The sequence below is a fragment of the Thamnophis sirtalis genome, unplaced genomic scaffold (genome assembly GCF_051295495.1).
Source record: "Thamnophis sirtalis isolate CommonGarterSnake01/CBP01778 unplaced genomic scaffold, rThaSir2_p1.2 scaffold_1, whole genome shotgun sequence".
NCBI classification, from domain to species: Eukaryota; Metazoa; Chordata; class Lepidosauria; order Squamata; family Natricidae; genus Thamnophis; species Thamnophis sirtalis.
The window spans coordinates 170,078,134-170,222,312 of NW_028261381.1; the positions used below are offsets into that span (position 1 = coordinate 170,078,134).

A 144,179-nucleotide genomic window follows, 5' to 3' on the forward strand; every position below is an offset into this window, starting at 1 on the left:
CCTCTCAACACTTGGGCTATATATCCCCAGCTACCTGTTTTGGGGGAGATTTGGGGCTGATGTGGTTACTTGTGACCGCACGATACTTCCAGATGTGGGACAAGGTGCCTCTTAGGAAGTCAGAAGGCCGCCCCATTAGCCCCAGTAAAGGTTTGATGTCCTGGTGTTTTGCCATATACATCTCAATTTTTAAAATGCTTTTTGCAAAATTGTGGTGTCTAGCGAGACAATAACCTTGTTCTGCCATTTCTGACTTTTGCAGAAGCAGAACTCAACGTTGTTTGGAAATGACCACAGTACTTACTGCAGAGACTCTCAACCAATCTCGTTCTGTTTTGTTTGCTGCTCAAATACGTAAACTGTTTAAAAGTAAATGGCAAGGAGAATAAATACATGTTTTCTGCAGAGCAGTGGAGAAGAAAACTATCTGTGTCCCCAAACTCAATTCAGTTCTTCCAGTTAAAGCGGCAGGTTCCGATTGCTCTTGGCCCCACATACCAAGCAAACAAAAATATCACTGATCACTTCGGCCCTTTGCTTCTATCAAACCAGCATTGTTGATCCTTAGATTTTAAGTTCTTTGAGGTGATGAATACCCTTCTGATGGCCCTCTTTCTCAGGTGCTCTGCACACTTTGTCAGAAAAATCATGTCCAAAACTTGAGTCCATTTTGGGGTGAGATATTTTAAGAAGGACGTAGCAAATTGGAAGAGAATAACAGACTTAGAAGGGACCTTGGGGGTCTTCTAGTCCAATCCCCTGCTCTGGCAGGAAACCTTACGCCATTCCAGATAAATAATTGTCCAATCTGCTTAAAAACCTCCAGTGTTGAAGCACCCACAATTTCTGGTGGCAGGACGTCCCACTGATTAATTGTTCTCACCGAGACGGAAATTTCTCCTCGGTTCTAGGTTGGTTCTCTCCTTGATCAGTTTGTTGATTCTTGTCCTGCCTTCAGGGGCTTTGGAGAATACGTTCCACACCCCACGTCTTTGTGGCAGCCCCAGATCAAGTGGAAGGCAAAGGAAATCGGGATAAAGTATAGAAATAGGGCCTGTAAGGAACAGTTGAGGGGAAAAAAGGTGCATCTTGAGCTTGGAGAAGATAGTCTGGACAAGAACAGATTGGAAAGCATTCTTCAAATCCCTAAAAGCGGCAAATACTCGCTCTACAAATTAAGTCTATAAGGCAAGACTTAGTTTAAGGAGTTAAAGTTACAGTGGAGCGCCTGCGTGGCGTAAGTAGTTGGATGCATCAGCTTAGAACTAGGAGACTGGGAGTTCTAGTTCTGCTTTAGGCAAGAAACTAGCCGAGTCACTCTAAGACAGACATTTTCTTTTTTAAGAGCTGGGGGCCATAATATACACATAATGTTCAGACGAGTAAGGGCCATTCTTTCTGGAATAACGACGCAAAGTGGATGACACTGGATCATACTCTGGCAGAATCAAAATATTCTTATTTTGGGGGAAGCGGTGAAGCATATCCCCCCGCCCCCCGGTGAGATATTTGGTGAGATCCCTGCTTCAAGGTCGCCAGAAAAGGTGGGACCAAATTTTGATCCTGTGAAGGTCATATAGTTTAAATGCACTCTGCAGAGTAGAGACAAGTCCAGAGCTATTTTGTATGGAAAAATCACTTTTCTCTAATTTTGCTGCAGTTCCGTGCTCTTGGAAGGAGGCAAAATTTTGGCCCTACCAGCAAGAGAATAATTTATAGAGAAGCAACAATGGCGGCACCTATTTTGTTGGCTGGAGGTTGCATCAGGAGGCAGCTGTTCCTTAAATGTATTCCACCTGGCTTATAAAACAGTTGGAAAAAAATCACTGAATGGGTAGAGAAGCACCTTATGCTTCAAAGGTATTTGTTGAATGGAAAGATGGCAGTGGTTTAGAGCTGATACTCCGAGTGTAGAAGGCCTCAGATTCAAAGATGGCGCCTGCAGTTAAAAGGATCTTACGTTGCAATAGAAGGAAACTTCTCCCCCCCCCCCCCGCACCCCCGGCTTCTCCCTGAATTATTACTATGGGATTTCAAATACAAAAGAAATAAACCTGCTGTCTTTTGATAGTTTTGCCTTCTAGGGAGCCACCAAGGATATTTATACAATAAAAATGGGAAGATATTATACGCACATACATATGTATGTATGCATGTGTGTGTGTGTGTGTGTGTGTGTATGTGTGTGTGTATGTATGTATGTATGTGTGCATATCTATCTATCTATCTATCTATCTATCTATCTATCTATCTATCTATCTATCTATCTATCTATATATATATATATATATATATATATATATATATTAGATTTTATAGATTTTATTACATATATATATATGTATGTATTTCATCCAATTTTTATACACATACACACCAGTGGTGGGTTTCAAATTTTTTTAGAAGCTCTTCTGTAGGTGTGGCCTGCTTTGTGGGAGTGACTTGCTGGCCATGTGACCGGGTGGGAGTGGCTTGCTGGCCATGTGACTGGGCGGGAGTGGCTTGGCAGTCATGTGACTGGGTGGGCGTGACCAACTAGTAAAATGTAGTGAAACTCACTTAACAACGCTCTTGCTTAGCAACCAAAATGTTGGCTCAGAAACTCTGGCATTTGAGGCACGCAAGTCTTAAAGCTGTCAAATTACAACACCCTTGCACCCCTAACCCTTTAGAAAAAAACCCCCAGGGGTGTTCAGACTTGACAGCTTTAAGACTTGTGGACTTCAACTCCCAGAATTCCTCCTCTCGCTCTTCATCTTGATGATGTGCGGACGGGCGGGGGGGAGGGAGCTGGAACCGGTTCTAAATGGCACGGTAGATTTGTGGAACCCACCCCTGATACACACATATATATACACACACACACACACATCTGATTTCTAAGCTGTCTGGCTCCCATACAAATGCATACATTCTTATCCTTTTGTTGTATGCTTGTGTGTACAAAGACAAACACACATACACACCAATTTCTGTTGTGTTTGTCTGTGTGTGTGTAGCTTAAAAACATTTTTAAGCTACCTGGCTCCCATACAAATGCATATATTCTTATCCTTTTGTTGTATGCTTATATGCATACTTGCGTGTGTGCGTACACACACACACACACACACACACACACACCAAGGGTATTCAAGAACATGGATTTCTCTGCAAAACAAGATAAACGGCTCTTCAGCCCCCGCAGCGTTGCCAATCCTTAATGCCTTCCCCAGTGTGGTGCTCTCCCAAAAAATTGGATCAATAGCTCCCATCATCCCCGGATGAAGATGATAGGAGCAGGAATCGCACATAACCAGAAGAGGCCAGGTTGTAGAAGATGATGTCCCTGTAGCACTTTCTCATAAGTTCAACTAGCTTTCGGTCCTCCTCCATCTGAATTGCTCTCTCAATCTGGCTGGTGGCCTTTGATGGTCATTGTTCGAATTTGGTCTATCGGCGGTGGCGATAAGACTTCATATACCCCTTGAGTTGGCGGCAAGAGCAATGCACTGGTGTGCCGTAGGGTTAAGTGTTGCAGCCGGAACCGTTAAGTATCATCACCGGGGTTCGGGACTCTCGTTCTGGAAACCTTCCAGCTTCTCGACCTTGGCTAAGGGGCTGTTTATGGTCACGGCTTCTTCTGTGTCAGCCTCCACCTTCTTCTCCTCGTAAAGGTTCTCTTCTTGGAGGAAGAGGCCACTCTCTGCCGAGGGAGCTGCGCTGTCCTCTGTGGTAGCATCCTGATGGCGCTCATTTCTGCATCCCTCGTGGTGGCTGTGGTTGCCAAGGCGGCTGGATGCCACCACTGCTTTCACGGCGGCCTGTGTGTATTAGACATGACATGACAAAGAGTGACATTGGTTTGAATGCACATGTTATTATTTTAAAGGAGCCGTAAAAGGATGCGGTTGGCAGTGACTGTGTTCTGACCCAGCTTCCCAAACAAGCCTTCTGAAGTTAACTCAAAGATTCCTTTAATTAGGAGTGCCGGCAATAAGTTTCTCTCTGACTGCAGGCTAACAAATCTGTCTGGCCGGAAGATGAATAGTTGTCTGCTACATCCATTCATCTTCGCCCCCTGCCTTTTATCCCCAGAGCTAGGATGGAGCTTCCCTAGCATCAGTGGATCTTCCTTCCCAAGAATCGGCCCACGGATTTCCACTGCTCTCCTCTCCTCTGCCTTCTGTGCATCTGCATGTCAGGCACCAGACTAGTAGTGGGTTTCAAAAAGTTTTAGAACCTCTTCTGTAGGTGTGGCCTGCTTTGTGGGAGTGGCTTGTCAGCCATGTGACCAGGTGGGGGTGGCTTGCCAGCCATGTGACTGGGTGGGCGCGGCCAACTTGTAAAATGTGGTGAAACTCACCTAACAACGCTCTTGCTTAGCAACCAAAATGTTGGGTAGGAACTCTGGCATTGAAGCACGCAAGTCTTAAAGATGTCAAGTTACAAGACCCTCGCACCCCTAAGCCTTTAGAAAAAAAAACCCAGGGGTGTTCAAACTTGACAGCTTTAAGACTTGTGGACTTCAACTCCCAGAATTCCTCCTCTCACTCTTTATCTTGATGATGTGCGGACGGGCGGGGGGAGAGAGCGGGAACCGGTTCTAGACGGCACTGTAGATTTGTGAACCTCTTCTATAGAACTGGCAGGAACCCACCCCTGCACCAGACCCAACTGTTCCTCCTCTTCCTCATCAGCCACCTGCAGACCTGGGGGCTGCTGACTCTCCATCTGCGGGCTGACAGATGGCCCAGGCTCTGCCTCTGTCTCTCTCTCTCTCTGCCAGCTCCATTCCCTCTTCCTGCTCGGAGCTCTCAGGTTGCCTTGATGCTGACCCTGACTCCCACACCACCACCACCTCCTCCTCCTCCTCCTCCTCCTCCTCCTCCTCCTCCTCCTCCTCCTCTGATTCGGCTGCTGGACGGGCAGGCAGCCAGCAGGCCACAACAGAATGTTAGTCTCCTTCACTGGCCCTGTTTATATATGTTTATTATTATTTGCAGTTTGGTCTACTGGTTAAGGCACCAGGCTAGCAACTGGGAGACTGTGAGTCCCCCCCTTAGGCATGAAAGCTGGCTGGGGGACTTTAGGCCAGCCACTTTCTCTCAGCCCAACCTTCCTCACAGGGTTGTTGTGGAGAAAATAACAGGAAGAAGTCATATTAGACCATAGACCGATTCGATCACACAGGTTAGGTCTCCTCCGGATTCCATCTGCCAGCCAATGTCGGCTGGCGACTCCCGGGGGAGAGCCTTCTCTGTTGCAGCGCCAGCCCTCTGGAACGATCTCCCCGTGGAGATCCAGACCCTTACTACCCTCCCGGCCTTCCGCAAAGCCACTAAGTCCTGGCTGCTCCAGCAGGCCGGGGGGCTCTCGAAATATCCAGCCCCCCGGAGATTGTGACTGTTGTATATTTTAATGTTGTTTGTGTATTATTCCCCTTCCCTTGTTTTATTGTAAGCCGCCCGGAGTCCTTCGGGAGTGGGCGGCATACAAATCAATAAAACTATAACTATAACTATATTAGATATTTTTGCCACTTTTAAGTTGTTTGCAAAAATAACAAAAGAAGCCTATAAATTAAATAAATAAATAACTGGTTGTTTTGACCGAATTTTAATTCTATGCTAGCCACTCAGAATTGGCCCTATGAGATGCAGGACAGCACAGGCCACTCAGCAATTACTCAGCATCCATTCAGCAACTATTTAAACTTTAGTTATGATGGTGCTGAATGAGGGATAAGAGGTCCTCCTAGTTGTGGTCATTGCAGCATCCCCATGGTCACATCTTCATTGTTTGTGGACGCTCGGCAACTGGCTTGGCAAATGTCACAATTATGACATCCCGCAGTCACGTGATCACCGTCTGCAGCCTTCCCTGCCAGCTTCTGACAAACATTGGAGAGGTGTTGTGGCCTATCAGCAGTCAGTGGAGCTGGCAAACAGATTTGGACAGTAAGGATGTTGGGGAGGAACCTGGGCCAGTCCTGGAGTCTGGGGAAGGTTCTGATGAGGGCTCTGTGTCGGAGGCAGAGAGGGGGCCAGGGCCGTCTGACAGTTATCAGCTGCCTTCCCAGTCAGACATCAGGGAGGCACACGAACAGCTGGAGTTTGTTTCCAGTGTGCGCATGCGCAGAGTTGCCAGATGAAGGGAACAGCTAAAGAACAGGAATCGACTTGGGAGTAAGGCCACAGGTGGACGATGAATGTCCCCCTCCCAGAGGAAATAAAAGAGGAGCAAAAGGGGAGGGGAGTTTTCAGGAGACAATTAGTTCGCTTAATTGGTTCCTGACTCTCCCAGACTCCTTGCCAGGTTTTGCAGATATCGGCCTGTCAGCTCTCCAAGCCAGATAAGGTCTGTGACTGTAAATCCTCCCTTGAAAGACTTTGATGGACGTGAATGAGCAGGATTTACAGCAAATTAATAAAAGGGGTTTTTGTCGGGGCAAGGAGTTTGCTTCATGCTCTCGGGGAAGCCTCGGTCAGAACAAGAAGCCAACAGGAGGTTGAAAATGTCAGTAGTGTGACTGTGAATGATGATTCATGGGAATGATCTTGAGGCACGAGGGGAAGGGATGCTGTTTAGCGAATGATCAGACAAGAAGGGGCTTAATGGTCAGGAAAATAAAGTTAGGGATGACCCATCCTAATGGATATTTTCAGACTTGCAAAATTGATGCCAGTCCTTCCAGGTAAGCCAGACCAGGAAATGTGAGCTAGTTCTACTTAATTGTAAGGTTACATTGCTATATTAATCTTGCAATTATAAACCTCCCGCTGTCACTTTTAGCAGCCTGCTCAATTAGGGCGAGGACTGCCTAAGTTCTTTCCCTGACCATTAAGCAACTGAGGGCTCCCCCCTCTTTTATCTGATTGTTTCCTAGACAGCATCTCTTCCCCTCCTCCCTCAAGGCCATATCCCATGGGACGCTGGCTCTGTATGGGATTTACCTAACAACAGCACTGGGAGTGCCGGAATTGCCACCATAAGTCGGCATGGTAACATGATATCATGCTTTATGATTGCATTGCTTAGCAATGGAGTTCCTGGTTCCAATTACTGTTGGTCACTGAGGACTGCTTGCATACATTTATTTTAATTAATTATATTAATTAATTCTCACGGGCACCGTGTTGTCTAATGCTAAACCCAGGTGGCCGAGTGCCAATGGAACAAAGATGTGAAAAAGAGAAATAATAGCTGCAATTGGATCACTGTTACAAACATATGCCAGGCATTGTTAAGACTTCAGGTGCAAGAGAGCCCATCCACCACAGCCAGCCATTGGCAGCAGGTGTTTATGTCTCAGAAGAATCATACACTTCACATTTTCTGCACAAAAGGGAAATTTCAGGCACTCTATTTACACCAGAGATAGCCATCCCCGGGTTTAAAAATCACCCTCCCTGCAAAAGGGAAGAATAAGGGAAAGGAACCATCGTTCTGATCCTGTATGATGGTAAGTTGGGACAGTTGTAAAATGGGTCGGTCCCATGTCTGATCCGATTTCATGATCTTTTTTGCAGTGGTTGCTAAGCGAATCAATTATGGTGGACGTGGTTTTGTTGAAAGCAAGTGCTGGTTTACGACAAAACCGTCATCAAAGGCAGTCACATGACCACGGGACGCTGCAAACCGCCGTAAAAGTGGCCGTGTTGCCAAGGGTTTGAAATTGTTATGTGACCATGTGTGTGTGTGTGTGTGTGTGATTCTCAGAACTTTGAATTCCGGTTGTACAGTAAGTAGCCCAAAGTAGGTCCATCATAACTTTGATCGAATGGTTATAAGTCAAGGCCCACCTGTATTGGATTTTGACCTGCCCCCATAGGCACCTGTCCTATGCTACTTTTGGGTGGCTTGCCTTGCACCCTGACTCTGAACCTCTGCCACTGAGATTGGGCCCCTAGTTCCCTGCCCCCGCCCCCAGGCCCCAGACAGGTGCACAGGATACGCAGAATCTTACCTTTAATTTCCTCCTTGCATTAAACTCTTGCAGTTTCTTCTGGGTGCTGTCCATGTGAGCAAATTTAGCAGTTTTGCCCGTCACCCAAGGGTGCTCTAGGGCTTGAAGAACTGTTAGCCTCTTCTGAGGATCCAGGACAATCAGCTTTTGCACCTACAAAGGCCAGAGGGAGATCTACTGTGACAACTCCAGTGTCATATCATGTGGGACCTACCTAGAGTAGCCCCATGGTGAGATAGGCGGCAAATACATTTAACAAATGATAACGGATGCAAATATCCTTTACGGCATAGTTCCAGGAACCATCTCACCCCATTGGACTGTCCTGTCCCACTTGCTCCAGAGGAAGAGACTTGCTACAGAGCCCTTCTGTCAAGGGGGCGTAGTTCCCACCTCTGATGTAGATCATTATTTACATATTGTCCCCAACAATCAGGATCCTCATTTTACTGGGTTTGGAAAGATGGAAGGCTGAATCTGTCAGGTTTCCGAAAGTTGCACCAATTAATTCATGAGCCTCGAGCCAAGTTTTAAAAGAAATCTAGTCATTTATTAGGAACCCTATTTCCTCAATACCCCTTTGCAGTGAGATCTAACCTCATTTTTATTATGGCTGAACTTTGCCCGTTTTTTCCCTCCCCTCAGTCTGTGTCATAAATCACATTCTCCAATGAGGTGCATGCCTCACAAGCTTGCTATAGTAATCTGAGATCCGACTCTGGCTGAAAGTATGCATGGAATGAGCTCCCCCCTTTCCTCACCATGGCAACTTTATGAGTTGACATAGTCAACTTTGAGCCCCATTAGGATCGAACTCCAGGTTATGGCCAGAGTTAGCCTGCAATACTGCACACTTTAACCACTGTGCCACCAGAGCTCCTTAATGGATGCCAGAACAAGCAGTTGCAGACAGGGGTCAATCATCCATCAGGGCAGTGCTCAAAATACAGGAACTCACCAGGTCCTTGGCATTGAGGGACACTTCATCCCACCAAGGGGAGACAAACTCGTAGTCACAATTTAGGATTCGGCTGTACATATACTGATCTCCTCTTGGGTCAAAGAAGGGTTCAAAGCCACATAGCCTAGGGGAAAAAATGGAAGAAACAGATGCCTATAATTTGGGGACTTATTTATTTACATTCTGCCTTGATTATTTTTACAAATAATGTGGTGACCATATCCAATGCGCCTTCCTCTTCCTATTTTCTCCACCACAACAACCCTGGGAGATGGGTTAGGTTGAGAGAAAGTCATCCTGCTGGCTTTCATGCCTAAAATGGGACTAGAACTCCAAAGGCTCCTGGTGACCGCTGGCCTCATTTATGGTCATAAGTCGAGCATTACCTGAAATTGGTTACCTGGGGGTTTAGCTATCTTTCTTTTTTCTTCTTCTTCTTCTTAATGTATTTCATTTTCTTTTGCTTTTTATTTGTTAGTCATGCTGAGTTGCTACTGAGTCAGGCAGCCTTAAAACTGAATCAATCAATCAATTAATGTGGGAGGGGCTTAATTAGCTGGGTTTTCCTTTCCGCCTTTCTGTTCACTGCTTCCTTCTCCCACCTCATCACTGAGGCACTGTAGGGCCTGCATTTATGTTGCAAAGTAAAACTAAGACTTTTTTTTTAGCATACCCTGCCCTAAATATACGAGTAGTCCTCAACCTGCGACCACAATTGAGCCCAACATTTCTGTTGTTAAATGAGACATTTGTTATATGAGGTTTTCCCCATTTTCTTGCCTCGGTTGTTAAGTTGATCAGCTAGTAATCCGGTTGTTAAGTGAACCTGTCTTCCCCATTGACTTTGCTGGCCAGAAGGTCACAAAAGGGGGGGTCACATGACCTTGGGATATAACAACGGTCGTAAGTGGGAAACAGTTGCCAAGCATCTGAATTTGGATCATGCGACCGTGGGGATGCCGCAAAGGTCGCAACTGTGGAAAATGGTAATGTAAGGATTGTATTTGCACAAAGTTGGAAAAAATGAAGATATCCCTATGGATGAAGAATGTGATTAGGAAAATATTAGAATGTGCAGAAATGAATAGGTTAACACTTGAAATTAAAGAGAAGCAACAATCTGATTATTAAAACATATGGAGATTATTTTATCAATGGTTAGAGCATAAATATGAAAAGTGGAAAAAAGCAGAGGAGTGAAACAGAGAAAATGCTTTTAACAAAGTTAAATAAGTGAAGAAGAGGATTGTTATAGTATTAGGTATGGTATATATTAGTATTAAGTTAAGAATAGATATGGCTGTAAATTTTAATTGTTATTGTATAAAATATTTGCACAAAATATTTGTATTCAGACGACACTGTTTCCTGGAAGATGATGTTTGAATCAGAATAAAATAATTTTCTTTTTTAAAAAATGGTCATAAGTCACTTTTTTTAGTGCCATTGTAACTTCAAATGGTCATTAAATGAGGACCACTTTACAGTGTTAAGGGTTTGTTTGTGTTTTAGCCGATGGGACTGTGATTAAACCGTGACCTGTCAAAACCGCGCTCGACTAAGCCGCGCCCGATTAAACCATGTCACTGACGTCATCAACAGAGCGACAACAGCCAGCGCGGAGAAAGAAGGACGCTTTAAATAGCGCTTTGAAAGCAAGCCGATTCAACTTAAGGTAAGGGTTAGGTTTAGGGTTAGGTTTAGGGTTAGGTTTAGGGTTAGGTTTAGGGTTAGGTTAAGGGTTAGGGTTAGGTTTAGGATTAGGTTAAGGGTTAGGATTAGGTTTAGGTTTACGGTTAGGTTTAGGGTTAGGTTAAGGGTTAGGGTTAGGTTTAGGTTTAGGGTTAGGGTTAGGTTAAGGGTTAGGTTAAGGGTTAGGATTAGGTTTAGGTTTAGGGTTAGGGTTAGGTTTAGGTTTAGGTTTAGGGTTAGGTTAAGGGTTAGGATTAGGTTTAGGGTTAGGTTTAGGGTTAGGTTAAGGGTTAGGTTAAGGGTTAGGGTTAGGTTTAGGTTTAGGTTTAGGTTTAGGGTTAGGTTAAGGGTTAGGTTTAGGGTTAGGTTTAGGGTTAGGTTAAGGGTTAGGTTTAGGGTTAGGTTTAGGATTAGGTTTAGGGGGGTTAGGTTTAGGTTTCGGGGTTAATTTTAGGTTTAGGGTTTGCAGCGTGCTTCTGTCTCCGCGCTTTTGTCGCTCTGTTGATGATGTCAGCGGCGCGGTTTAGTTGGGCGCGCTTTAGTCGAGCGCGGTTTTGTGGTGGAACCGATTAAACAACTCTCAGCAAAGTAGAAGTCAAAATATAGACACACGAGTGATCCACGATAACCGAATTACAAAAAAATGATAACTCCCAATAACATAAAGACAGACAGGCGTTCCTTCAATAAGCTACATTTTAAAAGACTTCTGGAAGAGCTTTGATTTAATATGCTTCCGAAATGAGACAGAGGTTAATCTAGCTTCTCATTACTGAGAAACATTTCCTGCTGGCCTCAATGCCCCTAACTTCACGGCACTGGAGAACCACACAGCATTTTTCCAGAAATGTTCTTATTGGGCTATCGATTCTTAGCCGAAGGAGGTGACCCTTAGGGCATCTCAGTACCAAGCCAACCACAGTTTTATAGATTAAAAACAACAACACTTTAACTAGAAACCTGTTAGAAACAGATTTATTAGCCTCATGCAGCAGTTATGATGTGAGGATGTTCTCCATGGCTCCGGGCACTTCATCAGTCTTTCTGCTGGCAAAAACAGTGTGGCATAAAATCGTATTGCCAATCTGCCAGCAGGTGGGGGTGTCCATATTTGCTGTGTGCAGGGCAGCTTAAGGAAAGAGAGTGTGTATAGCGGGGCTAAAATGCTACCAGTTCGGACCAATTTACCTGAACCGGTAGTAAAAAATGCTACCGGTTTGGGTGAACCGGTATTTCCGACGATCAGTTGGGTGATGATCAGCTATGACACGCAATTTATATTAGCTAGAATCGTTGGATTTCCTGCTTTCTAGCTAATCTATATTGTGTGGCACAGTGGATTCCCCCCCCCCCCCCCGGGCAGTTCTACTTACCTTAGCCTCGGAAGGCTTCAAAATGTTCTTTTTTTAGTGCTGCGTGGGCACACCTGAGGCATGCATGGGCACAAAGCGTGCACTCGGTAGCAGACTCCTCGAACCGGTGGCATACTTCAGAGAATTACACCGCTGGTATATAGTTAGTCCTCGACTTATGACCACAATGGAACCCAACATTTCTGTTGCTCAACAAGGCAGGGGTTAAGTGAGTTGTGCTCCACTTTACAAAGTCTTTTTTTCCCCCGCCACAGTTGTTATGTGAATCACTCCAAGCGTTAAGCAAATCATACAGTCGTTCAGCGAATCTGGCTTCCCCCATGGACTTTGCTGGTTAGAAGCCAGCTTGGAAAGGTTACAAATGGTGATCACACGACTGGGGGACACTGCAACTGTCAGAAGTACATGTCAGTTGCCAAGTGCCTGAATTCTGATCACATGATCAATTGGGATGCTGCAACGATCGTAAGTCACTTGTTTTCAGTGCTGTTGTTAACTTTAAACAGTCACTAAACAAATGGTTGTAAGTTGAGGATTACGGTACTTGTACTCCTTTTGAAGCTTTGTGGACAAGTAAGGATGTTTTTTTACCAAAACAACCTTTGATCTGAAACAACCAATCTCTTGATATTCTTATCGTAATAGCAATGGCACTTAGACTTACATACTGCTTTACAGTGCTTTACGGCCCTCTCTAAGCGGTTTACAGAGTCAGCTTCTTGCCCCCAACAATCCGGGTCCTCATTTTACCCACCTCAAAAGGATGGAAGGCTGAGTCAACCTTGAGTCGGTTAGATTTGAACTGCCGAACTGCAGCTAGCAGTCAACCGAAATAGCCTAAAATAGTACTGCACTCTAACCAATGTGCCACCTTGGCTCTTTTACACTTTTATACTTACTGTATTTTTCAGAGTATAAGATGCATTGGAGTATAAGACGCACCAAGGTTTTGAAGAGGCTTTTTTTTTTTTAAAAGTAGGTATGTAGATAAAAGGATAGAGAGGGGGGGAGAGAGAGAAATACAGTAGGTAGGTAGGGAGAGAGAGAGTAGGTAGGTAGGTAGATAGAGGGATAGAGAGAGAGAAATACAGTAGGTAGGTAGGGAGAGAGAGAGAGAGAGAGAGAGAATAGGTAGGTAGGTAGATATTTCCAGGTGTATTTATCCATGTGCTGGAGAAGGAAATAGCTGACAAGCTATAGCACCTAAAACTTTGTTTCTGCTGGCACAGAACTTGATCAATGTAATTCTCATCAACCACTCTAACTAAAGAGCTGTCCGAAAGGAAAAAAAAAGTTTTTGCACTCTACAAACCTCCCCAAAACGGCCCGTTTTGCACAAAAACGGGCCTGTTTTTTTTTCAAATAAAAGGCATGAATAGCCTGGGGGGGGGGGGCTTGCAGAGTGCTACGAGGTGGGGGGGGAATGAGCAAAAAACAGCCAGTTTTTTGCAAAAACAGGGCCATTTTTCACCCAAAAAATTGCATGCATAGCCTTATGGTTGCTTATAGAGTGCTGCTGGGGGCTGGTGGGGCAAAAAACGGCCCATTTTTTGCTCATTTCTGTCCTCCCAACCTCCAGGAGAACTCTGGGAGCACGGCCATTTTTGTGAAGGGGCAGGGATTCAGGAGGCAAAAAAATGCTGTATTCGATGTATAAGACGCACCCAGATTTTCAGCCTCTTTTTTGAGGACAAAAGGTGTGTCTTATACTCCGAAAAATATCGTATCTTATATTTACATTTTTGCATGTTCCTTTTTCTTTTATAATACACTGAAAGCAAATAAAAAAGAATACAGCATGCCTGTGAGTGTGTTTGTGTGTGAGTGTGGTGGTGGGGGAGTCAGAAAAATGTTGTGATTTTATTTGGAGAGAGAAATAAACAAGAGAGAGTGGGAGGTAAAGAGATGGTGGCTGAATGGATCTAATTTATTTTTAAGTTGAAAGCAGAGAACAGCAGAAATTATGGCTGAGTGAGACTCACCCCCTCCTCTAAAAAACAAAATAAAACAAAAAGAAACCAGAATAAGACGCGGCATATTTCACATCATGCTTGCTTGCTGGGCCACGTTTGAAAGGAACAGTGTGAGTGAGCAATTCACAACGACAGGAGTTTTGTGTCAAAGTATTTTAGCATTACTCACAAAATGTATGTTATGACGCCCACAGACCACATATCCACTTCAGGGCCATATGGTGAGCCGTGGAGAATTTCGGGTGCTGAAGGCATTTGAAAAATAAACAAAAGACAGAATTGAGAGAGAAAGAAAGAGAGAGAGAGAGAGAGAGAAGTTGGCAGACATATCTTGGCTTCCATTTCCACCCTTCCGCCCCCTCCTGCTATGACTCTCTTCCCTGCTCATTCTCCTAAGCATAACCGGTGAAAACTCACACTCCTTCATGGATGATGGGCAATTTTCTTGGATGTTTCCCAACCTGACACTTGCTATCACTTCCACTTTTGCACACTCATGGGGAAGGAGAAGAGAGTGGCATGTTGTTATTTGCCCATTCTTCCCTGATGGCCCTTTGAAACAGAATGGAGAAAGCCTAAAGATACCCGTAGCCCAAATTATCTGCCCAAAAGCCTTCTTATTTGAGTCAAGATAGATAGGTGGCAAAATGAGGGTGCTAAAACCAGATGACCGCTAGATGGTAGTAAAGCTCCATAAAACTCTCTCTGTTGCCATCTAGTGGTTGCCTTAAAGGTAAGTCAGATTCTTTAGGCCAGGCAGCCATTATCTCGTTTAACCATGGCGGGGGTGTCAAACTCGATTTCATTGAGGGCCGTATCAGAGTTGTGTTTGACCTCGGGAGGGGGGGGGGCGTGGCCAGATTGATGTCACTCGTGTGGAGGGCGCCTGGTGGCCTGAGTGCTCTGCCAGCAAAAACGGGCTCCCATGCTGAGGGAGCCCTAGAACCTGGGTCTCCCCATTACTAGTCCACCACTTTCATCATTACCTCAACACCTTAGCTCTTGGGCTGAGAGGGTGGGCTTAGCTCAAAGTCCTCTGTGAACCTGGGTTTCCCCATTTCTGGTCCAATAGCTTCACCAATAAATCCTGGCTCTTGAGAACTCAATGTTTGTGAATAGATGAGGCAGCCAGTTTGGTGTAGTGGTTAAGGCATCAGGCCATAAACTGGGAGACCACGAGTTCTACTTCTGCCTTAGGCAGGAAGACAGCTTTGGGTGACTTTGGGCCAGTCCCTCTCCCTAGCAGAAAGAAGAAGCGGGAACCACTTTTGAAAATGCTGCCAAGAAATTTAAGGGATTAGCCCTACTGGTTGGTTGGAGTCAACCAGAGGTGGGTTCCTACCATTTCGCACCTATTCGGTAGAACCGGTTCGTCAAATCTACCGAACCGGTTAGAAGAGGTTCCACCAGTGGACCCGGAAAGCAGGCCACACCTACAGAAGAGCTTCCAAAATTTTTTGAAACCCACCACTGGTCCTTGGATATGATGATTCTACACTATCATGCTCATATTTATAAAACTCATTGCCTCTGTGAAAGGTAAGGATGACTACTGCGTTTGTGGTGCAATCAGAACATTGCGTGTGTTGAAGTTGTTTCAACGCAAACCAAAGATGCCTTTTAAAAAACACGTTTACATCATATTCTTATGCATGCCAGGGCTGTGTGTGAGGTAGTTTAAGGTGGTTCTGACAAGTGTGATCGGCATCTTCATATCCGGTCACATGGGCTGCAAGCCACTCCCATCCGGTCACATGGGTGGCAAGCCACTCCCACAAAGGAGGCCACACCCACAGAGTAGGCTCAAACAATTTTTGAAACCCACCACTGGAGTCAACATTGACTCAAAGACACACACACACACACACATGCACACACAAACTGATGAAGGGAAAGGTATCTTCTATGAAATGAAGTTCCTATGGAGAGCTAGGTGGTATTCAGAAGATCAGCGGGTAAAGCTAAATTAAACATTCCATAAGAAACAGGATATTATCACCATCTTTCTGTAATGGGTGCTTGGAAGCAGAATATCCATATCTTTCTTTGTGTAAAAAGAGACCTGGTAACCCAATACAGGAATGCTACCAGGAGTGGTATTCACTTACTTTCCCTACCAGTTCGCAAACGTGAGCATGTGCTCATGCTCGCTTCGCTCACTTGCATGCGCCCCGTCCACACCATGCGCTCAGCCTTCGATACATGCGCTTTGATCGCACGCATGGCTTGCACGGATGTGCACGGCTTGAAAACGTGCCTAAATAGCATAGAGGTGGGGTGGGCCCACCGGCCATTTCCACTACCGGTTTTGGAGAACCGGTCCGAACCGGCTAAATACCACCCCTGAATGTTACCTTATTAAAGATTAGAAAGGTTTGCTTTAGTTTTTAAAAGGATAAAGAGGGTTTCCTCTAGGGAAAATTTGACAGAACAATTATTAAGTATGGTCCAGGGTTAAAAAGGCAACAAGAGATAAAATGAAATACTTTATAGCAGGATTTCTCCGCCTCAGAAACTTTAAGATGGGTGGACTTCAACTCCCAGAATTCAACATGTAGGCTGGGAGTTGAAGTTCACCCTTCTTAAAATTGCTGATGTTGAGAAACACTGCTTTATAGAATGAAATAATGTCTGAATCAGATGACACTGTCTATCATTTACAGTTTACACACTGGTTTGGGAACAGTAACAAGAAGCAGATTTTAGGTGGAATAATACTGGTTGGTAATCTGAAAAAAACACCAGATCTCAGTTGTAAATCTTTACATGACCACTAGGAAGCAGTAGAGAGAAAGAAAGGCTAACATTTTGCTGGCATCTACTGGACATCTGGATTTTCACACCCCAGATATAATACTCCTGCAAAAGATGTTTTCTTAAAGAGCACAATTGCTTATAAAGCTGGGCACTTTCTTCTTAGAAATAGGGCCCAGAGTAACGAATGAACTCCCCTTCCTCTTGCACCCCTACCTCCTTAACCTGGATAGAGTTCCCCATTGCTTTCCATCACATACTCACCACAGTATCCTGGTGTGCCACATACGGTTTTCATTGTATCTTGCTCATCCACAATTTTAGATAAACCGAAATCACCTGGAAGAAAACAGAGGTGGTTATGTGTGAAAGAGAATATTTGTATGGTTTATGGTTTATGGTTTTATTATTTATAGGCCGCCCTTTTCCCTGAGGGGACTCAGGGCGGCTTACAATATATAGGGAGGGGAGTACAAGACAGTAAGACATAAAACAATACATAGTAAAAATAGTACACAACATTCATCATTCGGGTGGGGACGGATTACGATCTTTATCCCCAGGCCTGACGGGATAGCCAGGTCTTGAGGGCTGTGCGGAAGGTCTGGGCGGTGGTGAGGGTACGAATCTCCACGGGGAGATCGTTCCAAAGGGTCGGAGCTACTACTGAAAAGGCTCTCCTCCGTGTAGTTGCCAGTCGACACTGACTGGCGGATGGAACTCGGAGGAGGCCTAATCTGTGCGATCTAATAGGTCGCAAGGAGGTAATTGGCAGGAGGCGGTCTCTCAAGTACGCAGATCCACTACCATGAAGGGCTTTATGGGTGGTAAGTAGCACCTTGAAGCGCACCCGGAGATCAACAGGTAGCCAGTGCAGCTCGCGGAGGATAGGTGTTATGTGGGTGAACCGAGGTGCACCCACGATCACTCGCGCGGCCGCATTCTGGACTAGCTGAAGTCGCCGGGTGCTCTTCAAGGGCAGTCCCATGTAGAGCACGTTGCAGTATTCCAGCCTAGAGGTCACAAGGGCCCGAGTGACTGTTGTGAGAGCCTCCCGGTTCAGGTAGGGTCGCAACTGGCGCACCAGGCGAACCTGGGCAAATGCCCCCCTGGTCACAGCCGTCAGATGGTGGTAGCTCAGGATTAAACTTGTGTGATCCTTGCAACTGTCTGAGCTTGGTTGCTTTCTTGCAGACGTTTCATTACCAAGCTAGGTAACATCATCAGTGATTGTAGGGAGTGGGGTTTGCTCTCATTTTATAATGTAGTTGTCAGACCTGGAAGCCATCTTTTACACTGGGCCTTCAGGCTTGCCATATTTTCTACTGTGGAACAATGGGAGGGGGGATTATATGGAGTATGGGTGAGATATAGTCAAAATAACATTCTTTTCTCAGAGAGTCAAGGACACCTTGCCCTGCAGCTGCGATGGGAGGCGTCTCCAGTTTTGGATGGTGCCTGATTGGGCCATGTGATGGACATGTGGGTGCTGGACAAGGACTGGAACTTTCTTTCGGGTGGGGAAAACCTGGAAACTTTCAGATTCGGGTTTTCCCAGATGTGCCAATATGACATCGCCAATAAAATGGAACTTTGAGGAATCTCAAGCCTCGGAGTCTTTTTTTGTTGGGGGGGGGGGTCTTACTTGGAACCCTGATATTAGTGGCTTGTCCAGTCAGGAGTTGGTGAGAGTGGTGGTCTTTGGTTGGGCTGTTTACTGTTAGCTTGTTGGGCAGTTCCTTGATTTGGGGTCCTGTTTATTTCTCTATTGTTCTCTGATGTTAATCTTGGTGTTAATCTCTGTTCACTTGGATGTTGAAGAGCATTGAAAAAAAAGTCATTTACGACTGGATCTCTCACTTATAACTGTCACAGCATCCAGTTTGGGTGCTTGGTAACCAGCATATATTTACTCCCGAGATCATGTGGCCGCCATTTGCAAACTTCCCAGCGGGCTTCCAATAAGGGAAGCCAATGTGCGAAGCCATTCGCTTAATGGACATGGGATTCATTCAACAACTTCAGTGGTTCGCTTAAGAATCGTGGAAAAAAGCGTGGCACGACAAAACCGCGGTCCACTAAAGCGCGCCCGATTAAAGCGCGTACCTGACGTCATCAGCAGCGCGACAAATACGACCGCGGAGATTTTAAAAAGCGTTTTTAAAGCAAGCCGATTCACGTAAAGGTAAGGGTTAAGTTTAGGGTTAGGGTTAGGGTTAGGTTAAGGGTTAGGGTTAGGGTTAGGTTTAGGGTTAGGTTAAGGGTTAGGGTTAGGTTTAGGGTTAGGTTAAGGGTTAGGTTAAGGGTTAGGTTTAGGGTTAGGTTTAGGGTTAGGTTTGGGGGGGTTAGGGTAAGGTTTTCGGGTTAATTTTAACTTTACCGCTCACAGCGTGATGTTTTCGTCGCGCTATGATGATGTCAGGTACGCGCTTTTGTCGAGCGCGCTTTAGTCTACCGCGGTTTTGTGGTGGAACCAAAAAAAGGTCATAAAAATCAATTGCTAAACTATCTAAACCTCCTTGCTGAGGGACGGAGTGTCCGATCCCAATTGTGGTCACAAATCAAGGACTCTACCTTATCAGTAGCTCAGGGTTGAACTGTGGACCCCTTGGTGTTCTCTTAGCCTGGTTGATGTTTTTCACATTTCATTACCCAGTGAATGACAAGACAATGCCATCAGCGTAAGAAAACCAACCAAATAAGAATCTGGAACTCCAAGAGAAGAGAATATTTGGAGTTCAGGATTCAGCTATGGAGTCCTTGGTGCTCTCTCTTTCATGCTTCCTGAGCTTAATTGTTTTCCTGCAGACGTTTCATTACCCAACTAGGGAACATCATCAAGGCTGATGGTGTTACCTCGTTGAGTAATGAAATGTCTGGAAGAAAACCACCAAGCTGAGAGAGCACCAAATGGGGGATGAATTTTAGATCAATTAGGATTGATTCTTAAGCCAACTCCCACCCCTTGAGACTCAGTTGGGATTTAGCCCTCTGGTCCTCACTAGAGTAATTATTCCTATACCTTAAAATCATAGTAATTAACAGAATCATGCAGAACGCTACTGATATTCTGTTATGGGCTATAGTAATGAACAAAATTATCTGTAAGGAAAGTGTCATCTGTAAGGAAAGTGACACAGTGTAAGCTGTGTCATTCTGCTTAGAACAGAAATTATTGTTAAAACAATAATTCTAATATAGGATGTACTTGACTTATGACCACAATTGAGCCCCAAATTTCTGTTGCTAAGTGAGACATTTGTTCAGTGAGTTTTGCCCCATTTTACGACTTTTCTTGCCACAGTTGTTAAGTGAATCTGGCTTCCCCACTAACTTGGTTTGTCAGAAGTTGCAAAAGGTGATCACATGACCCTTGGACACTGCAGCCATCATAAATATCGGTCAATTGCCAAGCATCTGAATTTTGATCACATGACCCTGGCGATGATGTAATGGTTGTAAGTGTGAAAAACTATCATAAGTCACTTTTTCAGTGATGTAACTCTGAACAGCCAATAAACAAATTGTTACAAGTCATTGTGGTTCTGTGTGAGTGTTGTTAAATTAGTCAACCCATAATTTAAGGTATAATCTGATGGAAAGAACACCCATTTCTCCCAAAATTCTGTTAAATTCAAAATCCTGCCATTTGTGTAAGCTGCATAATGACATTATAATGCAAACCATGTAAATTTATACAAATGTCACATTAGGTAACCTCTTACAAAAGGTATAATAAATTCTTTTTTTTTTCTCACTTTGGATCAAATTTCTAAGATGATTCATATCCTTTTTATCAATTTACGTCAGATGACGTGAATTGACGCAAAGGACATAATTTGCAACGCCTGCAAACCGACATCATCACACAATTGATGTTAATTGCCATAATGGTGCATTTTTCTACCTAGTGGATATTTGCAAACAATGGATACCGCTCTCCCACCATTAGTCTGTTAAAAGAATTTCACTATATAATACTTTCTGTTTACTTCATCCCACACATACCAATTTTGAGCGCAGCATCGGGGGAGAGATCTGCGTAGAGAAGGTTTTCTGGTTTGAGGTCACGGTGAACGACTCCATTTGAATGCAGATACTAAAAGACACAATCACACAATATTTCTGTAGTAAAAAGTCCCTTATCTCTATATGCTGTCAAAATGGATTCCTTTGACACAAGCCAATGAATTATTTCTTATTTATTTAAAGTTCTAGCTCGATCCTCTTGCTTCACAATGAAACCATGTGATTGGGCAATGCAGGAGAAATACGGTTCAATCTGTTAGCTCAGTGGTGGTCGGTGATTGAAACACATAAGGGAATATTGCACCAGCTGCCTTGTGTCTTGTAGCAGTTCCATAGGTGGAAGGCGTAGACGTTGTGGTGAGGTAGTGACATTTAGTACTGTAAGGAGCCCCAGGCTGCTCCTGAGTGAAGGAGTGCAACATCTGCCAGTTTGAACTGAGGTAACAGAATGTGAAGCAACTGGCAGTTGGAACAGAGGTTTTTTCAGGTGGGGAGGGGGAGTAGAACTCCTTACCATCAGAGCGTGTTAATTACTGTATAGGAAATACTAATAATCTAATGGTCATTTTGAAAAATCCTTTCTTAGCGAGCAGCTAGAAGCCAAGAGGAACAGACGTGTCAAATTTCAAGTTTGTAGGCTTTATGGTTCTGGAGATTTTGTGATGAGTGAGTGGTATTTGGCTTTTACATATATAGATTTAATGAAGTTATTGGCCACCTCAAATGACAAAGTAACGTTAGGTGACATTTGATGGCATTTCAATTTTTTCCAACTTGTGGCATTTTTGTACCACCACTTAAATCATCATGTATAGGCAGTCCTTGACTTACAATAGTGAATGTGCAAAGTTACAATGGCAAAAAAGTGGGGGAAAAGTGACTTATGACCCTTTTTCATTGTTACGACCTTTGCAGCATCTCCATGAGCATGTGATCAAAATTCAGATGCTTGGCAACCAGTTCCTATTTATGACCGTCGCAATATTCCAGGGTCATGTGATCCCCTTTTGCGACCTTCTGACAAACAAAGTCAATGGGGAAGCCAAATTCACTTGACAACTGGTTTACTAACTTATCAACTGCAGTGGTTCACTTAACAACCGAGGTAAAAAAAGATTGTAAAATGGGGCAAAATTCACTCAACAACAGAAATGTTGGTCTCAATTGTGGATGTAAGTCAAGGACTACTTATAGTAATAGCAATAGCAGTTAGACTTATATACCGCTTCATAGGGCTTTCAGCCCTTTCTAAGCGGTTTACAGAGTCAGCATATCGCCCCCACAGTCTGGGTCCTCATTTCACCCACCTCGGAAGGATGGAAGGCTGAGTCAACCTTGAGCCGGTGAGATTAGAACCGCTGAACTGCAGATAACAGTCAGCTAAAGTGGCCTGCAGTACTGCACCCTAACCACTGCGCCACCTCGGCTCTTAGTAATGCAGGTAGGCCTCAACGTATTACCACAATTGGGATCGGAACATCTGTTGCTAAACAACGTGGCTGTTGCCCAATTTTACTATCTTTTTTTGTCATGGTCTTTAAAGGAATCCAGCTTCCCCCCTTGACTAATCTTCCCAGGAGCCTTTGGGAAGGTTACAAACGGCCATCATGTGGCCCTAGGCCACTGCAGCCGTCATAAATGGATGCCAGTTGCCAGGCGCCCACATTTCAATCATGTGACTGCAGGGATGTTGCAATGATCGTAAAGTGAGAGAATCGGTCCTAAGAGTTTTTTCAGTACCCTCATAACTTTGAATGGTTGTTAAATGAATCATCATAAGTCAAGGACTAGCATTCCAATATAAACTGACAAGGTTTTACAGGTAGTCCTCGACGTACGACCACAATTGAGCCCAAATTTTCTGTTGTTAACAGAGACATTTGTGATTTCTGTCCTGTTATATTGCGATCTTGCTTGCCACAGTTGTTAAGTAAATCACTGTAGTTGATGTTAGTAACTCGGTTGTTAAGTGAATCGGGCATCCCCATTGACTTTGCTTGTCAGAAGGTCGCAAAAGGGATCACCCTGGACACTGCGACTGTCATAAATATGAACTAGTTGCCAAGCATCTGAATTTTGAATCAGGTGACCATGGGGATGCTACAAAGGTTATAACTTTGAAAAAAATGGCCATAAGTCACTTTTTTTTCAGTGCTGTTGTAATTTTGAATGGTCACTAAATGAACTGTTGTAACTCGAGGACTGCCACTAGGCTTTTCAAGACTAGTGTACCATTATTTGGTATCTTTATTATAGAGGGTTTCCTGCTTGAGAAGGGGGTTGGACTAGAAGACCTTCAAGGTCCCTTCCAACTTTGACAATGTTCTGTTTAGTTCTGTTCTAAATTTTTATAAGCTTGCATCAACTCTATCTGCTTTCTGGGCAGGGTAGTTATAGCCTTGTTTTTGAATTATTCAGATATTCAAATAAAAGTCTTTAAGTGTTCTCGAGCATAATATTTACTTCAATTGCTAATTTCTTTTTATTTTATTGTTTTCTCCCCAAACAGTAATCAAGGCACATATAATATAGTATATTCACAGATTACATAGAAACCACAAACTGACCAAATGATAGGTAATTCTTCACTCATGCTGTGAACGAATTACGCACAATTATAGGCCCAAGAACAAATTATAGGAAGAAATTATATTCTCTCTCTATTGCAATGATAGGCAGAAAGTGCAAAGAAGCTGCTTCTGCTTAAAAACGGCAGGGAGACTTTGTTGGATTATTTCCGAATAATTCTGAATAAATATTATTTCAGAGGTTTAAGCACAGCAAAAGCACAATGCTCAGTAGTGTTGTTTGGCTGGCTGGGGGATTCTGGGAGTTGAGAGTCCCCAGGTCTTAAAGTGGCCAAAGTCAGACTTTGCATTGAAAAAAAATCCCAATTGTTCTTTTCATTCATTCAGCTATTAAGATCTCTGCCCGTTTGATAGCATTTCTTTCATATCCCAAAGTGACGGAGCCAAATTCTCCCTTTTGCACAAATGGACCACTTTTGATATATGAATTCCTCTCATATTTTAATACCCCTGGTTGCCTAGGAAACCATCTTCTCTGACCTTTAGTCCCGAGAAACAGTGGCCTACTAATATTCCCTCCAAGAGTTATAGATTTCTTCTGATTCTTTTATGCCGTGCTGAAATTTAGACCGCAGGAAAGAGCTTAATGCCAACTGCACGCTGCCATTTCTTTGCCTGCTTGTCCTGTTTTTTAAGCCCAGCTTCTCTTCGGGGAACAATTCCTCAGGGGCCGGGCAGGAGGGGGCTGAATACCAAATTTCAATTTCTGCATTTCAAAGGATTCGGGAATGTTATTTATGAAACTCGTGCTGAATAGAATGACACTGTTAAGAGCGAGTAAGAACGTCCTTTAAGGGGGTGTCACTGCAAACCAAGATTAACGTATGATTTGCAAGGTGAAACCAGCCACCTTCTCCCCGCTTGTAAATTATTCCCTCCAACCAGGGGTGGGTTCCTGCCAGTTCTAACCTCTTCTATAGAAGAGGTTCCACAAATCTACCCTGCCGTTTAGAACCGGTTCCAGCTCTCTCCGCCCGTCCGCATCACTCTTGCCCCGCCCACCGCCCACTGATTGGCTGGCTCACCAATTGCCCCGCCCGCCTCTAAGAATCCTATCTAAACCTTAAAGTCTTAAAGCTGTCAAGTTTGAACACCCCTGGGTTTTTTTTTTCTAAAGGGTTAGGGGCGCGAGGGTCTTGTAACGTGACAGCTTTAAGACTTGCGCGCTTCAATGCCAGAGTTCCTGAGCCAACATTTTGGTTGCTGAGCAAGAGGGTTGCTAAGTGAGTTTCACCACATTTTACAAGTTGGCCACACCCCAGAGGTGGGTTCCTACCAGTTCGCACCAGTTCGGTAGAACCGGTTCGTCAAATCTACCGAACCGGTTAGAAGAGGTTCCACCAGAAAGCAGGCCACACCTACAGAAGAGGTTCCAAAAATTTTTGAAACCCACCACTGACACACAGACAGACAGACAGACAGACAGACAGACAGACTGACTCACACAGAGAGAGAAAGAGAAAGAGAAAGAGAAAGAAAGGAAGAAAGAAATTAAAAAAAAGAAAGAAAAAGTGAGAGAGAGATGAAAGAAAAAAAGGAAAAAGGGACAGAGAGACAAAAGGAAGGAAAGAGAGAGAGAGAGAGAGAGAGAGAGAGAGAGAGAGAGAGAGAGAGAGAAAGAAAGAAAACACATGGCTGGCAAGCCACTCCCACCAGGTCACATGGCTGGCAAGCCACTCCCACAAAGGAGGCCACACCCACAGAGTAGGTTCGAAAATTTTTTGAAACCCACCACTGCCACACCCACACAGTCACATGACTGACAAGCCACCTCCCACCCAGTCACATAGCTGGCAAGCCACTCCCACTTGGTCACATGGCCGGCAAGCCACTCCCACAAAGCGGGCCACACCTACAGAAGAGGTTGTAAAAAAATTTGAAACCCACCACTGCCTCCAACCTCCGTGGCTGGCAGCTTCCACATTCAAAAAGCTCAAGTACTTTTACACACAGGGTGAAGAAGCTATAAACTTGGTTGGTTCATCTGTTTGTCAGGTTAAACAACTTAGAGATAGTCCTCGACTTTCAACCATTCGTTTAGTGACCATTCAAAGTTACGACATCACTGAAAAAAAGGACTTAGGACTGTTTTTCACACTCACAACTGTGACTGCATCCCCATGGTCGCCTGATCAAAATTTAAATGCTTGGCAACTGGCGGGTATTTCTGTCAGTTGCAGTGATCACTTTTTGCAACCTTCTCACGAGCAAGTCACTGGGGAATCCAGATTCACTTAACAACCATGTTACTAACTTAACAACCGAGCACTTCGCTTAACAACCGTGGCAAGAAAAGTCGTAAAAAGGGGCAAAACTCACTTGACGACTATCTCGATTAGCAACAGAAATTTTGGGTTAAACTGTGGTCGTAAGCCGAGGACTACTTGTTGTAATTAGACTTAAACAACACTGTACAGGTAACCTTTGATTTGTGACTGTAATGGAGGCTGCCTAACAAATATAGGGCACAAACAAATGTTATTTATGTTTAAATGAATAAATGGGGAAATGTAAAAGAAATATGAAATGAGATAAATATTGTCGAAGTTGGAAGAATTTCGCATACTATTTGTATTATTATTGTTAATGTTGTCCAAAAAAGATTTGACACAGTCAATGCAACATCCACAAATTATGTTATGTTTATTACTGGAAAATAAAATAAAAAACTATATGCAAAAAAAAAAAGAAATTTTGGGTTAAACTGTGGTTGTAAGTTGTGGATTAATTGTTGTAATTAGACTTAAACAACACTGTACATGTAACCTTTGATTTATGACTGTAATGGAGGCTGCCCATTAGGATCATAAATCATGACAGTTGGAAAATGGGTCACCCATATCACCAACATGATTTTACAACTTGGTTTGTAGCACTTGTAAAGCAAACGCCGCAGTCGTTAAGCAAGCCCATTGTTCCCTGGTGTTTTGTCAAAAATCAGTAGCAAATCCCTGTGTCTGGCAAATACATTGCAAATGGAGGCCATTTGATTGTGGGCTATAAATGGAGAATGGTTAGTGAGCATCTGAATTATGGTCATGAGACTGTAGAGGTGGGGCCCTGGCCATCAGAACTATAAGTTGCAATGATCTGTTATAATATCAAGAGTCACTAAGCACCTGGTCATAACTGGAGGACTACAGGTACTCTTCAAGTTACGACCACAATTGAGCCCTAAGTAAAACATTTGTTCACCTAATTTGCCCCCTTTTAAGATTTTTCGTGCCACAGTTTTTTTTTTTTTAATAGCAATAGCAGTAGACTTATATACCGCTTCATAGGCCTTTCAGGCCTCTCTAAGCGGTTTACAGAGAGTCAGCATATTGCCCCCAACAATCTGGGTCCTCATTTTACCCACCTTGGAAGGATGGAAGGCTGAGTCAACCCTGAGCCGGTGAGATTTGAACCGCTGACCTGCTGATCTAGCAGTAGCCTGCAGTGCTGCATTTAACCACTGCGCCACCTTGGCTCTTGTTGTTAAGTGAAACACTGCATCTATTAATTTAGTAACATGGTTGTTAAGTGAATCTGGATTCCCCACTCACTTTGCTTGTCAGAAGGTCGCAAAAGGTGATCACATGACCTAAGGACACTGCAACCTTCATAAATATGAACGAACCCCTTGCCAAGCATCTGAAATTTGATCATGGGGGATGCTGCAACGGTCGTAAAGTGTGAAATGCTCACTTTTATAACTCGCTTTTTTCAGTGCCGTTGTAACTTTGAACGGCCAACTAAATGAACTGTTGTACGTCGAGGACTTCCTGTACTTGTATATATCATGATATTTCAAATCACGGTTAATCCAAATAAGTGGTGTAGTGTGATTTTGAATCTGCCCTAGTATTTCTTTTCTATTCCAATTTCTCCATCTGTTCTTTAGCCTAGAAAGAGTTTGCCTGTGGCACACTGGATCTGTCACTGCCGTCCATCAAATATTTTCTTTCATGGTGCAAAATAGAGAAAGGATCACCTGATGTCCTACTTTCCATCTCGATTCTACTGCAGTGATGTACGTGAAAGAGTCAGGGCTGAAATAGCCATAGGCCAATCCATTACTCTCCACATTAATTACCCCCAGGACTATTACCACTGGCTCAGGAAATTTCAATTTATTTTGAGGTCAGTCCTTGTTCATCTCTCTCTCACGCTCGCTGATTTGCCTGCATTTTATCTTTTGCCAGTTAATTTTTTTTTAAAAAAATCTTTGTCGATGTTTTATAAATAACCCTCAAGCTCTATTTTGGCTCACTGAACTGAGCGCGCACGCGCTCACTTTGATCCGAACGTAGAGATCGACTGGGTGTGTGCTGGGGGCAAACTAGATTGGAAATCACCCGTAGTAATTTTCCAAGACAGCCACTCAGTTGCAGCCAAATCCCAGGGGAAATTATACAGCCAAGTATTCTCCTAGATTGGGTGCGCTAGCTTTAACACGGAGCAAAACTGTTCACAGATAGCCCTCGATTTACAACCACAATTGGGATGAGAATTTCCTTTACTGAGCAGAGTGGTTATTCCATTTAATGTTTTATTAAAAAGAGCCAAGGTGGCGCAGTGGTTAAATGCAGCACTGCAGGCTACTGCTAGATCAGCAGGTCAGCGGTTCAAATCTCACCGGCTCAGGGTTGACTCAGCCTTCCATCCTTCCGAGGTGGGTAAAATGAGGACCCAGATTGTTGGGGGCAATATGCTGACTCTCTGTAAACCGCTTAGAGAGGCCTGAAAGGCCTATGAAGCGGTATATAAGTCTACTGCTATTGCTATTGCTATTGCTATTGAGTTATAAGATAAGATACGAAATACAAAACAGGGCGGGGCGGGGGAGGAGAGAAGTGAGGAAGGGTTGAGAAAAGGAAGCGTCGACTTCCGACTCCCTCTGTTGTGGTAAAATAAAGCATTAACATCAAACCACAACTTTTTTTGTTTTTTCGTGATAATATAAACTAGCCTATAAAGCTCTATCAAACTAATCAGTAAAGCAAGGTGGTTATTAAGTAAATTGTGTCCAATTGTTATGACCGTTTTTTTTTGCCACAGTTGTTAAGCACATTCCTGAAGCTGTTAAGCGAATGATGAGGTCATTAAGCGAATCCAGCTTTCCCCATTAACTTTACCTTTCAGCAGCTGGCTGGGAAGGTCAGAAAAGGCAATCACATGACCCCGAGATGCTGCAATCATCATAAATGCATGCTGGTTGCCAAGCACCCAAATTTTGATCATTTGACCGTGGGGATGCAGCGACGGTCATAAGTGTGAGGAAGAGTCCCTGCGGATTTTGCTCCGCTGGTCGTTGTGGACTTTAGGGGGCAGGGCTCATCTCCTTCTCAAAGCCATCGCTGTCCAAAGACATTTCTGTGGTCATGTGTCCATCACAGAGGACTGTTACTTTATGAGACAAGGTCAAAAAAATCACTTTTTTTTCAGAGCCGTTGTAACTTTGAACAGTCACTGAATGAGTGGTTGTAAAACGAGGATCACTTTTAATGGGGTCAGAGAAAATTCCAGGACCTGCCAGAAGAGGGACTCTTGATCTGGTGGGAAATTTATTCTGCATTTCTAGTTTTTATTGAAGGGACAGCTGGTTGTCAGGGACTGAGGGGAGAAAATATTCACCCACGCATTTTGAGATCCTGCTCTCTCAATCTGCCCTGTGCAACTACAATAAAAATATTGTGCACATTAGTATATATACTGTATGAGTAGAGTGTCAATAGATTTTAGATATTTTGAGGACAGTTGGATAAACAGATGATCTGCACCATCCCTAACCCTCGCAGACGAGGATTCACAGAAATTGTATTCTACCTCCTGTAGAGGAGCAATTCTTAACCTCAGCAATTTTAAGATGTGTGGACTTCAACTCCCAGAATTCCCCACCAGAGGAATTCTGGGAGTTGAAGTCCACATATCTTAAAGCTTTTGAGGCTGAGAAACAGTTCTGAGGACTCCCAGCTGCCTTTTTCATCTTTACTTCTTTTTTCCTTGCATCTCTCCCTATCTTTCGGCACCAATTTTTGGGGGGACTTTTTGTTTTCTTTTCCCCCAGTTGTTATACTTTACTCAGCAAGTTTTTATATATTGTGATTTTCTCCAGCTCTTTCTCCTCTATTCTGCTATCCCCAGCTAGTGTAATATGCAAAAAGTAATATACATGTTGCACAGAATATGATGTACATATGGAAATGTTATGACCAGTTGTTTTTCCCCCCTAACTACTTGTATAAGGATTATTCTTTACATTATTCATGTCTTGTATTCTTGCATGGACTGCACCAGTAGAGGCTACACCAATTTCGTTGTGTACATGGGGTACAATGACAATAAAAGCTTTGAGCTTTGAACTACAATGTCCACTATTTATTATTATTATTACCAATGTAGGGAAGCTGCTGGTGCCTATAAGTTGCTTATTTCAGAGCTCTGATAAGGGGAGCTTTCAAAGATAATATTAATTGAACACCAGTGGTGGGTTTCAATTTTTTTTAGAACCTCTTCTGTAGGTGTGGCCTGATTTGTGGGAGTGGCTTGCTGGACATGTGACTGGGTGGGAGTGGCTTGGTAATCATGTGACTGGGTGGGCATGGCCAACTTGTAAACTGTGGTGAAACTCACTTAGCAATGCTCTTGCTTAGCAACCAAAATGTTGCCTCAGAAACTCTGGCATTTGAAGCACGGAAGTCTTAAAGCTGTTACAAGACACCCCTAACCCTTTAGGGGAAAAAAACCCCGGGGGTGTTCAAACTTGACAGTTTTAAGACTTTAAAGTTTAGATAGGACTCTTAGAGGCGGGCAGGGCGATTGGTGAGCCAGCCAATCAGTGAGCGGCGGGCGGGGCAAGCCTGGTGCGGACGGGCAGAGGGAGGGAGCTGGAACCGGTTCAAAACGACACTGTAGATTTGTGGAACCTCTTCTATAGAAGAGGTTAGAACTGGCAGGAACCCACCCCTGTTGAACACTGATAAAAATGAAGTCACAACTTCAAAAACTGAAGCACACCCACAAGCCTCCCACCCATCAGAGAGGCACTCTTGCATAGATCCATGAAAAGCGCAGAGACCTCGATTGTGTGCCTGCCTACGAAATTCCAGCGAACAGAAAAGGTGCCTTTGAAAGGTGGCAAAATTTATATTTCCGTTCCCTTGGCAACCGAAATTCTACCCTCCAAAAACGGAGGCAAGGACACGGAATCCAGGAAAAAAAAGGAAGGAAACGTTCGAATGGCTTACGGAGACAGCTTCCAGGATTTGTTTCACCACGTGGGCTGCATCCCTCTCGCTGTAAAACCCCCTCTCCACAATCCTGCAGAGAAGAAACAACATGCAGTTTATATATATATATATGCAATATATGTGCCTTCACCCTGCACAGCCAGCCTGATTGCCAGTTTGTAAATCTGCTTTCAGGGGGGAAATGCTTAAAAATAAATAAGCCTGTGGGTGTACTAGTTTCTTTTCTGCTGCTTTAATGTGTGTGTGGGGGGAATCTTTGCAGCAGAGACGCAGGAATGGCAGGTTGCTAGGCAACCAGCACATTCCTCTTCCTGGTGGATGCAAAAGGGAGAACGCTGCAGGGGTTGCTAGGCAACTATTCACACATTGCCTCCACCCTAGTCCTCCGTCCCAGGACTGCATAGTTTAATAGAGCAATCTGTTCAATTCAAATGTCTTCTTTTTTTTTACAAAAGAAAAAAATGCTGATGAACGTCGTTTAGAAAGAAGTGATCCTCTTTATTTCTTATTCTTCCTGTATGAGGGAGATTCTCCATAGGCCAGTGTTTCTCAACCTTGTCAACTTGAAGGTGTCTGGACTTCAACTCCCAGAATTCCCCAGCCAGCGAATGCTGGCTGGGGAATTCTGGGAGTTGAAGTCCAGACACCTTCAAGTTGACAAGGTTGAGAAACACTGGCATAGGCCTTGGGAGATGGAAGGGAAAACCTTGGGAGGCAGAAGGGAAGTGGGGGGGGGGATCCAGTTTTGGTCACCATCAGAGGTGGGTTCCTACTGGTTCGGCCCGGTTCGGCCAAGTAGATAATAACTCGGCCGGACACACGCCCGAACCAGTTCTATGCTCAGCGCCGCCATCTTGATTTTTTGTTCTGTACATGCGCAGAACAATCTTCACTGGAAAAATGTAATTTTTTCCCTTTTCTAATGTGCTCATGCGCAGTTCTTTTAAGGTGGGTGCATTTTTGCGCGTTGAACTTGTAGTAATGCTGGCAGGAACCCACCCCTGGTCGCCATGATGTAAAAAAAGATGTTGAAGCTCTAGAAAGAGAAGAGCAACAAAGGGGACTGGAAGCTAAAACTTATAAAGAACGGTTGCTGGAATTGGGTATGTCTAGTTTAATATAAAGAAGGATTAGGGGGAAGCGTGATAGCAGTCTTCCGATATCTCGGGGAGAGGGAGTCAAGCTATTCTCCAAAGCACCTGAGGGCAGGACAAGAAGCAATGGGTGGAAACTAATCAAGAGAAAAGCAACGTAGAACTAAGAAAAAAAATTCCTGACTCTTAGAACAATTAATTAGTGGAACAGCTTGCCTCCAGAAGGTGTGAATGCTTCAACACTGGGAGTTTTGAAGAACAGGTTGGACAACCGTTTGTCTGAAATAGTATAAGTTTTCGTGTCTGAGCAGGGGGTTGGACTAGAAGACCTCCAAGGTCCCTTCCAGTTCTGTTCTGATTCTGACCATTTGAAAGTCACCTTTTGTAGTTATAAGGAAAAGGTCTTGGGAAACGGAAGGAAAACCTTGGGAAATAGAAGGGAAGGTCTTAGAGGCAGAAGGGAAAGGCCTTGGGAGACAGAAGGGTAATCTTGGGAGTCAGAAGGGAAAGTCCTGGGAGCAAAAGGCATTGGGAGACAGAAGGAAAAGGCACTGGGAAAGAGAAGAAAGACTTGCAGCCTAGAAAACCAAAATAAGCAAGGGGATCTCAGCCCACAGATAGAGGGAAGGCTTGGAAAGCTTCCCAGAAGGACCATCCCTTGGTTTTTTTTTTTTTTAAAGTAAAAGGAAAGGAAGGGAGAAATATTTTTAGATTTGCAAAATTCTATTAAGACAACCTTACAATAAAGGTAGAGTTGATATTCATTGATGTGCTTCTTGTCTGGACTACCTCAAAGGGCTAACAGCGTCACACATTTAAAAAGGGGATGTGGGCTTTGTGTCTTGATTTTTTATGCCGTCTCTCCCACCTTTCCTCCATTAAATATTCACAGAAAACAGGGGGAGGGACTTATTTGGAAGAGAGGGGAAACATCTGCTTTGCAGGATATATTTTTTTCAAGTTCCCATGAGCCCTGATTTCCTGGTGGTCTCCTATCCATAACTAACTAGGCTTCATCCCGATTAGCTTTTCAAAATCAGTCAAAATCAGTCATAAAAGGCTGGAGGGGGGTGTGCGGCTTTCTTTACATATATCATAGTGATTGCTATTGCTAGTTACTCTTAATCTCTACTAATGACTAGATATTCACAGAAATTTATCTGGCTTCTTATAGAATTACTCTGTGACTTGGCTTTCCCCCCCTCCATGTCACTGGCTAATTCTATTCCTCTTGCTGCCATCCATTTCATATTTTCATTTCATGCCTGGCTTGCAATGGCCCTTCTCAAACATCATGATTAATTCCTCATCGCAAAGGGTCACGGCCACCCATCGTATTTATTTTCCAAGAAGGACTCTAGGTTGTAGGTTAAGCTGCAAGCTATTTGAAAACACAGACAATGCTGGAATCTCTCATTTCCCTTTGCAATTGCTTGAACCGGCCATCGGCTATTTGTATTTGTATTTAGTTTATTTGTATGCCGCCCTTCTCCAGGAGGGACTCAGGGCGGCGAACAACTCAGGGGGGAAAGGGGACATAAACACAATACACATAGTTAAAATACACGAAAATCACACAACCATATAAGTCGAGAGGGGAGGGGAACTCATCAACCCCAGGCCTGCCGGCACAGCCAGGTTTTGACGGCTTTCCGGAAGGCCTGGAGAGAGGTGAGGGTCCGGATCTCCGCGGGGAGTTCATTCCAAAGGGCCGGAGCTGCTACAGAGAAGGCCCTCCCCCGGGTAGTAGCCAGATGGCATTGGCTGGTGGACGGAACCCGGAGGAGGCCGACCCTGTGAGATCTAACGGGTCTTTGGGAGGTAATTGGCAGCAGCCGGTCTCTCAAGTACCCAGGTCCAATACCATGAAGGGCTTTATAAGTTACGACTAGCACCTTGAAGCGTATCCGGAGACTGATCGGTAACCAGTGCAGCTCGCGGAGGATAGGTGTAACGTGGGTGTACTGAGGTGCACCCACAATCGCTCGCGCGGCTGCATTCTGGACGAGTTGAAGTCTCCGAATACTCTTCAAAGGCTGCCCCATGTAGAGCGCATTGGGTCAGTCCTGCCTGGGGAAAGAGGCTGGGGCTTTCGGTTGGGTTCCCACAACATGCTAAACCCAGGTTAAACCAAGAGCAGAGATTCAACTTAGAAATAAGGACGAATTTTCTGATAGTGAGAACAATCAACTAAAGGAACAGAAGCTGCCTTCAGAAGTTGTGGGAGCTTCATCACTGAAAGCGTTTAAGAGACTGGACTGCCATTAATGGTGTGGGGTCTCCCACTTGGGCAGGGGGGTGCGTTGGACTAGATGACCTACAAGTTCCCTTCCAACTCTGTTATTCTGTTATTTCCCCTTTAGCTCTGTAGGTAAAAAAACTTTAAAAAGAAACCTTAAACAAATTAAAGTAAGGTCAATCAAGGAAGCCTGGCTAGTCAGACACATTTATGTCCATCAATTCTATTTTAAAAAATTACCGGTAACTATCTCCATTTCCAGCAAGAGCTGAAGCCAGAAAGGAACAGGATAGAAGGAAAGCTAAGGAAATTAGAGCTTAGAGACTGCTTGTGAATTAAACCAAGCACCTTTCCTGCGTCCCAAACACACATTTTTTCCCCATGGTAACAAATTGCTCTCCTTTCCTTTGTTCAATTAGTCATCCTTAATTAAGAATCTGCCAATTAAGCCAAGGTTTCTCCTGTGTTACCTGTCAAACAGCTCACCACCTGTCACCAACTCAAGGATTAGCGTGATCTCTGTGGGGGTTTCGAAGATGTCTTTGAGTTTGATCTAAAAGCAAGTGGGAAGAAATAGAGGCGGATGAATAACTTTGATCTAAAAGCTTTGCAGAAAGGATGAAAAAAAAACAACGGAAATTCCAAATATTTACACTTTTTCCATGGCCAAGCACAGGGGAGAAATCCAGCAGGTTCTGACAGGTTCTGGAGAACCAGTAGCGGAAATTTTGAGTAGTTTGGAGAACTGGCAAATACCACCTCTGGCTGGCCCCAGAGTGGGGAGGGAATGGGGATTTTGGAGTATCCTTCCCATGGAGTGGGGAGGGAATGGAGATTTTGCAGTATCCTTCTCCTGGAGTGGGGTGGAATGGGGATTTTGCAGTATCCTTCCTCTGGATGGAGAGGGAATGGAGATTTTGCAGTATCCTTCCTCTAGAGTGGGGAGGGAATGGGGATTTTGCAATATCCTTCCTCTGGATGGAGAGGGAATGGAGATTTTGCAGTATCCTTCCCCTGGAGTGGGGAGGGAATGGAGATTTTGCAGTATCCTTCCTCTGGAGTGGGGAGGGAATGGAGATTTTGCAGTATCCTTCCCTGAAGTGGGGAGAGAATGGGGATTTTGCAGTATCCTTCCTCTGGAGTGGGGAGGGAATGGAGATTTTGCAGTATCCTTCCCCTGCCCAGCCCACCAAGCCATGCCCACAGAACCGGTAGTAAAAAAAAATGAATTTCACCACTGGCCAGGCACCACTGAAAAATGTCCATTCGAAGATATCATGCAGAAAGAAACCTTCATCTGTTTGATTTTATGACTTTATAGGCGTCAACGACTCAACGTTAGAGGTTGGCAAATTTTTTAATGTACGGTTATCAATTTCACAAGTTCATTGTGCCCTTTGGGTTGAAATTAAGAATATTTTAAAAACTGTACTAAAATCTCTATCCATATTACAATTTTAATTTCGATGTAACAATCACAATGGGGATCAGAGTTTCCATTGTTAAGCAAGTTGGTTGTTAAGTGAGTTGTGCCTGCTTTTATAACCTTTTTGGCCATGGGTGTTAAGCGAATCACTGCAGTTGTTAAGTGAAAGATGAAATTGTTAAGCAAATCCAGCTTTCCCCATTGGCTTTGCTTGTTGGAAGCCCGCTGGGAAGATTGTAAAGAGCGATTTCAGGAATACATGCCAGTTGCCAAGCACCCGAATTTTGATCATGTCACTGTGAAGATGCTGTGACAGTCATAAGTATGAGGACTGATTATAAGCCACTTTTTTTCAGTGCCATAGTACTTCAAACAGTCACTAAAAATGGTTGTAAGTCAAGGACTCTATGTAGTACACTTTCTCTAAATATAAGATAGATAAGATGTATGTCATGATTTATAATCATGATTTATCACTTGTTACTTGTATGTACACTAAGAGCTTATGCGCCAAAGGCAAATTCCTTGTGTGTCCAATCACATTTGGCCAATAAAGAATTCTATTCTGTTCTGTTCCGTTCCGTTCTATTAGCTTTATACACATTTTGTTTGCCTTTTTATCTCTTTTGCAAACAATTTTCCCTAACAGGTCTTTTTCTATTTTTCTCAAATGTTCTTTGTAACCTGGCACATTTTGAGAACTGGGAATTTAAAATGACGATTCAGTTTTATTTTGGGAATTTTGCTGCAAAAAGCTGATATTAGATCAGTTTTCATTCAGATGCAAATTGCACAATTTTCTCACCAATAATGATTCAGACACCTAAGCTGTTTTGATTTGATTTTTTTAAAAAAAGAAAGTGCTAATTTATATTAAAAAGTCCAAACTGAATTGTCAGCTGGGCCCTTCTATTGGGAGACCGCAAATAATATGCCGTTTGGTGGAATCTCTGCTCTGACCTGGAACAATGGTGTGTCAGAGACACTACAAGAAAGTGATGCGAACTGGCTGAATCCCACCACTGGATGGAACGGAATGGGAATGGGAATGGGATAGAATAGAATAGAATAGAATAGAATATTCTTTATTGACCAAGTGTGATTGGACAAACAAGGAATTTGTCTCTGGTACATAAACTCTCAATGTGCTGTGGGAAGTTATCATCCAGCCCTCTCCCAGAAAAATGAAATATCCTAGGAAATATTGAAAAGGCAGAATATTTCTCTGGATGTGAAAAGAAACATGTTTCAAAAGACAGAATAGTTGCCTATAGCTTTCTGCCCACCCCCAGCTAATGGGCCATTAAGATGGCCCGGCTAGCCCACTTTACATAATAAAGACTTCTCCTCACTGCAGCTGTAGAGGGAAGGGATATTACTCAACTGACCACAAGGCATCTGAGAACTCATCACAGCCTAGAGAGTAGCCCCCTGCATGGCACCATGGGAGTTTGATAACCAGTCAGAATACATTTCTTACACAGGAACAGGAAACAGAGAGGTGGGACTAAACAGGGTATAAAAAGCCTAGCAAGCCCCTTCCTCAGCCCTTCTCTCTTCTTCTCCATCAACATTGAAACATGTGATCACCTTTTCTGGTCAGGGCTCAAGCCATGTGGCCCTGTCCAACAATAAACCATCTTTCCAAGCAGCCTCCATGTCTCCAGTGTCTTTTTCCCCACTTGGAGCTGAACCCAGAAGGACATTTCTTTCAACAGTGCATACAAGCAACAAAGTGATAAATCATAAGATACCAACAGGAGTATGTAATAGGAAACATGAGGTGAGTAATAGTAATGCAGTCCTACTTACCACATGGTTAGATATCCTTAGGCATAAGACAGTGCTATGGGAATTATAAGTTTAGGACAGTGAACACATGGGGGAACCATGGTATTTGCTTAATGACTGTACTGTTTGCTTTAAGACTACTGCATTCACTTAATGACCATTGCAAAAAAAAATCATACAATCAAGTTGGTCACATGGCTGACTTATGACTGTCATGACATATGACAGATAATCTGTGTTCCATAACGGTTGTAAGTCAAGGACTACCTGTAAACACCTAAAGCAAACAACAGTATTCACTGTTACCCACGATGGAAGCAAAAATTGGATTTTGAAGAAGCGGAACAGGAAGTGTTGATGTTTTTGAATTTTGCCTTTAGACAGCTGTTATGGACAGGCTAAAAATAAAGGGATCATCAAACAAATCAATTCAGAGGTCTCAGTCATGGTACAGATGACCAAATTATCATACTATGGATGCATTTTCAGCTCTCTAGCAGAGGCGCTACTTCTGGGAAAGCTGGAAGGAAAGAGAAGAAAAGGAGGGGAAGCAGGAAAATGGAAGGATTCTGTTACAGCGATGATGGGTGCCATGATGGGCCAGGTTGAGGAAAGATAAATTTATTTGCCAAAAAAGTCAACACAGTTCTAGGCTGTACAAACAAAGGGATAGAATCAAGATCCCATGATGTGTTAATACCACTTTATAATGCCTTGGTAAGGCCACACTTGGAATACGGCATCCAGTTTTGGTCGCCATGATGTAGAAAAGATGTGGAGACTCTAGAAAGAGTTCAGAGAAGAGCAACAAAGAGGATTAAGGGGCTGGAGACTAAAACATATGAAGAACTGTTGCAGGAACTGGGTATGTCTAGTTTAATAGAAAGAAGGACTAGGGGAGACATGATAGCAGTCTTCCAGTATCTCAGGGGTTGCCACAAAGAAGAGGGAGTCAAGCTATTCTCTAAAGGACCTGAGGGTAGAACAAGAAGCAATGGGTGGAAACTAATCAAGGAGAGAAGCAACTTAGAACTGAGGAGAAATTTCCTGACAGTGAGAACAATTCATCGGTGGAACAGCTTGCCTCCAGAAGCTGTGAATGCCCCAACACTGGAAGTCTTTAAGAAGATGTTGGATAGCCATTTGTCTGAAACGGTATAGGGTTTCCTGCCTAGGCAGGGGGTTGGACTAGAAGACCTCCAAAGTCCCTTCCAACTCTGCTATTGTATTGTATTGTATTGTATTGTATTGTATTGTATCCCTGTGGATGCTAAGAGTTGACACCAACTTGCGGGCTAGTCCTCGATCTACCAATTTTCCATGAAAATAATAGCAATAGCAATAGCAATAGCAGTTAGACTTATATACCGCTTCATAGGGCTTTCAGCCCTCTCTAAGCGGTTTACAGAGTCAGCATATTGCCCCCACAGTCTGGGTCCCCATTTCACCCACCACAGAAGGACGGAAGGCTGAGTCAACCTTGAGCCGGTGAGATTAGAACCGCTGAACTGCAGATAACAGTCAGCTGAAACAGTCTGCAGTACTGCACCTTAACCACTGCGCCATCTCGGGGGTCTTATATATTTTTTGTTCCAAAAGATGCATTAGGGCTTATTTTTCTGGTTAGGTCTTATTTTGGGGAAAATACGGTACTAACTGCGTCCGTCTGGCTGACGATCTTATTTTGGGGGTAGGGCTTATATTACGAGCATCCTGAAAAATCATGCTAGGTCTAATTTTCCGGTTGGATCTTATTTTCAGGGAAACAGGTTACAACCATTTGCTTCGTGACCGTTCAAAATTACAACAGCCCTCAAAATAATGACCTGTGACCATTGCAGCATCCCCATGGTCATGTGACCAAAATCCAGGCATTTGAGAACTGGCCGATATTTATGACAGTTGCACTTTTTCAGGGTTACCATTTGTAATCTTTCCAGCCGGCTTCCAACAAGCAAGGTCAATGCGGGAAGTCGAATGTGTTTAATGACCACCCGATTCACTTAAGAACTGCAGTGATTCACTTAACAACGGTGGGGAAAAATGGCCATGTAATGGGGCAGAACTCACTGTCTTGCTTAGCAAAAGAAATTGCGGGTTGAATTATAGTTGTCAATTCGAGGTCTATCTGTAATCCATCAATCAAAGCATCACCTGTGGATCACTGCAAGGTGTTGGTGGGAAAGAGCAACGTACTGTACTAGCTGGATACCCATGCTTCCTGGTGAAACTATGTGATTGGGCAATGCCGGAGAAATCTGGGACAGTCCGGTTCAATCCATCGGCTCAGTGGTGGTGGGTAATTGAAACACATAACAGAATATCGCTCCTGCTGCCTTGAGTTCGGAAACAGTTTTATAAGTGGAAGGTGTAGATATTTTGGTGAGGTACCGACATTTAGTACTGTAAGGAACCTTAGACTGCTCCTGAGTGAAGGAGTGGAACTTCTTGCAATTTGAACTGAGCTAATGGAATGCGAGGCTACTGGCAGTTGGAACAGAGTTCTTTTCAGGTGGGGAGTGGGAGTAGAATATCTAATTTCTTAGCATCAGAGCATGCTAATATAAGGCAACTGGCAGTTGGAACAGAGTTATTTTCAAGTGGGGAGGGGGAGTAGAACTCAGCATCAGAGCGTGTTAATTACTATATTAAAAAATACTAGTGATCTGATGATCATTTTGAAAAATCCTTTCTTAGCGTGCAGCTAGAAGCCAAGAGGAACATATGTGTCAAATTTCAAGTTTGTAGGCTTTACGGTTCTGGAGATTTTGTGATGAGTGAGTGATATTTGGCTTTTATATATAGCCATGATGGCGAACCTATGGCACGCGTGCCAGAAGTTGCATGCAGAGCCTTCTCTGTGGGCACGTGCTGTCTCCCCAGCTCTGCCAGTTGGTCATCAGGTTTCCAAGGCACACATGCACACCAGCCAGCACTCTGGTGTGTGCGTGTGCACGCCCATGCATGCGCCTTTTAGTTTGGGCACTGTGCCTAAAAGTTTCGCCATCACTGGCATACAGTATACAGATAATGAGAAAAAAACACACACAGTACAACTGAAACCAACAGCCATACGCACATCTTATAGGAAGCATTATACACACTGCATAACTGCAACTCAAAAATCAATGGAAGGCATAAACCATTTTAAAAAAATGTTGCCTGGAAGCAATTTTGATGGGTTTTTAGCCAGCAAATATATCATAATGTTTTTATATTTATTATAAATATACATGAATATTATATTTGATCTAAATATACCAAACAGACGTCAAAAGGTTTAATTATTTTGAGGCTTAGGCTTAGCAACAAAGGAAGTAAATCACAAGATTATTGAAAGATTCCCAGCTGTCAAGGCAACCTGAAATCACAGCTTTTTGTATTCTTTATGACAATACAATGAAGCTAAAACCCAGAGCCTATTAGGGGAGAGGGAAATATTTGCAACCGCCCTTCACATTTTCTCTTTCTAGCTAACCCTCCCTCCCTCCCAGAAAATTGTTCCATAATAGTTTCTTAAGATGTTAGTGACACTGTGAATTTCATACCACTTTAATCATTACTTCCCCAGCTCAGGGTGCTACGTTCAGTGATCCTACAATAACAGTCACACCAGGAAGAGGCTTAATGCTTCCTTCTAATACATGGCTCTGCAATCTTTTTCTTATTAACTTCAAAAGTTTGCAATCCTGTTATCACTTCCTATCAGCTGAACGCTGGCAGCAGAAGGGAAAGTTACACGTCGCGAGGGTAAACAATGAAATGAAATTTCTCATCTTCTCCCTCGCTCTCTTTCTTTTTATGGAACTTTGAACAAACAAAGAAATTTGTACAGAGAAGAAAAAACAACCTTGATTTAAAAAACAAAAGAAAACAAAGAAAAGGTGGGATTTTATTGTTCGTGCAAGCAACTACGGCAGATCGGTAACTATGTACTAGGAGAAAGAAATTCATGCTGTTTTGGTAGATTCTCAGGGGCCCTGCGTAGAATCAATCATTTTGCCAAGGAAGAGGGGGAGAGAGAGAGAGATAAAAGGATAGAGAGACGGATGGATAAAAAGATAGAAGATAAATGATTGTTAGAGAGATAGAGGACGGATCTATCTGATGATACATTAATATGTGGATAGAAGATAGATAGACTGACAGACACATAGAATCGATGATGGATAGATAGAATCGATGATAGCTAACTAGATGATAGACAGACAGAAAGACAGACAGACAGAGACAGGCAGGCAGACAGCAGGCAGACAGACAGACTGATCATGATCTTGGTGTCATACTGGACATCTCAATGAAAATCCAGAGTGCAACAGCTATCATTCATTTATTGATTAAATTTATTTGCTGCCCATCTCGCTGTCTTATGACTCTGGGCAGTATGTATTAAAAAGGACCCCATGTTTGGAATCATGAAGAAGGGAATTGATAATGGAAATGCCGATTATGGTCTCCTGTACTGAAGAGGAATATTTTAGAGCTGGAAGAGATGTAAAAGTGGTGTGTGTGTGTGTGTGTGTGTGTGTGTGTGTGTGTGTGTGTGTATGTACCGTACATATGTATGTATGTATGTATTTATTATGTATGGATCTGTAGGTACAGTATGTATGTATGTATGTATGTATGTATGTATGTATGTATGTATGTATGTATGTATGTATGTATGTATATAGCAGGGGTGGGTTCCTGCCAGTTCTAACCTCTTCTGTAGAAGAGGTTCCACAAATCGACAGTGCCCTTTAGAACCGGTTCCAGCTCCCTCCCCGCACCCATCTGCACATCATCAAGATGAAGAGCAAGAGGAGGAATTCTGGGAGTTGAAGTCCACAAGTCTTAAAGCTGTCAAGTTTGAACACCCCTGGGGGTTTTTTTTTCTAAAAGGTTAGGGGTGCAAAGGTCTTGTAACTTGACAGCTTTAAGACGCACACTTCAAATGCCAGAGTTTCTGAGCCAACATTTTGGTTGCTAAGCAAGAGTTTCACCACATTTTACAAGTTGGCCATGCCCACCCAGTCACATGACTGCCAAACCACTCCCACTCAGTCACATGGCTGGTAAGCCACTCCTACCCGGTCACATGGCCAGCAAGCCACTCCCACAAAGCAGGCCACACTTACAAGAAGAGGTTCTAAAAATTTTTGAAACCCACCATAGGTATATAGCCAGAGGTGGGCTGCTCCTGGTTAGGCCCAAATCGGCCGAACTGGTAGTAGTGGTGGTGGCGGGACGTTTCCGCACATGTGCAGAAGCGGTGTGCGTGCCTGTCAGAACTGGTAGTAAAAAAATTGGAAACCCACCATTGTATATAGCATGTGCATATGTGTTATGTATGAATACACTTTTGAGAGCAGACAACAGAATTTCATTTTTAATGTGTGCCAGTGTGCTCGGAGTAAAACATGACAAGAAAGGTTATCTAAAAGGAACCCAAAGAGACACTTGCGGAAGCAGCTTTTTGTGGGGAAAGAATGAAGCTACTACAGCTTACTGACCATTCAGAATTGTGACGGACCTCCCCAGGGTTACTTACAACCCAGATTCAAAGTTCTCACAGCCGGACTTTCCAACAGTCACGTGACTGAATTTTGGACACTCGGCAACAGGAAATCAGGAGATTGGGGGGGGGGGGGCTCAGCATGTCACGAAAACAAACCAAATATGACTACCGATGTAAGCTAACCATCTTAACTACTACAGAGATCAGTTACTTACAATATTTGGATGGGAGAGCCTCAGCAAAACTCCAATTTCAGTTCTGACAATTTTCTTGTCAATCTGCAAAGAAGAACAATAACAATAATGTTGGCTATACAGGTGGCTCTCAACTTGCGACCATAATTGAGCCCAACATTTAGGTTGCTATGTGAGACAATGGTTAAGTGAGTTTTGCCCCATTTTACTCCCATTCCCCACCATCCTGTCAGAGCTGAAGACGTTTCTTGGATGAGAAACGAAAGAAAAAAAACAAGAAAGTCCAGTTGCCTCCAGAGAAAAAGCATCTTTGATGGGTTTAGTCTTCTGAGCTTGCAGAACTCATGCTGGAGTCCATCTTCAGGGAATGTGGGTTATTTTATGCATAGCATTTATGTGATGTCTGGTTGTGTGTGTCTTTTCATTTGCCGACTGGAGTGTTGATGGTCGGCTATTAAGTCCTTGGCTCTTGTTTTCTTGTGTTGCCAAATCTTCAGCTCCTAAGTAGCTGATAAGAAATTCCTCTGCATCCTTCCATTCAGTTCTCAAGAGGGATTTTGAGCTTCCTGCCTGCTTGGATTTCAGCTGCTGAGATCCAAGGAGGCATGGATAGGCAGGGACCACTTCCCCAAAAGATGAGAGGGAGTCCTTTTGACAGACACCATCAGCTTGCAACCTTTCCCGCTGGCTTCCCCACTGACTTTTTGGGGAAACCAGGAGAGAAGATTGCAAATAGTGATCACGTGATTGCAGGGCCAATTGCCAATTGATTGTAAGCGTGAACAGGTTGAGAGACCCCTGATCGTGATCATGTGGCTGCAGCTCTGTGCATGTGTGCATGCACGCAACATTTTGCAAAAGTCAGAAGTGCTTTAGTGGCCATAAAGCACCTTTTCCAAAGCCGTTGTAATTTCAAACAGCCATTAGGTGATCGGTTGTTAAATGAGGACTGTGGGTCATAACAGAATCTTGGAAATCTGGCAGGATTTCCCCTTCCTTCCCTTCTCTTACAAGGTTAAAGCAGAGACACTTTAAATTTGTTTCTAATGTTCTATTTCTGTCCTGGGATTAAATCATGTACCGCTATCATGTACATTTTCCAAGGTCACGTCTGTGATTCTCTATAGTACTATATTTCCATTATTTGTAATTTAATAAGATACTGAGGACTCCAGATTTTGGAAGCCAAAAAGGTTGGCTGAGTCACCTACAAACATTGGAAGAAAAAATACGTATCTAAAAATGATTTACAGATTTACTTCTCTTTCCAGTAAGAGGGCAAGGAAGATGATTTTTCAGCAATAAAAACAACATTTGGGCAATTATTATTCTTTCGAATATAATCTGCCAGGCTCTTTTAATCTTTTTTTTTTGAAGTATTGTGTTTGAAGTTATTCCATTAACGGAATATTGCTAATGTTGTAAACATGTGTACTTCTCTTGTGCTCATTAACTTTGTATAATAAGATTTGGTTGTTTTAAAATGACATTTGAAACCAGAGTATCTTGGGGAACTTACACAGAGCCTCGGGGCATCTGTAGTGGGGTGCATGTGTGTGTCTAAGAGTCGAAATGATGGTTGTGATTGTGTGGTTATTAATCCTGCAGCAGAGGTGGTATTCAGACAGTTCTGACCGGTTCTGGCGAACCAGTAGCGGAAATTTTGAGTAGTTCGGAGAACCAGCAAATACCACCTCTTGCTGGCTCCGCCCCCATCTATTCGCTGCCTCCAGAGTCCCAGATGTTTGGCTGGGTCTTCTTCTATTGCCCTGCACAGGAAAACAGAGCTGGAAAGTAGGTTAGTGGGGTGGGGAGGGAATGGGGATTTTACAGTATCCTTGCCCTGGAGTGGGGTGGAAATAGAGATTTTACAGTATCCTTGCCCTGGAGTGGGGAGGGAATGGGGATTTTACAGTATCCTTTCCCTGGAGTGGGGTGGAAATAGAGATTTTATAGTATCCTTGCCCTGGAGTGGGGAGGGAATGGAGATTTTACAGTATCCCTGCCCTGGAGTGGGGTGGAAATAGAGATTTTACAGTATCCTTGCCCTGGAGTGGGGTGGAAATGGAGAGTTTACAGTATCCTTCCCCTGGAGTGGGGTGGAAATAGAGATTTTATAGTATCCTTGCCCTGGAGTGGGGAGGGAATGGAGATTTTACAGTATCCTTCCCCTGGAGTGGGGTGGAAATAGAGATGTTACAGTATCCTTGCCCTAGAGTGAGGTGGAAATAGAGATTTTACAGTATCCTTGCCCTGGAGTGGGGTGGGGTGGGAAGGGATTGGGGATTTTGCGGTATCCTTCCCCTGCCATGCCCACCAAGCCACATCCACCAAGCCACGCCCACAGAATTAGTAGTAAAAAATTTCGAATTCCACCACCTGCAGCCACCATTTCCCCAAACTCACCTGTGACCTTGCAATGAATTACCATTAAGATGCTGATGATATACAATTATAGAATAAAAGTAGTCCTCAATTTTCAACGAACATTAAGACCAGAATTTCCATTGCTAAACAAGGCAGTTGTTCAGTGAATCGTACCTGGTTTTATGAAGTTTCTTGCAACGATTGTTAAAGTGAATCACTCCAATTGTTAAATGACAAGCTGTCATTAAACAAACTTGACTTTGGTCATTGAATTTGCTCGTTGGAGGCTGGCTGGGAAGGTTGCAAACGGCAATCACATGACCCCAGAACACTACAACCATCGCAAATCATGCCAGTTACTAAGTGCCCAAATTTTGATCACATGATTGTGGGGATGCTGTGGTGGTCATAAGCGTGAGGACTTTTTTCCCAGTGATGTTGTAATTTCAAATGGTTACTAAACTAATGGTTGTAAGTAAGAGAACCCGCTGTATTTTTGTCTGGTGCTAGTTTTGTGTCTTTTGCATTTTTCTTTGTTATTAAATGGTTTAACAATTGTAAACTCCTGAGAGTCATTGACAATTGGGCGTATACATTTAATAAATTATTATTACTGTATTATTACTGTATTATTATTATTATATACTTTATTCATTAAATATGAAACTCAGTCAACTGAACATTCAAAAATGCGTCACAAATACCACTGCATGGTTGATACGGGTTGCTGCCAGCATCCTAGGTATCAACCAAGTAACTTCTTAAAATGTACGATGTTTCGAGTAGCGCAGTTTTTTACACTGGTGTTATTGCAGGAATCTGCAATTTGTTGATGTATCTTATAAAATTCTTGGACATGGTACCAAGTGCCATTATTATTATTATTATTATAGTTATTGTTCTTATTGTTATTGTTCTTATTGCAATGTAATTTAATACAATAAAATGTATGTGTATGTATGTATGCATCGGGGTGGGTTTCAACCGGTTCGCGGCGGTCCCTGCGAACCGGTTGGTCGGTGAACCCGGAAGTAAGTAACTTCCGGAAACGGCGAAGGGCCCACCTGCGCACCCGCGCGCCCGCTCCTTACCCAGTTTTGACGAGTTCTGCGCTTCCACGCATGCACAGGACGCATACAGTGCCTGTGCGATCCTCCAGGAGCAGCTGGAGCATCGCACAGACGCTAGTACGCATGCGTGCGCTGCACACGTGCGCGAGGACGCCGCCAGCCCCGTTCCAACCGAACCGGTTGGAACGGGGCAAGAAACCCACCCCTGGTATGCATAATATATATGTACGTATGTAGGCATGTATGTATATATATGTACTTTAAAAAGTGACCTTGACTTATCTACGGACTAAGGCACAGTTTTTTGTTTTTTGTTTAAATCATAGGCTTTAAGGATGATATAAATGTTTACAGTTACCCATCTCTCGCTGAATGCATTTCTGGGAGATAGGTAATTGCCATGTCTGGAAATCGCTAACAGTTTGCGTATGATGCAATTTTCAAGCAAAAAGCTATTACCAGAGTGGAGAAGATGAACAATTCTGTTGTTGGCAGAGAATCTAAGGTAAATGAAAAGTAATTTTGGTAATGATTTTGTAATTCAGTTTATCTACTGATGGGATTATCCATTAGAATACAGTAATAGAAATCCAGTCTTTAGTACAGTGTTTCTTAACTTTGACAGATGTGAAGACTTCAACTCCCAGAATTCTCCAGCCAGCTACCTGGGGAATTCTGGGAGTCGAAGTCCACACATTTGAAAATTGCCAAGGCTGAGAAAATCGGAACTAGTATCTCTGCTTTAAAAATGATTCAGGTAGCCAGCCAGAGGAGCAGAATCTTTTATTGGAAAATACTGGGGGAGCAAGCAGGGTCCCATGGGCGGGGAATCATGAGAGACAAGATGGCGGATGCAGCATTGCAATCCAAACCTAGCCCATAAAAGGGGCGGGGTTTGGATTATGACATCACATCCACAGTCTTATCTGTTCTGGCCTACACAAAAGGGGTGGCGCTTTGATCCTTTCTACCTGCAGATGTTGCTGAGAGCTACAGGTGGTCCTTGATTTGAGAGCGGTTACTTTACAACCACTCGGAATGAATTACGATGGTCTTGGAATGGCCTGCAAAACACTTCCAGCCATTGTAAAATGTCACACACACACACACACACACACACACACACACACCCTCTGAAATAATGAGACCAGTTTTGGGCACTTGGTAACTGGCTTGCCTTTGTCACCAGTGTTCTGACTTCGGCTTCCCCAAAGAGCATCAAACAGATTACTGGTCCCGACAAAACTCCTTTTATTAAACGAATGTGAATTCCTCCCATGCACATTCAGCCAAGGCCTTATCTAGCTTGGAAAGCTGCCATGTAAATATTTTCCAAACACTCTACTATGCAAGGAAAGACTTGGCACAGAGTCTCTGAGATTCACGGACAGATCTTCACACTCCTGAAACGAATGAACGAATTGTTTCCTGCAAAAGCCCACTCCCCTTTCGCTCCTCTTTTATTCCCTATGGGAGGGGCCATTCACCGTCCACCTGTGGCTTTGCTCCCAAGTCGACCCTGATTTCTGAGCTGTTCTTTTCTTCTGGCAGCTCTGCACATGCACGCACTGGGAACAGGCTCCAGCTGTTCCTCTGCCTCACTGCTGTCTAGCTCCGAAGGCAGCTAAGAACTGTCAGATGGCTTTGGCTCCATCTCTGCCTCTGACGCAGAGCCCTCGTCCGAGCCTTCCCCAGACTCCAGGAATGGCCCATGTTCCTTCCCAACCTCCTCGCTGTCTGACTCTGCTGCCAGCTCTTCTGGCCACTGGCGGGCCACAACAACCAGTTACAAAGTCCCTTAGCTGCTTGACCACAATTTGTGACATTTTTGCTGGTTTCTTGCAAAAACAACGGACCAAGGACCCCTCATTTCAATCCTGAGCTACAAATCTTCTCCTTTATCAGTCGGTATTGGTTCATTTAACGACCACTGTGAAAAATGGCCAAAAAACCCCCAGATCTGGTCACATGGTTGCCTCAACTTATGACTGTAATGACTTACAACCGGATTTCTGACCCCAATTGTGGTCATAAGTTGAGGACTACCTGTATTGCCATGCAGAGGAAACTGTTCTAAACTAATCTGGAGCAATTTCCACTATTTTTACAATGCTATGCTAATTTCTTGAGAGATTGATTGTCCCTCACTGCAGAAAATAATCCATTGTCCTCTGTTTTTCATGTTCTCCCCTAGGATATTTTGTGAGGAACCCAGAAAAGCAGGCTAGAAGTTGGGAGACTGGAAGTTCTAGTCCCACCTTAGGTATGAAAGTCCACAGGGTGACTTTGGGCCAATCACCAGGAGACTGTGAATTCTAGTCTCATATTCGACATGAAAGCCAGCTGGCTGACGCTGGACCAATCACCAAGGAACAGTGAATTTTAGTCCTGCCTTAGGCATGAAAACCAGGTAGGTCAGTGTTTTTCAACCACTGTGCCGCGGCACACTAGTGTGCCGTGACATAGTGTAAGGTGTGCCGTGGGAAAAACACTTTATATATAGTCAATATAGGCACAGAGTTAAATTTTTTTAACATTTTCTAATGGTGGTGTGCCTCGTGATTTTTTTCATGAAAAAAGTGTGCCTTTGCACAAAAAAGGTTGAAAAACACTGAGGTAGGTGACTTTGGGCCAATCACCAGGAAAGGCGAGTTCTAGTCTTGCCTCTAGCATGAAAATGGCTGGGGGATGTTGGGTCAGTCCACCTCATATGGTAGCGATTATGGGGAAAATAGGAGAAGGGAGCACCCTTCACGCTGCCTTGGCTTAGTACAAACTAGCCGAGTATTTATTGCCCGGGTATTTATTTAATTCTATATTACGTTGGAGCCCCCTTGTGGAGTACTGTTATTACCATGGCAACTCACTGTGCTGTACAGTAGACGCCATCTTAAGGCACAACAGGCTATATCCTAACGTTATCACACTAATGCACACCATCACTGTCAACAGTACTGTAATTTGACACCACAGATATAATCCATTCCTTTTCATTTCAGAGTTATGCTGGAACACACCCACACCCAAAGGGGTGTTAGGGGTATCTTACCCCCACAGTATTTTTTTCCAGAGAGTAAGTCATCTGTGTACCAAGTTTGGTTGAAATTGCTTGAGGCGTTCCAGAGTTATGCTGGAACACACACACACACACACACACACACACACACACACACACACACGCATACAGGCACACACATTACGGCAGCATACAAAGCTAGTAGAAAATGTGATGAAAATAAGAGAGTTACACTTACTGTTTTCTTCAATATTTTGGCAGCATACGGGACCTGAGATCCTTTGTCTTCGCAGCTGTAAACCACAGAGGTGGCACCCCTAAAACAGACAAGGATCAGAAGTATTGTTAGAATGGAATCACACACATGTACACAAACACACAAAATATTATGAACTGATGAATAATAACCTATCACTTCCCAAATCACACATCCATCATAATTGTGCATTTTTGGTATCTGAATTTGGTGCAGCCAATCTCTGTCTGTTTTTGGCTTGGCTTTTTATGAGTCCTTCATGGTTGCTGTGTTGGACCTTCTAACCATCCTTCAATCAGAAGAAAAGGTGTCTCCTTCCGCCCTGGATCAACCCTTAAGCAAAATCAGCATGATCTGAGGCAGGGGTGGGTTGCTAATCCCGTTCCAACCAGTTCGGTTGGAACGGGGCCGGCGGCGTCCTCGTGCACGCGCGCAGTTCACGCATGCGTCTTAGCGCCTGCGTGATGCTCCAGCTGCTCGCGGAGACTCGCGCAGGCGCTGTATGTGCCATGCGCCTGCGTGGAAGCGCAGAAACCTTCAAAGACCGGTAAGGAGCGCGGGCGGGTGGGTGGGCCCTTCGCTGTTGCCGGAAGCTACTTACTTCCGGGTTCGCCGACCAACCGGTTCGCGGGGACCGCCGCAAACCGGTTGAAACCCACCCCTGATCTGAGGACACCAAGGAAAGAGAACTTCAAAGACTCTGGAAAGAGTGCAGAAAAGCGCTATGAGGAACGGTTGAAGGAATTGGTTATGTCTAGTTCTGTGATGGCGAACCTATGGCACGCGGGCCAGAAGTGGCACATAGAGCCATCTCTCTGGGCACGAGGGCTGTCGCTTGTTGCTCTTTCGGGTTCCAGTGCACCAGCCAGCTGGTCTTCACGCATGCGGGAGCGCTGGAAACTGGAAGAGTGTGCAAATGCACACCAGGAAGATGATCTTCCAGTTTCCGGTGCATGCATGCACAGCCGCTACCTGGTCTTTCAGTTTCTGGTGAACATGCATGTGCAAAGACCGTACGTGTGGGAAACCGGAAGAGCAGCCACCCGGTGTGTATGAATGCGCCGGGAAGATGATCTTCTGGTTTCCGGTGCGTATCAGTGGTGAGTTCCGGATCCTATTGCAACCGGTACGGTGCAACGGGGCCCGGCGTCCATCACATGAACGTACGCAGCGCACACACAGACGTGTGCAGCACGTGCATGCATACTTACCGTCTGCAACGCTCCAGCTGCTCGGCGGAGCGTCGTGCAGGCGCCGTACGCTCCGTGCGCGTGTGCAGAAGCACCAAAGAGCTCAAATACAGGTAAGGACGGCAGGCGGGCTGGTGGGCCCTCCGGAGCACCGGAACAGTACCCGATCATAACCCACCACTGGTGCGCATGGTCTTCACATGTGCATGCGAGCCAGGAACCTGACGACCGGGAAAGCGGAAGATCATCTTTCCAGTGCGCGCATGCGCACCGGGCAGCTGCTCTTACGGTTTCCGGCACTCGGTGCCGAAAAGGTTCCCCAACACTGGTCTAGTTTAATGAAAAAAAGGACCAGGGGTGATAACAGTGTTCCAATATCTCAGGGGCTGCCACAAAGAAGAGGGTGTCAAACTATTTTCCAAGGCACCTGAAGGTAGAACAAGAAGCAATGGGTGGAAACTAATCAAGGAGAGAAGCAACTTAGAACTGAGGAGAAATTGCCTGGCAGTGAGAACAATTAACCAGTGGAACAGAAGTTGCCTCCAGAAGTTGTGAATGCCCCAACACTGGAAGTCTTTAAGAAGATGTTGGACAGCCGCTTGTATAGAATGGTAGAGGACAGTGTTGGCAAACCTTTTCAGCACTGAGTGCTGAATCGGTAGTGTGCCAGTGCACTTACGATGTTTCTTGCCACCGTTATTAAGTGAATCACTGCAGCTGTCACCACGGGGATGCTGCCACGGTGGTAAAGTGTGAAAAGCAGTCATAAGTCACTTTTCTCAGTGGTGGTGTAGCTTTGAACCATCACTAAGAGAACGGTGGTATGTCAAGGACTCTCGTGTAAACCGCTTGTTGACGGGAAATAAATCCGTCCCTGGAATTCTTAGAATCCTATTTCTTTTTAATAAATCTTGCTAAGGGGACTCTGAGGCTTCGCCTGGAAAACCAATTACTTTGGGTTTTGATGCCGAGTCCGAGTTAGATTTGGGCATTTTAAAGCACTTTTCGGAGATCAAATCCAAACCGCCGCACAGCTTCAGGGCACAGAAAGCCACATTAATTGTGTACCTAAATGGTGTTTTGCTAGATCCAAGCATCCGGCAGTACAGAAGGATAAAATCCCCCCCCTCTTTCACCACTGAAGGATTTCTCCCCCCCCCCCCCTCTGGCTTCCTTTGGTAAAACTCTTCTAATTAAAATTGAAACGCTCAAGAGCTTTAAACGGCTAGGCAGCTTTCAAGACCAAAGGAGATACTACGATAGGGCTGTAACCTCTGTCAAGTACAGCAGTTCCCAGAGACATAAACCTGGTAAATTTATATCTACACAGACAAGATAGATCCCAGATGGGATATCCAGGATGACCTGATGGAAAAAACCTCTCAGAGGCCCCCAAAATATCTTTCATATTTGTGGAGCAAAGTTGCCTTTCATGAAGGTCCCAGCAGGATGTAATACATGAAGCAGTCAGAAGCCATTTCTGCCTCGTGTTAGTGGGTCGTCGTCGTCCCCCGCCTCCCCCCCCTTTACTCCACTTCAACAGAAAATGGTGCAATCGGAGTAGTTTAAAAAAATTTCCACATTGGTAGTCCTCGACTTAACGACCACAGCCGAGCTCCAAATTCCTTTTTTTTTTCCTGATATAAATTTTTATTTTATGCACATAAACACATCAACAGAAACAGACACATAACTTAAAACAACATAGGGACAATAAGTTCCATCATATATCATGCAGCCGTTCCGTATCAGTTTATAGCAATAGCAATAGCAGTTAGACTTATATACCGCTTCATAGGGCTTTCAGCCCTCTCTAAGCGGTTTACAGAGTCAGCATATTGCCCCCAACAATCCGGGTCCTCATTTTACCCACCTCGGAAGGATGGAAGGCTGAGTCAACCTTGAGCCGGTGAGATTTGAACAGCCGAACTGCAGAACTGCAGTCTGCTGAAGTAGCCTGCAGTGCTGCACTCTAACCACTGCGCCACCTCAGCTCAGTTTCTTTGCAGTTAATGTTTTCCCTTCTATACATTTCTATCTTGCATTCACAATCTCCTTATTCGTTATCCATTTTTATGTACAATTCTATATTTATTTATACTTAGCTGTTTATAACCAAATATTATTTACCTATATTGTGCTTTATATTTTTACTGTCATTTATTCTCTTTTACATACAATTATAGGTATACATTCACATAATTATTATTTTTCTTTGCCATTCTTATGCTATTGTTATTCCATTTAAAAGGTTATAAGGTATAGTTTGGATTGCTTTGTTTACCATCCCTAGCACGTGCTGTATCACCACCTTATTTTCTCTTTCTTTTCTCCCTCCCTTCCTTCTCTACTTCCTTCCTTCCTCCTCTACTTCCCCTTCTTCCTTCCCTTACCTCTCCCCTACTCCTACCCTCTTTCTTCTCCTTCCTACCCTCTCTCCTTCTCTTTCTCTCTCTTCCTCCCCCCTCGAGCGCCAAATTTCTGTAGCTCAGCGAGACACTTGTCCAGTAAGTTTTGCCTCATTTTAACGACCTTCCTTTGCCGCGGCCGTTAAGGGAATCCCCGTGGTTGTTAAGTTAGTAACACTTTACATGTTAATGACTCTCTGGCGTCCCCACTGATTTTGCTTGTCCGAAGGTAGCAAAAGGGGATCGCGTGGCGCAGTGGTGAGAATGCAGCATTGCAGGCAAGCTCTGCTCACTGCCAGCAGTTCGATCCTGACTAGCTCAAGGTTGATTCAGCCTTCCATCCTTCTGAGGTCAGTAATATGAGGACCCAATTTGTTGCTGAGGAACAGGGAAATGAACCCTAAAACTATTGACTGGGGGCTGGGACTGGGATTTCTCCCCACCAAAACTCTTTATGATTTAGTGCAGGTATTAAAACCTAGCCTTGTGATGGCTAAAATTTTTGCCATCGTGTGCCCATACCTATAATGCAATGTGCGCACAACACACGCACCCGCATGTTCCACCTCCCTGCGCACGCGCGTGAGACTCCTCCCATGCCCTGTTTTGGGCCCAGCAGGCCTCCCTGCAACCTCCTGGGACAAAAAAGGGGTGCAAGGGGAGGGTGTGCCACACCCCCACCCCTCTGGACCGTTTTGGGCCTAGTAGGCCTCCCTGAAGCCTCCTGAGACCAAAAACAGGGCACGGAGGTGAACCACTGACCCCCCACTCCCTCTGCCCCTCACACATGCGCACATGACCCCTCTGCCCCCTCACACATGCGCACATGTCTCCCAGATGCGTTGCGCCCCCATGCGTATGCAGCCAAGACCCCAAAATCAGCTGGCCGGCGGGAGGCACATGGACGTGTGGTGGAACTAAGCTGAGGCAACAGCTCACGTGCCTGCAGAGAGAGTGCCACATGCCACCTGTGGCACGCGTGGCATAGGTTCACCATCACGGACCGAGTCTATCTGATTAGACACACAAGCATTGGTGGGATTCAGCCAGTTCGCACCTATCCGGGAGAACCGGTTGTTAAATTTCTAAGCAGTTGGGAGAACTGGTTGTTGGAAGAAATCTCCTTTTGTTTCCTTCCACTTTACAGGGCTAATCCTGTAAGGAAGGCAGGAAGGAAACATTCTGGTGTTGTTTCTAGCCTGATCTTTATTGCCCTATTTACAGAAACTGCCTCTCCGGTTAACCCTTATTACGTTGTAACAGCTAAGGTGAAGTGCCCATTGACCTGAGTGATGTTGAGTTGGCCATGCCCAACCAGTTATATTACCACCAAGCCATGCCTACCCAGCTGCTCATTAGGGCAGAGAACCGGTTGTTAAATTATTTAAATCCCACCACTGCACACAAGCTATTTGTCTCCGGTGCGGAAGCTCTCGGGGCGCACGCAAAACAATAAGAGTAATAATAATCCTAAGAATGACACCAATAAAAGGCGGTAGTAGCGACGATGAGAAGGACAATAATAAAATTACAGCCATATGGGTATACCACATGGGTAAATATACTTAGACATAAGAGAGTACTGTGGGAATTAGGTGTTCAGCAGAGGGATGACACCAAGGGGAAAACTGTCCCTGTGTCTAGTTGTTTTGGCAAGCAGTGTCCTGTAGCGTGGGAGGAGTTGAAACAGCTTATGTCCAGAATGTAAGGGGTCTATAGATATTTACTCAGTTCTCCTTCTGACCCATGCAATTTCTCAATGGAAGGCAGGCTGATTACCATTGTTTTTTTTCCCCCTGCAGTCTTAACCATCTGTTGAAATTTGTACCTGTCCTGTTTGGTTGCTGGACCAAACCAGACAGTTATAGAACTACAAATATAACCCTAAATGCTATTGCTATTGCTACGGTTGTTGAAATAGAATAGAACAACAGAGTTGGAAGGAACCTTGGAGATCTTCTAGTCCAACCCCCTGCTTAGGCAGGAAATCCTACACCACTTCAGACAAATGGTTATCCAAATGCTTCTTTAAAATTTCCAGTTGTTGGAGCCTTCACAACTTCTGGAGGCAAGCAGTTCCACTGGTTAATTGTTCTCACTGCCAGGAAATTTCTCCCCAGTTCTAAGTTGCTTCTCTCCTTGATTAATTTCCATCCATTGCTTCTTGTACGGTCCTCCAGTGCAACCCATTCACAACCCACCTCTTCTGCTTCAGAAATAGGATCAGGTAAATTAGAATTCCAAATTTCAGAAGTACCCCTTCTACCACACCCCTCTTATGTGTATTTTTACTCTGTTTGAAAGAGTTCCCTCGATTCAAAGGGGGGCTCTTGGCAATTTAGCAGAGATAAAGTTGAGTTTTCTTGGCAACAGGTAAAAGGCGCTTGGCTCTTGCACGCACGGGGGGATGTGTTTGCTCAACATGAATCTTACCGCTTTATTCTGCTGTTTTTCCCCACCAACTGATCAGATCTGACTCAGTTCTGTTTTTTTGAGATTAGCTAGGACTGGCTAGCTGGGCGCTTTCACTGACTGGGACTGAAAGCAGGGTGTAAATCAAATCTGTAAAGAAACTCCAAATCTTCATTATGGATTTATATAGCTGCCTGTCTCACTGATGTGCCTCTGGGTGGCGCACACATTTAAAATAACACAAAAAGAATTAAAACAATGAGAACCATTAAAACAATTAAAAACTATAAATAGAAAACCAAGAATCAAACAAAGAACAGGAGAGTGTATTCAGTCAGAATCTCACCATCATTTCAGCCCTCTCACAGGCTCCATACAAGTGGTCTTCGACTTATGACAAGGCTTAGCAACCCAACAGAGACAACTGGGCTTCCTGGGAGTACTTAGAACCCAGTTCTTATGTTACGACAGCCACACTCTCCCCGTAGTCACATAACTACGTTTTGTAACGGTTTTGCTGAAAACGTACAATTACTTTATGTTTTAGGAAAAACTGGCTCATGCTGAACCATCAATTTGCTGAACAACTGTGGTGCTTGCTTAATGACCACTGCAAAAAAATTTGCGACTTACAACCATGATGGGCAGGCACCATTACAGTCGTAAGTTGAGGACTACCCAAGATTGAGTTACACTCTGTTTTAGACCCATGCCATTTTCTTGGCTGTGGTATAGAAGTGGATTCTCATTGTTTTCCAGTTTCTGTTTTTAAATTTTCTAGCCTGGCCAACAATTCCATGATTACTTAGTGGTCTTCCACCCAAGTACTAACCATTTCTGATTCTGCTTTTGATGTGATCAAGTTAAGGGTAGATAGACTAGGTTTAGAATAGGAATAGGAAGCGGAGAGAGCAGTTGGAAAGGACCTTGGAGAGCTAATCCAACCCTTTGCCCAGGCAAAAAGCCCTATACCATTTCAGACAAATGGTTATCCAACATCTTCTTAAAGACTTCCAGTGTTGGAGCATTCATAACTTCTGGAGGCAACTTCTGTTCCACTGATTAATTGTTCTAATTGTCAGGAAATTTCTCCTTAGTTCTAGGTTGCTTCTCTCAATTAGTTTCCTCCCATTGCTTCTTGTTCTACCCTCAGGTGCTTTGGAGAATAGCTTGACTCCCTCTTCTTTGTGGCAACCCCTGAGATATTGGAAGACTGCTATCATGCCATCCCTAGTCCTTCTTTTCATTAAACTAGACATATCCAATTCGAGCAACTATTCTTTATAATGGTTTTTAACACCTGCATTAAACCATGAAGCGTTTGGTGGGGAGAAACCCCAGTCCTAGCCCCCAGTCAATAGTTTTAGGGTTCGTGACCCTAAACCTGTTCCTCAGCAAATTTCTTAACTTCCCAACTTCCTTCTTCTACGGTGTGTTGAAACTACATCTCCCAGAATTCCTAGCTGACCCAGTCAAAGGAGATGTCCATCCCGGATGGGGAATTCTGGGAATTCTATTCCCTGTTTTTTTTTCCCCACTTCATCTTCCGCTCTATCTGCAGATTCTGGGGGACTTGATTTATTCTTTTTGATTTCCAGTGTTAAAAGCACCGAAACCAGATCAGAAGATTGGGGGGGAAATTAGCCGCTTTAATCTAAGAACAGGATTTTTTGGCAGCATCTTCAAACAAACCCCCACAGGGAGACCAAAATAGCAGCATTATGGAACAGCAGTATCCACGCTACATATGTTCTGTTTTTGCCTGCTAAGAATAGTTGGTGTTTTTTTACCTTTGCCTCCTCCAAATTTCATTAACGGCAGCCCTAGCTGGATCATCGGGGAATGCAAAATTAGATACCTCCCCCCTCGTGAAATTCACTGCCACCACCCGCTCCCCATCCTGCCCATTGTTTTGTTGATATAACATATGGGGGGGGGGAATGGATCCAATTATGGAAATCATGTCCTAGATTTGATTTCATTTCCCTTTTGACGTAAGACGGCTAGAAAACTTCTGCAAAACCCAGAAGGCTCCGTTGAGGACATGGAGACCATGGATATCTTTCATTAGATTAGAAGATGGACGAAGTCGTGGGAAGGGTGCTAAATGAGGAAAATACACTGATTTTCATGGCTTAGCAAGAGGCAGGAATGAGGCTGAGAGAGAGAGAGAGGGAGAGATTTGGCCCAAAACAGAAAGACAGATGTCACCGCCAAGGGTATTTTGTTAATCTAAGGGACAAGCCTGGTCCACAAATTGGCCTGAGGTTTCACTCACAAGGCGATAACCCTTTGCTGGAAAGAAACACCATAGAATATAGAATAGAGTTGGAAGGGACCTTGGAGGTCTTCTAGTCCAACCCGCTGCTGAAGCAGAAGACCCTGTACCATTGCAGAAAATGGTTATCTAATCTCCTAAAACAGTGATGGCAAACCTTTTTTGGCTGCCGTGCCAAAAGCGGGGGGCAGCAGAGGGGGGACACGCGCCGGCATGCCATACCCATGTGCATGCCCCCCCCCAAGCGCACGCACGCAATCAGTGACGCCCACCCCCACTTTTGCTGCATTTTTTTTGCCTTCCCCAGGCTGCAGAGGCTTTCTAGGACTCTGGGGAGGGCGAAAACAGCCTCCCCGCCCTTGCCCCCCCCCCCCCGGACACCCTCTGGAGGCCTCAGGGATTTCCCTGAAGCCTCTGGAGGGCAAAAAAGTCACTTCCGGTTTGCTCTTATGGCTGGTTTTTGCCCTTCGGAGCCTTCAGGGAAGTCTCCTGAAGGCTCCGGAGTTCGAAAATCATCCCTATGGACAAACCGGAAGTCACAATTCCTGAACTTCCAGATTCCCCGTAGGGCCAATTTTCAACCTCCAGAGCCTTCAGGGGCCTTCAGGAGGCATCCCTGAAGGCTCAGGAGGGCAAAAAACGGTCCCAAGAGCAAACTGGAAGTCCATTCCTGAATTTCCAGTTTGCCTGTAGGGCCAATTTTTCGCGCATTGGAGGTTTCAAGGAAGCCTCTGGAGGGCGAAAAACAGCCTCAAAGAAGGCCGAGGTCAGCTGGACAGCGCGCACATTTGTGCTGGCCCGCTCACAGGGCATCGCCTCGCGTGCCCTGACAAGTGGTTCCATGTGCCACCTATGGCACGCGTGTCATAGGTTCGCCATCACGATCCTAAAACATAGAGTAATAGAGTTGGAAGGGACCTTAGAGATTTTCTAATCCAATCCCCTGCTTAAGCAGGAGACCCTACACCAGGGATGGCGAAACTTTTTCTTACGGCGTGCTAAAATTGTGCACGTGCGCGCTATTGTGTGCATGCCCGCATTATTTCAATCCTCCCTGCCCACATGTGCATGTGCGCGGGACCCCTCCCCAGGATCTGGAAGCTTTCCTGAAGCCTGGGGAGGACAAAAACAGCCCCCTCCCGGCTCCCCGGAGGCCCCCCAGAAGCCGGAAATGGATTGTTTCTGACCTTTTGGTTGGCCCGTTGGGGCCGTTGTTCACCCTCCCAGCCTCCGGAGGCTTTTCTGAAGCCTTTGGAGGGCACAAATGGCCTCCCCCGGCCCTCCAGAAGGGCAAAAAATCAGCTGGCGTCTGGCGTGCCAGCAAATATGGCTCCATGTGCCACCTGCGGCACACCATCACAGCCCTACACCATTTCACATAAATGGTTGCCCAGTCTCTTTTTGAAAGTCTCCAGTGATGGAGCATCCACAACTTTTCCATTGGTTGATTGTTCTCACCTTACAATTCTTTTTCCGTTCTAAGTTGCTTCTCTCCTTGTTTAATTTCCATCCATTGCTTCTTGTCCTGCCTTCAGGTGCTTTGGAGAATAGTTTGACTCCCTCTTCTTTGTGGCAACCCCTGAGATTTTGGAAGACTGCCATCATGTCTCCCCTAGTCCTTCTTTTCACTGAACGAGAGATACCCAGTTCCTGCAACTGTTCCTTATATATTTTATCCTCCAGTCCTGTAATCATCTTTGTTGCTCTTCTCTGCAGTCTTTCTAGAGTCCAACATCTATTTTATTATGGTAGTGATCAGAACCGGATTTCCCACTGAACCTTACTTTTCCCCCCATTTAATTTCATTTTGTTAGATAGCGCCCAATGTTCAAGTCTATCGAGATCCTTCTGTATCTTAAGCCTATCTTCTGGATTCTTGGCGATTCCTGCCAGCTTGGCGTCGTCTGCAAATTTGATAGGTTCTCCATCTATCCTCTCATCTAAACGATTGATGAAGATACTGAAGAGTAGTGGGCCTAAGACAGAGCCTTGGGGTACCCCAGGGCATACTTCCCTCCATGTGGATGCAGTTCCATTGAGGACTACACGTTGAGTGCGGCTGGTCAGCCAGTTACGAATCCCTCTGGTGGTGATGCTGCCCAATCCACATTTTTCTATCTTATCAAGTAGTAGGTTATGGTCTACTTTTATCAAATGCCTCTCAAGTTGGTTGCTATGGTTGCTCATATCTCAGTCCCCTAGCAAGAGTCCTAAGTGAGTTCACAGGTACAGTGTAGGTGGTACCTTGCTCAATAGTAATAACTGTGAAAGGGATCTTGGAGTCCTAGTGGACAACCATTTAAATATGAGCCAGCCATGTGCTGCAGCTGCCAAAAAAGCCAACACAGTTCTAGGCTGCATCAACAGAGGGATGGAATCAAGATCGTGTGAAATATTAGTATTGTTATGTACTGCTTACAAAGTGACTTACATTTTACTAATCCTTGCATGATCGTTGCATCATCCTCATGGTCACATGATCAAAATGTGCAGGTGCATGTATTCCCCCGCCTTCCCCGCACACATGTGAGTGCCCTGCGCCCCGTTTTGGGACTAATAGGCCTCCCTGAAGCCCTCCTGGGAGCAAAAATGGGCTGCGTCGGGGGGGGGGGAGGCCTGCCTCTCATTGCCCCCTGCGTATGCACTCGCATCTCTCACATGCCCCCTGTGCATGCATGGCAGAGACCCCAAAAAATCAGCTGGCCGACAGGAGGTGTCCGCGCATGCCCAGTAGAGCTGAGCTGGGGTAATGGCTCACATGCCTGCAGAGAGGGCTCTATGTGCCACCTGTGGCACATGTGCCGTGGGCTAGCCATCACAGCTCTAGGGAAAGATTGAAGGCAAATGAAGTCCAGGCAGAAGAAGAGCATCGTGGCTTCGAAATCTAAGGGACTCGTTTGCACAAAACTCAGCAGCACTTTTTCGCGCGGCTGTTGATAAAAATAGGATCGGCAACATGATCGCCAACGTCCGATGACGGATATGGCACAAGAAGAGAAGAAGGAGCTATTCTATCTTCTCCCAAGTTTGCAGAATTCCTAATATATCCCAAAGAACCCTGAGCACGCGGACCGATAGAGCCTCAGGGCCTTTTCCACACTGAGAAATCAGTTTCTTTTTTTGCACACAATCTAACAGCAATTGCATGTTGCACCCACTCCCATTTGTTATTTATTTGTTTATTTGTTTATTTGTTTGTTTATCTATCTATCTATCTATCTATCTATCTATCTATCTATCTATCTATCTATTTATTGGGTTTGTATGCTGCCCACTCTCGAGAGACTCAGGGCGGCTTACAGATAAAAAAGAAAGGGGGAACATACAAAAAAATTAAAGAACAACATTAAAATTCCACAACATTCATAGCTTAGGATGAGGCTGGATAAATCAACAGCCCCAGGCCTGCCGGAACAGCCAGGTCTTGGTTGCTTTGCGGGAGGCCGGAAGGGTAGTAAGGGTCCGGATCTCCACGGGAAGATCGTTCCATAGGGCCGGAGCAGCTACAGAGAAGGCCCTCCCCCGGGGAGTCGCCAGCCGACATTGACTGGCAGATGGAATCCGGAGGAGGCCTAGTCTGTGAGATCTTATGGGTCTCTGGGAGGTAAATGGCAGGAGGCGGTCTCTCAGGATTTCTTCATTGAAATCCATGCCCAGCTGTGGGAGCCGGGGGTGGGGTGGGGTGTGCAGCTCAAAACAGCCAAACAACTCCAAATATTATATTTTCATGGATGGGCCGCCTTGTCAACTGTCCCGTTGGCATATGCAGCGAAAGAATTTCTATTTTAACAAAAGTATAACTTTATTGATCGATCCATACAGGGCACAGAAGAAGCAAAGCTAGCTCTGAGATTTTTGCGCGTGAAACCGCATAATTCACTTCCCCCTTTTCTGCCATTTGGGCCACCCTTGGTCCATTGTCCAGCTACCCAGCACATTCTTTTTCGTTCTGGGAAAACAGTCTGCACCTTCGGAAGGTCCCCATTGCATGGCCTTGAATTCTCGGGATTTTCTCAAGCTGCAAACGGCTTGACTAGGGTATTAGAATGTAAAAAACCATTCAATATCACATGCATGAAGAAGTAAAGGTTTGATTATTTCAGATATCAAGTCATACACTGAAGCAGAAGGGGGCATTTTACAGCCCCTGGGTTACATCCAGCCCTTTGGCTGTTCCTGTCCAATCCGCGTGAATTTGAAAGCAACTTCTACTTTTTTTTAATGTACGTATGTGCATCTGTGCATGTATAGGCACCGTCACAGACCTCTTGGGTTGGCCCTCTACTACAGTTTCCGTTTCTCATGTGGCTCCTTGGGAACATTAATTGCCCATTCTCGTACATTGAAGAGACATCCTCGTTGCATGCAGGATTTGGGGTAATTAATTCAATTATTTCTTTGTAAAATAACAAAATATGGTAAGCACCTTATCTATGGGAGCATTGTAAAGCCATTTTGAGATGTGTGGACTTCAACTCCCAGAATACCCCACCCAGCAATCAAGAGTATTAGCGACTCTCAACTTTCGCCAGTTGAAGATGTGTGGACTTCAACTCCCAGAATACCCCAGCCAACAATCAAGAGTATTAGCGACTCTCAACTTTCGCCAGTTGAAGATGTGTGGACTTCAACTCCCAGAATACCCCAGCCGGCAATCAAGAGTATTAGCAACTCTCAACCTTTGCCAGTTGAAGATGTGTGGACTTCAACTCCCAGAATACCCCAGCCGGCAATCAAGAGTATTAGCAACTCCCAACCTCAGCTGGTTGAAGATGTGTGGACTTCAACTCCCAGAATACCCCAGCCGGCAATCAAGAATATTAGCAACTCTCAACCTTAGCCAGTTGAAGATGTGTGGACTTCAACTCCCAGAATACCCCAGCCAGCTTTGCTGCACGCACATTTGCCCTCTGCCCGGGAGTGTCTGCAAAGAATGGTCAAAAAAGTCAAGATGGTGGCTGCAACTGAAGCTCCGCCCGCTTTCATATGTGACCCTTCTGCTTACTTGAACATGGCAAAGAGGGTTATCCTCTTAAGTGTTTTATCTATCTGCCCAGGGTTCAGATTGGGGATTTAATGTAAGATTTCAACGGACCGCTGTTCTCTTCCCCAACTATGCGGATGAACCCCAAAGCTTTCCCTGCTGTTGTAATTTTTAAGGGGATGTCCAAAAGGAAGTATTTGAAATCCACGGAGGGTAATCATTGTCCTTGTAGCTGAGCTTAATTTTAATTGAAATTAAATGAAACTAAATTGATGTGTGTAAAAGAAGGGGTGGGGCTTCAGGTTGTAGCTGCTATGTTGACTTTTTGATATCCCCCCCTCACACTCTTCTACCTCCTTGAAGATGATAATCAAGTCTTGGTTTTTCAAGGTTAATAAGGATTAATTCATTGCCAACATTTGTAGAACTCCGCCTCCCTGAAATCTCAGATTACCGTATTTTTCAGACTATAAAATGCACCGGAGTATAAGACGCACCAAGATTTTGAAGAGGTAAATAAAATAAAAAAAGGTTTTTGCTCTCCCCGGCCCCCAGGAGCATTCTGCGGGCCTCCCAAACCCTCTGCGCGTCCATTTTTGCAAAAAACAGGACGCGCGGGGCAGATTTTCGGGAGGCCAAAAATGCTGTATTCAGTGTATAAGACACACCCAGATTTTCACTCTCTTTTTTTGGGGAAAAAGGTGAGTCTTATACTCTGAAAAATAGGGTAGTTTCCCCTGCCTGAAGCGGACAAGTTTATCAAGGACTGTTCAAAAAGGCTGAACTGAAGCTGGACATTTTGGAAGTACCAGAACAAAAAATAAACAAAGAAGCATAAATCCAAACAGCTGCATATATTTCAAAAAATATTTAAAATTGTATTTCTTTTGCACGGGGGCTGCCTCAGCCCAACTCCACCTGCCATTGCTAGCAGTACAGTGTAGGTAGTTCTTGACTTACGACCATTCAGTGGCTGTTCAAATTTAGCCACAGCACTGGGGGAAAAAGTGACTTACGACCGCTTTTCATATTTTCACAACTGTTGCAGCCTTCCTATGTGGTCACGAGTTCAAAATTGGAACGCCTGGCAACTGGCTCATATTTATGATGGTTGCAGTGGCCTGGGGTCATGTGACCAACAGTTGTGACCTTCTGACCAGCAAAGTCAATGGGGAAGTCGGATTCACTTAACAACCCTGTTACTAACTGAACGGCAGCAATTCACAACAACAGTGCCTGAAAGGCTGTACCGTGAGCAAACTCAACTGTCTCGCTTAACAACAGCCATGTGAGGCTCAATTGTGATCATAAATCAAGGACTACCTGCATATGTTTCCAGGAAATATAATTTAGAGTTGGACTCTGCAGGTGGAAGCCATAGAGAAAGAGAGGTGGGGGGGTTGGGATCCTATGCCTCTCTCTTTTCTTGAGCAGGAAAAAAAATCACAGTTGTTTTAGAAGATCATTTATTCAGGGGCTTCCGTGACCCTCCTTTGTTCCACTTCGTAAAACCTCCTGCAGCATCACAAGAAGGCACCAAAGAGATTCAAATGCCTGGCCTCACCTGCCCAGCTCCGGTCCCATCAGATAGAAATCCTGCAAAGCCGATTGTCTCCGGGATCCTTCAATCCAATATTCCTCCTCCAGAGGTTTTGAAGGGAGCATCCTGGAACACAGAAGGAGGCTCTGCTTGTGCTTTCTTGTCCTTTCTATCCCCCCCCTCCACCTCTTCTTCTTCTTCTTCTTCCTCCTCCTCTGATCACATTGCAGATAGAGAATTTTTTAAAAAAAGAGCTGGAGAGAGAAGGGGGCGGGGCGGGGAGGGCTTTGGAGATCTCGAGGATTATCCAGGAGGATTCACAACCGCATGTCCAAATTTTCTTCTGCTAGAATATACGGGCGGTTGCAGATTCATCGGCAGCTTCACGCTGGAGATGCTGGCATCTTCATTAGCCTCAGTGTCTCTTTAGCCTCCTTAAAAAGTGGATTTCTAAAAATCCTCAGGATTGCAGGTGAAGATGGCACCCCTCCCTCTCCAGACCTTTACCTATCTTTTTTTAAATTCATTTCTCAGCAAATGGCTTCCTCCCTCCTTCCTCCTTTTGACACTTGGGGTTGCCTTGGAAAACCAACCCTGCAGGGTATGTCAACTTTCCCCCTGCTTCTGTACAGCCATAATCCACTGCCTTTCCCAGCACAGTCTTCTTGGTGGGAGGATGGGAGTTATTCCAAGGAAGGATTGCCCCAGACAGAAAAATCTCTTCTCCTGTTCTCTCTCTCTCTCTCTCTCTCTCTCCTTCCTTCCTTCCTTCCTTCCTTCCTTCCTTCCTTCCTTCCTTCCTTCCTTCCTTCCTTCCTTCCTTCCTTCCTTCCCTCCCTCCCTTTTTGAGTCCTTGCAGGAAGATGTTGGAGTGGTGAGAAGTTGGGAATCGTCAGCTCCACTCGGAGGATTCTGATCGCTCGGCTGCAGCCCAAGAGTAATCCTTTAAAGGGACGATCGTAGATCTCTGGATCAGAAGGATGATTGGCAGATGCATCGGGGCCCAGAGGCAAGGAAGGCTGGGCCGTCAAAAGAAGTTTCCCCGGCCACAGCTGAGAATCTTTTCCCCCCGGGAGGCTCCTCCGTTCTGCTGCTGGGCGATGCTCTGGCGCTTCAGGCAGCACCACACCCGACCGAGGGAAGATCCCATGACCTCTATTGGAGGGAAGGGTGGCTTTTCTGCTCCGCCTGGCAAATCCAGTTCTTTCCTGCCCCCTAACGGATCCTGCTTTGAATTTCAAGGGCGATGGACCGGCGGCAGGAATGGAGTACGGGACTGTATGGCTCTAGTAGTTAGTTTAACGAAAAGGAAGACTGGGGACTCACTCTCACACTCTCTCACTCTCTCTCTCTCTCTCCCTCCCTCCCTCCCTCCCTCTCTCTCTCTCTGTGAGAGAGAGATGATAGCAATGTTACAATATTTGAGGGGCTGTCACACAGAAGAGGGGTGCGGGGGTGGGGGTGTTCAATCTATTTTTCAAAGCGCTGGAAGTCAGAATAGAATGGGATGGGATAGAATAGAATAGGAATAGGGATGGGATGGGATTAGAATAGAATAGGAATAGGAATAGGAATAGGAATAGGAATAGGAATAGGAATAGGAATAGGAATAGGATGGGATGGGATGGGATGGGATGGGATTAGAATAGGAATAGGAATAGGAATGGGATGGGATTAGAATAGGAATGGAATGGGATGGGATTAGAATAAGAATAGGAGTGGGATGGGATGGGATTAGAATAGAATAGGAATAGGAATGGGATGGGATTAGAATAGGAATAGGAATGGAATGGGATTAGAATAGAATAGGAATAGGAATGGGATGGGATTAGAATAGGAATAGGAATAGGAATGAGATGGGATGGGATTAGACTAGAATAGGAATGGGATGGGATTAGAATAGAATAGGAATAGGAATGGGATGGGATGGGATTAGAATAGGAATGGGATGGGATTAGAATAGGAATAGGAATGAGATGGGATGGGATTAGAATAGAATAGGAATAGGAATGGGATGGGATTAGAATAGGAATAGGAATAGGAATAGGAATGAGATGAGATGGGATGGGATTAGAATAGAATAGAATAGGAATAGGAATGGGATGGGATGGGATTAGAATAGGAATAGGAATGGGATGGGATGGGAGTAGAATAGCATAAGAATAGGAATGGAATGGAATGGGATGGGATTAGAATAAGAATGGAATGGGATGGGATGGGATTAGAATAGGAATAGGAATGGAATGGGATTAGAATAGAATAGGAATAGGAATGGGATGGGATTAGAATAGGAATAGGAATGAGATGGGATGGAATGGGATTAGAATAGAATAGGAATAGGAATGGGATGGGATTAGAATAGGAATAGGAATGAGATGGGATGGGATGGGATTAGACTAGAATAGGAATGGGATGGGATTAGAATAGAATAGGAATAGGAATGGGATGGGATGGGATTAGAATAGGAATAGGAATGGGATGGGATTAGAATAGGAATAGGAATGAGATGGGATGGGATTAGAATAGAATAGGAATAGGAATGGCATGGGATTAGAATAGGAATAGGAATAGGAATGAGATGGGATGGGATTAGAATAGAATAGGAATAGGAATAGGAATGGGATGGGATGGGATTAGAATAGGAATAGGAATGGGATGGGATGGGAGTAGAATAGCATAAGAATAGGAATGAAATGGAATGGGATGGGATTAGAATAGAATAGGAATAGGAATGAGATGGGATGGGATTAGAATAGAATAGGAATAGGAATGGCATGGGATTAGAATAGGAATAGGAATGAGATGGGATGGGATTAGAATAGAATAGGAATAGGAATAGGAATGGGATGGGATGGGATGGGATTAGAATAGGAATAGGAATGGGATGGGATGGGAGTAGAATAGCATAAGAATAGGAATGAAATGGAATGGGATGGGATTAGAATAGAATAGGAATAGGAATGGAATGGGATGGGATTAGAATAGGAATAGGATGGGAATAGAATAGAATAAAGAAAGTAGGATGGGATGGGATGGGATGGGATGAGAATAGAGTAGAGTAGAGTAGAGTAGAATAGAATAGAATAGAATAGAATAGAATAGAATAGAATAGAATAGAATAGAGAAAATAGAATGGGATGGGATGGGATGAGAATAGAATAGAATAGGAAGTAATTGATAAAAACTAATCAAAGAGTGAACCAACCTAGAACTAAGGAGAAATTTCCTGACAGTTAGAACAATTATTTAGTGGAGAGGCTTGCCTCCAGACGTTATGGGTACTCCATCAGTGGAGGCTTTTAAGAAGAGATTGGACAGCCATTTAACTGAAATGGTATAGTGTCTCCTGCTTGAGCAGGGGATTCGACTAGAAGACCTCCAAGATCCCTTCCGAATGTTATTCTCTGCTGACTGTTTGATGCTGCAAGAGAGACCTGGAGATGGGCAATTTCACAGGTGCTGACATTGCAAAGTTTCCTGCTCCAAGTTGGCGTTAAATAGCCCCACTCCCGTACTGCTTATCTGACCTTGTTCAGAGCCAATCCCAGGTCACTGGCTCCTGTCGAACAAAAAGGTGGTTCCACCACAAAACTGCGTTCGACTAAACCGCGCTCGATGAAACCGCGTAGCTGACGTCATCAACAGGGCGACAACAGCGCGGAGACAGAAGCACGCTGTAAAGCACGCTAAACCTAAAATTAACCCCTAAACCTAAACCTAACCCCCCTAAACCTAATCCTAAACCTAACCCTAAACCTAACCCTTAACCTAACCCTAAACCTAATCCTAACCCTTAACCTAACCCTAAACCTAACCCTAACCCTTAACCTAACCCTAAACCTAACCCTAACCCTTAACCTAACCCTCAACCTAAACCTAACCCTTAACCTAACCCTAAACCTAACCCTAACCCTTAACCTAACCCTAAACCTAACCCTAACCCTAACCCTTAACCTAACCCTAAATCTAACCCTAACCCTTAACCTATCCCTCAACCTAAACCTAACCCTTAACCTAACCCTAACCCTAACCCTCAACCTAACCCTAAAGCTAACCCTAAAGCTAATCCTTACCTTAAGTTGAATCGGCTTGCTTTCAAAGTGCTATTTAAAGCGCCCTTCTTTCTCCGCGCTGGCTGTTGTTGCCCTGTTGATGACGTCAGCGACGCGGTTTAATCGGGCGTGGCTTAGTCGAGCGCGGTTTTGACGGGTCACGCAAAAAGGCACCCCCAATGAAGGTCTGAAAAGTCAGACCTGAAAACTATCTTGACCCCTTCCAGTCAGGCTTCAGACCCGGTTACAGCACAGAAACCGCTTTGGTCGCATTGACCGATGATCTCTGGAGAGCCAGAGATGGAGGATTCTCCTCCATCCTGGTTCTCCTTGACCTCTCAGCGGCTTTCGATACCATCGACCATGGTATCCTTCTGCGACGACTGCGGGAGGTGGGAGTGGGAGGCACCGTGCTGCGGTGGTTCTCTTCCTACCTCTCGGACAGGTCGCAGTTGGTGTTAGTGGGGGGGCAGAGATCGTCCCCTAGGCCCCTAACATATGGGGTGCCTCAGGGCTCGGTCTTATCCCCCCTACTATTCAACATCTACATGAAACCGCTGGGAGAGATCATCCGCAGGCACGGGATCAGATACCATCAATATGCGGACGATACTCAATTGTATCTGTCCGCCCCGTGCCAACTCAATGAAGCGGCAGACGTGATGAACCGAGGCCTGGAGGCTGTTATGGACTGGATGAGGGCTAACAAGCTTGTGCTCAACCCAGAAAAGACCGAGTGGCTGTTGTGTTTCCCTCCCAAAGATTCCACCAATATTCCATCTCTCAGGCTGGGGGGTCAAATTCTATACCCCTCAGAGAGGGTTCGCAACTTGGGAGTCCTCCTGGATTCACAGCTATCGTTTGACCACCACCTGACGGCTGTGACCAGGGGGGCATTCGCCCAGGTTCGCCTGGTGCGCCAGTTGCGACCCTACCTGAATCGGGAGGCACTCACAACAGTCACTCGGGCCCTTGTGACCTCTAGGCTGGAATACTGCAATGTGCTCTACATGGGGCTGCCCTTGAAGAGCATCCGGCGTCTTCAGCTGGTACAGAACGCGGCCGCGCGAGCGATTGTGGGTGCACCGCGGTTCACCCACATTACACCTATCCTCCGCGAGCTGCGCTGGCTACCTGTCGATTTCCGGATGCGCTTCAAGGTGCTATTAGTCACCCATAAAGCCCTGCATGGTAGTGGATCTGGATACTTGAGAGACCGCCTTCTGCCAATTACCTCCCTGAGACCAATTAGATCACACAGATTGGGCCTCCTCCGTATTCCATCGGCCAGCCAGTGTCAGCTGGCAACCACAAGGAGGAGGGCCTTCTCAGTAGTAGCCCCGACCCTTTGGAACGAACTCCCCGTGGAGATTCGTACCCTCACCACCGTCCAGGCCTTCCGCACAGCCTTGAAGAACTGGCTAGCCCGTCAGGCCTGGGGATAAAGATAGTTGCCCCTCCCGAATGATGAATGCATGTTGCCTATTGTTTTTATTATATGTGTCTATGTTACTGTTTGCATTTCCCCTTCCCTGATTTTATGTGAGCCGCCCTGAGTCCCCTCAGGGAAAAGGGCGGCCTACAAATTTCAATAAAATCAAAATCAAATCAAACAAGTCAAGATGGCAATGGTAGCCATCACCTTGACTTTTCAGATTGCCTCTTCCCTGAGATGGCCCTGTTTGCTATTAACTCTAAAATTTATAAAACCCTTTGAGGTGTCAGTGTAAGGAGGAAAATATAACATTGATGGAAGGATATCTAGTACAACATCAGTCTGTTTCTACTCCTGGGTTGGGAATGAACACAAAAACAACGTCATGGAGACATGGCTGAGAAAGGAGGCTTCGTTTTAAAAAAAAATGCCAGTTTTTAAAATACATAGACAAAAGATATCAGAGGACATTTCCTTTATGGGGGAGGTGGGTTCAAAAAAATAGGTGGCTGAAAAGGAGACTGTGAGTTCTAGTCCCGCCTTAGGTGTTAAAGATGGCTGGGTGACTTTGATCCAATCACCAGGATTCTATGAGTTCTAGTCCCGCCTTAGGCGTGAAAGATGGCTGGGTGACTTCGATCCAATCACCAGGATTCTGTGAGTTCTAGTCCTGCCTTGGGTGTTAAAGATGGCTGGGTGACTTTGATCCAATCACCAGGATTCTGTGAGTTCTAGTCCCGCCTTAGGCATGAAAGATGGCTAGGTGACTTTGATCCAATCACCAGGATTCTGTGAGTTCTAGTCCCGCCTTAGGCGTGAAAGATGGCTGGGTGACTTCGATCCAATCACCAGGATTCTGTGAGTTCTAGTCCCGCTTTAGGCGTGAAAGATGGCTGGGTGACTTCGATCCAATCACCAGGATTCTGTGAGTTCTAGTCCCGCCTTAGGCATGAAAGATGGCTGGGTGACTTTGATCCAATCACCAGGATTCTGTGAGTTCTAGTCCTGCCTTAGGCGTGAAAGATGGCTGGGTGACTTGGATTCCAATCACTAGGATTCTATGAATTCTAGTCCTGTCTTAGTCATGAAAGATGAAAGGTGACTTTGAGCCAATCCCTCTCTTTCAGCCAGAGGTGGGTTCCTACCAGTTCGCACCTATTCGGTAGAACCGGTTCATCAAATCTACCGAACCGGTTAGAAGAGGTTCCACCAATGGACCCGGAAAGCAGGCCACTCCTACAGAAGAGGTTCCAAAATTTTTTGAAACCCACCACTGCTCCTTGGTATGATTATTCTACACTATCATGCTCATATTTATAAAACTCAGTGCGTCTGTGAAAGGTAAGGATGACTACTGTGTTTGTGGTGCAATCAGAACATTGCGTGTGTTGAAGTTGTTTTAATGCAAACCAAAGATGCCTTTTAAAAAACAAGTTTACATCATATTCTTATGCATGCCAGGGCTGTGTGTGAGGTAATTTAAGGTGGTTCTGACAAGTGTCATCGGCATCTTCATATCTGGTCACATGGGCGGCAAGCCACTCCCATCCGGTCACATGGGTGGCAAGCCACTCCCACAAGGAGGCCACACCCACAGAGTAGGGTTGAACAATTTTTGAAACCCACCACTGCTTTCAGCCCAACCCACCTCGCAGGGCTGTTGTAGTGGGGAAAATAGGAGGAGAAAGAGTATTAGTTATGCTCACTGCCTTGAATTATTTATAAACATAACAAAGGCGGGATATACATAAATAAATAAAACACTTGCGCAAAAATGTATTTACTGGGGGAAGCAGTGAACAATACTGCATCTCTGAAATCAGGTTATGCAAAATGGGGCGATCCAGCCACAGAAATGGGACTAAGAAATCGGATAGTGAACCATTTCCTCTTCTGGTGAATACATTTCTGAAACTGCAGGAATGACCTCCCCCGACCCCAGAAACCCTTGGATTGACACATTATGAAGGATAATCAGACTGTTCCATTGTCAAATTGCCTCGTTTTCCTCCTCTCTGCTATTAAGAAACATGCAATATTCATTTTTCTATGAAGTGTTTAAACATTCTCAAACGGGTGGACGCACAGTGCGAATCTGATTTCAGGTCTGGAAAAATGAGACAGCAAGCCAAGTCAAAAGAGCTTTGGCCTAAACATGGAATCTCGGCTTCAATGAAAACCTTGAAAATCCCAGCCTTGTCCAGTATGGCTTTCAAGGAGCTGGGTGAGGGGGTATGAGAGGGAAGAAAATGGATGGATGGATGGAAAGACAGGTGGATGAAGAGATGGGTGACTAGATAAGAGACAGACAGACCGATGGAGAGAGGATTGGTGGATTGACGATGTGAGAAGATGGGATTGCTGAAGGATGGAGGGATGAAGGGATGGATGGACAGACAGAAATAGAGAGAGGATGGGTCAGATTGATGAATGTATGGACAGATGAGTGTAAAGATGGGTGAATAATGAGAGAGAGAGAGATAGATGATAGATAGATGATAGATAGATAGATAGATAGATAGATAGATAGATAGATAGATAGATGATAGATAGATAGGAAGGAGATGGATTAATTATTGGATGGACAAGTGAGTGAATAAGGTAGAGGATGGATGGATGGAGAGGATGGGCAGCTTGATGAATGGATGTTTGGACAGGGGTGTAGATAGATGATAGATAGATAGATAGATAGATAGATAGATAGATGGATGGATGGATGGATGGATGGATGGATGGATGGATGGATGGATGGATGGATGGATGGATGGATGTAGGTAGGGGGGGAGAGAGAGAGGATGGATTGATAGATGGATGGACTGATGGGTGAAGAGATAGGTAGATTATAGAGATAGATAGATGGATGGATGGATGGATGGATGGAGGTAGGGGAGAGAGAGAGAGAGGATGGATTGATAGATGGATGGACTGATGGGTGAAGAGATAGGTAGATTATAGAGATAGATGGATGGATGGATGGATGGATGTAGGTAGGGGAGAGGGAGAGAGAGAGGATGGATTGATAGATGGATGGACTAATGGGTGAAGAGATAGGTAGATTATAGAGATAGATAGATAGACAGACAGACAGACAGACAGACAGACAGACAGACAGACAGACAGACAGATAGATAGATAGGAAGATATAGATGAGAGAGGGGAGGGGAAAGAGAGAGAAAAAGTGATTTGTATTATTTTGTATTTTATTGGTCTTGTATGCTGCCCACTCCCGAAGGACTCCGGGCGGCTTACAATAAACAAAGGGAGGGGGTAAATAGACAAATAGATAAACAACAATTTAAAATACACAACATTCATAGTTACAGTGGGGCTGGCTATTTCAACAGCCCCCCAGCCTGCCGGAGCAGCCAGATCTTAGTGGCTTTGCGGAAGGCCGGGAGAGTAGTAAGGGTCCGGATCTCCACGGGGAGCTCGTTCCAGAGGGCTGGAGCTGCAACAGAGAAGGCTCTCCACCGGGGAGTCGCCAGCCGACATTGGCTGGCAGATGGGATCCGGAGAAGGCCTAGTCTGTGCTATCTGATGCTGCCTATAGAACAGGGGTGTCAAACTCACATTGTCCCAGCATCACCCTGTGACGTATCACGACTCCCCACCCCCGCTTTGTTAAACCTGGTGTGGGCATTGCTAGCGCATGACACATCCGGCCCGTGAGCCAGGGGTTTCACAGGCCTGCTATAGAGGCAGAGCTGATAATGGACTACAGTGAAGCAGCAAATTCCTAGGAAGGAGGGAGCAGAATCCAGAAAGGGGTCAAGACAAGAGAAAGCACAGCCTGCAACTGCCTAGAAGCCAGAGGGAAAAGAATAGCTTCTCCATAGACTCTATGGTCACTAGGGTGAGAATAGGGAGGGTTTAGTCTGCCAAGAATTTATCTGTTCTCTATTGTTTCACTAAGCAAATAAAGACCTGAACATCAGTGGTGGGTTTCAAAAATTGTTCGAACCTACTCTGTGGGGGTGGCCTCCTTTGTGGGAGTGGCTTGCTGCCCATGTGACCGGATGGGAGTGGCTTGCCGCCCATGTGACCAGATATGAAGATGCTGATGACACTTGTCAGAACCACCTTAAATTACGTCACACACAGCACTGGCATGCATAAGAATCAGATGTCAACTTGTTTTTTAAAAGGCATCTTTGGTTTGCGTTAAAACAACTTCAACAAACACAATGTTCTGATTGCACCACAAACCCAGTAATCATCCTTACCTTTCACAGAGGCCCTGAGTTTTATAAATAGGACATGATAGTGTAGAATAATCATATCCAAGGACCAGTGGTGGGTTTCAAAAAAATTTGGAAGCTCTTCTGTAGGTGTGGCCTGCTTTCCGGGTCCACTGGTGGAACCTCTTCTAACCCGTTCGGTAGATTTGACGAACCAGTTCTACCGAATAGGTGCGAACTGGTAGGAACCCACCTCTGCTGAACATTGGCTGGATGGCTCTATGTCCCTGAGGGAGAACCTATGGCACGGGTGCCGGAAGTAGCACACAGAGCCATTTCTCCGGGCACGCAAGCCGTTTCTCGTTGCTCTTCTGGGTTCTGGCGTGCTGGCCAGCTGGTTTTCACATGCACAGAGCGTCAGAAACCGGAAGAGCAGCCACCCGGTGTGCATACATGTGCTGGGTGGCTTCTCTTCCAGTTTCCGGCATGCGCATGTGCAACCCCCCCCCGTTGCTCTTTGTGCACACATGCATGCCAGAAACAGGAAGACCAGGTGGCCGGTGCGCATGAGTGTGCCAGAAATCAGAAGATCATCTTCCCAGCGCGCATATGCACGCCGGGCGACTCTTCCGGTTTCTGGCATGCGGACGCGCATGCACGCTCCCGTTTTGGCACTTGATGCCGAAAAGTTTGGCCAACACTGCTCTGTGTCATTCCTCACCCGACATGGATGAATGTTGAGAGAATGGGCAGATTGATGAATGGGTAGATAGACAGATAGATGGACAGAGGGATGGATGGGTTGGTGGATAGTGGGTGGATATCAGGGGTGGGTTGCTGCCAGTTCTAACCTCTTCTATAGAAATCTACAGTGTCGTTTAGAACCGGTTCTAGCTCCCTCCCCCTGCCCGTCCGCACCACGCTTGCTCCACCCGCCGCTCACTGATTGGCTGGCTCACCAATCGCCCCACCCGCCTCTAAGAGTACTATCTAAACCTTAAAGTCTTAAAGCTGTCAAGTTTGAACACCCCTGGTTTTTTTTTCCTAAAGGGTTAGGGGTGCAAGGGTCTTGTAACTTGACAGCTTTAAGACTTGCACACTTCAATGCCAGAGTTCCTGAGCCAACATGACTGGAGGAGGAATTCTGGGAGTTGAAGTCCACAAGTCTTAAAGCTGTCAAGTTTGAACATCCCTGGTTTTTTTTCCCTAAAGGGTTAGGGGCGCGAGGGTCTTGTAACTTGACAGCTTTAAGACTTGCGTGTTTTAATGCCAGAGTTCCTGAGCCAACATTTTGGTTGCTAAGCAAGAGCGTTGTTAAGTGAGTTTCACCACATTTTACAAGTTGGCCATGCCCACCCAGTCACATGACTGGCAAGCCACTCCCACTCAGTCACATGGCTGGCAAGCCACTCCCAGAAAGCAGGCCACACCTACAGAAGAGGTTCTAAAAAATTTTGAAACCCACCACTGGTGGATATATAAATGGATGAATGGTTTGGTAGACAGGTGGGGTAGCGGGGATAGATGAATGGATTGATGGATAGATTGATGTTAGGTAGATAGGAAATTAATAAAACAAGTTAAGAATATATTGATATATAATGCAAAATAAGGGAAAACACAGCTGTATTAGATTTATTTGTGGTCCTTTCTTGGTCCCTCTTGGAAAGTAAGAACTTTAAGAACTTCCCTGTTTAGTTTTCTGTTGTGTGGATGTTTCGTGTAGCCATTTTGTGAACAGATGAGTATCCTGTGACAGCCATTTTGTGAGTGTGCCCATCACATTCTCTCAGAATTCAAAGGTACTCTGGTTCAAAAAAGGACCTACCATTACTTTAAGGTGACTAAGAAGTAAAGTCCAAGTTATGTTTATACGATAGCAAGGAAATTATATCAAAACCAGTGGTGGGTTCCTACTGGTTTGGACCGGCTTGGCCAAACCGGTAGTGGTTTGGCGGCCTAGGTGACTGGAACCGACAGCCACCCAGGCTTGCCACGCCCCTGAACTGGTTTTTCAGGCGGCGGCAACACCATCATTGTTTTTCAGTTCTGTGCAGGTGCAGAATAATTGTAATTGCACTGTGCATGCGTGCACGAAGTGCACACATGAGCGAATTGGCAGTAGTGCCTGCTGGAACTCACCCCTGATCAAAATATAATGGAAGAGTCCCCTCATGATAGCAGGCCATGGTTAGGGCTTTTTTAAATAGGATTTAGCATCTAAAGAAGGTTTCCTGAAGGCCCATGAAGACTATAGTCTGTGTTTCTCAGTTTTGGTCACTTTCAGATGTGTGGACTTCAACCCCCAGAATTCCCCAGGCTGAGGAATTCTGGGAGTTGAAGTCTATATACATCTGAAAGTTGCCAAAATCAAGAAACACGGATCTAAATTACTTAATTGTATTATAAGTTCAGCAACTTCTCTATGGTGGAGCTCAAGAGGCCTTTCTTCCCAAGGACTGAGGACTCTATGGACTTCGGGTGGTTTGTTGTTGTTGTTTGTTGTGAAGTCGTGTCCAACCCATCGCAACCACATGGACAACGTTCCTCCAGGTCTTTCTGTCCTCTCCAATCCTCTGGAGTCCAGTTAAGCTCATGCCTACTGCTTTGGTGACTCCATCCAGCCACCTCATTCTCTGTCGTCCCCTTCTTCTTTTGCCCGCAATCTTTCCTAGCATGAGGCTCTTCTCCAGGGAGTCCGTCCTTCTCATCAGGTGGTCAAAGTCTTTGAGTTTCCGCTTCAGGATCTGGTCTTCTAAAGAGCAGTCAGGGTTGATCTAGGACTGACTGGTTGGATCGCCTTGCAGTCCAAGAGCCTGGCAGGCGTCTTCTCCAGCACCAGAGTTCAAAGGCCTCCATTCTTTGGCGCTCAGCCTTCCTTATGGTCCAACCTTCACAGCCATCCATTGCAACTAGGAAAACCACAGCCTTAACTATACACATTTTGTTGGCAGGGTGATGTCTCTGGTTTTTCATAGGCTGTCTAGATTTGCCATAGCTTTCTTCCCCAGGAGCAAGCTTCTTTTAATTTCTTGGCTGCAGTCCCCATCTGCAGTGATCTTGGAGCCCAGGAAAATAAAATATGTCACTACCTCCATTTCTTCCCCATCTATTTGCCAGGAATCGAGAGGGCCTGAGGGGCAAATAACATGGGTTTTGTTATTTGTTAATTATCATAGTTAGTTTGTATTTTAATCTGATTTATATTCTTTCTTTTAAAGTGATGTTCAAGATTTATTAGCTTTTAACATTCCTAAACCAATAAACAAGCTGGAGACTAGTTCCTGATAAGGAAAGTTTGTTACTACAAATTGGGGCCTGGCTTATCTCTTGTGAACCCTAAACAACCCTTCTCCTTACAATTTATTCCCCTTCAGAGCTCATTTTAATAAACATGCATGTTATTATCCTGTCCAATCAACTTTTCTCTTTCAGGCTTCTTTGTTATGTTAACTATAAAAGGGGATGTAACAGGGGTGGGTTTCTCGCCCGTTACAACCGGTTCGGTTGGAACGGGGCCGGTGGCGTCCTCAGGCACATGTGCGGTGCGGGCGTGCATGCGCGTGCACGGGGGCGGCGCAAGCATGCGTACTAGCATCTGTGCAATGCTCCAGCTGCTCCTGGAGGATCGCGCAGGCGCTGTATGCGTCCTGCGCATGCGTGGAAGCGCAGAACTCATCAAAACCGGGTAAGGAGCGCGGGTGGGCCCTTCGCCGTTCCCAGAAGTTACTTACTTCTGGGTTCGCCGACCAACCGGTTCGCAGGGACCGCCGCGAACCGGTTGAAACCCACCCCTGGGATGTAAGCTAAAGATCGGGATTCCCCCTTTGAATGAGGAATCCCTTTTGTCTGAATATTCTGATCAATTGTAATAAAATGATCTTCCTGTCTCGGTTTGTCTCATTGGAAAATATGCACACCAAGGTACAAGCCTGAAAAAGCCACATGTGGCCATCAGCCGGATGCTACGGTCTTAAGATTTCTTAATGTTGAGTTTCAAGCCAACTTTTAAACTCTCCTTCTTCACCCGCGTCAAGAGGCTCTTTAGTTCCTCTTCACTTTCTGCCATCAGAGTGGTATCATCTGCATATCTGAGGCTATTGATACACTGGTGGTTACTAAACTACAACTCCCAGCATTCCTCAACCATTGGCTAGCCTGCTTGCTATTGCAGGTTCTAACCACAAACGGGGGCTGTTTGCTTTCCTTTTAAAGCAACTCCTGCAGCTTTTGGTAGACCAGGAGAATTTAGTTGAGTTAATGTATGATTTATAGCTGGCTTTATCAGCAGCAAATGGTGAAGAAGCAGCAGCATAATAAAAACATGCATCTTTTAAAAAATAAAACTGTAGAAATCGAAAACACAGGAGACACCATTAACCTTTCAAAGCTGCCCTTGTTAGGGAAAGAGCAAAGCAAATCAGTATTGAAATAGTGTCTTCTAACCTGGCTTTATATAAATAAATGAACAGCCTGACCTCCAGAGGCTCAGAGATCTCTCCGAGGTGAGCAAGGTATTAATTCAGCTTTTTCAGGATGCTATAATCTTATTCAGTTCATTGTTTTTGAGACGATATGCAAACCAGAATCCAGTTATATATGTTCCTTTTATGCACTTGTAATTTTGATCCACAGTTTGGCATTTTTTAAAAATAAATAAAATAAAAGACATATAGTATATTATATCAGTTACTTTGTTCAACATTAATCAAAAAAACCAACAACACCCCCTACCCTTCCTAAACTTGCATAAGTAAAAACAGGTGCATTTTCTGGTTCTGGTCTGTTGTTTTTTTAAAATCATTATGAAATGGAAGAAAACCATCTTAAGGTTGTAAAAATGAGAAACGGACAAGGCTCATTTGCACGTACCAAGCGTGAACAAACCAGTAATTATCACTGTAGTACAAATTTCACTGTAGGAAGATGACACGAACCATTTGATGACTTTGTTTTGCTAATTGTATGCTAAATGCTGTTCATTTTCTGTCGTCCCATTTACAACATTAATTAAAATGCATTTTGAAAACCGAATGGTAATTAAACGGTCAAAAAGGCAGAGAGGCTAACCGTGCAATGTGATAAATGCCGGATATGAAATAGATTTCTATCCCAATCACTGGGGATTTATTCCTCTACCAGGACAAGAAGTTTGCAGCCTAAATTCCAAACCTGAGCAATTTTGAAGGAAAAAAAAAAGGGGTGTCAGAAGAATAATTTGGGGTTCGTACTCGAGACGGTGCTGCGTAAGAATAAATCAAAATGAGATCCAGACAGCTGCAGGGAAAGAAGAAATGTTTATTCCTAAAAGCTAAACAATTTGCATTTATTGGCAGGCTGCAGAGAAATGGGGTACAGACACAAATTTTTATAGGGGGAGCTTGACTGGGGTGTCACGTGCTGATTCTAGGGTGACACTTGAGGGATGGGTGTATATGTGTAGGTATGTTTATTCTTGTGAACATGCAGTTCCTCTGGGAGACATAATTTAATTAACTCTGCTTGTGTTTGCAGACCTTATCCTTTGATATTTAGCAATAGCAATAGCAGTTAGACTTATATACCGCTTCATAGGGCTTTCAGCCCTCTCTAAGCGGTTTACAGAGTCAGCATATCGCCCCCAATAACAGTCTGGGTCCTCATTTCACCCACCTCGGAAGGATGGAAGGCTGAGTCAACCTTGAGCCGGTGAGATTAGAACCGCTGAACTGCAGATAACAGTCAGCTGAAGTGGCCTTTGGTGGTATTTGGGGGTTTGAAGACGTTTGAGAAAGGGATTTTCCCATTTGCTATTTTTTTACTTGATTAATTTAATTTCAGCCTGACCCCCAATTATCTAGTGGAGACGCTGATTCTCAAACCATTGTGGATTCTGTTCGTATTTTAAGGGAAGATGGAAACAGTTATAAAGAGTACAATATATTTTGATATAAAACTTCTCACAGGAGGATCTCTTTAAAAGCATTATCCTGTATGTAGCGACCATTTCACATTAGAAAGATCTTTGTATATTAAACAGGTTAATGATGATGCAAGGAATAACTGATATATACATGAATTGAAATACTTAACTACTATATGGACGAATAATTAATAATGGGAAACCATTCTTGGAAGCCTGGACGATTGGAGACATTATGGTCAATTGAAAATATGAATGCTTTATTATAAACCAATGGGAATTCTTTGCCCCAATCTTCGCTTTTTCTCTTTAGAGATAGGTGATACTATAATAGTTCAAAGACTTATTGTTATTTGATAGATAATTATGAATTTAAGGAAATAAGGATTGTTACAAGTGAAATGATATTAATGGTAATCTGAATATATAATGCTCAATGACAGCGAAACATTTAGCTATGCTTAATGTAAACCAGTGATGTTAATCCTAAATTTAAGAATTGATGCACAAAAACCTTTAACCAAATGACATGCTTGATGAAATGGAGGAAAGTTGTGCTTTTTTCCCTCTCTTGCTTTGTTTTGTATGTGTTGTTTTGTTTAAAAAGAATAAAAATATATTTAAAAAAAACATTATCCAGAATAGTGTTTCTCAAGCTTAGCATCTTTTAGATCAGTGTTTCTCAACCTTGGCAACTTGAAGATGTCCGGACTTCAACTCCCAGAATTCCCCAGCCAGCATTCGCTGGCTGGGGAATTCTGGGAGTTGAAGTCCGGACATCTTCAAGTTACCAAGGTTGAGAAACACTGTTTTAGATACAATATGTGGATTTCAATTCCCAGAAGTCCCCAGCTAGTAAAAGCCAAGATCTGTGAACAATTAGTCCCCAATGCAGGCTAAAACTGTTGCCCACACTCAACATTCGGCGGCCCCTCGCACAAACATGCTGGAAGGAACTATGTGGCTCACAAACTCTGCACTGGTAGAAAAGGTGCTTCTCTGTCTTGACTTAACAATCATTTGTTTAGTGACCGTTGGAAGTTACATCAGCTGTGAAAAAAGTGACTTAAGAGGACCACTTGTCACAGTTATGACAATTGCAGCATCCCCGTGTCACAAAACTGGGACCTTTGGTAAATGACATGTACTGTATTTAGAATGGTTGCAGTGTCCTAAGGTCACGGGATCACCTTTTGCGACCTTCCGACAAGCAAAATCAACGGGGAAGCCAGATTCATTGAACCACTTAACAACTGCAGTGATTCACTTAACAACTGTGGCAAGAAAGGTCATAAAATAGAGCAAGGCTTGCTTAATAACTGTCTCGGCAATGGAAATTTAGGGCTCAATAGTAAGTTGAGGACTATCTGAACACGGTGCTGAGGAGGAGGTGGAGAAAGGGAAGACTGATTTGATTTCTATTGGCTTCATGGTTCCAGTCGTTTTCCTGATAACAGTGATTTGTCTCTGTTTCTTTCAGGATGTTTTATTGACTCTCTAATCTAGCCTACAGTCCTGAAATTTCTTAGTGGTCTCTCTTCCAAATATTAATCAAGCTCGAGCCAACATTGTTTAGGTGCTAAAAGCTGGGCAGCTAATGAAACAGACTTAATCTGAAGCAGTGTTCCTCAATGCTGGGAGCTTTCAAATGTGCGGACCAGCGGTGGGTTACAGATTTTGTTATCACCGGTTCGTCGCAGGCGGGCATGCCCCCTCCGCCAATGTGTCTGGCCTATCGTGCATGCACTTTGCTCATGTGTGTGCCTTCTGCACATGTGCCCGGCCTCAGAAACGTGCCTAAATAGGATGGCATAGAGCTGGGGCCGGTGGGCGATTTCTGCTACCGGTTCGTGCAAACCGATCCGAACTGGCTGAAGATTATCATTTCTGGTGTGGACCAACTTCAGAATTCCTTGCTGGCTGGAGAATTCTAGGAGTTGAAATCCATACACTTGAAAGTTGCCAATGTTGAGTAACATTGCTTTAAAGGACCGAGAGGAACATTAAAAGGTCTATGAGTTTCTTCTGGCTTGTTCCGGGAGAAATAGAAGAAATGTCACACTGACATTGCATGCACCACAACTTCATCACACGAGTGATGTGTGATGACATCATGACCTTCAGGTGCTTTACCTATTTATCTAGATAGCCAGGGAATCAGGGGAGGGGTCAGACAATAGATTTGAACAAAATCTAATATATCAGATAAAAACATAAAGATGGAAAATAGCATATGCTTGCGTCTAAAATTCTACTCAATTTCAAACGATCCAGAACAAATCAATCAATAAACCCACCCATAAGGTTGCTTAAAATTCCCAGCCCAAATGCCTGGGGAAAAATCCAGATTTTCATTGCCTTATGAACGGCAATGGTTGGACCTCCCATTTTGGAGTTTGAAGGCTGAAGTTTGTACATGAAGTCTGGGAGTAAAAACAGTTTTGTTTTTTTTCAAACTTGGCTGCTTTAAGTTGGGTGAACTTCAACTTCCAGAATTCCCCAGCCAGCAAGTAAGACTACACGTGGAATACTGCATCCAGTTCTGGTCACCACAATATAAAAAAAGATATTGAGACTCAAGAAAGAGTGCAGAGAAGAGCAACAAAGATGATTAGGGGGCTGGAGGCTAAAACCTAGGAAGAACGGATGCAGGAATTGGGCATGTTTAGTCTAATGAAAAGAAGGATTAGGGGTGACAGGATGGCAGTCTTCCAATATTTTAGGGGCTCCCAAAAGATGAGGGGATCAAACTATTTTCCAAAGCACCAAAAGGCAAGAGAAGAAAGAATGGAAACTAATCAAGGAAAGAAGCAACCTAGAACTACGGAGAAATTTCCTAACGGTGAGATCAATCCGTGGCACGACAAAACCGTGGTCCACTAAAGCGCGCCCGATTAAAGCGCGTATCTGACGTCATCATCAGCGCGACAAATACGACCGAGGAGAAAAAAGGGCGCTTTAAAAAGCGCTTTTAAAGCAAGCCGATTCACGTAAAGGTAAGGGTTAGGGTTAGGGTTAGGGTTAGGGTTAGGGTTAGGGTTAGGGTTAGGGTTAGGGTTAGGGTTAGGGTTAGGGTTAGGGTTAGGTTAAGGGTTAGGGTTAGGTTTAGGGTTACGTTAAGCGTTAGGGTTAGGTTTAGGGTTAGGTTTAGGGTTAGCGTTAGGTTTAGCGTTAGGTTAAGGGTTAGGTTTAGGGTTAGGTTTAGGGTTAGGTTAAGGGTTAGGTTTAGGGTTAGGTTTAGGGTTAGGTTTGGGGGGGTTAGGGTAAGGTTTTCGCGTTAATTTTAACTTTACCGCTCACAGCGTGCTGTTTTCGTCGCGCTGTGATGACGTCACGTACGCGCTTTCGTCGAGCGCGCTTTAGTCTACCGCGGTTTTGTGGTGGAACCGATCAATCAACCAATGGAGCGTGATTGTGGCTGCTCCATCACTGGAGGCTTTCAAAACAAGCCTGAACAATCATTTATCTGAAATGGTATAGGGCAGTATTAGCGAAACTTTTCAGCACCGAGTGCCGAAACGGGAGTTTGTGCGTGGGAGCGCTGGAAACCAGAAGAGCAGTTCCCCAGTACTCATGTACACGCTGGAAGCTGAGCTACTGGTTTCTGGTGTACACACGTGTGCTGGTCACCTATTCTTTCAGTTTTTGGTGGGTGAAGACCAACTGGCCAGCACGTATGTACATGCTGGAAGCGCACATATGTGCCAGGGAGCTGCTCTTCCGGTTTCCAATGCTTCTGCACATGCGAAGACCAGCTGGCCGGCGTGCATTCCTACTCTGGAATCCAGAAGAGCAACAGGTGACGGCTGGTATGCCCATAGAGATGGCTCTGTGTGCCACTTCTGGCACGTGTGCCATAGGTTCGCCATCATGGGTATATGCCAGTGATGGCTAACCTTTTTCTAAAGGTGTGCTAAAGCTATCTGTGTGCGTGCGTGTGCCCACCCACCTACGCATACACGAGCGACCCCCTCCTGCATATGTGTGAGCAACCCCCCTCACATGCATGCATGAACCCCCCCTCTGGGGGCCGGGGGATGCCTGGGGTGGGTGAAAAACAGGCCCAACAGATCAACCGGAAGTTCAGAAATAAACTTCCGGTTGGCCCGTTGGACCTGTTTTTTGCCCTCTCTAGGCTCCGGAGGCTTTCCTGAAGCCTGGGGAAGGCAAAAACGGTTTTCCCCAGCCCTCCGTAAGACCGAAAAGCGGGCTTCCGAGGGTTGCCATACTGGCAAATATGGCTCCATAAGTTCGCCATCACAGGTTTATGGTCTCTTGCTCAAGCAGGGGGTTGGACTGGAACACCTCCAAGGTCCCTTCCAACTCTATTTATGTCTTAAAGCCACCAAGTTTGAGAAATAGTGTCTTAGACGGTGCAAGACGTTGCACCAAATTAATCGTGGAAATCTTCTAGACTGGTCGGCAAAACTTGCACATGCTTTAACCTGTCACTCTTCAGCTTTTCCGTGTTTCTGGCATGGCTCTTAATCTAGTCCTGTCTCATGTTCGGGAAAGGCTCCGTGGGCAAAGGCAGGTTTTTAAAAGCTGTCTCCTTCCGAGATCTTCAAGAGGCTGTTAGAATTCTCTGCCCACCCAAGGCAGATGCTTCCAAAGGCAGACAATGTCATCGCACTAGCAGAGAATTCTAATAACGCTGGATCTCTTGTACCTACAAGGCAGGGAATTACTGATCCAGCAGGAGCAACGCATGAAGTCGTGGCCTGCCACGGTTTTCTCTGATAGAATTCTGGATATTGAATATGCAAAATGTGCATTAATGGGATTTTAATAACACGCTCCATTTCTTTTGCCTGGTTAGTGAGGAATCAAGGGACAAATTTGCGCTCTCCTTCCTCTCTCTCTCTCTCTCTCTCTGCCCCCCCGACCGCCCGCCCACCACTCCGCCGGGTTGCAATTCCCTCTGAATTTTGCACAGACCAAACTTAAAACCGGCTGGTCCACATCAGAGATTCTGGCCGCCTGAGAAGTCCCACTGGATTATCCCAACTGTCAAATGTCACCCCAACGGGCTTGAAGTTTACATCTCTGGGCTTGACTGCTGTATGTCTTCTGCAGAGCTGGAAATTCGAATCCAGCTTTCTTGATATGTTGTTCTCCCAAGAAGGAAGGAAGATCTGGCTGGAGATGACACCAACTTGGCAACTGGCCACCAACATTCATCGAACTGTGTGAAGCGATGTGTGCTAGGAGAGGGAGCATTTTCTTTAAAAAATCGGCTTGGAAGGGCTATGGAGAGCAATTCATTCCCCTCCCGAAAAGACACCGTCTTTTGAGACCTGCAGTTGGTCTTGGGAATGTCTGCAGAAAGAAACAAATGTGGTGGGATTGTAACAAGAAGAAGATTCCTCTGCTGAGTGACTGATAGAAGAGAATCTGGGTAGCTCGGGGGTTGAACTGTGAAATCCTTGGTGCTCTCTGAGCTTGGTTGTTTCCTTGCAGACATTTCATTATCCAACTAGGTAACATCATTGTTAGGTAAGCTCCCTGTTGGGAGAGCAAGTACGTTCAGCGAAGCGTTGTGAGAGTTGTGTTGGAGAACACACAAACCAGCATACAGAGACACTGCACTTTAAATAGGCTTTTACTTTCGTGGAAATAGAGGTCAGTCATCAATGTCTTTCAGTTAAGGGATAATCCAAATAACATAGTCCAGTAACATATAATCAGTTCGGTAATCAAGGTTTGCTAACAGTTGCAAAACTTACAACAGCTCACGGCACTCACAGATCAGCCCAGCATCTAACGAACAGAGAGAGAACTAACAGTCGTTCTGGCTCCCTCTTATGGCCGATTGAGGAAAACAGCACCAATCACATTTTACAGTATGCTTTAAAGAAACAGATACAACATTGTTACATGATTTATATATTGCCAGCCCAACCGTTAGAATTATATTCCTAACAATCATCAGTGCTAGTAAGGGGGTAGGGTTTCCTCTCGTTGTATATACCGTGTTTTCCCCAAAATAAGACAGGGTCTTATTTTCTTTTGACCCCTGAAATAAGCGCTTGGCCTTACTTTCGGGGAGGTCTTATTATTTTTGAGGTGCAGGAGGCGGCGAGCATGGTCACCTCATGGCTGCTGCTGTATTGCAGTATTTTGGGGGAGGGTTTATTTTAGTGCATGCGCTCCAAAGCTGGATTGGCCATGTTATCCGGGGACGTCTTATTTTCGAGAAAACAGGGTACCAGCGGCATGCCCTTTTGGTGGTGGTTGGAGTGGACTTGGTGTTCCTCATTTGGGATGTTGCTTACAGTTAGCTTGTTTTGCACGAGTTGGTGGTTTCTTGATTGTTTGCCTGTTGAGAGGGCTGAAAGCCCTATGAAGCGGTATATAAGTCTAACTGCTATTGCTATTGCTATTGTTGGTCTGGTGCTAACCTTGATGTTAAAACTCTGCTCATCTGGGTGTTGATTGCTGGTGAAGCGATGTTTTGGGTCTTTCTGTTTCTTTTTTGGCTTTTGGATTGTCTCTTTTGAATGGTATACGTATATCTTGATTGCTTTCAGTGGTGGGATTCCAAATGTTTTCCTAGCAATAGCAATAGCAGTTAGACTTATATACCACTTCATAGGGCTTTCAGCCCTCTCTAAGCGGTTTACAGAGTCAGCATATCGCCCCCACAGTCTGGGTCCTCATTTCACCCACCTCGGAAGGATGGAAGGCTGAGTCAACCTTGAGCCGGTGAGATTAGAACCGCTGAACTGCAGATAACAGTCAGCTGAAGTGGCCTGCAGTCCTGCACCCTAACCGCTGCGCCACCTTGGCTCTCTATGCAGTTCTATGAGAGAGTGCTTTGTGTGCTGCATTTACAATACAATACAATAGCAGAGTTGGAAGGGACTTTGGAGGTCTTCTAGTCCAACCCCCTGCCTTGGCAGGAAACCCTATACCGTTTCAGACAAATGGCTATCCAACATCTTCTTAAAGACTTCCAGTGTTGGGGCATTCACAACTTCTGGAGGCAAGTTGTTCCACTGATTAATTGTTCTAACTGTCAGGAATTTTCTCCTAAGTTCCAAATTGCTTCTCTCCTTGATTAGCTTCCATGCATTGCTTCTTGTTCTACCCTCAGATGCCTTGGAGAATAGTTTGACTCCCTCTTCTCTGTGGCAACCCCTGAGATATTGGAAGACTGCTAGCATGTCTCCCCTAGTCCTTCTTTCTATTAAACTAAACACACCCAGTTCCTGCAACCGTTCTTCATATGTTTTAGTCTCCAGTCCCCTAATCATCTTTGTTGCCCTTCTCTGCACTCTTTCTAGAGTCTCCACATCTTTTCTACATCGTGGCGACCAAAACTGCAAATATTCCAAGTGTGGCCTTACCAAGGCCTTATAAAGTGGTATTAACACTTCACATGATCTGGATTCTATCCCTTTGTTTATGCAGCCTAGAACTGTGTTGGCTTTTTTGGCAGCTGCTGCACACAGCTGGCTCCTATTTAAATGGTTGTCTACTAGGACTCCAAGATCCCTTTCACAGTTACTACTGTTGAGCAAGGTACCACCTATATTGTATTGTTTGCAAATATGAGCTGTTTGCCAAATTGTGATTACTTGATCATGGGGGAGGAGGGAAATGGACAGCCCTAAATGCCTTTAAATGCCTAAAGGTCCTAAGTCACTTTTTTCAAGGCTGCCATAACTTTGAACCATGGTTGGATGGTTGTAACCTTCAGGCCCAGGATTTCTGTTGCTGAGCGAGACTGTTGTTAAGTGAGTTTTTGCCCCATTTTTACAACCTTTCTTGCCACTTCAGTCAAGTGATTGTGCAGTGGTTAAGTTAGTAACACGATGGCAAAGTGAATCAGGCTTCCCCATTGACTTTCCTTGTCAGAAGGTCGCAAAAGGGGATCGCATGACTCCTGGGCACTGCAACCGTCATGAATACAAGCCAGTTGCCAAAAATGGCTGAATTTTGATCATGTGATCAAGGGGATGCTGCAACGGTCGTAAGTGTGAAAAAAGTCATAAGTTGCTGTCAGGGTTCCAAGTAACACCCCGCAACGAAAGAAGACTCCAAGACTTGAGATTCCTCAAAGTTCCATTTTATTAGAGGCGTCATATTGGCGCATCTGGGAAAACCCGAATCTGAAAGCTTCCAGGTTTTCCCCACCCAAATAAAAGTCCAAGTCCCTGCCCAGCACCCACATGCCCATCACATGGCCCAATGAGGCACCATCCAAAAGTGGAGATACCTCCCAGTCACATCACTCCAAGGTACAGGGCAAGATGACCTTGACTTTCTGAGAAAGAATGTTATTATGGCTACATGGTTCCACCACAAAACCGCGTTCGACTAAAGCGCGTTCGACTAAAGCGCGTTCGACTAAAGCGCGTTCGACTAAAGCGCGCTCGATGAAACCGCGTAGCTGACATCATCACAGCGCGACAACAGCGCGGAGAAAAAAGCACGTTGTAAACGCTAAAGCTAAAATTAACCCCTAAACCTAAACCTAACCCCCCTAAACCTAATCCTAAACCTAACACTAAACCTAACCCTTAATCTAACCCTAAACCTAACGCTAACCCTAACCCTAACCCTTAACCTAACCCTAAACCTAACCCTAACCCTTAACCTAACCCTAAACCTAACCCTAAACCTAACCCTAAACCTAACCCTAAACCTAAACCTAACCCTTACCTTAACTTGAATCGGCTTGCTTTCAAAGCGCTATTTAAAGCGCCCTTTTTTCTCCGCGGTCGCTGTTGTCGCCCTGCTGATGATGTCAGCGACACGGTTTAATCGGGCGCGCTTTAGTGGAGCACGGTTTTGTTGTGCCACGGGCTACATATCACCCACATTGTGTATAATCCCCCCTCCCATTTTCCCACGGTAGAAAATGTGGCAGGCCTCAACGCCCAAATGTAAAAGATGGATTCCAGTTGCTTTTTTTTCAGTGCTGTTGTAACTTTGGTCACTGAATGAGAGATTGTAAGTCGAGGACTACCTGTACTGTCCCTGACTGCTGCCTTTCAGCACTGAGCCATGCCTCTGTCATATCTCCCAGCTCTTATCATTCTTCCCTGGTTTTCATCCTTCGTAGCTGTCTGTGATCCATTGCTCTTCGGTCTTGGCCTCGGTTCCCCTGACGTTGTTCCCGTCTTTGGTCTCCCCTGTGTTTCTCACCTTCCCTCCAATATCTCGCGTGACCCTCAGGAGGGACTCAAAGCTTGGCTTTGGTTTCTGAGCAAGCAGAAATGCTAGTTCAGAATTTATACCCAGTCAGATCAGACTTTTTCATGCTCTCTGGCGACATTCCCCTTGTGGAAGAAGGCGCTTCTGTCTCCTCTTATCTTCGGCCTTTGGAGTGTCGGTAAATGACAGCTGCTTGTTTACATCCTCTGCTCCCCTTCTCAGATCAGTATGAACGAAGCTGAGATCTTCAGCACCTGATGGAGCCCAGATGACTCCTGTCTCCTGGGTTGGTGTCCAATGGAGCCCAGGGCAGATCTCTCTCCTTCCGTATTCCTCCTCACCATCCCATCCCACAGAAGTGGAGAGGTTAAGGGTTGCCACCCCGATGGCCTTCGACATCGGTGTCGCGGCTTCTGTCAGGCAATCAGATCCACTTGTGAAGAGTTCAACTACCGTATTTTTCGGAGTGTAAGACGCACCAAGGTTTTGAAGAGGCAAATTAAAAAAAAAGAGTTTTTGCACTCTGCAACCCTCTCAAAAATGGCCCGTTCTTTGCGAAAACAGGCCCGAATACCCTTTAGGAGGCTTGTAGAGTGCTCCTGGGCGGTGGGCCCCCCCAAAACAAGCAAGAACGGGGCCAATTTTTCGCAAAAATGGGCCCGTTTTTGGTCAAAAAAAGGGCAGGGATAGCCTTTAGCCGCCCAGAGTCCCTAGGGAGTGGGCGGCATACAAATGTCAATAAACCTAAACCTTTAGGAAGCTTATAGAGTGCTACTGGGTCTGGGGCAGTGGTGGGTTTCAAAACTTTTTGGAACCTCTTCTGTAGGTGTGGCCTGCTTTCCGGGTCCACTGGTGGAACCTCTTCTAACCGGTTCGGTAGATTTGACGAACCAGTTCTACCGAATAGGTGCGAACTGGTAGGAACCCCCCTCTCATCTGGGGGGGGTGCAAAATTGAGCAAAAAATGGACTGTTTCCCCTCATTTCTGCCCCCAGGAGCTCTCTGAAAGCCTCCTACAAGCTATGTACGGCCATTTTGGTGAAGGGGGTGGGGTTTCGGGAGGCAAAAAAATCCTGTATTCAGTGAATACGATGCACCCTGATTTTCAGCCTCTTTTTTGAGGGAAAAAGGTGCATCATTTACTCTGAAAAATACAGTAGCTCTTTTACTGCTCAAGCTTATATAACTGTGGTGGGGAACCTACGGGACACATGCCGGAAGCGGCATACAGAGCCATCCCACACGGGATGCGCGGTCACAGCCTCACTGGCTCTTCTTCCACGTTCCTGTGCACACACGCGCGCCAGTCAGCTGGCTTTTCCACATGTGGGAGTGCTGAAACCCGGAAGAGCAGCATCCCGTCATGCATGTGCGCACTGGCACCCAAACCTCCAGGTTTCTGGAGCGTGTGCTCATGCTGGAAACTGGACATTTGGGTGCCAGTGTGTGCATGCGCACTGCAATGCTGCTCTTCCGGGTTTCGGTGCTCCCACGTGCACAAAAAGCAAGCAAGCTGCATGGTCCAGGCAGGACAGTTTTTCATGCCATTTCCAGCACGCAGGTCAGCATGTGGTGACATAAAAAGTTAACCGTCGCTGCTGTATAATATAGGAATTGTCTCAGACTGCTGGTTTGTACCTGGGTGAAATAAGGTGGCGTTTAAGGGGAGGCTGTTAGACTTTGCCTCTTACGGCCATGTAGAGATTCTAGACTAATTGCCTGTTTGACTCCTTCCCCTGGCTGAGCCAATCTTACTCTGACAGTTTCTTCACCGCTTGTCACTTGGACTGAGAGGGAGGAATTGAACTGGAGCCAAATCCTCTTCAGTTGCCGAACAGGGACCAGTCCAACCCCTTTCCCACTGGACTACAGTGATTCTGGCTGTGTCCCTGAAATGCCTTTTGATAGCTCAGATCAGTCTGACTATCTAGGGTCCCTGTCTTCATCCAAACACCTTTTTGGGGAGGCGATGGGATCACTATTGGCTTCAACAGCCAGGAGCTTCTTGTGCGCTGCATATGGTAGAAGGGGAGCACGGGGGGCACAGCGTCCCCTCCGCGGCCCATTCTGGGCCAAAATGGGCCGTGGAGGGGGCGCTGCAGTGGGGGGGGCTTCAAAGAGGCCTACTAGGCACAAAATGGGGCGCCGGGAGGTGCAGCACATATGGGTGGGGCGAGGGGAGTGTGTGTGGGGTCACACACGCATGCACAGGGATGCAGGTGTTGGGTGTCACATACGCATTGCATTATGGAGGAGGGCTCGCCCATGTGCTGTCACACCCATGCACTTTTGGCACACAACGACAAAAAGTTTAGTCATCACTGGTATAGGATCTTCTGTTTGATCAGGGGGTTGGACTAGAAGACCTCCAAGGTCCCTTCAAACTCTTCTGAATTCTGAATCATGCCATTGTTAAGCAAATCCGGTTTCCCCCGTTGAATTCGTTTCTCAGAAGCCGGCTGGGACAGTCACAAATGGTAATCAATAATAGAAGGTAATGATATGTTAAATTTGATTAATTTAGAGGGGCAAGTAATGATATTGTTTATATAGTAAGAAGAAATTAAATTTAAGCGGAAGAATATGGAATGAAAATAAGATGACTGAAATGTAAAATGAAAATATGATGTAAAATGAAATATGCATAAAAGAAAATGTAAAGAGGGGGAAAACTGGACAACACTTTGTTTATAAAAGAAATAAAAATATGTAACAAAAAAAAAATTGGTATAAATACTGTACATGCGAGTTGCCAGGCGCCTGAATTTTGATTACGTGACCATTGGGATGCTGCAATGGTCATAATTGTGAGCACCGGTTGTAGTCACTTTTTTTTCATTGGTGTAACTTTGAACGGTCGCTAAATGAATGGTCGTAAACCGAGGACTACCTGTAGATACACTGGTGCTCCCAGCATTTCTAACCAGCTTGAAATCCAGGGCACCCTAGCAGTTCTTGCTGTGCGTTACAGGCCTAAAATATCTGGAGGACGACAAGTTCTGTGGAAAGTTGTCCTAAATATATATAAAAAAGAGAAAAGTTGCAGGTCAGCTGTTCTTGTCCCACTATGCTGGAAAATCTGAGCGTACAAAATTATGGGAGCGGAGAAGGTCAAGAATATTTAGGAATGACCTATAAAATGCTTGCTCCTAATGGAGGAGGAAAAAAAATAGCAGAAAGAGAAATCGAGGCGAAGGAGGGAGGGAGAACGGAGAGGAAAACAGCCACTTTCTTGTTTGCAAACCAAGCCAGCTGTGTCCTCTGTTTAAACATATTTATCTATTTTTTGTGGATAAAACAGCAAGCTTGGAGGTGGCCGAGATGAAACGGAAAAATAGTCATTATCCTTGACCACCTCTCTCTTTCTCTCTCCCTCTCCGGAACATAACAGGACAGCAGAAGGACATGAGATAAAGTCAATGTATTCTACTTGCCTAACAAGAAAACAAGAAAAAAGGGGAAAGGGCCATTCCGTTTGAAAGGAGTCACTGCCAGCGAGAAAACACTGAGAAAAGCTGGCATCGTTACAGAGAGGAGAAAAATATTCTGCATTTCCTAAGGCTCCTGGGTGTTGAGAGGGTTTTTCTGTGTGCGTGTATTGTATGTCATCCAAAATTTGGCTGTGAGCCACAAAATCTGGACCGTGGTTTTCTTTGGAGGTAGAAATACAGGAAATTCTCAACTTACAACAGTTTGTTTAGCGACCATTTGAAGTTACAGCAGCACTAAAAAAGAAAGTGACTTAGGACCATTTTTCACACTTATGACGGTGATTTACATTCAGATTAGAGATGGCATTCAGCCAGCTCTCTGGTTCGGGCGAACCGGTAGCGGCGACTGCAGGAGGCTCCGCCCACCTGCCCCGATGTCATGCGCGAGCACTGTGCATGCGCAGAAGGCGGTGTGCTTGCGCAGATGCAGCATGTGCATTCACATTTGCAAACTGCTAGGGAAGGCAAGTGAATCCCGCCGCTGATTCAGATGCTTGATAAATGGTTCATATTTATGACGGTTGTAGTGTCCTGGGGTCATGTGATCCTCTTTTGGGATTTTCTTACAACAAAGTCAACTGGGAAGTCAGATTCACTTGGCGATAGTGCTACAAACTTTAAAAAATGTGGCAAGAAAAGTCGTAGAAATGGAGCAAAACTCACTTAACAAATTTCTCACTTAGCAACATAAATTTTGTGCTCATTTAGCAATAGCAATAGCAGTTAGACTTATATACCACTTCATAGGGCTTTCAGCCCTCTCTAAGCGGTTTACAGAGTCAGCATATCGCCCACACAGTCTGGGTCCTCATTTCACCCACCTCGGAAGGATGGAAGGCTGAGTCAACCTTGAGCCGGTGAGATTTGAACCGCCGAACTGCAGATAGCAGTCAGCTGAAGTGGCCTGCAGTACTGCACCCTAACCACTGTGCCACCTTGGCTCTTTGTGGTAATAAGTCACCCTGCTACCTGTGCACCATTTTCTGTTGCATTCCACCAGTTGGACCTCATGAACAAGCCACATTTACGACCAGTCCCAGCATCCTGGGGTCATGTGACCATGATCAGTGACCTTTTGAGAAACTGGATTCGCTTAACGGCCATAATAAAACCGATCGTAAGACTGGGCCTGGTCATGCAAAGGGTTATTACCGCCCTGACTTATCATGGAGGCTTTGTTCCGAATTGGGGTTATAAATTGAAGACTCCTTGTATTAAGTCAATTTAAATACAATTCAGTACAATACAATAGCAGAGTCGGAAGGGACCTTGGAGGTCTTCTAGTCCAACCCCCTGCCTAGGCAGGAAACCCTATACCGTTTCAGACAAATGGCTATCCAACATCTTCTTAAAGACTTGCAGTGTAGGGGCATTCACAACTTCTGGAGGCAATTTCTGTTCCAGTGATTAATTGTTCTAACAGCCAAGAAATTTCTCCTCAGTTCTCAGTTGCTTCTCTCCTTGTTTAGTTTCCACCCATTGCTTCTTGTTCTGCCCTCAGGTGCTTTGGAGATTAGTTTGACTCCCTCTTCTTTGTGGCAGCCCCTGAGATATTGGAAGACTGCTATCATGTCTCCCCTGGTCCTTCTTTCTATTAAATTAGACATACCCGTTCCTGCAACCGTTCTTCATGTGTTTTGGCCTCCAGTCCCCTAATCATCTTTGTTGCTCTTCTCTGCACTCTTTCTAGAGTCTCCACATCTTTGTTCCTGTTGCGGTTGGGTAATGTGATTAACATATCGTTACCCAAAGAAAATTCATTTTTATCCAATGTTGGGGTACAAGTAGACCTTGATTTATGGTAACAATAGCACTTAGACCAGTGTTTCTCAACCTTGGCAACTTGAAGATGTCCAGACATCGAATGCTGGCTGGGGAATTCTGGGAGTTGAAGTCCGGACATCTTCAAGTTGCCAAGGTTGAGAAACACTGACTTAGACATATAGTTATATACTCCCCCATAATGTTTTATAGTGCTCTCTGATTGGCTTGCAATGTCAGCATATGCTCCCCTTCCACAATTTTTTACCTTGAGCCTTGTAGGATTGAACTCCAAGCTGTGAGCAGAGTATGCTTGCAACACAGCATTCTAACCACTGCGCCATTACTCGATCGCAAGTGATCACAACTGAGCTCAAAATTTCTGTTGCTAAGCAAGACCATTGTTAAATGATTTTGCCCCATTTTACAACCCCTCTTGCTGCAGTTGTTAAATGAATCACTGCAGTTGTTGTTGGTAACACGGTTGTTAAGTGGGTCTGGCTTTCCCATTGTCATTGCTGGTCAGAAGGTCGCAAAAGGTGATCATGTGACCCTGGGACATTGCAACCGTCATAAATATGAACCAGTTGCCAAGCATCCGAATTTTGAGCATGTGACTATGGGGATGCTGCGATGGTCGTAAGTGTGAAAAACAGTCATAAATCACTTTTTCCAGTGCTGTTGTAACTTTAAATGGTCACTAAAGGAATTATCATGAGTGGAGGACTGCCTGTAGTTTACCTAGATTGGGAAAGCACTGGTTTAGGAGATTCCCCCTCCTCCCTTGTACTTTCCTTCCAAATCCTGGTACAGTCAGGCTCTATGTTTAGGAAAGAAAAACGAAATGCACAGGTACAGGATAGTTGGCATCTTGCTCAATAGTAGTAACTATGAGAGGGATCTTGGAGTCCTAGTGGACAACCATTTAAATAGGAGCCAGCTGTGTGCAGTAGCTGCCAAAAAAGCCAACACAGTTCTAGGTTGCATAAACAGAGGGATAGAATCAAGATCACGTGAAGTGTTAATGCTACTTTATAATGCCTTGGTGAGGCCACACTTGGAATACGGCATTCAGTTTTGGTCACCACAATATAGAAAAGATGTGGAGACTCTAGAAAGAGTGCAGAGAAGAGCAACAAAGATGACTAGGGGACTGGAGGCTAAAACATAGGAAGAACGGTTGCAGGAACTGAGTATGTCTAGTTTAATGAAAAGAAGGACTAGGGGAGACATGATAGCAGCCTTCCAATATCTCAGGGGTTGCCACAAAGAAGCGTGAGTCAAACTATTCTCCAAAGCACCTGAGGGTAGAACAAGAAGCAATGGGTGGAAACTATTCAAGGAGAGAAGCAACTTAGGAGAAATTTCCTGACAGTTAGAACGATTAATCAGTGAAACAGCTTGCCTCCAGAAGTTGTGAATGCTGCAACACTGAAAGTTTTGAAGCAAAGATTGGGCAAACATTTATCTGAAATGGTATAAGGTTCGCTGCCTAAGCAGAGGGCTGGACTAGAAGACCTCCAACGTCCCTTCCAACCAGTGGTGGGTTTCAAAAATTGTTCGAACCTACTCTGTGGGTGTGGCCTCCTTTGTGGGAGTGGCTTGCCACCCATGTGACCGGATGGGAGTGGCTTGCCGCCCATGTGACCGGATATGAAGATGCCGCCGACACTTGTCAGAACCACCTTAAATTACCTCACACACAGCCCTGGCATGCATAAGAATATGATGTAAACTTGTTTTTTAAAAGGCATCTTTGGTTTGTGTTAAAACAACTTCAACACACGCAATGTTCTGATTGCACCACAAACGCAGTAGTCATCCTTACCTTTCCCAGAGGCACGGAGTTTTATAAATAGGAGCATGATAGTGTAGAATAATCATATCCAAGGACCAGTGGTGGGTTTCAAAAAAGTTTGGAAGCTCTTCTGTAGGTGTGGCCTGCTTTCCGGGTCCACTGGTGGAACCTCTTCTAACCGGTTCGGTAGATTTGACGAACCGGCTCTACCGAATAGGTGCGAACTGGTAGGAACCCACCTCTGCTTCCAACTCTGTTATTCTATCAGTACAAATAATATTTAGGGACATTGAGAGAGAAATTTATTAGATGAGGAATTTTTCCAATCCACGTTACATTTTGACCATCGTCTTGACATTCTACGGTTGATATTCATAATAGGTTCTGACTGATTTGGCTACTTTCAAGGGAAAATAGGAAAAACAGAAAAGCAACAGGCACAAGGCAGACTCTCATCGAGGTAATGGGAAGAGAGATGATGGCACGTAGGTAACATTGCGGGACTGGGCCAGCTGTTTCGCTATGTCCTCAGCTGCCTCGAGTTTGCGCAGTTCCACAAGGCCTTCCCCTGCGGAAGCCAGGGAGTTGGCAATCAGCTCTGCAGCTTTCGAGTCTCCTTCGGCCATGATGATAGCGGCCTTCTTCTGGTACTCTGCCTTTTCCACAAAGAACCTCGCCTTTTCTGCTTCCTGCTGGGCTACTTGCTTCATTTCTACGGCATCCAAGAAGTCTTTGCTGAACGTCAGGTGAGTCAAGGAAACGTCATCCAGGGCGATGCCGAAGCTAGCCGCCCGTTCCGACAGGTCTTCGTTCACCTGCCTGGAGACCAACTCTCTCTGTGTGATCAGTTCCTCGGCATCAAAGCGAGCCACCACTGATTTGAGCACCTCCGTCGTGATGGACGGTAGCACTCGGTCATCATAGTCTTCACCGATCGTCGTGTAAATCCGAGGGAGCTGCATTATCACTGGCCGGAACAAGATCCGGAGAGTAAGATTCACGTTCTGGAGATCTTTGCTCCCTGTGGTGACAGGGATATTGTGAGGGCGAGAACGGCAGTCAAAAATTATGGGCTTCTGCAGCCATGGGATGAGAAAATGAGTCCCTTCTCCTACCACCTTATCCTGAACACCCAGATATCGGTCAAAGATGACCGCCCGGTGACCTGCGTCCACGTTATAAAGAATAGAGTTGGCCACTCCACCAGCAAATGCTAAGCCCAAACTAAGTTTGCCAATGTTCTCAAAGATCTTAGCAGCCATTGGGGACAGCTGATATCTCTCTTCTCTATGTCCAAGGACGCCGTCCCAGTATCAATGCACATGGCCGAAATCCTTGCTGGGTTTTGTGTGGTGTTTCTTCTAGATATTGGGTTCGACCTGGTCTTTCTTCTAACCACTTTCAATGACCGGGGTCAAATGAACGTCCCCTCCCAAACACGTGTTTGTTTTTCAAGTTCAGGAGATGACAATCCTGGAATCCCATCAAGGATGGGATCTCCACCATCACTGTTTCATCCTGACCAGATCGGAAGGCCTCTTGACATCACCAAGGTCTCTTTTGTGACATGGCCCACTCTGACCTTTTACCTTGGAGGAAGTTGACATTATATTTGAGTGGGTTTAAGAGCTGGCATCATTTCCTACCAAGGCTCCTTGTCTAGTTGCTGGGATTGCGGATCACCTCCCCAAAAGGTAGGATGGGAGCAGAGCAGTGGTGGGATTCAGCCGGTTCGCACCTATTCGGGAGAACCGGTTGGTAACTTTCTAAGCAGTTCGGAGAACCGGCGGTTGGAAGAAATCTCCTTTTGGTTTTTTCCACTTTACCTCTAAGGAAGGCAGGAAGGAAAGATTCTAGTGTTGTTTCTAGCCTAATCTTTAGTGTCCTGCTTACAGAAACTGCCTCTCCATTAACCCTTATTACATTGTAACACCTAAGGTGAACCATCGGTGTGAGTGATGTTGAGTTGGCCACGCCCTCATGGTCACATGACCACCGAGCCCCGCCTACGCAGCTGGTCATTAGGGCAGAGAACTGGTTGTTAAATTTTTTGAATCCCACCACTGGAGCAGAGAGAGAAAATCTGGGCAGGTCCAGGACCAAAACTCTCAATTGAGGCAGGCTTTCTGATGAACAAAAGCTAGGCTTTTAAAGCCACGTTTTACTCATTTTTTAAATTACAATAGAAGACAGTGATTCTGAATGCCCTCTGGTTAAAAAAAAAAAGTGGAGTATCAGTCGTTTTTTAAAATGAAAATGCTTGAGCTTAAATTTGAATTGAATTTAAATCAAAATAATTAAATGAAGGGAATATGATCATTCCTCACTCAGGGGATGATTTTGTCCCTTTTTGTCACACTGGAAAAATTTTTATTTTATTTATTTATTTCATCAAGCATGAATCAGGCAACAGCTATATGCATAAACTTGATTATGAATACATGAAATGGATACAGATACAAGGGAATATTAGGACAGGGGCAGTAGGCACTCTGGGAGCTGCAGTTAAGGCCATCTGAAGCTTCGGAGTGGATCATTCTTATCTCGCTTGATATCAACTCATGACATCACCTAATGAGGTCACTACCACGCAGCCTTGACATCAGAGATTTGTTTTGAAACATTGCCAGACTTTCCTCTTCCTGTTTTAGATTTAGCAACACAGGAAATACAGAGTTGACTTGGCCAGTCCTGAAATATCTCCAAGTCCTTCATTATGACATCCCCAAGTCCTGCATTGTGACATTCTAGTGACCCTCCCCCCACATCCCTCAAGGCTCAGCCTCTGTGGTGCTACAGATGCAGAAAACATATAACTTCCATGATTCCTTCTGAGGGACCAAAACATGGAAGGATCATCCGGCTAGGAATTGCATTTCCAGAAGCAAGCTAGAGCAGCGGCCCCCAACCTTTTGGGCACCAGGGACCGGTTCCATGGAGAAAGATTTTTCTGTGGACTGAAGGGAGCATGGGTTTGCATACTGCCTGCATCCCCTGGATGGGGTTTCACTTCGTTGTGTAGCCCGGTTGCTGGCATGTTGCAGCCCGGTGTTGGTCCATGGACAGGGGATTGAGGATCCTGGAACTAGAGCAGAGATGGCCAACCTTTTTCTAAAGGTGTGCCAAAACTGTACATGCACGCACAGCAATGGTGGGTTCCCGATCCTGTTCCAACCAGTACGGTTGGAACAGGCCCGGCGTCGCCCACACGGATGCGCGCGGTGCGCACATGCATTGTAGCTGCAAACGACACTTCCGCAAACCTCCGCGATGCTCCAGCTGCTCGGTGGAGCGTCTCGCAGGCGCTGTATGCACCATGCGTATGCGAGGAAGCGCTGAAAGCTTTAAAACACGCTAAGGAGCTCGGGCGGGTGGGCCTTCTGGAGCGCTGTACCAGAATGTTATCCAGTGCTACGGGCAGGCTCCGGTACAGTCATACTGGGGCATACCGCCTGCAACCCACCACTGATGCACGGGTACCCCCCCATCTGTGCATGCACGTGCAAAAAACCCCCACCTGCAAATGCACGTGTGACACCCCACACACACACTGTTTTCACCCTCCCTAGGTTTCAGGAAAGCCTCTGGAACTTCTGGTTTGCCCGTTGGGCCTGTTTTTCACCCCCACCCCCCAGGCTCCAGAGGCTTTCCTAAAGCCTGGGGAGGGCGAAAATGGCCTCTTCCGGCTTTCTGAAAGGCCAAAAATCAGTTGGCCAGTGCGCACATGCGCACCAGAGCTGAGGACTGCCGTGCCGGCAAATACGGCTACGCGTGCCACCTTATGGCCACATGATCAAAACTTGAACATTTGGCAACTGGCTCATATTTATGACGGTCAATAAACCATGTTACTAACTTAACAACTGTTGCCATTCACTTAACAACTGTGGCAAGAAAAATAATAAAATGTCAGTTAACAACTTTTGCTTAGCAACAGAAATTTTGGGCTCAGTTGTTGTTATAAATTGAGGGCTACCTGTATTTTTAAATCTTTTTCTTCCTCTCTCTTGCTTCTTAAGCAAAAAAAGTTTGGCTGAGTTTTCTGCCAATACTGAGCTTCTTAAAATATGAATTTATCAGTTGCAAAAATCTATTTTTTTAACCTGAAGCAAAATACCCACGAGAGTCCTATTCAGTTTTATTTTCTTGCTGGGCAACCAAACAGAAGAAATCTCACATAAATATTATCAAAATAACCTTTATTTACTCCAAACATCGGCTCACTACAGTGTAGTTCTTGACTTATGAAACCCCGAATTATGGTCATAAGTTATTTCGGACATAAGGCATCCTTGTGACCGAAAATAAATTTCCGGCCCTTTTCACAGCAGTCATTAAAGGAAATGTCACAGTCATTAAATGAATTCAGTGGTTGTTAAGCGAATCCATTCATTTGAATGGGCAATTTTTGCTGTAAACTAGAAAAAAGCATTGTGAATTGAAGTCACATGTCCCCAGAATGCTACAACAGGTCATAAAGCTGATCCATCCAAAATCTGGTCACATTACTGGTAGGGGTGACACAACAATTTACAATGTGCTTAACAGGCCACGAAGCACCCATTTCATGACCATCATAACTTCAAAGGGTCATAAAATGACTGTCGTTAACTGAGGACTTTCTATAGTTGTGAACGTTTCCAGGACTGAGAAGAAATGATTGACCTCCTCAGTTTCTCTGTATACCTGTGTGTGTGTGTGTGTGTGTTGTTTGCCTATAAAAAAAGGAAGGAGACATTTGGTGTGGTTTTAGAAGTTTTAGAAATGCAGCTTTAGAAAAAGCAGAGACATTATCACCCTGCCAACAAAAGTGCGTCTACTTAAGGCTCTGGTTTTCCCAGTTGCAATGGATGGCTGTGAAGGTTGGACCATAAGGAAGGCTGAGCGCCAAAGAATGGAGGCCTTTGAACTCTGGTGCTGGAGAAGACGCCTGCTCTGAGTCCCTTGGACTGCAAGGCCATCCAACTGGTCAGTCCTAGAGGAGATCAACCCTGACTGCTCTTTAGAAGGCCAGATCCTGAAGAGGAAACTCAAGTACTTTGGCCACCTAATGAGAAGGAAGGACTCCCTGGAGAAGAGCCTCATGCTGGGAATGATGGAGGGCAAAAGAAGAAGGGGACGGCAGAGAATGAGGTGGCTGGATGGAGTCACCGTAGCAGTCGTGGTGAGCTTAAATGGACTCCAGAGGATGGTAGAGGACAGGAAGGCCTGGAGGAATGTTGCCCATTGGGTTGCGATGGGTCGGACACAACTTCACAAATAAGAACAAGAAATCCAGATTTTTAAAATGATAGTCACGTAGGGATTTTTGATTGCGACGATATCTCAAACAGGGCAGTGGTCTAAAAAAAAATCAAGACCCTAAAAAAGCCAGGCAGAATCCTAATCTGCTCATCCTTGTGGCCTGGGGACCACACCATTTGACCCCTCTGGAATGATAGCAACCCCTCCCCACAATTTAATTTGTTTCGTTTGCGGTAAAATAATGTGCCTTCAACATAGCTCTCGCATTGTCTCTCATTTCCTGGTGGGTTTCGTTCAGTCTAAATTGCCCAAAGCACCGTTCTTGTCCAAATGGCAGCCTTGTAAAAAAAAAAAAAGCTGGCCTTGCTGGAAGCTACTTGGGGAGCAGAGATCCCGACGGTGGATCTATCTACCAAGATCCCCTGTTTCTGCAAACATCCTCTCTTCTGGATGCTTGACTTTCTCTCTCTTGCTCACTCACTCTTCCTAACTGAAAGTGAGTTGTCTCATGTGTGATTCAAGACCCTTTTGAATTGTCAGCTGCAGCTGAGAAGGCTCCTTGTTAGCATTTTGCTCCAGGTAAAAGAATGGATTTTCCCAGCTGATAAATTCATATATTTATAAGCTCTATATTTGAAGAAAACACGATGGCGAGCGGAAAGCTGGCTGCTGGAGAACTGGAGACTTGACTTGTTTTTCTCTGTCTCATTTTTGTGGTTTTTTTTGTTTTGGAGATTAAAGGGGGGGTATTGATCCCCTTGGCACTCAGGTATTTATGCCATTCACGCCTTTCTGGGGAAAAGATTTTGGATTTGGGGTGGATGGTTCTATCAAAATGTCAGTTCAGGGTGCATCGGTGGAATAGAATAACAGAATAACAGAGATTGAAGGGACCTTGGAGTTGTCCCGGTCCAATCCCTGCTTAAGCAGAAGACACTGGTTCCACCACAAAACTGCGGTCGACTAAAGCACGCTCGACGAAACCGCATACCTGACGTCATCACAGTGCGACGAAAAAAGCACGCTGTGAGCGCTAAAGCTAAAATTAACCCCTAAACCTAAACCTAACCCCCCGAAACCTAACCCTAACCCTAACCCTAACCCTAAACCTAACCCTTAACCTAACGCTAAACCTAACGCTAACCCTTAACCTAACCCTAACCCTAACCCTAAACCTAACCCTTAACCTAACGCTAAACCTAACGCTAACCCTTAACCTAACCCTAAACCTAACCCTAAACCTAACGCTAAACCTAACGCTAACCCTTAACCTAACCCTAAACCTAACCCTAACGCTTAACCTAACCCTAAACCTAATCCTAACCCTTAACCTAACCCTAACCCTAACCCTAACCCTAAACCTAACCCTTACCTTAACGTGAATTGGCTTGCTTTCAAAGCGCTTTTTAAAGCGCCCTTTTTTCTTCGCGGTCGCTGTTGTCGCGCTGCTGATGACGTCAGCGACGCGCTTTAATCGGGCGCGCTTTAGTGGACCGCGGTTTTGTCGTGCCACGGAAGACACCATGCCATTCCAGAAAAACAAGTTTTGTATTATGGATATTAAGAAACTGATTCCATAATACAGGTAGTCAGTCCTTGGGGTATGACTACAATTGAACCCAAAATTTCTGTTGTTGAGGGAGACATTGGTTAAGTGAGTTTTGCCCCGTTTTACAACCTCTCTTGCCACAGTTGTTAAGTGAATTGCTGCAATTGTCAGAGGAGTGATACGGTTATTAAATGAATCTGGTGTTCCTCATTGACTTTGCTTGTCGGAAAGTCACCAAAGGGGGTCACATGGCCATGGGATACTGCAACCGTCATAAATATGAGTCAGTTGCCAAGCGTCCAAATTTTGATGACCGTGGGGATGCTGCAATGGTTTTAAAGTGTGAAAAATGGTCATAAGCAAGGATGAAATGCTACCGGTTCACCCAAACCAGTAGTAAAAAAATGCTACTGGTTCAAGCAAACCGGTATTTACAATACAATAGCAGAGTTGGAAGGGACCTTGGAGGTCTTCTAGTCCAACCCCCTGCCTAGGCAGGAAACTCTATACTGTTTCAGACAAATGGCTATCCAACATCTTCTTAAAGACTTCCAGTGTTGGGGCATTCACAACTTCTGGAGGCAACTTCTGTTCCACTGATTAATTGTTATAACTGTCAGGGAATTTCTCCTCAGTTCTAAGTTGCTTCTCTCCTTGATTAGTTTCCACCCATTGCTTCTTGTCCTACCCTCAGGTGCCTTGGAAAATTTCCGACGATCAGTTGTGATGCACAATTTATATTAGCTAGTATTGTCGGATTTCCTGCTTTCTAGCTAATCTAAATCGTGTGGAACAGCGGATTTCCCCCTCCCCCCCGCTGTTCTACTTACCTTTGCAGGCGCCCTTGATAGCAGGCTCCGCCCAACCGCTCGGACATCTTTGTGCATGCACGGAGGTGGTGCATGGGCTCACATTTACGAACCAGTAGCGAAGGTAAGTTTATTCGCCCCCCCCCCCCGGTCATAAGTTACTTTTTTCAATGCTGTAATTTTGAATGGTCACTAAATGAACTGTTGTAAGTTGAGGACTAAGAATCAGAATAGAGCTGGAAGGGACCTTGGAGGTCTTCTAACCCAACCCCTGCTCAAGCAGGAGATCCTATACCAGTGTTTCTCAACCTTGGCAACTTGAAGATGTCTGGACTTCAACTCCCAGAATTCCCCAGCCAGCATTCGCTGGCTGGGGAATTCTGGGAGTTGAAGTCCAGACATCTTCAAGTTGCTAAGGTTGAGAAACACTGTCCTATACCATTTTTAGATTGTCCAGTCTCTTCTTAAAAACCTCCAGTGATAAAGCACCCGAAACATCTGAAAACTACATGTATTAATAAAGCATCTGAAACCGGTATAAACCCACAAGAATCGCAACACACTATTTCAGGGATATTTTCCCCCCAAAAAAGTGAAAATTAAGCAGAGTATCCTGAAGGGGGGGTTAAGATCAAAATGGGGGCTACAGCAGTGCGAACATAGCTCCAACTGATAGTTATATTTGTGCCTCCGATATAAAAACCAAGTGAGACTTCAAATGCACCAAAACAACCGACATCTTGACTTTTTTGACCACACCTGCTTTCCAGTTGTGGCTCCTTCATCGTAGGCTTTCTGTGCCTTTCTTCTGTGCTTTCTAAACTTATCCCCTTTGGCGACTTTCTGATAAGAAAGTTAATGGGGGAAGATAGATTCACTTAACAACCGTGTTACTAAGTTAAAAACTGCAGCGGTCCACTTAAAAACTGTGACAAGAAAGGCCGTAAAACGGGGCAAAACTCCCTTCACTACTGTTTTGCTGAACAACAGAAATTTTGCACTCAGATGTGGTCATAACTCGGGGACCACCTGTATCCCGGAAGAAAGCAAAATAGTGAACCGCTGTCATATTGCTGCAGTGGAACAATAGGGAGGTATCCGTGAGTTGAACTTAACGCGAGGAAATGTTTTTTTGTCGTCATTTCAATAGAAATAGAAATACAATACAAAGCTAACTTGGGGAAATCTCCAAAAAGCAGAATGGAATTGGACCTTGAGATTGGAGCAGATGGGAGACCAACTGGAGATCCCAGGTCTATAGGCTAGATGGGAAACATTATTTTTAAAAAAACCCAAATCAGGCTGCGGCCAGCCATTATTATATTATTGTCTTAGAATTGTGGAATTAGATTTAGCTTTAGCACAGGGTGTGGATCGGGGAATTCCAATAACAACTATTATTATTATTATTTTGGCAAGGCTCAAAATGAGTTGCCCTGGGAAAAATTGTACCCAAAAGATCAGAGATCTCCTTTGGAGAGTTATTTCCCGCCCCCTCCTCCAAATGTCTATAACACAGACTGTGCTTTAGATCGACACAACACTGCCTTTCTGAAAGCGGGGTGCCCCATCTCTTCCAGGGGTGCCTTCCTCCCCAACTGGTTTGGCCTTTCATGGGTAGCTCAAGCTCTCCAGATCTCAAACGTGGGCTGTTGGTTTTTTTTCTCCAGCCCTTCGTTGAAAAACACACATCCCCGGTAGAAATCTCCATTGTCAATGGAGTGCCAATAAAGTAATTTTTCTGGCGGTTCCTTTTTTTTTTTTTCCTTTTTCCCTTTGGAAAGACAGTTGACGGAGGGGGAAACTTGCCTGCCAACGGTGGAGCCTTGCGTGGAAATTCTGGCCAGTGAAAGAAGCCGAGGCAAAGTACATTAAGTATTGAAAAGCTTGAAATTTGGATAAAGAGGGCCGAAAAAAATGGGCGAGAGGGAGTCAAAAGGGAGAGGGGAAGACAATGGGCGAACGAGGCCGTAGGGACTTCCTGAAAGGGTCTTAGAAATTCAAAAGAGCTGCACCCCGGCCTCCGAGTGCTTGTCATTCACAGCTGCAGGACAGAGATCACCAAGCCTTGCGCCAAACAATGCCGAATTGTTTCCAGAAGGTGGGAAAATTGTAGGTCTCAACGCTTCTCGCTCACACCAGCGGTTCCGCTAGTCAAACATGCGTTCCACTTGAATCAATTCTGGACACTAAGTTAGCATAATCCCCACCAGTCTTGCTATGACAACTTGAAGGAGAATTTGGAGGGGTGTGAGTGACAGCAGACGCCATACTGACAAGGCAGAAAGAAGGGAAGTTCATAGCCATCCATCCATCCATCTATATTCCTGACCCCCACTTCCCTCCCTCCTTCCTCTTTTGTTCTCCTTCCTTCCTTCCTTCCTTCCTTCCTTCCTTCCTCCCTCCCTCCCTCCCTCCTTCCTCACTTCTCCTTTCCTCTCCTTTCTCCTTTTCTTCCTTTCCTTTTTCTCTCCAATCAGAATAATGCCGGAAGGGACCTTGGAGGTCTTCTAGTCCAACCCCCTGCTCAAGCAGGAAACCCTATACCATTTCAGACAGGTGGCTGTCCAGTCTGTAATATGGAATCACGTCTGGAGGCAATTCCACTGGTTAATTGTTCTCACTGTTAGGATGTTTCTCCTTAATTCCAGGTTGCATCTCTCTTTAGTTAGTTTCCTTCCTTCTTTCTTTCTTTCTTTCTTTCTTTCTTTCTTTCTTTCTTTCTTTCTTTCTTTCTTTCTTTCTCCTTCCTCTCCTTCCTAATTTTATCCTCTAAAACTGGCATATTTTGGGGAGGGGTGTCTACATTTGGGATCCAAAAGCAGTAAGCACAAGTGAATTGAAACCAATTTCAAAGTGATTTATTTTGTGGTCTCCTTATTCTCTCCCATTTAATCCCCCCATCTCTCCCTCTCTCCCTCTCTCTCTCTCTCTCTCTCTCTCTCTCTCTCTCTCTCTCTCTCACACACACACACACACACACACACACACACACAGAGAGAGAGACACAGAAACACACACACACAAAAACACTCTTCCCGGATTTACCAGTTGTTTGACAAGTGCAAATGAGAACTGACATGTTACGCCTGCCACCGGGAGCGAAGAATGCATTTCCGGGTGCGCCCTTGTGGGAAATGGCCTTGTTTTCTGCCAATCTTTTGAGCGAGGAACACGCAGTTCAGGCCGGAAGGACATGCAACTCTCCTGAAACTGGGAGAGCAGAGGTCAGAAGGCCCCCTGCGCGACAACATGGTGTGATACCTTGGAAAAATGAGAGGGAGGTCATACCCCACTGTTCTGCCGTACGTAGAGACAATGGCATCCTTCAGTGGCCTTATTCCTTCCTCTAACAAACACACGCACACGCGCACACACAAACGCACACACACCAAAATTAGGGCCAGCTCAGGAGTGAGATACGAGGGTGGCAGAAAGGAGCCAGCTTTGAGTTCAAGTGTTGACACCTGGGCCAAGAGATGACAAAATGTAAAATCATTTTGTCAGTATCACTTTTTATGACCCTAATGTGGAGGCTCCATTACAGCTGTAACTCAAGGACTACCTTTAGAGTGGTACTGTCACTTCACTTGTTCTTGATTCATGTGTGAAACAGCCCAGGACTGCATTGGCTTTTTTGGCAGCTGCAGCACAATGCTGGCTCATATGGTACTTGTCTTTAGGACACCTAGAACAGAGGTGGTATTCAGCCGGTTCGGACCAGTTCAAGCGAACTGGTAGCGGAAATTTTGAGTAGTTCGGAGAACCGGCAAATACCACCTCTGGTTGGCCCTGCCCTTCCACCCCTGTCGTTTCCTGTCCTATATTCCCTTGTTTTTTAGCTCAGCTGATTTGCGTTGCAGAGCAGATTGCCGCGCTTCAGCTGAGCTAAAAAACAGCTCAGCTCACCAGCGCTGACTCCAAGGGCGGCCTTTGAGTGCTGCTCGCGCGTGCAAAGCGCTCGCTCATAGAACCGCTAGGAAAAGATTTGGAATCCCACCACTGATCTAGATCCCTCTCACGGTTACTACTGTTGAACCAGGTCCCACCTATTCTATAACTCTGCATTTGGTTTTTCCCACCTCAATGTAGGACCTTAACTTTTCTCACCCCTGAACTGCACCCCTCCTTGTTACCCTCTGGGAGGAAGGCTTCACGGTATCCGAAGGCAGAACATCTAGATTCAGTCACGGTTCTATTCCATATAGCATCAGCCTTGTGAACTCTCAAATTTCCTCTTTCCACTCTGTATTCAAATTTGGATAAAGAGGACAATGATTTGTGTGTGTTGCATATATGTATGTATGGTGCAGGTATGTATCTATGTATGTATATAGCATGTGTATATGTGTGTTATGTATGTGTTTGGCAGAGGTGGGTTCCTACCAGTTCGCACCTATTCGGTAGAACCGGTTCGTCAAATCTACTGAACCGGTTAGAAGAGACATTCCACCAGTGGACCCGGAAAGCAGGCCACACCTACAGAAGAGCTTCCAAAATTTTTTGAAAGCCACCACTGGTCCTTGGATATGATTGTTCTACACTATCATGCTCATATTTATAAAACTCAGGGCCTCTGTGAAAGGTAAGGATGACTTCTGCATTTGTGGTGCAATCAGAACATTGTGTGTGTTGAAGTTGTTTTAATGCAAACCAAAGATTCCTTTTAAAAAAAAAGTTTACATCATATTCTTATGCATGCCAGCGCTGTGTGTGAGGTAATTTAAGGTGGTTCTGACAAGTGTCGTCGGCATCTTCATAACCGGTCACATGGGAGGCAAGCCACTCCCATCCGGTCACATGGGGGCAAGCCACTCCCACAAAGGAGGCCACACCCACAGAGTAGGTTCGAACAATTTTTGAAACCTACCACTGGTGTTTGGATACCTATATACTTTCTCTTGAAAGTAGGCAACAGGGTTTCATTTTTAAAGTGGGCCAGTGTGCTCAGAGTAAAAAAATTACAATAAAAGTTCTCTTCCCAACCCAACCCAACCCAACCCAACCCAACCCAACCCAACCCAACCCAACTCATCTTATTGAATAGGGCCCAGTGCTAAAGTCTGTCAAGATCCTTCTGAACCTTAAGCCTATCTTCCAGTGTCTTTGCAATTTCCCTCAGTTTGTGTCATCTGCAAATTTGATGAATGTCCCTTCAAATCCCTCATCTAGGTCATTTATGAATGTTGAAGAGCACTGGGCCCAAGACAGAGCCTTGAGGGTAGGGTTTTCTGCTTGAGCAGGGGGTTGGACTAGAAGACCTCCAAGGTCCCTTCCAACTCTGTTACTTTACACAGATGTAGTTCATTTATTTGTTATTTATTTATCACATTTCATTCTGCGTTTATTATATTTTATAAATAACTCAAGGTGGCAAATATACCTAATACTCCTTTCTCCATCTATTTTCCCTACAACAACAACCCTGTGTATTGGATTGGGTTAGGCTGAGAGAGAGAGAGAGAGAATTGCCAGGGTTCCAAATAGCATCCAAAATTAAATCAGAGTTCGAGGCAAAGCATTCCTCAAAGTTCCAATTTATTAAGAGAGCCATGTTGGCACACCTGGGAAAACCCAAATCTGAAAGCTTCTGGTTTTCCCTACCCAGTTGAAAGTTCAAGATCTTGCCCCCACACCCACAAGTCCATCACATGGTCCAATCTTCCACTGCCATGCTGGCACTTCCACACATCCAGTTCCGGTCAGGTGCAGAGTGTTCTGAGACAACGGATGACCTTGGCTTTCTAGAAAGAATTTTGTTATGGCTACGTATCATCTAACTCCGTACAATCCTCCCTCCCATTTTCCCACCATAGAAAATGCATCGTAGAATAATAGAAGGTGTGGCAGGCCAAAGATCCAAAAGAAAAGATGGCTGCAGGCCAGACCCTGGCCCAAAGTCATCCAGCCAATTTTGTTTCCTGCTTCTTATATCCAAGGCTGGGGGTTTGGGAGAACCTCTAGCTAAGATTCTGTGCATTTTGGAGAACCCCCCCCCCCCAATCCCACTCCTGGCTGGCCCCGTCCACCCTCTCCCTCCCAGGATTCCCCAAGCAGCCTGTTTTGGAGGCAGGTAAGTGCAGGGTGTGTGCGGAGGCTCCGGGACGGCAAAACACGGGCCTGCCGGAAGGCTGGGAAGGCTGGAAACAGGCTCGTTTCTGGCCTCCAGAGGGCCTCCGGAGCCTGAGGAGGCCGTTTTCGCCCTCCCAGATGCTCCAGGAAAGCCTCCGGAGCCCGGGGAGTGGCAAAATTGCCCCCTCCCCGTGGCGCAGGAGGCCGACTAGGCCCCTCCACCATGGCCACGCCCACCCAGCCACCGGGCAGAGAACCCCTTGCTAAAAATTTTTGAAGCCCACCCCTGATCCAGGGTGATGGGATGCTGAACTCTTGCAGGCAAATGCAAGCTGTCCCTTCACCTTTTCATCTTAAAAACAGATTCTGCAGTATAAACAGTGCCTTGGGCTCTTTCTAGTTGACATTCACCCAAACAGCTATTATTGAAGAGGGGCCATTATTTTTCTCTTAGCCGGCCTAAGCTTTGCTGTTTAAGGAAACCTTGTTAACATTTCCCAGGCATAAGTGTGTTGTCATTTTCAGACCTCAGATCCTTTGTCAGCATTTCTTCGGCTTCATTTTCTGACCACAGGGCAGATTTTATGTAGGGCGCATATATAAAGGTGGGGAGGGGGGGCAGGAGTGCGTGGGCATAACCAAATGCGCAGCACTGACTCCCTGGCGAGAGCATTTTTTTGTCTCCCCGAAGACTTAGGTATGCCTGGCCTGTCACTCTCCGTTCTTTAAAAATAAAAAAAGAGCTTTTTGCAGGAGTCGTGCAGGAGTCCTCGACTTATGATCATTCATTTACCGACCATTCCAGAGGTGGGTTCCTACCAGTTCGCACCAGTTCGGTAGAACCGGTTCGTCAAATCTACCGAACCGGTTAGAAGAGGTTCCACCAGTGGACCCGGAAAGCAGGCCACACCTACAGAAGAGGTTCCAAAAATTTTTTGAAACCCACCACTGGACCATTCGAATTTATGACGGCAAAAAGTGACTTGCAGCTGGTCAGATTCAGAATCAGACTAGAGCTGGAAGGGACCTTGGAGGTCTTCTAGTCCACTCCCCTGTTCAAGCAGGAGAACCTAAACCATTTCAGACAATTAAGTAACTGTCCAGTCTCTTCTTAAAAAGCTCCAGTGATAAAGCACCCACAACTTCGGAATGCAAGATCTTCCACTGGTTGATTATTTATTTATTTATTTATTTATTTATTTATTTATTTTATTTTATTTTATTTTATTTGTCTTGTATGCCGCCCACTCCCGGAGGACTCCGGGCGGCTCACAAAAGACAAGGGAAAGGGGGGAAACTAGACAAAGACAACGTATTAAAAACAAAGCCAACATTCACAATTTCCGTGGAGATAGATGTTTCTCAGACCCCCCGGCCTGCTGGAACAGCCAGGACTTGGTGGCTTTGCGGAAGGCCGGGAGGGTAGTAAGGGTCCGGATCTCGACAGGGAGCTCGTTCCAGAGGGCTGGAGCTGCAACAGAGAAGGCTCTCCCCCGGGGAGTCGCCAGCCGACATTGGCTGGCGGATGGAATCCGGAGGAGACCTAACCTGTGAGCTCTAATTGGTCTGAGAGAGGTAATCGGCAGGAGGCGGTCTCTCAGATACCCAGGTCCGATGCCATTATCCTCACTGTTAGGAAGTTTCTCCTCAATTCCAAGTTGCTTCTCTCCTTCATTAGTTCCCCTCCATTGTTTCTTGCCCTGGCCCTCTGGTGCTTTGAAAAAATAAATTGAACTCACCTTCTTCGTGGCAGCCTCTCAAATACTGAAATTCTGCAATCATGGCCCCTCTAGTCCTTCTTTTCTCTAGACTAGCCTGATCAAAATCCCGCAGTCGTTCTTTATATGTTTTAGTCCCCAGGCCTTTAATCACCTTAGTTGCTCTTCTTTGCACTTTTTTTTCAAAGTCTCAACATCTTTTTTGTAACCAAAACTGGATGCAATATTCCAGGTGTGGCCTTTCTGAGACTTTATGAAGTGGTACTAGTACATCACAGGGTTTTGATTCTATGCCTCTGTTTATACAACCAAGGATTGTATTACTGAAGCTTTTTTGGCTGCTGCTACCACACAATGCTGGCTCACGTTTAAGTGATCATCCACAAAGACTACAAGATCCTTCTCAGCAAGGTCCTCGCACTTACAGCCATCTGAGCATCCACATGATCGCCTAATGAGAATTCGGGCAACTTGGTTACCATCATGTTGCTGCGTCCCGGGCTACCATTCAACACATTTCTCCGGGGGCTTCCCACAACAAATTCAATGGAGCCTGCTCAGATGCTGAAATACACCATCTAAATGAGATGAAGAGTGTGGAAGAGAGGAGAGAGGCAAGAGGAAGAAGAGAGGGTTAGGAGAGCGGGCAGATGCGGGGGTGGGGGGAGAGGAGGAGAGAAAGAAGGAGTGGAAAGAGGAGAAGGAGAGAGGAAGGGGAAGTAGAGAAGAGAGGGAAGAAAGGAAGTAGGGGGGAGGAGAGAAGGAGAGGAAAGTGATGGATAGGGTATAAATATGGTGTATGGAGAGCAGAAGAGCCAATGATAGAACTTGGGAGTTGATGGTAAGACGAATTGACATAATATTGAATAATACAAAATAGTGTCGGTTATGTAATGGTATACATGTGGGTTATCTGTATGAAAATGGAAAAAAAAACTTCTTTAAAAAAAGTCAATGGAGGAAGTTGGATTCACTTCAACTGATAAAATGGTCGTAAAATTGGGCACGATTCACTTAACAACAGCATCGCTTGGCGATTAAAGTTCTGGTCCCAATTGCGGTCATAAATCCAGGACTACTTAGTTGGGCAAAATTTATCTTGCTTCTATATAGCAATAGCAATAGCAATAGCAATAGCAGTTAGACTTATATACCGCTTCATGGGGCTTTCAGCCCTCTCTAAACAGTTTACAGAGTCAGCATATTGCCCCCAACAACAATCCGGGTCCTCATTTCACCCACCTCGGAAGGATGGAAGGCTGAGTCAACCTTGAGCCGGTGAGATTAGAACCGCCGAACTGCAGATAACAGTCAGCTGAAGTGGCCTGCAGTACTGCACCCTTACCACTGTGCCACCTCGGCTCTATATAGGGAGTCCTCGACTTACAATCACAATTGAGTCCAACATTTATGTTGCTAGTTGAAGCGTTTGTTTAGTGAGTTTTGCCCCATTTTGTGACCTTTTCTTGACACGGTTGTTAAGTGAATTACTGCAGTTGTTAAGTCAGTAACGTGGTGGTTAAGTGAACCTGGCTTCTTCATGGACTTTGCTTGTCAGAAGATCTCCAAAGGGGATCACGTGATCTCGGGGACACTGTGACAGTCATATATTCAGTTGCCAAGCATCTGAATTTTGATCACATGAGCATGGGGATGCTGCAACAGCCATAGGTGTGAAAAACGGCCATAACTCACTTTTTTCAGTGCTGCTGTAACTTTGAATGGTCACTAAATGAACTGTTGTAAGGCGAGGATTCCCAGTAGTTTTCAGGTTTTGCCCTTGGTATGTACCATTGCGGTGGTCCAGTGGCTAAGACGCTGAGCGTGTCGATCAGAAAGGTTGGCAGTTTGGCGGTTCGAATCCCTAGCGTCGCGTAATGGAGTGAGCTCCTGTGACTTGTCCCAGCTTCTGCCAGCCTAGCAGTTCGAAAGCATGTACAAATGCAAGTAGAAAAAATAGGAAACCACACTCTTCTGACCTAGGCTTCCTGAGAAAGCATAAATCACAATCTTAGTCCCAAAAACCCTCTTTTATTTATACGGCTATAAATTATGGTCATTAACAGTTTGCAAGGCTTCACAAACAGTCCGCGAAGGTTCCGACAGATGTCTGCTCGAGTTGCCACAGTTTCTCAGGGGAATGTTAATAAACACCCACCTTATCTCCCTGGGAATGCTGCCAGAAACCAAATTGCCAAATGCAGAGCAAGGCCAAACTTGGCACAGAGTCAAACAGAACTTTTCAAAGCTTGAACTGACCAGATGAACTAATTGCTTCCTGCAAAAGCTCACGTCCCATTCGTTCCTCTTTTGTCTTATGGGAGGAGCCAATCATCTCCAAGCCTTACTCCCAAGTCGACCCTGTTTTCTTAATTGTTCTTGCCTTCCGGCAGCTCTGCACATGCGCACACTGGGAACAGGCTCCCGCTGTTCTTCTGCCTCACTGATAGACTCCGGAGGCTCCCGAGCAGGGCCGGATTTAGATGAAAAGAGGCCCTAGGCTATTCCACTTATGAGGCCCTTTCACCTCCCATTTTTAAGTTTGTAAATTACATGAGAGACAATAAAATATATCATTACTGTGATATATATCAATATATATCAATATATATATATAGCTGGCCTCCTGACGGAGGGCGGCTCTGCTCTGCGGCAAAGGCAGCGAGGCCAGCCGCCTCTCCTGCTGCGCTCAGCTGCCCGGCTCGCCCCCCTCACCCTCACCTGCCTGGCCGCTGGTGGGCTCCGCGTCGACGAGGCGGCTACTGGGAGTGGCCGCGCCTCTCGCCCGACCGCCAGTGCCGGGAACGTGGGCGGGCTCCCCAACTGCTGCAGCGCTGGAACGATCTTAACCAATACATTTTTATGTTTGTTTATTAGTCATATGCGTAGAATTTCTCCTTATTTTAGGTTCAGTGTTTTAGTGTTCACTGTTTTTAGAATAGTGTAATTTTAATTTTGCTAACAATTTGAATGTAGGCCCCTCTTGATCTTGAGGCCCTAGGCTGAAGCCTAGTTAGCCTATAGGAAAATCTGGCCCTGCTCCTGAGGCAGCAAATAACTACCAGATGGCCTTGGTCCCCTCTCTGTTTCTGATGCAGAGCCCCCGTCAGAACCTTCCCCAGACTCCAGGACTGGCCCATGTTCCTCCCCAACCTCCTCACTGCCTGAATCTGTTGCCAGCTCTGCTGGCCGCTGGTGGGCCAAAAGACACCTTTGGTGGGAAGGTAACAGCATTCCATGCGCCTTCGGCATTTAGTCATGCCGGCTACATGACCATGGAGACGTCTTCGGACAAGCGCCGGCTCTCCGGCTGTGAAACAGAGATGAGCACCACCCCATAGAGTCGGGAACGATTATCACATATGGGTGAGGGGAACCTTTACCTTTACCTATATCATTGCCATGATGGTTCCCATAGAGCAGTGGTTCCCAAACTTGGCAACTTTAAGACTTGTGGACTTCAACTCCCAGAATTCTCCAGCTAGCTCTTCTGGCTGGAGAACTCTGGGAGTTGAAGTCCACAAGTCTTAAAGTTGCCAAGTTTGGGAACCACTGCCATAGAGGACTACAACCAGAGGTGGGTTCCTACCAGTTCGCACCTATTCGGTAGAACCGGTTCGTCAAATCTACCGAACCGGTTAGAGGAGATTTCACCAGTGGAGCCGGAAAGCAGGCCACACCTACAGAAGAGGTTCCAAATTTTTTTGAAACCCACCCCTGGTCCTTGGATATGATTATTCTACACTATCATGCTCCTATGTATAAAACTCAGTGCCTCTGTGAAAGGTAAGGATGACTACTGCGTTTGTGGTGCAATCAGAACATTGCGTGTGTTGAAGTTGTTTTAACGCAAACCAAAGATGCCTTTTAAAAAACAAGTTTACATCCTATTCTTATGCATGCCAGGGCTGTGTGTGAGGTAATTTAAGGTGGTTCTGACAAGTGTCGTCGGCATCTTCATATCCGGTCACATGGGCGGCCAGCCACTCCCATCCGGTCACATGGGCGGCAAGCCCCTCCCACAAAGGAGGCCACACCCACAGAGTAGGTTCGAACAATTTTTGAAACCCACCACTGACTACAATTCCCATCCCTCTCCAACACACCACTAGGGGGCAGGATGTTGCTTCTTAACAGCTTGGCAGTCATCAGGTTTGAGAAGGAGGCGCCGAACCTTACGCTCTTGAGTTAAGACACACCTGCTAGTACCTTTACCCCTCCATAAATACCTTGTCAGGCCTGGAAGCCATCAATTGCGGCAGGCCTGAAGGGCCCAACGCAAAAGATGGCTTCCAAGCATCAGCTTTTAACTGTACCTCTCCCGACGTTCTTATAAATTTTGCAGCCTTGATCTCTCTCAGGACAAAGCCTCTTCTCCCATGTATCTTTAATATGGCTGCTTTGAGGTTTAAATCCTGGCAGATGAGACCTTGTCAGTGCATCTGAATACAGAAGATTAAACTGGGCCAATTAGGTGCAGCCTCAGGCACTGGTCCCAGGGTTGGGAATCAGTAGCCCCCACTTCTACCTCTCCAGGTAAGATATGCAAATCTCAGCAGCCGAGACCCTCCAAAATGCAGGGTCTCTGAAAGCTTTGTGATTAGCAAGCAAAGAGACACCATCACTTTCTGCTTCACTCTGCCTTTACCCACAATGCTAGTTTTGGGTCCCAGGGCTTCATTTGAATACTAAAGATTATTTTTTCTCCCTAGAAATATTTTACTCCATCTGTATTTCCCCCGACCGTCAACTGTATCTGTTTTGATCATACAGGTAGTCCTCGACGTAGGACCACAACGGAGTTCAAAATGTATGTTGCTCAATGAGAAATTGGTTAAATGGATTTTGCCACCGTGTAACGATCTTTCTTGCCGTATTTGTTAAGCGAATCACTGCAGTTGTTGAATTAGTAAGCCGGTTACTAAGGTTTGAACCAGGGGTGAAATGCTAGCGGTTCGGACCAGTTCGCCCGAACCGGTAGTAAAAAAAAATGATACCGGTTCGCCCAAACCGGTAGTTAAAAAATGCTACTGGTTCGGGAGAACCGGTATTTCTGACGCTCAACTGTGACACGCGATTTATATTAGCTAGAATTGTCGGATTTCCAGCTTTCTAGCTAATGTAAATCGCATGGCACAGCGGATCCCCCTCCTCACTATTCCACTTACCTTTGCAGGCGCGCTCAGTAGCAGGCTCCGCCCACCCACCTGGACGTCCCATTTTTGACGCTCTGCGCATGCGCGGAAGGTCCTGTGCGTGCTCACATATGCGAACCGGCAGTGAAGGTAAGTTGATTTCATCCCTGGTTTCTACTGATTGCGGATGGCTTCGGCCTTCACAGGTAGGGCGTTTGTCCGAAGATTGAGGAAAAGATCCTTGGATCCGTGAAGTATTAGTACCGCTTTACAAAACCTTAATAAGACCACATCTGGAATAAAGGTTGTCCTTGATTTAGGGCTACAATTGAGCCCAAAATTTCTGTTGTTGAGGGAGACATATGCTAAGTGAGTTTTGCTCCATTTTACGACCTTTCTTGCCTCAGTTGTTAAGTGAATCACTGCAGTTGATAAGTTAGTACCCTGGTTGTTAAGTGAATCTGGCTTCCCCCTTGACTTCACTTGTCAGAAGGTCATAAAAGGGGATCACACATGACCCCGGGACACTGCAGCTGGCAGTGAGTCAGCTGTCAGTCATCCAAATGTAAATCACATGAGCACGGGGATGCTGCAAAGGTCATATGTGTGAAAAATGGTCACGTCAGTTTTTTTCAGTGGCGTTGTAACTTTGAACAGTCCCTAAATGCACTGTTGTAAGTAGAGGACAAGGTGTATTCCCTTCTGGGTCATGTTTCAGTTTGTTTCTAGATTTGACAGCAACTACGTAACTTTACAGGTAGTTCTCGGCTTACGACTACTATTGGGGCCAGAATTTCCACTGCTCACCAAGGCAGTTGTTAAGTGAGTCCCAAAGGTGCTTCTTCCAACGGCAACTGGACTTTGGTTTTTTTCCTTGAAGACGTTTCGCTTCTAATCCAAGAAGCTTCTTCAGTTCTGACTGAATGGTGGAGGACGGAAGGATTTATATTCCTTGCAGTCATCTGATTGCCTCTTTTGCGGCAATTGTTAAGCGAATCCCTGCCATTGTTAAGTGAACCAAGCGGTCATTAAGCAAACCCAAGCCTCTGAATTTGTAAACATGGAGATAAATATGGTTGTAAGTGCGAGGACCAGTGCTAAGTAATTTTTTTTGCAGCGTTGCTGTAACTTTGAATGGTCGATAAACAGTTGGTTGTAGTTTAAGACTAGGTGTACAGGTAGTCCTCGACTTACAACAGTTCATTTAGTGACCTTTCAAAGTTACATCACTGAAAAAAGTGGCTTATGTTTGTTTTTCATACTTACGACTGTTGCAGCATCCCCTTGGCCACAGGATCAAAATTTGGATGCTTGGTACCTAACCCATATTTATGACGGTTGCAGTGTCCCCCGGGCTCAGGCGATCCCCTTTTGCGACCTTCTGACAAGCAAAGTCATGGGGGAAGCTGGATTTCCTTAAAGACCATGTTACTAACTTTACAACTGCAGTGATCGACTTCACAGTGTGGCAAGAAAGGTTGTAAAACGGGGCAAAATTCACCTTAACAACTGTCTCGCTTATCAAGAGAAGTTTGGGTTGCAAGCCGAGGACTACTGTACTCTTTTTCAGATTATTTTGTTAAAGTTTATGCCTTCCTCTTCCCCCCTTCCGCTTCAAAGATTTTTTTTGTGTACTTCTGCAAATTTTAGGTTCCACTAAACCTCCAATTACTCCTCCTTTTGAATGACTACCAAATTTTGCCTGCAAAAATTCCATTTTGATTTACCTGTCAGCCTGTCCACTGCTATGAAGCAGCAGTGAATTAGTCAATCTTGGTTTTACTCGGTTTCTCATTTTTCCATTCAAACATGAGGCCAACTCCATGTCCAAATGTCCATATTAATTTATTTTTTTTTAAAAGGTTGTTTCTTAATATATTTTACGAAACTAATTAAAAGAAGAAATGCCCACCACTACCAGAGTATTAATCATACCGTGGAACACATAATTGAAAATATGAAAACAAATAAGAAAAAAATATATTATGAACAGACCCCAAATTAATGTTAGCATGAATACATTTTGGGGGATAATTTGCCTAAACACAAATACCTTTTGTTTATAATTCTGACTACAGTTACAGTGGCTTTGTTCCTAATTTCCCCAGTCTTACTTGACTGTTATACATTATACACTATTTTGTGTTACCTTTTCTCCATTTATTTTTGGGTTTATTTTCCAAAATGTAGCCAACCGTTCAGAGATGCTTTTGATAAGGGGGTATTTTTTGGATACATTCACCTTCCTTTAAATGAATCCCCCTCCCCTCTTTAGTCTGGAAAATGGCTTTCTCAAATTTTCCATACCCTAACCGTTTGCGAGTGGCAATAACTTGGTATATTTTATTCCCTGGGGAAATTTTTCCTCTATCAATCCACAACGTTTCTCTGAAATCCAAGATCTTTAAATAATGAATCATATTAAAAGGAGGCCCTTGCCAAGGCTGTTGATCTCATTCAGAACTTTTTTTGGTTTATAGTTTAGGTATGTGGCAGGGAGGGAAAAATAATTTTAAAGCCCATGCAGAAACATTCATGTACAAGCAATCCTTTCTTTCCAGATGGCCCCCCACCCCACCAATTTTAACTGAAATTTTTTTTTTTTTAATCTTAAAAAGAGAAGTTGGCGCTCGAAAGGGAAGTGAACTTTGAGTTGTCTCAATAAACCCAGCTGCCAATTCTTTGAACATATTCTGGTAAGTGCATTTGGAAACAATCCTATGCAACAAGTCGCTTTATTTACACATGGCAGACTTCCAAAAAGATCTACTCTATTTATAGAGAGAGAAGATGGGTGAGTAGGTTGGAGCCTAAGAGGCCTTTAGTTTAATTTTCTTTGGCAGGGAGAGAAAGCCCCTGCAAAGCTCCAGCCATATTTCTGCACATCAAGGCCAGAATCTCTTGAGGATTTCTGATATATTTTGGCAGGATTCCATCGTGGGAATTCTCATTTGAAATATATAGACATCTGTAGACAATGGATGGATGGATAGAGGGATGTTATAGAGGCAATAAGGATTTGCAAAAAAAAATTGAGAAATATTGTGAATGGCATTGCGGTAAACTTCGGACCTTTTTGTGGCCTTTGAACTCTGGTGCTGGAGAAGACTCCTGCACTGAGTCCCTTGGACTGCAAGGCGATCCAACCGGTCGGTCCTAGAGGAGATCAACCCTGACTGCTCTTTAGAAGGCCAGATCCTGAAGGGGAAACTCAAAGACTTTGGCCACCTGATGAGAAGGAAGGACTCCCTGGAGAAGAGCCTCATGCAGGGAAAGATGGTGGGCAAAAGAAGAAGGGGACGACAAGGTGGCTGGGTGGAGTCACCAAAGCAGTCGGCGTGAGCTTAAATGGACTCCAGAGGATGGTAGAAGACAGGAAGCCCTGGAGGAACGTTGTCCATGGGGTCGCGATGGATTGGACACAACTTTGCAACTGGCAACAACAAACTCCAGACGATCAGATAATAGGAAGTCCTCAGCCCACGTCCATTTATCCACTGTTTGAACTTGCAATTAATGGAATAACAGAATAACAGAGTTGGAAGGGACCTTGGAGGTCTTCTAGTCCAACCCCCTGCTCAGGCAGGAAACCTTATACTAGTGATAGCGAATCTTTTTCACCTCTCTGGTGCCCAAAGCATGTACGTGCGTGCTATCGCGCTCGCTCACCTGCCCGTGTGATGTGAGGCCCTCACTTAATGATGGCAACTGAGACGGCCAGAACTTGCTAAGTGGTGTGGTTATGTGGTGTTCTACTTTATGACCATGTTGCTTAGCGATGGCAATTTCCATCCCAGCTGCTGTTGTTAACCAAGGACTACCTGCATCCGAACAAGGTAATGGAGGGCGCAGGCAATCGAAAAAGTAGGACAAGTGGAGGGAGTGGAGACACACTGTTTAAATTTTCTTGGCATCACAACAACAATTACAGCGAAGACTTGCAAGAAACCATACTTGAACCTACTTGTATAGGAAATTATCCTTTTCCAGCATCAGGAAAGTGGGTTTGTCTACCGCAATATTCTTTCAAGAAACCTTTCTTTTCGGGAACATACGCTAGTGACACGGTTTTCAAATTTCATCACGGAAAGGTAGATCAAGTCGTGCGATCTACAGACTACAATGATCTTAGATCTGAAGGGTGTGGATTGAAGCTGATGGCTAGAATCAGGGAATAAATTAAATAACTCTAGGCTGTCCAGTCTGTCGACAGACAAGGAGGGGGAGGGAAAAAAAACTCAGACAATTTACAAAGTCACAATGCGAGAAAGTTTGCACGACTTCTGTTATGAAAACAGCCCAAAATCAAAACACATACTCAAAAAGCCGGACAATATTTAATTTTAAGGCAATGTCTTCTGGATAGGAGACACAAAGACAAAAATGATGATGTCTCTGGTAATCCTCTGTAAATTAAATTTAATTAGATTCCTCCCCCTCCCGTAATAATTTTCTGCCTTGTGTTATTTTGCTTGCTACTTCTTAATGTTTTCTTGCCCCTTGAAAAGAGATGGTCAGCCTAGAACTGCGGCAGTAAAATACCTGGAATTATTAGGTTGGAAATGGCTATGGAGATCCTCTCTCTTTTTAAAATAGTTTTTATTGAACATTTTCAAGTTTAAAATACCACAAGTTTTTAAAAAAAGGAAAAAAGGAAAAGGAGAAAAAACCAAGAAAAAAATTACGAACAGATAGAAACACAAACAACAAAACAATAAAATATAATTTTACAGCTTCCTGAATCAGCATGTATATTCTGCTTTTGTAGTTTACTATTCTATTATTTCCTTCTCGTAGTTTTTAACAATTGTAATACTAATATAATAATTATATTGTAATAGAATAGTTTAATACATATAATCAGATTTTACATACAGACACTTTTCTTCATATATTCTGCTTTTGTAGTTTACTATTCTATTATTTCCTTCTCATAGTTTTTAACAATTCTAATACTAATATAATAATTATATTGTAATAGAATAGCTTAATACATAATCAGATTTTACATACAGACACTTTTCTTCATATTATTATGAAAATTATTTTCTTATTTTGGCTTCTGTTCTCTAGCCACTAGTACAGTCTACTCCAAATTTTATAATAGTCCAACTCTTCTCTTTCTTTTAGCTCCATAGTCATTCTGTCCATTTCAGCACATTCAAGTATCTTCCTAATTACTATTTCATCTTGGGTATGGGGTGGGTGGGTAGCTTTTTGTTTCCAATGTTGTGCAAAGGCGATCCTAGCAGCGGTTAGTTAGTATGTGTAATATTATATTTTGATATTTCTTGTCCATCTTTGGCTCTAGTATACCTAATAAACATAATTCTGGTTTCAATCCTATCTTATGTTCGGTGATTCCTTCCAGCCAATCCTTAATTTTAAGCCAATGTTTCTTGGTGGTAAGGACATGTCCACCACATATGATAGAATGTTCCAGGTTTCATTTCATTTCATTTATTTGTCTTGTATGCCGCCCACTCCCAAAGGACTCAGGGCGGCTCACAATAGACAAGGGAAGGGGGATAAATAGACAAAGACAACACTTTAAAAACGCAACATTCACAATTTCCGTGGGGCTGGATGTTTCACAAGCCCCCCCGGCCTGCTGGAGCAGCCAGGACTTGGTGGCTTTGCGGAAGGCCAGGAGTGTAGTAAGGGTCCGGATCTCCACGGGGAGGTCATTCCAGAGGGCTGGAGCTGCAACAGAGAAGGCTCTCCCCTGGAGAGTCGCCAGCCGACATTGGCTGGCAGATGGAATGAAGCGGGTCCGGAGACTAATGGGTAGCCAGTGCAGCTCGCGGAGGATAGGTGTGATGTGGTGTACCTAGGTGCACCCATAATCGCTCACGCGGCTGCATTCTGGACTAACTGAAGTCTTCGAACACTCTTTAAGGGCAGCCCCATGTAGAGCGCGTTACAGTAGTCCAGTCTTGAGGTCACAAGGGCATGAGTGACTGTCTGAAGGGCCTCCCGATCCAGGTAGGGTCGCAATTGGTGCACCAGGCGAACCTGGGCAAATGCCCCCCTGGTCACAGCAGACAAATGGTGTTCTAAAGTCAGCTGAGGATCCAGGAGGACTCCCAAATTGCAGACCCTCCCTGAGGGGCGTATAATTTCACCCCACAGCCTGAGAGATGGAATAATTTATGTCTACATCTTCAACATCCAGCAGATAGGTTTGGGAATATCTTGGCCGATCTCGCTGGTGGTAAGTGCCATCGGTAGAACATTTTAATATAAGTCCTGGCCAGGGAGATTCTCAATCATCCATAAATTGTCCTGGTGGTCCCAGAGATGCTGCTCAAAAGGCAACTGGACTTTCTTAGGGAAACTGAACTGAATAAGCTTCTCAGACGAGAAGTGAAATGTTTTCAAGGGGGAAAAAAAACCCAAGGAAGTCCAGTTGCCTTTGCGATTAGATTAGATTGGAAAGGATATTGGAAATCTTCTAATCCAATATCTTGGTCAGGCGGAGTTCTTGTTATTTCCCAGCACAATTGTCTGTGGAGATTCTCACTCTTCCAGGTCGTAGTTTAGTTGTTGTAGTTTTATTGAACTTGTATGCCCCCCTATATTCCCCGAGGGGACTCAGGGCGGCTAACAAACTAAATAGGGAAAAGGGGAAGTACAAAAAACGAAAAGACGGACAAATACAAAACAGATTAAGAACTCATCAACAGCCGCAACAATTCGAGTGGGGCTGGGAACTCATCAGCCCCAGGCCTGCCGGAACAGCCAGGTTTTAACAGCTTTGCGGAAAGCCTGAAGGGTGGTGAGGGTCCGAATCTCCACGGGGAGATCGTTCCAGAGGGCTGGAGCAGCCACAGAGAAGGCCCTTCCCGGGGGGGGGGGGGCAGACAATCGACACTGGCTAGTTGATGGAATCCGGAGGAGGCCTAATCTGTGGGATCTAATTGGTCGTGAGGAGGTAATTGGCAGAAGGCGGTCTCTCAAGAAGGAGCTCATGGTTGTCCCAAAAGTGCTTTTTACAAGAGGCAACTGGACCTTCTAGTTTTTCTTTGAAGACGTTTCGCTTCTCATCCAATAAACTTCAGCAGAGCTTGGATGAGAAGCGAAATCTCTTCAAAGTAAAAACCAGAAAGTCCAGTTTCCTCTTGGAAAAAAAAAGCATCTTTGGGATTCCCAGACAATTTAACAGAAAAAAACAGAGTTGGAAGGGACTCTGGAGGTCTTCTAGTCCAGCCCTCTGCTCTAGCAGGAGACCCTATATACCAGTTCAGACAAAGGACTGTCCAAGCTCTTCTTAAAAACCTCCAGTGTTGGAGCTCCCACAACTTCTGGAGGCAAGCCGTTCCACTGATTAATTGTTCCGTCAGGAAATTTCTCCTTAATTCCAGGTTGCTCCTCTCCTTGGTCAGTTTCCATCTGTTGTTCTTGTCCTGTCTTCAGGTGCTTTGGAAAATGGTGTTGAAAGAAATGTCCTTCTGGGTTCAGCTCCAAGTGGGGAAGAAGACACTGGAGACATGGAGGCTGCTTGGAAAGATGGTTTATTGTTGGACAGGGCCACATGGCTTGAGCCCTGAACAGAAAAGGTGATCACATGTTTCAATGTTGATGGAGAAGAAGAGAGAAGGGCTGAGGAAGGGGCTTGCTAGGCTTTTTATACCCTGTTTAGTCCCACCTCTCTGTTTCCTGTTCCTGTGTAAGAAATGTATTCTGACTGGTTGTCAGACTCCCATGGTGCCATGCAGGGGGCTACTCTCTAGGCTGTGAAGAGTTCTCAGTTGCCTTGTGGTCAGTTGAGTAATATCTCTTCCCCCTACAGCTGCAGTGAGGAGAAGTCTTTATTATGTAAAGTGGGCTAACCTGGCCATCTTAATAGCCCATTAGCTGGGGATGGGCAGAAAGCTATAGGCAACTATTCTCTCTTTTGAAACATGTTTCTTTTCACATCCAGAGAAACATTCTGCCTTTCCAATATTTCCTAGGATATTTCATTTTTCTGGGAGAGGGCTGGATGATAACTTCCCACAATGGGTTGCCCCCCGTGCCCCTCTTCGTTGTGGCAGCCCCTTAAATATTGGAACACTGCTATCGTATCACCCCTGGTCCTTCTCTTCATTAAACTAGACATAGCCAACTCCTGCAATCATCCTTCCTACTGCAAGAAGGGGTTTATGTCTAGTTCAGTGGTGGGATTCAAATAATTTAACAACCAGTTTTCTGCCTAATGACCAGTTGGGTAGGTGGGGCTCAGTGGTCATGTGACTGGGTGGGTGTGGCCAACTCAACGTCACGTCGATGGGTGCTTGGCCTTAGCTGTTATAATGTCATAAGGGTTAACTGGAGAGGCAGTTTCTGTAAGTAGGGCAATAAAGATTAGTCTAGAAACAACACCAGAATGTTTCCTTCCTGCCTTCCTTACAGGATTAGCCCCGCAAAGTGGAAAAAAAACAAAAGGAGATTTCTTCCAAAAACTGGTTCTCCCAACTGCTTAGAAAGTTAACAACCGGTTCTCCCGGATAGGTGCGAACTGGCTGAATCCCATCACTGGTCTAGTTTAATGAAGAGAAGGATTAGGTGAGATATGAGAGGAGTGTTGCAATATCTAAGCGGCTGCCACCAAGAAGAGAGGGTGAACCTATCTGCTTAAGAGCCGAGGTGGCGCAGTGGTTAGGGTGCAGTACTGCAGGCCACTTCAGCTGACTGTTATCTGCAGTTCAGAGGTTCTAATCTCACCGGCTCAAGGTTGACTCAGGCTTCCATCCTTCCAAGGTGGGTGAAATGAGGACCCAGACTGTGGGGGCGATATGCTGACTCTGTAAACCGCTTAGAGAGGGCTGAAAGCCCTATGAAGAGGTATATAAGTCTAATTGCTATTGCTATTGTTAACTGCTATTGCTACTAAAAGCTTCCAGTAACAAAACATCATATACTCTGGTGATCAGGAAAGGTCCTTCTTATTTTGATTTTGCATGTCTCTTTTTAAAGCTCCCCACCTGTTGGTTTGGGTCCTATCTGTGGAGAGAATAAATCCATATCTCCAGCCCTGGGACACCTTTTAAGGATTAGAAGACTACCGCCATGTCTCCCTTGCCGGCTGGGAAACTCTGGGAATTGAAGTCCATGCATTTTGAAGTTTCCAAGGCTGAGAACTGCATTGTGTTAAACCCAGTTCTTTCCATCCTTCTTCATAGGATTTAGCCTCCAAACATCTGACCATCTCCATTGTTGTTCTCTGCACTTCCACCACCACCCCCGCACTTCCTCATCGTCCTTCTGGTATTGAGGTGGGTCAAATCAATTCAAACTCAAGATACTTGGCAACTGATTCATATTTATGGCGGTCGCAGTGTCCCGGGGTCACGTGATCCCCTTTTGTGATCTTCTGACAAGCAAAGTCAACGGGGAAGCCAGATTCACTTAACAACCGTGTTTCTCATTTCACAACTGCAGCAGTGACCCACTTAACAACTGTGGCAGGAAAGGTGGTAAAATGGGGCAAAACTCACTTAGCAAATGTCCCACTTAGCAATAGAAATTTTTGGGTTCAATTAAGGTCATAAAAGACACTGAGCTTGTAGATCAGAAAGTTCGGCAGTTCGGCGGTTTGAATCCCTAGCGCCGTGAAATGGAGTGAGCTCTCCGTTACTTGTCCCAGCTTCTGCCAACCTAGCAGTTTGAAAGCACATAAAAATACAAGTAGAAAAATAGGAACCACCTTTGGTGGGAAGGTAACAGCATTTCGTACACCTTTGGCGTTTAGTCATGCCAGCCACATGACCACAGAGACGTCTTTGGACAGCGCTGGCTCTTCGGCTTTGAAACAGAGATGAGCACCGCCCCCTAGAGTTGGGACATATGTGTGAGGGGAACCTTTATCTTTACCTAAGGTCATAAGTTAAGAACCACCTGTACATAGGATCCCAGCATTTGAAAAGCATTGGTATTCCCACTGTTTTGGGATTGTAGGCCAATTTTTTGGTGGAACAGTTTACCCCACTGTTGAACTCTTGTGCAGGTTTCAGAGCCTCCTGGGGGCTATTAAAGAAATGAGCAGAAGACTAGATTTTAATCCTTTTATTCCAGCTCTTTCGTTATTAATATTTTTTTAATAACAGTTAAATGCTGCATTTGGCTTTAAAAGGTGCATTAGCCCACTGTCGCCTGTAGGGGGAGGAATATCCATGCATTGAGAAAGAAGAAAGCAGCTTATTTTTGTAGCAAAATTAACATCCCTGTTCTACGAGGCAATTAAACAGAGGTTAAGAAATTATTGCGAGCAATTTAAATTAATGACCTTAACAGAGGTGAGTGGACGTGGTGTGATCAAATACAATGTTTTTTTATGACAAAAACAGAATCAACTTTTTTTTTTAAAGTGCCTGTCTGAGCAGAAGGTTCAGTTGATTCTTAACAACAGTCAACTTTGATTTTTCCCCCTATCTGTAAATTAAGTCTACAACGTGAAATAATTGGAACAATTAATGCAAACTCATTTATTAGATTAGCAGCGCAAGTTCGTTGCCGAATTGTCTCGGTTGTAAATCCTGGAGTTCAATGGCGTTTACTCAGAAGTAAGTAAATACAGGATGGAAGTAAATCAATCAATTTTTATTACAGTCACAGACCAGCACTGAAATGGGAGTAAAGATTATTTGGGGAGGGGGATGGACCGCGAGCACTTTGGATACTGCTTTGAAGGAGTCATTTCTTTGGAGACTGGCCTTGGTGACGTTTTTGCCTCCTATTTCTACTAAAATTGGATTTAAACCCCCTTGGAATGTTGTTTTAGAATGAATGAAATCAGTGTTTCTCAATGCTGGCAACTATCAGATGTGTGGACTTCAACTCCCAGAATTCACCAGCTAGCAGTGGGAGCTGAAGTCCCCACATCTGAAAGTTGCCAACATTGAGAAACACAGAATTTAAAAAGAAAAACAAAAAATGAAGACATAGATTCATCAAAAAAATGTTTTTGCATGTGCAGGAGGTGGAAAGGGAAGAGAGCGTGTTTCATAATCTAGATTTGCTATTTCTGTTAAAGGACACACTTGGGATACGGCATTCAGTTTTGGTCGCCACGATGTAGAAAAGATGTGGAGACTAGGAAGAGTGCAGAGAAGAGCAACAAAGAGGATTAGGGGACTGGAGGCTAAAACCTATGAAGAACGGTTGCTGGAATTGGGTACGTCTAGTTTAATGAAAGGAAGGACTAGGGGAGACATGATAGCAGTGTTCCAATATCTCAGGGGTTGCCACAAAGAAGAGGGAGTCAAACTATTCTCCAAAGTAGCTGAGGGCAGGACAAGAAGCAATGGGTGGAAACTAATCAAGGAGAGAAGCAACCTAGAACTAAGGAGAAATTTCCTGACAGTTAGAACAATTAATCAGTGGAACAGCTTCCCTCCAGAAGTTGTGAATGCCCCAACACTGGAAGTCCTTAAGAAGATATTGGATAACCATTTGTCTGAAGTGGTGTAGGGTTTCCTGCCTAAGCAGACAGTTGGACTAGAAGATCTCCAAGGTCCCTTCCAACTATTCTATTCATCAGCAAGAATGGTTTTGATATGCCAAGAATACTGGTAGTCCTCAACTTATAGCCATTTGTTTAGCGACCAGTCAAAGTTACAATGGCCCTAAAAAAGAGTGACTTACACTGGGTGCTTCACAATTGCTGCAACCACCTTATGGATGTTATAGCAGTAGACTTATATACCGCTTCATAGGCCTTTCAGGCCTCTCTAAGCGGTTTACAGAGAGTCAGCATATTGCCCCCAACAATCTGGGTCCTCATTTTACCCACCTCGGAAGGATGGAAGGCTGAGTCAACCCTGAGCCGGTGAGATTTGAACCGCTGACCTGCTGATCTAGCAGTAGCCTGCAGTGCTGCTTTTAACCACTGCGCCACCTTGGCTCTTGTTGTGACTGTTCCCATGTTGTGACTGTTCCCATGGTCACAATATCAAAATTGGGGCAGTTGGCATCCAGCATGTATTTACAAAGGCTGCAAGCTTGGTCCCAAGGTCATGTGACCACCTTTTGGGACCTTCCCAGCTGGCTTCCAACAAGCAAGGCCAATGGGAGAAGTTGGATTCACTTAATGACCGCTTGGTTCACTTCACAACTGCAGTGATTCTGACAAAAGTAAGTCAGAATTGGTCATTTAAGAACAGCATTGCTTAGCAACAGAAACTTTGGCCCCAATTGCGGTTGTAAGTTGAGGACTATCTGTACAGGCCCTGTCATTTTTTTTCATCGCTATTTTAAATTTGAACCGTCACTAAATGAACTGTTGTAAGTTAACATTTCATTTAGTGATGGTTCAAATTTACAATGGCGATGAAAAAAAAATGACTTAGGGCCATTTTTCACACTTATGACAATGACATCATCCCCATGATCACATGATCAAAATTCAGAATACTTGGCAACTGGTTCATATTTACGACGGTGTCCCAGAGTTACATGCGGGGGTGGGATTCAGCCAGTTCGGACTGGTTCGGGTGAACGGATGCTAATTTTGCATCTGGCTCACTGAACTAGTAGTTGTAACTGGCCCAGAGGTGGGTTCCTACCAGTTTGGCCCAGTTGGCGTGGGTCGCTGGAACCGGTTCCAGCGACCCAGGCCTGCCACAGCCGTGAACAGGTTCTCCAGTCGGCACCATCAGCACCGCCATCTTGTTTTTAAATTCTGCACATGCGCAGAATAATTCTAATTGAACTGCGGAAGCGTGCACAGCGCACCGGCAGTAAAGCCAGCCAGAACCTATCCCTCAACTGGCCAGCTGGCTGGCCCCGCCCACCCTGCCCCTCCCAGGAGTCTCCACGCGGCTCGTTCATCATGCCAGGTAAGTGCAGGGCCGCACGGGGTTCTGGGAGGGCGAAAAATGGGCCTCCAGGAAGTTTGAGAATCCGGAAACAGGCCTGTTTCCAATCTTGCTTGTCAGAAGCCTGCAAATTTTGGAAATATTCTACCCATATCAGTGATTTCTTTGGATTTTTCCCAAGGAAAAAAGAAAGTGCCAAATAGCTTCTCAAAGTGGATTTTTTCTGGGAAACATTTTCCTAAGATTTTTCCTAAAAATGTCACTTAGTGGTTGAAAAATCTCACCAAACGGCTGAGCGATCATATAATAAAATACAGCACCCCTTCACCCTGAGTTCATGATATTTTACCAAGAGAATCCCTCTATATTTTTCTTCTCCTTGAAAAATATGTTCCTGAAGTCAACCTGCTTTCATCAAAAATGAACAAAAACTGGTCAGCAGAGAGAGAGAGAGAGAAAAAAAAAAATGACAGGAGATTTTGATCTCGGTACGCGATTGATCCCTGAATTTGATTGCCGGAAAGCTGCTGAGATGGAAAATGGATAAGATGAGGTCATCTGTAGCAGCGTTTCTCAAGCTTGGCAACTTTCCAGACCTGTGGACTTCAATTCCCAGAATTCCCCAGCCAGCAAAGCAAAGAATTGATGTCTGCACGTCTTAAAAGTTACAAGGTTGAGAAACACTCACCTGGAAGACTACCTGTGGTTGACAGCTTCACCTATTGTTGTCCAAGATGAGGGAGGCCCTTCCAAGACAACTGACAGTTTCACCCTAATTCAATTCAATTCAGAATAGAGCTGGGAGGGACCTTGGAGGTCTTCTAGTCCAACCCCTTGTTCAAGCGGAAGACCGTTTATCGCTGTGATGGCGAACGGATGGCACGTGTTTCGCAGATGACACACCAAGCTGTCGCCTAGCTCAGCTCCACCGCATATGTGCACACGCCTCCTGCCAGCCAGCTGATTTTCGGGTCTGTGATGCACATGTGGGAGATGCGTGTGCATGAGTGGTGGGGGTTTGTGTATGCATGCATGGGGCCAGTCACACATGTGCGGGTTGGGGGGAGTGTTGTGTGTGTGGCTTGCCCCCCGGGCCCCATTTTTGATTTCAGGCGGCTTCAGGGAGGTCTGCTAGGCCCAAAATTGGGTGTGTGTGTGGGGGGGTTTCGCACGCATACATGGGGGGCAGGGGTGGGTTCCTGCCAGTTCTACCCTCTTCTATAGAAGAGGTTCCACAAATCTACAGTGCCGTTTAGAACCGGTTCCAGCTCCCTCCCCCCGCCCGTCCGCACATCATCAAGATGAAGAGCGAGAGGAGGAATCCTTTGAGTTGAAGTCCACAAGTCTTAAAGTTGTCAAGTTTGAACACCCCTGGGTTTTTTTTTTCTAAAGGGTTAGGGGTGCAAGGGTCTTGTAACTTGACAGCTTTAAGACTTGCACGCTTCAAATGTCAGAGTTTCTGAGCCAACATTTTGGTTGCTAAGCAAGAGCGTTGTTAAGTGAGTTTCACCACATTTTACAAGTTGGCCATGCCCACCCAGTCACATGGCCAGCAAGCCTCTCCCACAAAGCAGGCCACACCTACAGAAGAGGTTCTAAAAAAAATTGAAACCCACCACTGATGGGGGAAGGACTGTGTGTGTGTGTGTGTGTGTGTTATGTGCATGGGAGGGAGGAGCACGGGGACCGAGGCACATTGCATTATGGGCAATTATGGCATTGTGGTCACGCACACGCACGATTTCGGCACACAAGGCCAAAAAAGGTTAGCCATCACTGGGATATCATTTCAGACAAGCGGCTGTCCAGTCTCTCCTTAAAAACCATCCAGTGATGAAGCACCCACAACTTCTGGAGGCAAGTCGTTCCACTGGCTAATTGTCCTCACTGTTAGGAAGTTTCTCCTCAATTCCAGATTGCTTCTCTCCTTGAATAGCTCCCATCTGTTGCTTCTTGTCCTGCCTTCTGATGCTTTCGAAAATAAGTGGACCCCCTCTTCTTGTGGCAGCCCCTCAAATACTGGAAGACTGCTATCATGTCCCCCCTAGTCCTTCTTTTCTCTAGACCAGTCATATCCAATTCCTGCCACCGTTCTTACAATAATACAATAGCAGAGTTGGAAGGGACCTTGGAGGTCTTCTAGTCCAACCCCCTGCCTGGGCAGGAAACCCTATACCATTCCAGACAAATAGCTATCCAACACCCTCTTAAAGATTTCCAGTGTTGGGGCATTCACAACTTCTGGAGGCAATTTCTATTCCACAGATTAATTGTTCTAATTGTCAGGAAATTTCTCCTCAGTTCTAAGTTGCTTCTCTCCTTGATTAGTTTCCACCCATTGCTTCTTGTTCTACCCTCAGGTGCCTTGGAGAATAGTTTGACTCCGTCTTCTTTGTGGCATCCCTTGAGATATTGGAAGGCTGCTATCATGTCTCCCCTAGTCCTTCTTTTCATTAAACTAGACATACCCAGTTCCTGCAACCGTTCTTCCTATGTTTTAGCCTCCAGTCTCCTAATCATCTTTGTTGCTCTTCTCTGCACTCTTTCTAGAGTCTCCACATCTTTTCTACATCGTGGTCACCAAAACTGAATGCCGTATTCCAAGTGTGGCCTTTCCAAGGCCTTATAAAGTGGTATTAACACTTCACGGGATCTTGATTCTCTCCCTCTGTTCATGCAGCCTAGAAATGTGTTGACTTTTTTGGCAGCTGCTGCACACGGCTGGCTCCTATTTAAATGGTTGTCTTCATATGTTGTAGTCCCCAGGATTTTAATCATCTTAGTTGCTCTTCTCTGCACTTTTTCTAAAGTCTCAGCATCTTTTCTGTATTGTGGAGACCAAAAGTGGATGCAGTATAGGTAGGCCTCGACTTAGCAATAGTTCATTTAGTGACCGCTGAAAGTTAGAGCAGCACTGAGAAAAGTGACTTAGGAGAGTTTTTTCAGTTACCACCTTTGTAGCATCCCCATGATCACGTGATCAAAATTCAAACACTTTGAAACTGGTTTGCATTTATGACCCTTGTTGTGTCCCCAGGTCATGCGATGCCCTTTGGCGACCAGCAAAGTCAATGGGGAAGCCAGATTCACTTAACAACCAGGTTACTAACTTATCGATTGCAGGGATCCACTTAACAACTTAAAGCAAGAAAGGTAAGTAAAACGGGGCAAAACTCATTTAACAAATGTCTCACTCAGCAACATAAATTTTTGCCTCCATTGTTGGCCTAAGTCCAAAACTACCTGTATTCCACGTGTCGTCTTAGTAAGGTTTTATAAAGCAGTACTAATAGTTCATGGGGACGCGGTTGCTCGGTAGCTAAGGGGCTGAGCTTGTCGATCAGAAAGGTCGGCAGTTTGGCGGTTCGAATCCCTAGCGCCGCATAATGGAGTGAGCTCCCCTTACTTGTCCCAGCTTCTGCCAACCTAGCAGTTCGAAAGCACGTAAAAATGCAAGTAGAAAAATAGGAACCACCTTTGGTGGGAAGGTGACAGCGTTCCATGAGCCTTTGGCGTTTAGTCATGCCGGCCACATGACCACGGAGGCGTCTTCGGACAGCGCTGGCTCTTCGGCTTTGAAACTGAGATGAGCACCGCCCCCTAGAGTCGGGAACGACGAGCACATATGTGTGAGGGGAACCTTTACCTTTACTAATAGTTCACGGTTCCAAGAATCTTTTCCTCAATAGCCAAGCCGGCTGGCCGGCCTACCAGGAAAGGCCGAAGCCATGCGCGATCTGTTCAAACTTCTGCAAGAGCGGAGAGTGGCAGAGAGAAAAAGCAAAGTGGCTTGGCCAATTTTTGACATCGGCTGCTCTGCAGAATTGGCAGTCCGCCCTCGACAGATTTCCCTGAAGAAATGATCTCCTTTCTTGGCACCATCCAAACGTCCCTCCTCAATGCCTCATTTGCTACAGAAGCGCTCAAGCTTTCGGGTCATTAATTGCTCCAGTTCTCGTGTCTCTTGTTTTCCTTGTTTGGCTACAAATCCTGCCATTATAGCTAATCATATCTAACACTTCACTCACTCCCCCCCCCTCCCAACTCCTTTGCCAATGCCTGTTGTTGTTTTTCGGGTGGTTGTGGTGGTGGTTTTTCTTTTTTTGCAGCTTCTCACTTTCGCCGGCTTCTGTTTGGGACCTGCTCCGGAAAGGAAGAGGGGAAACTAATTAAAAATGGCCTACGTCGGAAGCTTTGGAGCGTGTTTGGTAGCAAACGACAAAGGCCTCGTGGCAAGGAAAAATCAATTTTACAGTTACGGGAGCAGAATGAACGGTCCTGGTGCATTAAGGATGGTGGGGGGGTGCGGCGCGTCGGTTGGGGGTGTGTGGAGAAGGAAAATCAGGAAGTGAGGGGAGGGGAGAGAGGATGTGTCAAGAGGCAGGAACAGGAGACAACGGTGTTGAATCCGTAAGTTGTGAAGAAGCGGTGTAGCGTGCGGAAACGGCTTCGGAGCCGAAGGTTCGGTTGCAGGATTGGGCCCATATGAGCCATTGCCTTTGATGAGTTCAATGGGCAGGAGGAATAGAGATAGGAAAGGAATGGAACTGTAATAGAATAGAATAGAATAGAATAGGAAAATGGAGTGGAGTAGGGATGGGATGGGATGGAACAGAATAGAACAGAGGAGTGGGATGGAATAGAATAGAACAGAACAGAATAGAGGAGTGGGATGGAATGGGATGGAATAGAATGGAACAGGATGGGATGGAATAGAAAAAGAATAGAATAGGAATAGAATAGAACAGAATAGAGGAATGGGATGGAATGGGATGGAATAGAATAGAACAGAACAGAACAGAACAGAGGAGTGGGATGGGATGAAATAGAACAGAATAGAGGAGTGGGATCGGATGGGATGAAATAGAATGGAATAGGAGTGGGATGGGATGGAATAGAAAAAGAATAGAATAGGAATAGAATAGAATAGAATAGAGGAGTGGGATGGGATGGAATAGAAAAAGAATAGAATAGAAATAGAATAGAACAGAATAGAGGAGTGGGATGGGATGGGATGGAATAGAATAGAACAGAATAGAGGAGTGGGATGGGATGGGATAGAATAGAATAGAACAATAGAGGAGTGGGATCGGATGGGATGAAATAGAATGGAATAGGAGTGGGATGGGATGGAATAGAAAAAGAATAGAATAGGAATAGGAATAGAATAGAACAAAACAGAGGGGTGGGATGGGATGAAATGGAATGGAATAGAATAGAATAGTAAAATAGAGTGGAGTAGGGATGGGACAGGACAGAACGGAACAGAACAGAACAGAGGAGTGGGATGGGATGGAATAGAATAGAATAGGAATAGAATAGGAATAGAATAGAACAGAACAGAACAGAACAGAGGAGTGGGATGGAATGGGATGGAATCAGAGGTAGGTTCCTACCAGTTTGGCCCGGTAGTAACTTGGAGGGCTGGGTCACTGGAACTGGCAGCGACCCAGGCCTGCCACGCCCTGAACCGGTTCTCCTGGCGTCGCCTACAATGGCGCCATCTTGTATTTTGCTTCTGCGCGTGCGCAGAGCAATTTTAGTGGTACCGTGCATGCGCGCACGGCATGCCCCTGAGCAAATCGGCAGTAGCGGCTGCTGGAACCCACCCCTGAGTGGAATGGAACAGAATAGGTGGAAGGGACCTTGGAGGTCTTCTAGTCCATCCCCCTGCTCAAGCAGGAGAATCTATACCATCTCAGACAAGTGACGGTCCAGTCACTTCTTAAAAACCTCCAAAGATGAAGCGCCCACAATTTCTGAAGGCAAAGCTGTTCCACTGGTTAATTGTCCTCACTGTCGGGACCTTAGAGAACAGGAGGAAAAACCCACAAGCAAGAAAACAGCTCTGACAGGATAGTGGAAGGATTTATATTCCTTGCAGACAAATGAATATAAGCCCTTACATTCCCCACTATCCTGTCAGAGCTGAAGAAGCTTTCTGGATGAGAAGCGAAATGTCTTCAAAGGAAAAAAAAAATAGACAGTCCAGTTGCCTCCTGAAAAAGCACCTTTGGGATCCCAGTATGACGGCTGGGGAATTCTGGGAGTTGAAGTCCACCCATCTTAAAGCTGATATTGAAAAACCCTGCGACTCTAAACAGTAAGAGTAGGAAGGGACTTTGGAGGTCATCCAGTCCAACCCCCCTGCTCTCGCGGGATACCTGTACTACCATATTTCTGTAAAATGACTGTCCAGTCTCTTCTTAAATAGACAACTGTTTTGGAGCACCCACAAAACAACCAACTTGCAAGGAAGATCGAAGGACCGCTGGAAATTGCATCTCCCACAGAATTTCCTGACCGTGAAAACTTTTGATCAGTGGAACGACTTGCCTCCAGAAGTCCCTGTAAGATTGCCAAGAGGAGAGTGGACAGACATTTTGTCTTGTTGAAAGGAATGTCCTTCTGGGTTCGGCTCCAAGTGGGGAAAAAGACACTGGAGACATGGAGGCTGCTTGGAAAGATGGTTTGTTGGTGGACAGGACCACATGGCTTGAGCTCCTGAACAGAAAAGGTGGATCACATGCTTCAGTGTTGGTGGAGAAGAGATGGACTGAGATGCTGAAAGTCGCTGGTTTTAGCCCCTCTCTGGGCTTTTGATCTTGAGCTTGTATTCTGATTGGTTGTCAGACTCCCATGGGCCCCTCTAGGCTGTGTTTTGAATCCAGGTTTGGTTGAGTTCTCAGATGCCATGTGGTGAGTTGGGTAAAGGGCCAATATTATCATGCCTTAATCCCATCTTCCTGGAGCTGAAGTGGAGAACTCTTTATTATGTAAAGTGGACTAGCGTGGCCTTCTTAATGGCCCATTGACAAAGTGGGGATGGGCAGGAAGCTACAGGGAGCTATTCTTTCTTTTAAAACATGTTTCTTCCTTTTCACACCCAGAGAAATATTCTCGCCTTTTCAATATTTCCTAGGATATTTCAGTTTTCTGGAAGAGGGCTGGGTGATAACTTCTTACAGTCTGAAACGTATAGGGGTCTCCTGCTTGAGCAAGGCGGGGCTGGACTAGAAGACCTCCAAGGCCCCTTCCCACTCTTGTTAATTCTGTTATCTAAAGGGAGGGAATCCAGGAATTCAAGCGGGAGGGACGGAATCCAGAAGCCATTCCTCATTTCGAGAGAGCTCGTCTCTCTCCTCCCCCTCCGACGTCCGGGCGATTCCGCCCTCTTTGTTTTCCACCTTGGCAATGCATCTACTTATTCCACATCAAAAAGAAAAGTTGTCGGTATTGATTAGCGCGTGACCGTTTGATGTTCGCTCCGGCCTCAGCCACGGGGGCTTTTTTCCTCCGTGGGGGAATCCCAGATATTCCTGATCGGGTGGAGAAAGGAGGGGAAGAGAGAGAAAATAAAGGGACTTTTCAACGCCCGGCATCTCCTGCCTTGTCTTGAATTACACATCGCGGCTGCTCGGGCCGCCGCTCACCGCTATAATTCTGATTATTTTGCTGACGCCGGAAATGCTGACTGGCCCCCCGAGGAACGAGAAGCGAAGGCTTTCCAGACGCTCAGCCCATAAGAAAGAGTGATTGTCTTCCTCGGCGCTCGCTCGCTCGCTCCCCCCTTTCTTCCCCCCCCCCTTCCACTCGATGGATGGGAGCCGTTTGCGCTATGAGTACTTTGCAACTTCCTAATGTACTCAGGCGCTCGATTGATTTTCCTGAAGGCCTCTCTGGCTCTCGAGAGCTCCGCGAAGAAGCTGTAAATAGGAGCCTGCGAGGCATCCGCTCCCTCGCCCACCACGCGTTCCAAAGGGGGGCTTTCTGCAAACAAGCGGGCGGATCTTCATCTATCTATCTATCTATCTATCTATCTATCTATCTATCTATCTATCTATCTATATCTAGCTACCTAGCTATTTATCATCTATCATCCATCCATCCATCCATCCATCCATCCATCCATCCATCTATCATTCTTTCTATCATATCTCTCTATCATCTATCTATCTATCATCTTTCCCTCTCTCCCTCTCTATCATCTATCTATCATCTTTCCCTCTCTCCCTCTCTATCATCTATATCTATCTACCTATCTATCTATTTATTATCTCTCTCTATCATCCATCCATCCATCCATCCATCCATCTCTCCTATCTATCTATCATCTATCTATCTATCATCTATCTATCTATCTATCTATCTATCTATCTATCTATCTATCATCTCTCCCTCTCTATCTGTCATCTATCTATCTATCTCTATCTATCTACCTATCTATTTATCATCTCTATCATCCATCCATCCATCCATCCATCCATCTCTCTCTCCTATCTATCTATCATCTATCTATCTATCTATCTATCTATCTATCTATCTATCTATCTATCTATCTATCTATCTCTATCTATCTATCTATCTATCTATCTATCTATCTATCATCTCTCCCTCTCTATCTGTCATCTATCTATCTATCTATCTATCTATCTCTATCTATCTACCTATCTATTTATCATCTCTATCATCCATCTATCCATCCATTCCCTCCCTCCCTCCCTCTCTCTATTATCTATCTATCATCTCTCCCTCTCTCTGTCATCTATCTATCTATATCTATCTACCTATCTATTTATCATCTCTCTCTATCATCCATCCATCCATCCATCTATCATCTCTCTCTCTCTCTATTATCTATCTATCATCTCTATCCCTTCCTATCATCTATATCTATCTATCTATCTATCTATCTATCTATCTATCTATCTATCTATCTATCTATCTATCTATCTATCTAATCTTAAAGATAAGTTTCATTTCATTTCTATCATCTCTACGTATCATTTTTGTCTATTATCTGTTTACCTAGCATCTATTTCTGTCTGTCTGTCTGTCCCTCTCTGTCTAACTAACTAGCTAGCTATTTGTTAAAGGTAATCAATTTCATTTTATTTCTATAATTTGTCTACATATCATCTATGTCTATTATCTGTTTACCTATTGTCTATTTCTGCCTGTCTGTCTAGCTATCTGTCTGTATATCTGTCTACCTACCTACCTATCTACCTGGCTCCCCCTCTCCACTGTCTGTTTATCATGTCACATATAGACACACAACTGTATAAATGTATAAATATTAGGCAGAGTTAGGCAAATGCAGGAATTTCCCTTGGTTTAACTCTTTTGCTATTTAGGCTTTTATTTATTAATTTGTTTTACTCTTTTTACACACACACACACACACACACACACACACACATTTTGGGCAGGTAAGCAAATGGATCCGTTTTCCTTGGTACTTTTGCTCTTTTGCTACTTTCTCTTTTGCTATTCTCTCTTTCTCACTCCCCTCCCCCTCCCTGCAAACCTCATGAACTTGATTTTTTGTCGAACTTGAATTGACCAAAAATGCCCCCTGAAATCGCTACCCCTGTTTGGAGGCCTCTTTCTGCCACAGTGTACATTTTTCTTTGGCAGCCTTTTCTCCTAAGGAGGAGGAATTTTGCCGGTCGTTCTCCTGGATCTATGTGCCTTTCTGGTTAGACCTCTCTCATACTGTAAGTGTCTCTTAATACCTTGACAGAAGCCACCTGCCACTGGGAGACGGCTTTGAACAATTCAGAAAAGCGCTGATTTCAAGCAATTGACTTCGTTTTGCAAGTTGGGAAAATGTGGAGAGAACCCGCCAAAAAACGGACACGATTGAACGGAGAGCATTATCAAGTTTTGTTTTGCCTCGCTGTTAAAAAAAATTGTGACACTCCAATCCCAGCTAAACAACTTCCATCCTCGCGCCTGTCTGTAGCTTTGCAGATGACTGATGGATCACACAGAGCAGATTGGGACTGGTGACAGAACCTACCAGAGGTATTTTGGAGTTGCACAGTAAATGACATCCTTTCCCACAAAAGAGAGATGCTTATTGGGGGATTTAGAAGGTTTCTACCCTCCTGTCTGTCTCCAGAGGGGGTTTGGGTGAGTCTTGATAAAAAAAAAGAAGATAGAAAAACAGCAGTCAAAATCAGCACGATAGACTGAAATAACATTTGGGGCATCCATCTGGCAGCAGAGCGGTGTGGCACAAATGGAAATGATAACTGATGATAATCACTAGCATACAAGTAGTCCTCGACTTAACAACAGTTCATTTAGCGACCGTTTGAAGTTACAACGGCGCTGAAAAAAGTGGCATGACCGTTTTTCAGTTACGACCTTTGTAGCATCCCCATGATCACGAGATCAAAATTCAGACGCTTTGAAACTGGTTTGTATTTATGCGTGACCCGACAAAAGCGCGAATGTCAAAAGCGCGCCGACAAAACCGCGGCGCTAAAACCGCGATGTCAAAAGCGCGCCGACAACAGCGCGCCGACAACAGTGCGATTTAAGTTAAGGTAAGGTTTAGGGTTAGGTTTAGAGTTAGGTTTAGGGTTAGGTTTAGGGTTAGGGTTAGTTACAGCATGCTTCTGTCGGCGCGCTGTTGTTGGCGCGCTTCAGCGCTCATTCGTCGGCACGGTTTTGTCACCGTGGTTTAGTCAGGCGCGCTTTTGTCGTTCGCACATTTGTGGTGGAACCGTATTTATGACCCTTGCTGTGTCCGCAGGTCACGCGATACCCTTTGGCGACCAGCAAAGTCAATGGGGAAGCCAGATTCACTTAACAACTGGGTTACTAACTTATCAATTGCAGTGATCCACTTAACAAGTTAAGGCAAGAAAGATAAGTAAAACAGGGCAAAACTCATTTAACAAATGTCTCACTTAGCAACAGAATTTTTTGCCTCCATTGTAAGCCTAAGTCCAAAACTACCTGTATTCTAGGTGTTGTCTTAGTAAGGTTTTATAAAGCAGTACTAATGAGTTCATGGGGACGCGGTTGCTTGGTAGCTAAGACGCTGAGCTTGTCGATCAGAAAGGTCGGCAGTTTGGCGGTTCGAATCCCTAGCGCCACATAATGGAGTGAGCTCCCGTTACTTGTCTCAGCTTCTGCCAACCTAACTGTTCACAACTGTTGCAGCATCCCCATTGTCAAAAAATGTGCTACCGGTATTTCCAACGATCAGCTGTGATGTGTGATTTAGATTAGCAAGAATCGTCAGATTTTCTGCTTCCTAGCAAATCTAAATCACATGGCACAGGATTCCTCCCCCCCCCCCCGCTATTCTGCTTACCTTTCAGGCACCCTCAGTAGCAGGCTCATCCCATTTTGATGCTCTGCACATGCGCAGAGGTGGCACTTGTGAAGTGAGCATCAAAACGGGACGAGCCTGCAGCCAAGCGTGCCTGCATTTGCGAATCAGTAGCGAAGGTGAGTTGATTTCACTCCTGCCCCAGATTCTGTGGCACTGAGTTTGAAGCATCCTGTCTCAATCCACTAACCTGTTCTGACCCCCCTCGTCCCACACCAACACACCCTCCGAGCCAAAGATAAGTTACTGCATTTAATTAAGACAGGTCCTTGGCAGCAAACCGGCACAGACAAGCTTGGGCAACAATCCAGCACAGCTAAGCCATGGCAGCAATCCAACCTGCCAAGCTCACAGTAATGTTCCCCAACATTAATTCCTGCGTTGACTTCTGCAAGAGGGGCATGTGCACAAGCAGTCCTTTTATAGTCTGGAGAGGAGCCTAATTACCACCAGCTGAGTGCAATTACCTCCTGTAATTGCGTAATTGTTCCTTAATCCTATTAGCTCTCTGGTGCCGGGCATCTAGGAACAATTCCGTTGGCTCCTCCCCACTGCTGACGTCTGGATCACACTCCCTTGTCTCCTCCCCACTGGTCTAAGGCTCAAGCGCCTCCTGGTAGCCAACCAGCCTCTCTGTGCCCTGCTCGGAGTCGGAACCCTGTCTAGGGTCCTCCACATCCTCCAAAGCCGACTCAAAGGGCCCCTTGCTGTCGGAGTCTGGTGGCAACTCCAACTGCTCCTGGTGGGCCACAACATAACCCTTTTTCAAATCCAAATATTCATGTAGCGCTCCACATGTCGTGTATGATTTTCTTTTAGCATCCCAGCCAGGCCATATCTCAAGATGTAATAATTTGAAGCCCCCTTGCGATATCCCCCATCCTCTCCCTGAGGTATCTATCATGTTACTTACAACACCTCTGCAAAGATTCCGAATTTAAGATCTGATCGTAAAAATGCCCCCAAAATACCACAGAGGGTTTTAAAAAATCAAGATGGCTGCGCCGCAACTACGTAATCAAAGATCCACTCCCTTTTTTACATGCGACACAAACTTGATGCTGCTGTTATTGCAGAAATAGGTGGAAAAGGTGTTCCTTTTTCCTCATTATTTCAGTATTTTCTGGATAAAACACACCACATGGGACTCCAGGGGACTGTCATTCAATGTAATTTTTAGCGAGCTGGACAGTGAAATTACTAGATGCTTAAAAAATGCAGGGACCAAAACCAGGGTGGGAGCGGTATGCTTAGAAAACAAAACCCCGAATATACTTAATTTACATGCGCACATGCAAAATTGGACATGATTAGTGTGTATTTAAATTTTACCCCGGACAAGCCGAGCCAATTAGTTTTGTTCTTTGTAAATTTACTGCAGCCTTTTCTCCAGGAACTTAAAAAGATGTTTGTAACAATTTTAGGTTGCATCTGAAGCAAAGTGAGGATCTCCCGACAGGGAGCGAATTTATGTAGGTCTCCAACAGAAATCCTTCTCCAACACGTTGTTTATTATATAAAACTGCTTACGGTTATCTAACTCATTCTGTGTCGATTATTACCTGTTCAGTTAAGAGGTAGTCCTCCATTTATGTCCGCAACGGGAAACATTGCTAAGAAAGATGGTTGTTAAGTTGCACCTGATTTTGCAACCCTTTTTTGCCATGGTTGTTAAGCGGATCATTTCAGTTGTTCAGTGTATCATCTGATTGTTAAAGGAATCCAGCTTCCCCCATGGAGTTTGCTTGCCGGAAGACGGGTAGGAAGGCCAAAAATGACCTTCCCAGGATACTGCAGCTGGAATAACTATCGTATTTTTGGGAGTATAAGACACACATTTCCCCCCCCCCCCGGCCGCAAAAAAGAGGGTAAAAATCTGGGTGCATCTTATACACTGAATATAGCATTTTTGGCCTACCAAGACCCCGCCCCCTTTGCAAAAATGGACGTGCAGAGGGTTTGGGAGCTTGCAAAGTGCTCCTGGGGGCTGGGGAAGGCAAAAACGAGCGACAAAAGGGGCTGCTTTTGCCCCCCCCCCAGCTTCCAGGAGCACTCTACAAGCCTCCCAAAGCCTCTGCATGCCCCTCCTTTTTGCAAAAAATGAGGCGTGCAGAGGGTTTGGGAGGCCTGCAGAGTGCAAAACCTTTTTCAAAATCATGGTGTGTCTTATACTCCGGTGCGTCTTGTAGTCCAAAAAATATGGTACATGTCATGCCCCCATCAGAGCCTGAATCTGCAGAGGAAGATAAGCTGGAAGTGGAGCCGACAAAGATTGAGGGGGCGGCTTTGTTGGCTTTGGAGGAAAATGGGGAAGAGCAGGCCCAGTCAGGCCAGGGCCTTTCAGGATTGGGACAGCTTGTAGGCAGGGAGGAAGGAGGGCAGGATGACCAAGAGAGGCTAATAAGCAGTGAACGTGAGAGACGGAGCTCAGGCAATGAGCAAGAACCACCCCCTCCGGATCCTCGAGCATGGAGAGTGGAGAGAAGGTGAGAACAACGCAGAGTGACCCGACTACTCAGGAGGAGAGCGCCCCGCCCCTCTTCACAAGGCATACCTGGGGAGTGAGACTTAAGGAGATGCTGTGGGGAGGGGCATTTGTCGGGAACAAACACTGAATTAACGGAATGTGGAGTGTCGGTGTTTGAGCATTGCTGGATTCCTTGTATTCTTTCTGGATTTCTGGATTGCTTCTTGAATTCCTCGGCTTGCCCTGCTGGATTTCTTGCTTTGCAGCTGTGGTGCTCACAACATTGGACTGGACTATTTCCAGCCAGAGGCTGCTTAGGTTTGTGTGTGTGTGTGCGTGCGGTGTGTGCGTGCGCATGTGTTCCAGCATAACTCTGGAATGCCTTGAGCAATTTCAACCAAACTTGTTACACAGATGACTTACTCTCTGGAAACAAATACTGTGGGGGGTAAGACACCCCTAACACCCCTTGGGGTATGGGTGTGGGTGTGTTCCAGCATAACTCTGGAACGCCTGGGCCGCTAAAGTGAAAAGGAATGAATTATATCTATAGTGTCACTTTGCTCTGGGACTTGCCAGAAATGGGGGAGCATTTGGGGAAATTTGGAGCACTAAAGGGGGCAGGTTGAATTGCCAGCTGCCTGTGTTATTTCTGTGCCACGCCCTGGGTCATCATACTACATGCTAGTTACCAAGTTCCTGACTTTTGATCCCATGATTCTGAAGGTGCTGCAGTGGTCGCAAGTGTGAGGATCAGCCGCAAGTAACTTTTTTCCCCCAGCGCTGTTAATGTCTAATGGACATTAAACGAATGACTGTAAGTGGAGGACTACCTATATTCATTCCTTCATTATGATTCCTTCTGATGCCTTTTCTGTAGATTCTCCAGCCTTTAAATCACGAGGCCAATTCTAGGTGCAGCTTCCAGAATTCTCCAGGTGAAGGGCGCCAGATTGGAGAAGGCCGGTTCTATCCTTCTGCTGCAACGTGGATCGAAATACAGGTAGTCCTCAACTTACAACGGTCATTTAGTGGCCGTTCAAAGTTGCAACAGCACTGAAAAAAGTGACTTCCGACCGTTTTTCACACTTACCAACCGTTGCAGCGTGGTCAACGTGATCAAAATTCAGATGCTTGGCAACAGACTCATATTTATGATGGTT

The 144,179-nt window shown here is 45.0% G+C and overlaps 1 protein-coding gene and 1 pseudogene across 1 annotated transcript; both read right to left on the reverse strand.

Moving 5' to 3' along the window:
* Positions 1-3,057: 3,057 nt before the first annotated feature.
* LOC106551954 (calcium/calmodulin-dependent protein kinase type IV) lies at positions 3,058-64,525 on the reverse strand. The gene is given in 12 exon segments (XM_087703247.1): positions 3,058-3,551; positions 3,554-3,803; positions 7,949-8,101; positions 8,907-9,033; positions 14,117-14,192; positions 16,966-17,040; positions 20,710-20,800; positions 30,548-30,620; positions 34,354-34,436; positions 42,816-42,878; positions 49,486-49,564; positions 64,340-64,525. Coding segments are annotated over 12 exon segments (1,215 nt in total). The 5' UTR covers positions 64,441-64,525; the 3' UTR covers positions 3,058-3,507.
* A 31,854-nt stretch (positions 64,526-96,379) lies between these two features.
* Positions 96,380-97,451, reverse strand: LOC106548971 (prohibitin 1 pseudogene; annotated as a pseudogene).
* Positions 97,452-144,179: the final 46,728 nt, after the last annotated feature.